Source organism: Haliotis cracherodii, unplaced genomic scaffold, assembly GCF_022045235.1.
Source record: "Haliotis cracherodii isolate W230 unplaced genomic scaffold, xgHalCrac1.p SCAF_2, whole genome shotgun sequence".
NCBI lineage: Eukaryota > Metazoa > Mollusca > Gastropoda > Lepetellida > Haliotidae > Haliotis > Haliotis cracherodii.
The window spans coordinates 79,959,214-80,075,588 of NW_027266275.1; the positions used below are offsets into that span (position 1 = coordinate 79,959,214).

A 116,375-nucleotide genomic window follows, 5' to 3' on the forward strand; every position below is an offset into this window, starting at 1 on the left:
AACCCCTAGTAAGGAGGACTCTACTGTGTTATTCTGAACAATAGAGTCACTGATTATGCTGACGAAAACAAAGTCATTCATGATAACCACAATGGTTTTAGGTAGCTGAGATCTGCTACTGAACACATATCAAGTCTGTATTCTATAACAGAAAGCCGCAAGGCCCAATATATATTCACTTTTACGGCCTGTTGAAAAAGGCATACGACTGTATTGATCCTGCTGTGGGATAAATTAAGTAATGTTGGCGTGAATGTTTAAAGCTGTTATGTCCCTGTATACAGATGAGACGAAATGTCAGGATGTGTTAATGGTAGTTATACACCTTGTTGTATGGCCAATGTGGTGTAAAACAGGGCTGTTTATTATCGCCCTTACTTTTCAATCAGTGTATTAATTATCTTATCGTAACCGTTAGAAATTGATCATTGGGTGTAGATTGGTGACTCCAAAATTGCAATTCTGGCCAATGCAGACGATATTGTTTAAGTGATAACGAACTCAGTGTTATACTTGATTGTCTACAGAATCAGTGTTTCCAACACAATGACCATACAGTCAAAAGTACTGCATTTCAGAGGTCTTCCGGTGGTTTAAACTAATGTTTTGTCGTCATGTGGAGATATTAAGTAAGAAACTGTTTGTTTGTAACTGAACATTAAGATAATGCCGTGTAGCTAAACCTGTGGCAAATTCAATGAGCAGAGCTCTTGGTTTGCTTAACTACAACCTCCTGGGTGGTATGCAGTACCAAACTTATTCAAAGCTGTGCCAATCTATGGTATGGTCTACTGTTGAATATTATTGCAATATGGGGTATTTATACTTTGTCCTACCGTTGTTAGGTGAAATTGGGTTTAACGTCGCGTCCAAGATTATTGCACTTATATTGCGACTTGCATGCTCGTGTGTGTGTGTGGCTGCTTGTACTAGTCCGGACTGATGCCGATTTATAGTGCTAGCCCACTGAGATACCATGTGGCAGTTTAACATGAATACCCCACTCAGACACAGTATACTGACTCCGAGCCGACCAGTCCTTGTTTTAGCCCCTTAATGCCACGTGCGAGGCAGGGTAACAACAGGTACCATCATTTAACGTCTTTTGGTATGACGCGGCTGGGGATCGAACCCCGGACCTTCCGCTCTCCGGGCAGCCGCTCTACCACTAGACCACGGAGGCGGTCTTATCAGTGGAGAAGGGTGTCAAGTTTTTATAGGTGCTTGTGCGACTTTTGATGTGTGACAAGTGACAAATCTTATATTTAATAAGTTTCATAATCAGCGGAAACCATATGGAAAATGGATGGTTGAACTGGCTCAGGTGGTCATAAGTTTCGCACATATTCAACTTTAAAAAAGGAATTTGGTACTGAATTTTGTACCATGTAACATGCCGTGTTCTGATAGAAGGGCGCTGACACTTGATCTTGGTGCTGCTCCACAGTGAGTTGGAACTGGAAGAGACACATTTTTTTATTGTAAAGATTTTATTGATATTACGTTTTACTGCACTGTCATACCCTGATGAAAGAAACCGCCCCAGCTTTAACAAATGCACGCAAGTACAATACGGTTTCATGTCTATACATGATCTCGAGAAAGCTAAGTTTATTTTGTCGCGTCCTCAAATGAATGTTTTTATCTGCCAAAACGTTTATATTCTAAAAGAACGTAATGTCAGTTGCATAAACCTGTCTAATATTCACCTCACTGTAACATAGTTCAGTATTTTATTTAAGTATAAATGAATAAAAAAGTCTCTCGTAGTTCCGTTTGGAACGGCTCAATATTCTAATGTATTTTTTCTTACATATTCTTTTGTATCATATGGTGAGTTGGGACCTCATTAAACTACCTGACTGTCTGTCTTCACAAACAAACTTAACAAAGGGATTTATATGCAAAGGCGATCGTAACTCCAAGGCTTTAACAGAGGCTTGCGTTGGATTACAGTGCCATACAGACAGGGTACGCTAACTACAATAAGTTATTAGTCCACCCGTTGGTCAGGTCAGTCGGCTGTGATGACAAGCACAGGACTCCGGGGACATCTGGGCCGCTGAATTCTATCTGTCTAGTTTACTTATTCATGACTATTATATAACTGTCAGCGACATAACCCAATCTACCAGAGAGATAAATCAGCCATCTCTGCCGAGTGACGCCATACTGGTAGTGTTGATACATTCGACGACACAATTCTATAATCAGGACACGTCTCGGCTTAGTCCATTGTACAGTTCCGTCCATAGCATATCCACGTGTTTATGAATCACTATCAAACGATGATACCAGGTGTCTTGCCCCACTTATGTACAAACACATGCAAAGGCATGTCCATTGTTCACCTGAACAAAAAACACGAGGACATAAGGCAGAAGTCAAAGTAGGGAATTGCAAGGGGCATATTGGTCACTGATGCGTCACTGAACACACCATACATACTGAACAACAAACGTTCCTGTGACATTGAATATGATTTAATGCATAGTTATGTTTTTTACCAAATCAGAAACAATTTCGGTTTGCAACAGATAAAAGACTCTTGTAAGTGTTCAAATGGTTTAATTTGTCATACTGACTTCAGAAAATGCGTGAGTTCATAAAAAAAACCCATGAACATGCCAAAATGTCAATTTACAAATCAATAGCGTGTGTGTCCACCTCTGGTTGCGATGCAAGCAAAATATCTTCGTCTCATGGAATGGACCAGGCGTCGCACAAAGTCCTGTGGGATATCTGTCCATATCTGCTGGAGCATGTTTCGAAGTTCCTGGAGTGTCTGTGGAACACGTGGTTGACGTCGAAGGCGCCGATCCATCTCCTCACACATGTGCTCGATTGGTAAGAGATCAGTAGAGCGGGCCGGCCAGGGGATGACATTCACGTTGTCTTGTTGAAGAGATTCCTGAACAAGTTGAGCAATATGAAGCCGGGCGTTGTCATGTTGAAAGGTAATGCCTGGATCATGACGACGCAAAAACGGTAGAACAACAGGGCCGATGATCTCGTCGCGGTAGCGCTGTCCATTGAGATTTCCCTCTACCACTATCAAACGGGTCCTCTGTTTTGCTGTACCATAACGCTGCCGCCCCCGAACCGATCTTCATCCATGACACAATGATTGACGTCACAATCACCTCTACGTCGGTACACTCGAATCCGTCCATCGCTGTAGCTGAGGTGAAAACGAGACTCCTCAGTGAATAGAACTTGTCCCCAATGCATGGCCGCCCAGCGTAGACGCTGTCTGAACCACTGTAGACGTCTTCTGGTGATAATCCCTGGACATCTGAGCCGACGACGTACGGTTTGTGAAGACATTCGTCGAAGGCCAGGGATGCTTCTTGCAGTCACTGTTGCTGGGCTGGAATAGATTTCGTAGGTGTGTTGTTTGAATCCAGTTGTCTTGTCGATTATTGGTTACGCGTGGCCTGCCACTCCGAGGATGGTCTCTGACTGCTTTCGTCTGTTGCCAACGTTGTCATAACGTGGACGTTAAACGTTAAACAATGCATATGGAATCTCGTTAACGCATATGTTTTTATACCCATTCTTGGGTTGTGAAATGCATTGGGCTTGCATAAAAGTCAACTTTTGCATGGAATGCATGCTTTTCTGTAGCAGTTGCGTTTTTGTGACTTGATTCCATACATGCACTACAATATTGAAAGCCAAACTTTACTTGTTTGAAAAATACACTAAAATATTGGTGTCACAGGAACTTTTGTTGTTCAGTATACATGTAGGTGATAAACATAGTCATGGTTCGAGGTTACACGAAGCCGTGGGATATTGCTCATACTCTCAATCACTGGTTTAGCATATTGGATAATTTACAGGCTACAGTTGTGTAAATGAAATATAACAGATTAATGCGGAACACAGCAGTCCTTAATGTGACTACTTGCTGGATAATATTGTTACATAACCGTGTAAATCTATCGGTCTCTTGTGACTGTGCACATGTACTTAATGTAATGAACGAATAAGTTATATAACAGAACGAACAAGATTTTATGTTTTACTTCGGAGCTTTTTGATTGTTAACTTATCCAGTTTCACTTCTTCCAGACATAATGCGTTGATACGATTAAGTTAAAATGTGTGACGCTTTTGTAAAAACAACAACAATATATCAATTCCTTGGCCCAGACGAGGATTATTGTGCTTTATTTGACAGACGTATTACAAAATGCAAGCCATGATTTATTTTAAGTATACATCAGTTAGTCAGCGTAGTGACTATTGAAACATTCATACCACACTAGAATTGTGCTCACTGAGAGAAGAGGTTTAACATGTGTAAAACGTCCAGCTGAACAGGGTCATTCAAGCCGATACTCTACAATGCCCCTGGAGACGGTAGACAGGAGGGTCATGCAAGGTGTACAACATAGGCGTGTAACATAGGCGTGTATCATGGAGAGTTGTTGATTCTCGAGGAATTGGTTATGCAGGTTGTGACAATGACAAAACATTGATCTGAATATAGTGTGTATAAATAGATCCGCTGTGAATGTCTAGATCTGGACAAGAGTCGATATTGTGAAACAGTCCTGGGATTTGAAAGTGTATTTCGGCAACATAATAGTCGTCTAAACATGTAGCAACTTGCTATGACCTCTACTGTTAGAGCGGACTACGAACGGAAAATTCCCGAACATTCTTTGCGATCAAACTGTGACATATACTCTTCAGAGAAAGTAGGGGATCATGAACTATAAATGTTATGATGAGTCGTCAAGAGAGAGATCAACTTTGTATAATGACTGTCAGAGATAGCACGGCCCCAACACTCCTGAAACACTGCACGTGGACCATGCAACTTCTCCGTGCACGTGGGCAGAGGGTCATTCTTGATTTGGTCACTTCAGTGAAAGGTTGTAAAACATAAAAGATGTTAATGATCTGTCCCGCATAGGGCGCCCTTGGTCTAGAACACAATTCCAGGGTAGATTAATCAGAAACCAGGCGTTAGGAAATCCAGCCAAACAACCGATCAAACCACCGAGTTCACGTTACTGCCCAGACGATTAGAGATCATCTGTACACAGCTAATCTGCATGCATGGCGACCACGTGTTGTACCGCCGTCAACAACGCGACACATTCTATCCAGACGCCAGTGGTATTCAGAGCGTAGAAACTTGGGGGTGGTGGTCTCGTTTGAGGTAATGAATACATACTCATTCTGGACTTTCTGGATATGCGTGGGCGATATCCTAACGAAAGTCAAGCGAACGTCATCGTAAGGCAATATGACAGATGGATCACTATGACTGCCATATGACGCCATAGTCATGACATCGTCCGCGGAAGGTGACTGGACAGGACTACTGAGGGCACATACTGGCGCCATTAGTGGTACTGTATGCGAACCGTGCTGGTCCACGTTTTGTCTTTGAAGACGATGACCCATGTGCCCACCGTGCACGCATCGTAGGTGACGTCCTCCAGCAGCAACACATCACAAGAATGAAATGACCAGCCATGAGTCTTGACCTTTCCCCCATCGAGCACGACTGGGACTTGACCGGGAGACGTGTACGCCGACGTCATAGGTCACCCGCGATGTTAGGCGCTGCAAGAAGAGTGGACAAGACTCGCCCAAGTTGTCATTTGGGAACTGATTCGGACCATGTCACGCCTTATAGTATGTGACATGTATTGTTGCTATACAGACAAGAGTGAGTGAGTGAGTGAGTGCGTGAGTGAGTGAGTGCGTGAGTGAGTATGGCTTTACGCCGCTTTTAGCAATATTCCAGCAACATCACGGCAAGGGAACCAAAAATGGGCTTCACACATTGTACCCATGTCGGGAATCGAACTCGGGTCTTCGGCGAGACGAACTAACGCATTAACCACTAAGCTACCCGACCGCCCCTATCCAGAGAAGAACATACTCAATAAGGAACTGGCTGCATAAGTGTGTCATTGTGCCCATATTCAGGGACCGACAATCGAAAATGGATATTTTTTCAGCTGTATATGCAAAACCAGATATTCTTTTTGTTAATTAAATCTAAGAGCCTAAATATTTCAAAAAGGCATCTTGCAATAATGTACATTTGGTGGTAATTTTTGTATGTTTCTGAAGCATAACTTTATTTTTAAGCATTTTCTGGGACAATTTATAATTTTTGATAAAATCCCAGGGGAAAAACAAGAGCTGGTCGGCTCGGAGTATACTGTGTCTGAGTGGGGTGTTAATGTTAAAACAGCGATAATGGTATCTCGGTGGGCTAGCAATATAAAACCGGCAACAGTCCGGACTAGTACAAGCAGCCGCACGCACGCACAGACACCCACGTCGCAAATTAAGAGCAATAATACTGAAGGCGATTTTAAACCCAACCTCCACTGACCACACCACAACATGACGATATACTGACCTCTGATCTGTAGTCACAAGTTTTCGTTGCTCTGTGACAGTAATTGGGGACAACCACGACGAAACACGTGAGGTACACTTTATTATGGATACATTTGGTTAAAATACACTTATATCTATTCATTTTTTATCAAAGCAAATTTGGGTTATGATTATAAAGCTAATATATCACATAAAACTGTGTCCATCGAGTCAGTGCCAGGCCATTTCTTACTGTTTAACCTGACATCCCGTTGAAGTCGTCCGTAGTAACGAATTGGCTGATTGACGAATCAGGGCAACTTGGCAAGATCCTAAACCATATCAGGTTTTGGACAAGGGACGGTTGGGTAGCCATAAAAATGTCTCAACGGCAACACTCACCTCGTTACAGTTAAGAACGCTACAACCCAGGTGTGATTTACGTTTAGTAAAGAGATAATAGTCAGGGGTACAAGGTCAGGAGAGATAAGAGTCAGCTGATGCTAGGTCAGGAGAGATAAGAGTCAGAGGGTGCTAGGTCAGGAGAGATAAGAGTCAGGGGGTGCTAGGTCAGGAGAGATAAGAGTCAGGGGGTGCTAGGTCAGGAGAGATAAGAGTCAGGGGGTGCTAGGTCAGGAGAGATAAGAGTCAGCTGATACTAGGTCAGGAGAGATAAGAGTCAGAGGGTGCTAGGTCGGGAGAGATAAGAGTCAGAGGGTGCTAGGTCAGGAGAGATAAGAGTCAGCTGATGCTAGGTCAGGACAGATAAGTGTCAGAGGGTGCTAGGTCAGGAGAGATATGAGTCAGAGGGTACTAGGTCAGTAGAGATATGAGTCAGAGGGTGCTAGGTCGGGAGAGATAAGAGTCAGCTGATGCTAGGTCAGGAGAGATATGAGTCAGAGGGTGCTAGGTCAGGACAGATAAGAGTCAGAGGGTGCTAGGTCAGGAGAGATAAGAGTCAGAGGGTGCTAGGTCGGGAGAGATAAGAGTCAGCTGATGCTAGGTCAGGACAGATAAGAGTCAGAGGGTGCTAGGTCAGGAGAGATAAGAGTCAGCTGATGCAAGGTCAGGACAGATAAGAGTCAGAGGGTGCTAGGTCAGGAGAGATATGAGTCAGAGGGTACTAGGTCAGTAGAGATATGAGTCAGAGGGTGCTAGGTCAGGAGAGATAAGAGTCAGAGGGTGCTAGGTCAGGAGAGATAAGGGTCAGAGGGTGCTAGGTCAGGAGAGATATGAGTCAGAGGGTACTAGGTCAGTAGAGATATGAGTCAGAGGGTGCTAGGTCAGGAGAGATAAGAGTCAGAGGGTGCTAGGTCAGGAGAGATATGAGTCAGAGGGTGCTAGGTCAGGACAGATAAGAGTCAGAGGGTGCTAGGTCAGGAGAGATATCAGTCAGAGGGTGCTAGGTCAGGGGAGATATCAGTCAGAGGGTGCTAGGTCAGGACAGATAAGAGTCAGAGGGTGCTAGGTCAGGAGAGATATGAGTCAGAGGGTGCTAGGTCAGGGGAGATATGAGTCAGAGGGTACTAGGTCAGGGGAGATATCAGTCAGAGGGTGCTAGGTCAGGGGAGATATCAGTCAGAGGGTACTAGGTCAGGACAGATATGAGTCAGAGGGTGCTAGGTCAGGGGAGATATCAGTCAGAGGGTGCTAGGTCAGGGGAGATATCAGTCAGAGGGTACTAGGTCAGGAGAGATATCAGTCAGAGGGTGCTAGGTCAGGGAAGATATCACTCAGAGGGTACTAGGTCAGGACAGATATGAGTCAGAGGGTGCTAGGTCAGGAGAGATATGAGTCAGAGGGTGCTAGGTCGGGAGAGATATGAGTCAGAGGGTGCTAGGTCAGGAGAGATAAGAGTCAGCTGATGCTAGGTCGGGAGAGATATGAGTCAGAGGGTGCTAGGTCGGGAGAGATAAGAGTCAGCTGATGCTAGGTCAGGACAGATAAGAGTCAGAGGGTGCTAGGTCAGGAGAGATATGAGTCAGAGGGTGCTAGGTCAGGAGAGATATGAGTCAGAGGGTGCTAGGTCAGGAGAGATATGAGTCAGAGGGTGCTAGGTCAGGAGAGATATGAGTCAGAGGGTGCTAGGTCAGGAGAGATATGAGTCAGAGGGTGCTAGGTCAGGAGAGATAAGAGTCAGAGGGTGCTAGGTCAGGAGAGATAACAGTCAGAGGGTGCTAGGTCAGGAGAGGTATGAGTCAGAGGGTACTAGGTCAGGAGAGATAAGAGTCAGGGTGCTAGGCCGGGTGAGAAAGGGACATGGGAAAGTGGTCCAAGCCCACAATCTGCAGCTGCAGCCACTTCCACGTCGGACTTTGCGCATTGGTCTGAAGAAGTGGCACACCCCAACGGATCTTGCTCTTAATAGCTTCTCTCATTTGACGTATTGTATTGCCGCTTGATAGTCTTAACTTGTTGCAGATAGTCAGTCATGACTATCCCCTTACTGTCGCAGAAAACCGTGACTCTGCCACTTTCCGCCCCCGACTGTACTTTTGTGGTGGGCGTGAGGTCAAAGGTTCCCACTGTTTGCATTGAAGTTAAGAAGAACTCCGGATCACAGCGTTGTACCCAGGTATCATCCTGGGGCACATTCCGCCACAACAAAGTGTCAGGACTCTTCTGCTCATGGGTCAAAAGGTTCCTGGAAATAGTCGGGTCAGCTTCTCATCAGGTGTCAACATTCTGGGTACCCATCTTGCGGACAACTTGCTAAGTTTGAGTTGTCAGTTTGAGTGTACTGTACTGATCCTTCTAGAGCTACTCTGAAGCGTAGAATGGTAACATCGGTCAGCCATTACCTTGCGGTGGACAGCCACCACTCGAGTTCCAGACATAGCATCTTTAGGATGACGAGATTTAGGATAGTCTATTCCACTACTGCCTCGCATACATACAGCAGCCGGTTCCTTGACAGTTGAATGTAAGTGCAGTCATCCCCTTGCGTGCTGTTCATATCTCGTGTCACACGCCCTTTTTATGTAGGGACTTAATCAGAGCTCGTTTCTCATTTAATCTCTCTATTTTCGGAGTTTCCCTACCCCATTCAAGTTCTCTAGCTCTTTTCGAAAACATTCTGTAACCTGCTGTTATGTCTTTCATGAGATGACATTCTTCATAAACCTCAAAGGAATAACTGTCAGTTCATGAACCTTTCAATTTACCCTCGTACAAAAAACAAACATTTTGTAAAATATTGATGCCAACAACATTATTTCACGGTCAGCAGGTACAGAAAACAGACATAAAAAGCCACCAGAGCATGGTTCATCAACAGAGAAGTATATGCTTATCAAAGTCTTTACTCTGAGTTTTGCCGCCAAGGAAACCTTTCTGCCTCTGGGTCTTCTCGAATCAATGAAGTCCCGCGATCCGTGATGACATTGCCGCTGGCTCCATCTATCAAGATAAGGGTAGGCAGGCCGACGATCTGGAAATGTTTCGACACACGTGCCTAGGTAAAGAAACATTGCTAATAAATCAATGCATTGATTATCCGAAAGGAAACTTGGTTCGGTCGTAATTGACATCATCATGGCCCTATATGGCCAGCTACGTTTTAAACGTACATCAATACAAAAGACTGCAGCTACGGAGAATGGGTGAGGGTTCACTCCGCTGTTAAATATTCAAACAATATCAGGGCTTCACATGGTGTACCCACGTGGGGGATCGAACCCGCGTGTCTAGCGTGACGAGCAAACGCTTTAACTACTACGTTTCCACATTATTAATATTTTGACATGATATGGCTGATAATTTGCTGTGGTAGAACTGTACTGCACACAACAGACGTACATGTTTTTTACTAGAACGTCGATTATTATGAGAATTATAATAGGAAAATAACATAAGTACTACTAATAACAGAGAAACATGAAAATATTTTTATGGGGCGATTTAGTATCAGCCCTTTTCCAAGAGCCCCGTGGGGATTCTGGGTTAGAACTACTCCCCAGCTATCTCTGCTGGTTGTAAGAGGCGACTTAATGGATCGGATGGTCAGGTTTGGTGACTGGGCTGATTGTGTGTCATTGTACCCCGACGACGTTGATCTTTGGTTACAGTATCAAACACAGGATTGTCCGTCGTATAGCTGGATTATTGCTGGGTGCGGCGTTAAACAACAAACAAACAAAAACTTCTGTGAGCCGAAATAGAAAATGACATATCTACCTCTGCTTCTCTGTCTTTAAAGTCCACCGCTAGCCACGGCATGGTGGAAAAGTATTCGTCGAAATCTTCTTTCTCTTCATCCGAACTGAGAAACACGATCTGGAGGGCGCCATCATGTTTTGTTGAGGTCACGTGGTTGTAGAATGCCAGAAGCTGTTTTGTGAAATGCCGACACGGCGGACACCACTGGGCCCCGAAATACAGACCTGGAAGAAACAAAGAGTAGAAGCTTACACGAAATCTTTGAAACACAACTTGTTTCAAGTAATTCATCAATGTTGAAGCATTTTATTGCCAAAATGAGTAGGACATATATATTTGTCGCGATACTGATCATAAACGAATCAATGCGATGCATTATTTAGTAATTTACGTTATTATTGATGTGAGAGGCGAATTTTTGAAAAAATGTAGTGAAGTTATTTCAAAGGGCGCCATTCGACTCTTGCTCAAAAGTTCTGGCTTACAACATCTATGACCTCAGTATGGCTTTCAAAAAGTGTTATGATAGACATGAGGAGGATATTTCCATACTTGACGCATCGGTGACAAAAATTATGTCCCAATGTTGACTTTAGATGTGCCAGAATCCTACAATCATGGGTGGAAACACGTCCCGGCTACTGGTTTGTGGTTTGTCAGGACCAATCCCGTACTTGTGAATTTCTCCAACATGAGACAACAGCTGTGATACTGACTGGAATACCGTTAGTGTGTGTGTGCGTGCATGCGTGCGTGTACCACACACAGGAGTAGGGAATTCAATGTTGTTTGATGTGATTCCCTATTTTGACTTGTCAGTTGAAAAATCGACTTGCCATGTGTTCCTGGCGGGTGCAACAGTTGGTGCAGCATACGCTCACTATGAGAGGGATTCATTGACACAAGCTTGCCATTCAGACGGAATCGTGACATGTTTTCTGCTTTTAGTAGAGAGTTGTTATGATTATGGATATGGTTTGACGTTTTAATTTAGGCCATAAAGGGCAAGGTAAGGTGTTAGACAGCGACACAACCCTTTCCATATCCAACAGAAATCTCTTCATGAAGCTGAGTTGATTGTGCGATTCTGACCATATCACGAGCATGTGTTTACGAATCACTATCACTATGATACCAGGTGTTCGCGAAAAGGTGAGCGTATCCTGCCGCGCCGGTGGCACTCGTCACAAACACACGCACAGGCAAGTCAATTGTTCACGTGAAAAACAAAACAAAAGATATTGTACAGGTAAAAAAGGGAATTTAATCGGACATCATTTTTGTCACTGGTGCGTTAAATTTGGAAATGTGTTCCACATGTCTACCATAAAACATTTTGAAAGCTCTACTGGGGCCTCGGATGGTGTAACCTTAATCAAACAAATTCTGAGCAAGAGTCGCATGACTCTCTTTGACATCTTGGTAGCATGGGGGGGGACGTTTAGACGTAGACGTTTTCAATGAGGAAGTCCAGCATTTCACAAATTGTTTTCTCAGTAAACTTCAGATGACATTTGCTTTCATCTGTTACACATTGTCCTGAACCTCTGAATAGAGATACGTAACTGTATCTGTGTTCACCACAAAAAACATGGATCAAGGATTTAAGTTTTTAAGTTTGATAGTGGTGTTCAAAGTAGAAAAATCCAATATTTTGACAAAATGGAAGTTGGTTCTTTTCTGACATTGTTTATGAGAATCCACATGGTATTAATTCCACTTGTCTCAAATACTTTTTGTAAATATAAAGAAAGCCCTTCCTCGATTGTTATAAGGATTATGGTTAGTCTTTGAGACAGGGATTCGGTGGTACATTTGATGGACCCAGCAATATATTTCTCTTTGTACGGAATTTTATGGAGCTTTGGAATCAAGTACAAAAGAGGAATGGAAATGTCTTCAGGTTTAAGAGTCAAGTCAAAAGTTGACAGTACTGATTTATGGTTTTGGCAGATTTCTTCCTGAGTTAGCATACTGGCTTTATATGTGGCATTATTTGATATGTCAGTCATACCAAGTTCTTTGATCAAACAATGAATGTAGTGAGGATTACATATAATGGTTATGTTATTTGAGGTCTTGTCAGTGGGAACAACTGCAAACTGTTCATGTAGGGCAGACAGACTTTGGATGACAACTGGCTGGGACAGAATGAGCTTTTTTCCAATTCAGTTCTCACTTTTCAAGTTTTGTGCATTCAACCAATGACTGCATCACGCACTGACTTAACCCACTCTGAAAGACATTCAACAGGTTCCTCTTCTCTTTTGGCCCATGTTTTGGCATACTCTTAAACAGCATCCATAATGATTTTTGAAACCTTTTGTACATGATGAAAGCAATAAGCTTTCTGAAATCGTAAAGCTTAGTCTTTGACTTTTCACTCTTCGCGACTTTAATCAACAGCAAATGAAGAGGAAAGCCGAACATGTATAATGCAAAAAGGCTGATATTACAGGTTTTCATGAAGTTTTTTTTCTTAAATTATAAAAAAGAAAGCCTAATCTGCTTGTTTTAGGCTGGTGATAGTGTTAGTTCACCTACTGTCAAGAAGTCAAATTAAGATTTTCACTCGAAGAACTAAAATCGGCACTTTTCACTCATTTTAGTCATCATGCCTTTCTGCTGAGCCATAATTTAGGTAAATACAAGTCAGGTGATTCAAAAAAGAAATGAAAAAAGAAAACTAGTTGTGAGTAATTTGAACATGTCCGATAAATGATGTTACCAAATTGCAAAGTTTTGCACAACTTTGAAATTGACTATTCCATTTGGTCCTTATCAAGTCGACCACCCCGTCTGCCGGGGAGCGGAAGGTCCGGGGTTCGATCCCCGGTCGCGTTATATCAAAAGACGTTAAAATATGGTACTTGTTGTCACTCTGCCTGGGGCTCGGGGCTAAGACAAGGTATACTGTGTCTGAGTGGGGTGAAACTACGGCATGGTTTCTCAGTGGGCTAGCACCATCAAATCGGCATTAGTCCAGACTAGTGCAAGCAGCCACACACACACACACACACACACACACACACGTATGCACGCACGCACGAACACACACGCACGCATGCACCCCCCCCCCCCCCCCCCCCCCCCCCACACACACACACACTTTATAAGTGCAAATGAAACCCCATTTCACCTCACCTTATCAAACCAGATCCTTTCTACAATATGCACGACTTCATATATTAAACACCGCCTCCGTGGTCTTGTGGTAGAGCGTCCGCCCGGAGAGCGGAAGGTCCGGGGTTCGATCCCGGGCCGCGTCATACAAAAAGACGTTAAAAGATTGTACTTGTTGTTACCCTGTCTGGCGCTCGGCATTAAGGGGCTAAAACAAGGACTGGTCGGCTCGGAGTCAGTATACTGTGTCTGAGTGGGGTATTCATGTTAAACTGCGGCATGGTATCTCAGTGAGCTAGCACTATAAATCGGCATCAGTCCGGACTAGTACAAGCAGCCACACACACACATACACGTGCATGCACGTCGCTATATAAGTGCAATAATCTTGGACGCGACGTTAAACCCCATTTCACCTCACCTCATATATTAAACCCTGAATGCGATACCATAGGAATGTACACTCACCCACCACAGCCCCTTCCCTGGTCAGCGACGCGGGGTCAGCCTGATACCCGTGTCTGTCCACCAGCGAGTCTCCAAGAAGTTCCACAATGGAAGTCATCCTCTACACCCCGGCTGATTCCTGGTGCGACAGTCAGTGTTGAAGAAAGTCACTTGGAAGATGAAGACCTTGGCGCTGACGCTAACTGCCGGACTGCGAGGCGGTTATGCGTGGTAATGACCGTCAACACTATTGTAGGGCTTCCTTGCGTTCGATTTCTGCCAGGATCCGCTTCTCATTCAGGAAGTATGTACATGAAATTGCTTTCTTAATAAGCCGCTAATACTGCTGCAACGTGACTCACTTTACGATCATGAGATCTAACGCAATCGTGATTCCGAATATCCGTAATGAATATTGTCTATCGGACGATATTACTGCCTCTGCTAAACGACATATCCCAAGTAGCGATACTGTTTTCAGTTCAGCAATCCTTTACAAAATTGTGCATCATGTGCTTTATACAATGTTCATCCAATAGCGTGCTCTGTATCAACTGACTAATACCATATACTGGTACTATTAGTCCCCCGTCGTGTCTGGGAAGTTGGGTGTTATATTACCATGGTAACGTACCGTATTACGTTGGAGACGGGATACACAATGGAAGTCGCGACACGGATGTAAGTGATTTCGGTTAAATGTATATACATATATATAAATATAGGTGTGTGTGAGTATGTATACCACAGGAAACAGACTACTTCCTGCAGTAGTTGATAGCATTACTTATGACCAATAGATTCTGTTGTTATAATGCTATCTCCAATGTGACTGATGATTAATGAATAAAAGAAACGGCAAATAGAAATCTGGGAATTTGTCAAACTGTAATGCATCTTTAGTCAGCCAATTTGTATTCCGAAATAACTGAAGGTCTTGTATTATGTTTTACTATCATGGATATGGTAATTTATGGTTTGGGATGAGAAATGTAAATTTCAGTTTTCTCTGTATTGTTAACATATTGACTACATATGTAGTGCATGTAGCACACCCCTACCGGGTCAGATCCCATCACCAGCCACCACTGCTGGTTGTAAGACGGGGCCAGGTGGATCAGGTCAGGGTGGTCGTTGATAATGTGTCCTTGCTGATGAGTGAGTGAGTGAGTGAGTTAAAAGTTAACGTCGCATCGTCATTATTTCAGCCATACAGCGACGAGACCATGATATCTTCACTGGTGAGTCATGGGAGCAAAGTTGTATTAAAAACAAATTTTATCAGACACATTTCTGTTTAACAATACCAATCATACAGTTTAAAACACGGGCCTTGTGGACTTGTACCCCGACGGTGTAGATCGTTGCTCCAATATCAACCACTGGGTTGTCAGGTCCAGATTTGATTATTTACAAGCCGCCGTCATAAAGCTCATTTATTTCTGAACAACAAACAAGCATGAACCAACCATGTGTTTTTAACTTGGAAATTGTCTCATTTTGTAGAATGTTTCTTTAAAAGTGAGTGAGTATATTGGCTATTTCAGTTACAACAGCTTGGAAATCACGAAGTTTCGACGTTTATCACTTTGGTGAGACCCACGAGCACGGCAGGGTGCTGAAACACCTAGAAACATAATCAGGTCGAGCCGGTTCATTAACAGGTTTCACACGTCCATGTCGGGTTATTAGTGGCCGATTATCACACGCCAAATACAGCGTGTGTCTTGATAATAATCAATCACAGCGTTATTATCGTGTGTGGCTGATACACAAACACCTTTTGTCAGTTTTGGTTACATTCAATTCTCACCAGCAACAATCAGGGACATTCCGGATGTAGCCATAAGTATGTGTTTGTGTGTCTGTTTGTGCGTGCGCGCGCGCAATTGTGTGTGTGTCTGTATGTGTGGGTATGTGTTTATGTGTGTGTGGTTGTGTGTGTGTGTGTCTGTTTGTGCGTGCGTGCGCGCGCGCAATTGTGTGTGTGTGTCTGTATGTTTGGGTATGCGTTTATGTGTGTGTGGTTGTGTGTGTCTGTTTGTGTGTGCGTGCGCGCGCGCAATTGTGTGTGGGTATGTGTTTATGGTTTTTTGTGTGTGTATGTGTTCGTTTGTGTGTGTGTGTTTATGTGTGTGTGTTTGTGTTTTTGTAATTTTTGTGTGTTTGTTTGTGTGTGTGTGTGTCTGTCTGTTTGTGCGTGCGTGCGTGCGCGCGCGCAATTGTGTGTGTATGTGTGCGTTTGTGTATGTGTGTGTGTGTGTGTGTGTTTGTAATGTGTGCATGTGCGTTTGTGTGTGTGTTTGTGTGTGTGTGTGTTTGTGTGTGTGTTTGTGTATGTGTGTGCGTGTGCGTGTGCGTGTGCGTGTGTGTGTGTGTGTGTGTGTGTGTGTGTGATCTGTAACTCCGATACGACACCTCCCTGTGTGCAGATCTGTGGACACGCCCATAAGAGGTCGTGTGAAGTGAACTTTGACCGCCTAATCTGAATAAAGGAGGAATGGATTCATGGGCCCCTCGGACGTCAGTTTTCTTAAACGTTTCCGCTTTTTCTTCACCACCTCGTTTCTGAAATTTCAATTTTAACAAAACAAACCCCCCACAAAACACTAATGTATTCCTCGTGAGGGTATAGATGTCATAAAGGTCGAATACATGGCATACCGTCGTGTTGATGCTCATGTCCACGGAGAGGAGATTCACTGATTCACCAAAGTTAACGTTGTAGCAAGTACATCGCGTATCTAATGCAAATGATGTATTTTCTTCATCAGGGAGTTCGATATTTGACATATTTCCATGAGAGGTCAAGCATCTTTCAATCGTATTACATATTCCCAGACTACCGCCATGCAGCTAAGCTATGACAATCAGCCATTGTCTGAATGACAATATCCCACCACCTGACGCCCCCTGCCATGGCGGTGTCCTCAGACTTTCACGTAGAGAGGTATGAACACGGAGCAAAACATCAGATTTTAATGAGATTGCAATTTTTCAAAATTCACTATCATTATATCTTCAAGGATGTTTTCCCAAAGTCTATTTTTGACATAAATACATCCTTGTCCTGGTTGATGTGTCCATTGTGCTAGATCTGAGACTCTGAACAGTAAGAGTGAACAGGAGATGGCTTACAGGAAATGACAAGAAAATCCTGAACAGAAAAACAATGAAACATACACGAGTCACTCTCTTATAATTTAAATCTGTGCAAATATAAAAAATAAGTTTTTTTGTTTGTTTTAGGTGGTAGATTTCATTTAGCTTCACTACATTCGACATTACTTAACTAAATGACTTAGATTTTAGAAATTCGGTTCCGTTTCCAATGAGTCATATTCATTGTGAAAGAGTTTTTAAACAGGACATAACATGATATTTTTTTATCCGAATTTTGTACCTAACACTTTAATATAACAAACATTTAATTTAAATAAAAAATGATCTCCTTAATATAATGTTTACTACCTCTCTGTTTCCGTAGTCTATCTGTTTAAGTGTTCAACCCTTCTGAGAAGACATACTCCACGTGATCCATGATATACACAAATTTGCATTTGTTTACAATTCCTGACACAATAAGTAAATAAATTGATATAACCTTGTTTTGTAGACGTTACGGGTATTTTGTTAAAATCCATGCAAAATAATATTTACATGTATATCTGCTTATTTGCTGAAAGTGGAAAAGTGTCTAAAATATACGTGATCCAGTCATTGTTCTAAATTAATTATATTTTTTGCCATTGAATTACCCTGGTATTGTATTGTATGGACATACAAGTATATTGTTACGGTTTGGACGCTGGGACTTTCTTATTGGTTAATATCCATTTACATCATTAGTAAGAGCGACAGGAAAGTCTTGATTAGGATATATTGGCATTCAGTGTGGCCTTTAATCTGTGATCTCGTTCTCCAGCTTTGCAGCTTGTAACACGTATATGTTGTAACGGCAGTGAGATGCTCAAGTGTTTGCTTCTATGGTATACTTAAAGATAATCATTTTAACATATTCTAATAGTTGATACACATACACATTAGTACATAAATAAAAGTTCTAAAGTACCAAATGTCTTTATCCTTCCATTGTGTACATTCTGTCACCGTTTCTGTCAAAACCGTTACATTTCTGTTTTTGTTAAATGGTCCAAATTTACATCTTTTGAATACACTTCCCAATCGCTTGAGGTCATATATAAGCTTAAAAACAAATGCCAGTTCTAGATTCAATAATGAATTCCTCTAAAGTTTAAGTTAACACATAACAAACCCAACGTATTTATATTTACCGAGATATTTTTATTAATTTGTCCAAACAGTGTAACAATATTTTTTGTTTCTTATATATATATATTTTTTAAAGATTTTGCAAACACAAAACTACTTTTTAAGTCGCAAATACTTGGGTGTGGTGAACCGTCCCTGTGTGTTAGGCAGAGAGAATTTACGTCTGAAGGTTTTACATTTGTAATAGAATTATTTAATTTTCCGTTAGACAAGAACACAAAAAATATATAATAAATAGGATATTCCTTTAAATATCACCTTTCCCACCGTCACTCGATGAGAGAAACATGATATTTCACTCGACACATGAAATATCTTCTATATATACAAGGGACGAGTGTATTGACAGGCATGGTCAATGTCAACTACAGCGAATCAAATTTGGCATACAATCTCATTCTAATCGTTGATGATCGAACATGTAATGTAACTGTCAGCTGTCATTCCGTCAAGTCATCAATGCGGACACGCTGATGGTAATCACGACGTAACAGCTGATCGTGCAGCAGCTCAGTAACAGAACAAGGCACAACATCCGGGCACAATAACCGTCGTCACGCCGAAGCTCCCTATTGATACAATGAGTGAAGCCGACTCACTCACTCACTCACTCACTCACTCAGGACGTTAGCGATGAAAGTTGGTACCCTCCTTCAAGAACTATAGCCGTGTTTCACAACTGATATCCGTATTGCGGTATGTTTGAACTGGCTTAGATACTGTGACTTCTTGTCCTTGTTTAGATAAAATGGTAAACCTACAAAATAAACCTGCATGATTGCGATTTATCATAATGGCTTCTGGGCTATTTATCATGACATTGTCCATGTGAACAGGAGTGTACTGATTTCTTTTATTAATATTAAAGTCATTAGCCGCAACCTTTGATGATTTTACTGTAAGACGATATCTCAAAGTCAGGAGGTGATGTGAAATGAGGTTTAACACGTAGCGTCCACGATTATTGCACTTATATAGCGACGTGCATGCACGTGTGTGTGTGGCTGCTTGTACTAGTCCGGGCTGATGCCGATTTATACTGCTAGCCCACTGAGATACCATGCCGCAGTTTAACATGAATACCCCACTCAGACACAGTATACAGACTCTGAGCCGACCAGTCCTTGTTTTAGCCCCTTAAAGCCGAGCGCCTGGCAAGGTAACAACAAGTACCAACTTTTAACGTCTTTTGGAATGACGCGGCCTGGGATCGAACCCCGGACCTTCTCCAGGCGGACGCTCTACCACTAGACCACGGAGGCGGTCACACAGTCTGGACATTTCAACACTAAGAATTGCACAATAGGAACAATTTTGTAATAACATATAAAAGTCAAATCTGATTGAAACATTTGGCAAGAAAGCAACCTGAAACGTAATGGCTGATCGTAAGCGGGACCACGTTACATGTACGTATTCTAGTGAGTGAGTATAGTTTTACGCCGCTTTTAGCAATATTCCAGCAATATCACGGCGGGGGACACCAGAAATGGGCTTCACACATTATACCCATGTCGGGAATCGAACCCGGGTCTTCGGCGTGACGAGCCAACGCTTTAACCGCTAGGCTACCCGACCGCCCCGTACGTATTCTATCTTTGTGCTGTATATTTAGGTACGTTATACGCAATGCATACTCTTTGAAACTGTATGGTTTCAGATATCCGCACGAATAGACACATTTGAGAATGTCTTTCATATTCTATAGAATCTATTTATTGCTTCTGTAGTTATGTTTATCTGCAACTATTGACGGCTATATACGCCACACATCTTAAGGATCACACAGGCATGACTGCGTTGCATGGACTTGTTTTGTAAACAAACTTCTGCTGGGATCTAGCATTGTTCGTTATTTATGCGAGACAAGAACCGTCACTAATGGCAGAGAACGTGGTCTGAGGAATGAAAATCAGGTTTATTCTGTTACCAGAGTATAGGAATCAATATATCCAGATTTCAACACTGTGGCTGTTTGGTGCCCAGGGTGCCGTTGTACAAAGCGATCTTAGCGCTAACGCCCATACCTTATCATAGACTTAAATTCAATACAATACAATACAAAGTGGTTTGTTTGTGCCTCACCATTTGTACATAAAGAAGATAAAACTCAGCGGAGCATGGTACATTGAAACACATGTACAAACGCTACCCCATATCATCGATCCCAATTGCGTGGATCGATGCTCATGATATCAATCACTGGATTGTCTGGTTCAGACTCGATTATTTACAGACCTCCATCATATAGCTGGAATATTGCTGAGTGCGGCGTTAAACAACAAACCAACCAACCAACGACAAACGCCACCCAAACGGGTTAAGAGAGAATGAAAAATCAAGAATAGTTCTTATTAAAAACATTAAACTTACATTCACATAAGGTATATAATATATGAGTATAAATACATAACTTAGCGTAATATACACCATAGAGAAGGAACAGGTAAAATAAATAAATATATAAAGTAAATAAATGCGACTGTCTAAGCTAAGATTGTTTGTACAATGCCACCCTAGGTCCCGTTCCACAATGCGATGTCAACTCTAAAGGCTGTCAAACGTCCACGTAAATGTATAGGAGTTGCTATGGACGTAGTCCGATGGCGTGCACGTATTATGCCACGTGGCGTGTTGTTGGTGATGCGCACGGAGGGCAAGTGTTTGTTCGCTGTCTCTTAAAATGTCCAGAGAAAAATAACGGCTTCTGCATCTGTAAACATCGCATCGATAATACTATCCGTCATATATCCGTAATTTTTCATTTAAAGGTAGGTCGGTTCAAATTCTGAGTTTGCGGGTGCAGATGCGGGTGTGGGTAGGTGGGCGTGGGCGTGGGCGTGGGCGTGGGCCAAATCATATGATAAATGGTGGGGGAAACTTCGTCGGTATTACAGTAATACAAAAGATATTATTTTGGTCTGGTCATTCAGGATCCTATCCTATGAACACCCCCCCCCCCCCCCCCCCCCCCCCACACACACACACACACTCGACCCGTAACTGTGTATAAAGTGCTTTTAGTGGTAAATAAATATCATCTTGGTATAACCCAACTCTTCGCTTTTCGCACCAGTGAATGTTGTACCACAGCGGTATAGCTGCAAACATGTGGAGCCATAATAGGTAATCACAACACGTCGATTAACACTGCCACCGGGGACTCGTGGACCTGAGATTCAACTGAGATCAATAGCGACGCCTCCAGGGACTAGGCCGACGTATGCATACCACAACATATCCACGACCTTTTCCACTGCGGCATATATTAGATGACAATCAATCGATGATCGCGCACGTCTTTATCAGGAAATGCTTTCAATCTGAAGCCCTGGGGTGAGTGAGTGAGTTGGGTTTTACACCGCGATTAGCAATATTCCAGCAATATCACGGCTGGGGACATAAAGAATGGGCTACACACATTGTACCCATGTAGGGAATCGAACCCGGATCTTTGGCGTGACGCGTTAACGCTTTAACCACTGGGCTACCCCACCGCCCCTTAAGCCGATGGTCGTGTTTGTTACCATAGCAACAGTACAGGGAGCCTCGCGTGTCCTCGTGGTATAGTGTATCGATATAAGAATGACATGTCTTTGGATATATGAAACTGTAAAACGTCGCAACATGACAGTTCACGGTTTAATTATGACCCTGGGAATTTGACGTCAATTTGACGTCACACATTCGTGTTTACCTGAAATGGTACATCTCTCAAATCTATGTGCGGTATTCACACTTTCTCCAAGGTTCGCTGACTTCCCTGGGCACACCTGCAGAACCCGTTTAACTATACTTCTCACTGAATACGTCGCAGAAATGTAATTCAATAGAATCAATACAGTCAGGGTCGAACGCTCCGCTACTATCATTGGACGCTCATATCTTATGTATGTTCACAGCTGTACTCTTCTGTAGGTTCATCGCCTTCTTCTTAATATCTGCCGATTCATCTAGGTCACTGTTGTTTCACAATGATACTGGTGTCGATATAAACGTCTACATAGGCACGTGATGACACAAAGTAGCATTAAACAAGTATAACCCATCCTGGACCCGATATACCTGTACCTGCATATGCCAGCATACACCTGCATATACCGGCATACACCTGCATATACCGGCATACACCTGCATATACCGGCATACACCCGCATATACCGGCATACACCCGCATATACCAGCACACACCTGCATATACCGGCATACACCTGCATATACCAGCACACACCTGCATATACCGGCATACACCCGCATATACCAGCACAAACCTGCATATACCGGCATACACCAGCACACACCTGCATATACCGGCATACACCCGCATATACCAGCACACACCTGCATACACCCGCATATACCAGCACACACCTGCATACACCCGCATATACCAGCACACACCTGCATATACCGGCATACATCTGCATATACCAGCACACACCCGCATATACCGGCATACACCCGCATATACCAGCACACACCTGCATATATTAGCATATACCGGCGACATGCGCCAATCACATTGACACGCGCACAGTTATACGGAATTCGACAAATTCACATTCTATATAATATTACTTTAGTGGTTGCGGGGAATTTATTCCATGAATGTATATGTGTTATTGGTTTTAAATAAGACTTGACGCCTCAGTGCATCTTGCCGTCTCTCGGTTGGTATATAAGTACAATTTTAAAACACCTGTGAGAAATTCATTTTACGGGTTGTCCATGTTATTGCGGGAGTTGCGGTATTGTTGATGCATGGTGTGTTCGACTGATGTGGACTGGATGCAGCTTATCACATGATCAGAGTTTAATTCTCACAGCTGTTTGTCCTTGTCTCACTGCAGACAAAGATCGTTACCTGCCAGATACTGATTTCATAACTGAGAGGTTTTGCCGTTGTACGTTGTGTTTCACATCTATTCAGATTTATTTAAGTACCTTTCTACCTTAATACTTATTTACAATAATTTTAAAACATAATCTAAGCAATGAAGAATCTATATAAAGCACTATGTCTTTCGAAGGCAGCGACCATGCATTGACGTTTTATCAGAGTTCCATTTTTATGATGCTAACAATAACAAAATATAGTCACTGTGATAATACCTTTGAAAATTATTACAATTTCCTTTCGATTAAGAACATACTCTCCGCCATAATAACTGTAAAAATACACGGAAAATAGGGCGGATCTGCAACGCAGTCATGTGTCATGCATGAAATCGATAGACCTGATTCAGCATGTTTACAGTTACCTCCCTTATATAAACGGCCGCATGTTACTCAGGCCGTAAATCGTCACCCGTGTCCTCTGAACGTATTTGACTTCCAGTCAACAGACACTAACATTATAAAACTGCGGCGGGAAGGTTATAAACATGAGCGGAAAATACGACCTCGCTGAGCTTTTTGGGACGAATGTACTTGACCAGCATAAGAACAAAGTAGACGTGTCATATATCACTGGCGATGGGAAATACGTTGGTAAGTAACGATCTTCATTCTAGGGCTCAATACTTGTCTTTCTCGCTCTATCCTCGCGAGTTTTGACAAGACAGCTGTGTCACACTATGTTTGTGTTTAATGTTATAAGTTATCTATGATCATAAACGTGGAGAAGCAGAATGTAGAATGCAATGTGAATGTGATTTAAAGAATTGATGGTTAATCATAGAACGTGTCAGCTGTGACGATATGTACAGTGGAGCATTGCTGACACAGGTAATGTATGTATGTATGTATGTATGTATGTATGTATTATTAATGGATGGATGTGGGTAGGTTTGTCCAGTGATTAATATAATTAGCATCGATCCACGCAACTGGGATATACGATGACATGTATCAACCAAGTCAGTGAGCCTGATCACGCGATCCCCTTATATAGTCGCCAAACTTGATCGGGTGGTCAGGCTCGCTGACTTGGTTGGTGCATGTCATCGTATCCCGATTGCATGGCTATATGCTCATGATGCCAATCACTGAATCGTCTGGTCCAGACTCGATTATTTACAGACCGACATTATATAGCTGGAATATTGCTGGGTTCGGCCTTAAACAACAAACAAACAAAGAAACAAACAAACCCCCGCCATCGGGGTACGATGATACGCAATTAACTAAGTCCGAGCATTCCATTTAATCCCCTCTACTATAGTACCATTCTCACCCGGAGTCGCCACGGGGATGGCTGGTCGGTACAAACACGTCCTTCCAATGATTCGACAATCCAGACATTGGATAGATAGATTCGAACACGTCTACTAGGTATTGTAGAGTTAAGATTAACTGGGTCAAGGTTTCAAATAGTTCAGAATTTGTTTTTAACCGATGGTTCTACAAATGCTGTCGTAGTGTATCACGGCGCCATGTCTGTGGAACACGTCTGCATCATGTAAGGGATGGCGGGATAGCCTAGTGGTTAAAGTGTTCGCTCGTACTTCAGAAAACCCGGGTTCGAATCTAATGTGTGATGTGCCCGGAAAAAGCTAAATATTGAGGCATGGAATCTTATTCAATCGGTATTGAAAGAAATATCATTCCAATTTCCTTAAAGCATGTCATAATACAGTTGACAAACTGGCATACCCTAACAGATGAACTCTATGTCATTTCATATTGATAACACGAGAATTGCCTTGGCTTATCACATGTATATTAACTGATTTCCTTGTTTGGGAAAAGCCGTGACTGACTGACACGCAGTGCCGGGGTTGTGTTGACCCGTAAGCCGTTCAGTCAGCCTCAGTGCTTATATATCAAGTAGAATTTGTTTGAACAATAAATAAACCGGCTATTGTGCGTGTAAGGGAATTAGTCCATGTCGTCATGGTAACGCACAACGCATGTTCAGCGTGAGAGCGGACAAGAGGCTACGATATGGTGATGTTTATAGTGTAAACAATTAGTGAACTATCATTCGGCGAATACCCGCGGTGTCGTGCCGGGTTAGCGAAAATCCAGTTTTCACTAGTATCAGTAAAGCGAAAACACAAGTTGGGGTATTTGTCCTACGAAGGCGAGAAATGAGTAATTGCTATAAAAAAACACCGGATTACCGTAGTTTAGCATGTTTAGATTAGCGCCCGTGCTGTACAAACAGAGGAGAGGAGAGGAGAGGAGATTCACTAGAGAGTCGTTTCGTAAAAACATAATACAGTTGGATGTTTAAACACAGGAGAAAAGATGATCAGTTTCTTAATTGAACAAACAATTAGTTTCTTAGTTGATAGGGGTTATGATACCGATGGGTTTAGAGGATAGTCGTACCCGCAGCATTAATACGTATTTACTTCCAAGGAAAGGCGAGGGCAATATTCAAACGTGAAGAATAATCGTTATGAATGGGACACCCATCGCTGATAAAACAACTGTAGTAATATGCAATTGTTATACCTCCGTACCACGTGACGAAACAATACATTTCAATGTCGACCCCTAAATCATGTGACTGGCACTGACCGCGAATATTGACTCGTCACATGATCAGTATTGACCTGTCGCGTGATGAATGTTCACTCGTCTACTACAAAACAAGATGGCGTCTCGTATGCTTTGCAGCTGAGCTAACATTTTTTCGCTTTACGGGCCCTATGCTTGTCGTACGAGGCGACTAACGGGATCGGGTGGTCAGGCTCGCTGACTTGGTTGATGCATGTCATCGTATCCCAATTGCCTCGAACATTTCTGAGTGCGGCGTTAAACAACAAATAAACAAACAGTGATTCAAAAAGCTAGCTGCAGTTTGAAATCCAAGGCAGAATGACTTTCACATAAATAAATAAATGAATAAAAAAATAAATAAGTGATTGACTAAGCTATGTGTTTATTTTTATAATTTTATTTTAACCGATCTTGTGTGTGCTGGAATAAAACCGCCAAACATAAAATTAAAAAAAGTGTGCCCTAAGTAACTGTAATGAAACAGGATGGATTTTAAGACTTAAACTTTAGGCCCTGAAGTGAATTTCGGTATAACAACGAAGTCAATATGCGAAAACAAGCGCCCTCAAGAATCGGGTCCTCGGGTCCTTGCTGACCTCGTCACGATTAACTATTTCTATAACATTGACAGGCAACTCACCCTGAGACTCGTTGTCATGGGTTACCCGACAGTGCTTCCGTCGTCGCTTAAGTAGTTTGCCTTGGGCGAGTGACGAAATGGGGTAAATTTGTTTGTAATATTTTGTTGGGTGGGAATGTTTTTCAGTATATAATATTCCACCACACAAATTCAAATGGAAATATACAACACGTCTCGCCATTCTCGTCATCCCACGAAGGTGGATGGTGACACGATACAGTGTTCGTCTCGCAGTGGACCCGGTTCGATTCCCCGCATATACACATTGTGTGAACCCATGTCCTACGCCGGGATACATTTATGGTTGTTGTTGGTTTGTTGATTAACGACGCACTCAGCAATATTCCAGCTATATGACGGCGGCCTGTAAATAATAAAGTCTGGACAAGACATTCCAGTGATCGATATTGTGAGCACGTCGTCAGGGTACGTATACACGAATGTAAACTGGTCAATAAGATTTAAACTCTGAGTAACCTGACTCTCTGAGTAAACCAAATGTTTTCCGTATGTTTGTTTGTTTGTTTGTTTTCCCAATGGGTGTCAGTATACAGGGCACACTCTTTCATTTGCATGGCATTGTCAATATACATCGACTTCCCGTGAAGCCTCTGTTTGTATTGTTTATATACGGGTGGCGTGTGAGTGAAGGTTGTTATACGCCGTGGCCGACAGTATTCCAGCTATATCATAATTAAATAATTAATTAAATCTGACCAGGCCATTCCTTTGTCTGAAAGAACGAGCTATGGAATCTGGTACCTTTACGCAATGAAACGCGATTGCGTAAGTCATTACCATTGCTTTCATTGTGGTGTCGACCAATGCTTGTAAGAGGCGACTAACGGGATCGGGTGGTCAGGCTTGCTGACGTGGTTGATGCATGTCATCGTATTCCAATTGCGTTGATCGATGTTCTTGATGTCAATCACTTGATCGTCTGATCCAGTCTTGAATATTTACAGATCGCCGTCATATAGCAGGAATATTGTTGAGAGCGGAGTTAAACAACAAACAAACATGATCATGGTGGAAACAGCCTCGCCGGCCGGCAACTCCCTCATCCTACCCATCTTCAGCAACCCATGCTTGTCGTAAAAGGCGACTGACTTTCTTGATGCATGTCATCGTATCTCACGTGCGTAGATCGATGCTCGTGACATCAATCACTGGATTGTCTGGTACATACTCGATTATTTACAGACCACCGTCATATAAGTGGAATATTGCTGAGAGCGGCGTTAAACAACAAACAAACAAATCATCCCACCCTCGCTCCACATGTACAGCACTGATCAGATATATTACCAACGCTTCATGTAACCCGTGATAAACTCTGGATATTTTACTGCAGGTTCGTCCAACATGCATCCAGTTGATCGTTTTCTTTACTTAAAATGCTAATTGAAGTGTAACAAATGGCACGTCTAAACAAAACGTAACACAGTTATGCATAAAACATAACACCGTCTTCTTCCTTGCTGGAGCAAATCTTATAACGATTGTATACTGAGGTGGATAAGAAGGAAAAACGCATCTACACATAAAACAATCACGAAGTGAGATGGATATAGGTGTTGACTGGACTATGTGATGATGTGTTTTTATTAGGGGTGTCACGATAAATCGAAATATCGATGTATTGCTATTGGTAAGCAATTACAGTCTAATAAATTGATTGTTAAATCAGTTTCCGATCAATAGTATCGATTTCAGTTATGAATATCGATAGTTTCGATTGTATTTACCATATCATGCGATTGAGTCACCAAAACACGCTCGCCAACGCTGCTGAGTGAGGATTAGAGATAACTGCCCTCGGTGCTTAGCAACCGGTCATTCTTAAAGTAAAATGGCGGAGGGTGACAGTCAAGTGGAGTTTGTGGCAAACTTGGGTGGAAAATTGAGTGTTTGGAAGTCTTTGGGCTATGTTAAAGAAAATAACAAGCTTGACAAAAACGTATTGGATGCCGATGGTCCATCAAACATTATACACTGAAAACTATCGAATAGTTGCTTGCAATATCAATAGTTATCGCAATAGTGATTTCCAGATCAATAGTCACCCCTAGGTTTTATATATACTGATATACTGATTCAACTACTTTTGCGCTCACTTTACTTGAGGGCATCCATTGTTCGACGATGTCTTTTATGTATGCACAGTCATGTATGTGTATGCCTGAATATATGGATGGTTGTAGGTAAATATGGCCGGGGTGTCTTAGTGACAGGTGTAAGGTGGAACTGGTGAATGAGTACGCCTGTATGTATGCTGTGTGTGCGTGCGTGCGTGCGTGTATGTGTGTGTTTGTGTGTGATTGTCTGTGTGTGTGTGTGTATATGTGTATGTGTGTGTGTGTGTGGTATGTTGCATGTTTATATTATGCTGTATGTATGCTGTGTGTGCGTGCGTGCGTGCGTGCGTGTGTGCGTGCGTGTATGTGTGTGTTTGTGTGTGATTGTCTGTGTGTGTGTATGTGTGTGTGTATATGTGTATGTGTGGTGTGTTGCATGTTTATATTATGCTGTATGTATGCTGTGTGTGCGTGCGTGCGTGTATGTGTATGTATATGTGTGTTTGTCTGTGTGTGTGTGTCTGTGTATGTGTGTTTGTCTGTGTGTCTATGTTTGTCTGTGTGTGTGTGTGTGGTATGTTGCATGTTTATATTAAATGTGTTCATGTAATCATACAGCCGTACGATCAGTATGTCTTAGAGGCTATCAGTGTCCTCGTGTATTGTACATGTTGTATGACACATGTCCAGTGCCCCCGTGTATTGTACATGTTGTATGACACATGTCCAGTGTCCCCGTGTATTGTACATGCTGTATGCTGTAGGACACATGTCCAGTGTCCCCGTGTATTGTACATGTTGTATGCTGTAGGACACATGTCAAGTGTCCTCGTGTATTGTACATGTTGTATGACACATGTCCAGTGTTCCCGTGTATTGTACATGTTGTATGACACATGTCCAGTGTCCCCGTGTATTGTACATGTTGTATGACACATGTCCAGTGCCCCGTGTATTGTACATGTTGTATGACACATGTCCAGTGCCCCCGTGTATTGTACATGTTGTATGACACATGTCCAGTGTCCCCGTGTATTGTACATGTTGTATGACACATGTCCAGTGTCCCCGTGTATTGTACATGTTGTATGACACATGTCCAGTGCCCCGTGTATTGTACATGTTGTATGCTGTAGGACACATGTCCAGTGCCCCGTGTATTGTACATGCTGTATGCTGTAGGACACATGTCCAGTGCCCCCGTGTATTGTACATGCTGTATGCTGTAGGACACATGTCCAGTGTCCCCGTGTATTGTACATGTTGTATGCCGTATGACACATGTCCAGTGTCCCCGTGTATTGTACATGTTGTATGCTGTAGGACACATGTCCAGTGCCCCCGTGTATTGTACATGTTGTATGCTGTAGGACACATGTCCAGTGCCCCCGTGTATTGTACATGTTGTATGCTGTAGGACACATGTCTAGTGTCCCCGTGTATTGTACATGTTGTATGCTGTAGGACACATGTCTAGTGTCCCCGTGTATTGTACATGTTGTATGCTGTAGGACACATGTCCAGTGTCCCCGTGTATTGTACATGTTGTATGCTGTAGGACACATGTCCAGTGTCCCCGTGTATTGTACATGTTGTATGACACATGTCCAGTGCCCCCGTGTATTGTACATGTTGTATGACACATGTCCAGTGTCCCCGTGTATTGTACATGTTGTATGACACATGTCCAGTGTCCCCGTGTATTGTACATGTTGTATGACACATGTCCAGTGTCCCCGTGTATTGTACATGTTGTATGACACATGTCCAGTGCCCCGTGTATTGTACATGTTGTATGCTGTAGGACACATGTCCAGTGTCCCCGTGTATTGTACATGCTGTATGCTGTAGGACACATGTCCAGTGTCCCCGTGTATTGTACATGTTGTATGACACATGTCCAGTGCCCCGTGTATTGTACATGCTGTATGCTGTAGGACACATGTCCAGTGCCCCCGTGTATTGTACATGTTGTATGCTGTAGGACACATGTCCAGTGCCCCCGTGTATTGTACATGTTGTATGCTGTAGGACACATGTCTAGTGTCCCCGTGTATTGTACATGTTGTATGCTGTAGGACACATGTCCAGTGCCCCCGTGTATTGTACATGTTGTATGCTGTAGGACACATGTCCAGTGCCCCCGTGTATTGTACATGTTGTATGCTGTAGGACACATGTCCAGTGTCCCCGTGTATTGTACATGTTGTATGACACATGTCCAGTGCCCCCGTGTATTGTACATGTTGTATGCTGTAGGACACATGTCCAGTGCCCCCGTGTATTGTACATGTTGTATGCTGTAGGACACATGTCCAGTGCCCCCGTGTATTGTACATGTTGTATGACACATGTCCAGTGCCCCCGTGTATTGTACATGTTGTATGCTGTATGACACATGTCCAGTGCCCCCGTGTATTGTACATGTTGTATGCTGTAGGACACATGTCTAGTGTCCCCGTGTATTGTACATGTTGTATGCTGTAGGACACATGTCCAGTGCCCCCGTGTATTGTACATGTTGTATGCTGTAGGACACATGTCCAGTGCCCCCGTGTATTGTACATGTTGTATGCTGTAGGACACATGTCCAGTGTCCCCGTGTATTGTACATGTTGTATGACACATGTCCAGTGCCCCCGTGTATTGTACATGTTGTATGCTGTAGGACACATGTCCAGTGCCCCCGTGTATTGTACATGTTGTATGCTGTAGGACACATGTCTAGTGTCCCCGTGTATTGTACATGTTGTATGCTGTAGGACACATGTCTAGTGTCCCCGTGTATTGTACATGTTGTATGCTGTAGGACACATGTCCAGTGTCCCCGTGTATTGTACATGTTGTATGCTGTAGGACACATGTCCAGTGTCCCCGTGTATTGTACATGTTGTATGACACATGTCCAGTGCCCCCGTGTATTGTACATGTTGTATGACACATGTCCAGTGTCCCCGTGTATTGTACATGTTGTATGACACATGTCCAGTGTCCCCGTGTATTGTACATGTTGTATGACACATGTCCAGTGTCCCCGTGTATTGTACATGTTGTATGACACATGTCCAGTGCCCCGTGTATTGTACATGTTGTATGCTGTAGGACACATGTCCAGTGTCCCCGTGTATTGTACATGCTGTATGCTGTAGGACACATGTCCAGTGTCCCCGTGTATTGTACATGTTGTATGACACATGTCCAGTGCCCCGTGTATTGTACATGCTGTATGCTGTAGGACACATGTCCAGTGCCCCCGTGTATTGTACATGTTGTATGCTGTAGGACACATGTCCAGTGCCCCCGTGTATTGTACATGTTGTATGCTGTAGGACACATGTCTAGTGTCCCCGTGTATTGTACATGTTGTATGCTGTAGGACACATGTCCAGTGCCCCCGTGTATTGTACATGTTGTATGCTGTAGGACACATGTCCAGTGCCCCCGTGTATTGTACATGTTGTATGCTGTAGGACACATGTCCAGTGTCCCCGTGTATTGTACATGTTGTATGACACATGTCCAGTGCCCCCGTGTATTGTACATGTTGTATGCTGTAGGACACATGTCCAGTGCCCCCGTGTATTGTACATGTTGTATGCTGTAGGACACATGTCCAGTGCCCCCGTGTATTGTACATGTTGTATGCTGTAGGACACATGTCCAGTGTCCCCGTGTATTGTACATGTTGTATGACACATGTCCAGTGCCCCCGTGTATTGTACATGTTGTATGCTGTAGGACACATGTCCAGTGCCCCCGTGTATTGTACATGTTGTATGCTGTAGGACACATGTCCAGTGCCCCCGTGTATTGTACATGCTGTATGCTGTAGGACACATGTCTAGTGTCCCCGTGTATTGTACATGTTGTATGCTGTAGGACACATGTCTAGTGTCCCCGTGTATTGTACATGTTGTATGACACATGTCCAGTGTCCCCGTGTATTGTACATGTTGTATGACACATGTCCAGTGCCCCCGTGTATTGTACATGTTGTATGCTGTAGGACACATGTCCAGTGTCCCCGTGTATTGTACATGTTGTATGCTGTAGGACACATGTCCAGTGTCCCCGTGTATTGTACATGTTGTATGACACATGTCCAGTGCCCCCGTGTATTGTACATGTTGTATGCTGTAGGACACATGTCCAGTGCCCCCGTGTATTGTACATGTTGTATGCTGTAGGACACATGTCCAGTGTCCCCGTGTATTGTACATGTTGTATGCTGTAGGACACATGTCCAGTAGTCATTAAAATAATCTGGTTTTATTTACTCTGAGTTATTGGAATGCGCTCACATGACGCTGTTTTGTTCCAGGAATCTACTTCTCTGCCCACTGGTGCCCGCCATGCCGGGGCTTCACACCGGTCCTGGCTGAGTTCTACAACAAAATAAAGAAAAACGGTCAATTGGAGATTGTCTTCGTCAGCTCGGACAGGGATCAAGCTAGTTTCGATAGCTACTATAAAGAAATGCCATGGCTCGCATTATCATTCGAAGATAGAGAAATCAAGGTAAGACATGGACCCAGATCACTGCAGTCATCACAGCAATGTCCCTTTAATAATAATAATAATAATAATAATAATATCATCATCATCATCATCATCATCATCATGACTGCAAGGATCACCCAAACCAAAGTGACTGAGTTTGGGTGAAAACCGTTTTGCCAGCTATAATTTAAGTTGTATTTTAGCTTAATGTGGGACATCTTTCCGAGGCATGTGAGTTAACTGTCTTTAAAAGTCCATTTTCCACCCTTGCCGAACTAGGCTGGTATTATGGAGTTGGACTAACGAGTCTATGCATAGTCCAATCAAAATCGCGCACCGAAATCAAAATCCGGTTCGTAAAGTGTCATGCAGATTTCGGTCGACAGCAGGATTTGCAAAGCATGTGCACCACTAACTCGTTCTCAACAGATATTTTCTATATCTTTTCATGTTTTTAATCAAGGTGCTCACGTGATTTGATGCGATGTATGACTCGTTTGATCACAATATAGATCTTGATTATCGATCAGATCGTCTTGACTTGGCGCCGCCGTTTTGTTTGAAACAAATGCAATGAGGTTGAATCTGATTGGTCAATAGGAGAGGCATAGAATGGACATTACTCGTAATAGCCACTGGTGGCGCTACGATCGAGCCCAGGAATTCTAGCCTAGTTCCGCAAGGGTGGAAACTGGACTTTTAGAGTCAGTTAACTCTCTTGCCTCGGGAAGATGAATGTGGGAGGAAAGCCAGGTGTGCAGCACATAGGGAACCAATGAACAGTGGACTAGCTGGGATCATGATCGGGGCTTATTTGGGTTTCGAAAAGCTGACCATATCATGACTGAGTCAGCCTTAGAAATTGTGTAGAATTGTCAACAGAAGTTGTATAGCTAGTCCTGCTTGACGAGATCAACTATTTACTTGGTTTTCATTTTCTGTCAGGTTTATTTAGTTCCAGTTTGTAGAAAAAACTAAGCACTGAGAACTGGTGCCAAATAATAGCTCTCAAACGCTACCAGTCAATGAGGACTACAACCACTTGCCCTCCGCACAATTTGGTAGTCTCGGGCTAGCGGGTAGTTGATTAGCGCGAATTTCGAAGGCTACCAAGGGATGCAATTCTGTTCAACCTTACGCTCGACAACCAGAGCTAGAAACTCCTCTGTCAGTTATTCAGATATAACCGCAACCAGCCACGTTTAACGGTTGCTTCCCGAGCGTATCACCGATAGTTTGAAGTAATATAGATGTTTTCAATGTTCTTCTGCAGGCAAAACTGTGCGAAACATTTGAGGTGAGAGGGATTCCCTGCTTCGTGTTGTTGGACGGCAGTACGGGGAAACTAATCACTAAGGACGGTCGTTCGCGTGTGGCGGGGGACCCGGAAGGTGCTGACTTCCCATGGAAACAGTAGCTAACTGTATTCAGTGGCACACCTGTTACTTTAAAGGAAGACGAAACATACACTTCTTTAACATTTTAATGGGCTTTACATATAGAACCTATTCACAAAAGAGGGAGCTGGGATTCTGCATGGAGACTAGTTTATTCAGCTACAGCTGCAAAAGCAGATATATATTTTTCAATTACATTTATTCGCCGAAATATGTTCGTTTTTAAAAAAACAAACCCAACAAACCCTTTGTTACTAATTCTGTAAGTTGATAGTGTGTTATATACATGTATTAATTTGTCTGAATTCAATGTTTAAAAAATAACAGTTACCTATGCCCTTTGGACTTTGGCATTCGGGATAGCCTAGTGGTTAAAGCGTTCGCCGAAGACCCGGGTTCGATTCCCGACATAGGTACAAAGTGTGAAGCCCATTTCTGGTGTCCCCCGCCGTGATATTGCTGGAATATTGCTAAAAGCGGCGTACAACCATACTCACTCACCCACACTTTGAACTTTGGTACATTTTATATTTTCTGTACATTTCTTGATACTTACCTTATGAACAGATACATTCCTATGTTTTAAAGATGTAACTTTAATAAAATTTGAAATGTTTGGTTCGTCGTACTGTATTTTTTTACAACGATATATTCCATACGGTGAATATAATAAGACATTAACAATGGCCTAGCTCTATTGCAGCTACATGTATATCCTATAGCCAACAAACCGGATGGTCGACATAGTGAGCAACAATCCACCCACAGATGCAGTGACACATTGATGGCCAGGTTAACTCATGGAATATTGCTGAGTTCCATGTTAAACAAACAATTACCTTAACACGTGACATGGGTTCGAATTTACGATTCGCTCCGATTTAGTTTTTTGGTTTGCCAGCACCGTACCGATAGGTATTACCGTTGTGGTAACATCTGGGACGTCTCTTTGAACTTGAGCCTGTGGCTGACATGTCGCCAAATACTGATCCAAATAGTTTTAAACACAACTCACTCTGGTTAGATGAAATTGGCGAATTTACATAGCCCATAACCTAAACTTTACTCCCGTTTGTTCCGGAATAATCTGAAATGTTATACTGATGACTTACGGGGTTCAAAAAGTTCTGCAATATCAATAATGATATAAGATCAATCTCATTAAAATCAAATCTAAGTTCTCGCTGCCTCTGTTTAGCGATAGCGAGAACTAAGATCTGATTTTAATGAGAATGGACAGTCATATTCTGATTACATGCTAGCAAATAGTTGACCATATGAAACAGGAGTGTCTCCGTAATGGACTTTAACAAACTAGAGGAAAGTGCACTCAATAAGTGTTTGACTAAGACAGGGTGTACAGCGAAAGAAATACATGTTAGACTGGCCGAAGCGATGGTGACTGACGTCCCCCATTACTCTGCAATTCGATTGACTGGTGAGCTTAAGCGTGGTAGATATTCCCTCGAAGATGACCCATGGCCAGGAAGGCGGAGAGAGTCCCTCGAAGATGACCCATGGCAAGGAAGGCGGAGAGATTCCCTCGAAGATGACCATTGGCAAGGAAGGCGGAGAGATTCCCTCGAAGATGACCCATGGCAAGGAAGGCTGAGAGATTCCCTCGAAGATGACCCATGGCAAGGAAGGCGGAGAGATTCCCTCGAAGATGACCATTGGCAAGGAAGGCTGAGAGATTCCCTCGAAGATGACCATTGGCAAGGAAGGCTGAGAGATTCCCTCGAAGATGACCATTGGCAAGGAAGGCTGAGAGATTCCCTCGAAGATGACCATTGGCCAGGGATTTGGGGCATCAGTGGATAGCATTGAAAACATCATTCATCAGCATCTTGGTATGTATAAGACGTCAGCAAGACGGGTACCCAGGTGCAAGAACTCCACCACACGGTGGAGGGGAGTCAAGAACTCCTTGAACTCTACAACCCGGATGAAAGAAAGTTTGTATCATGTTTGGTAACGGTGACGTTGGTTCATCACTGGGGTCGAGAGATCAAAACTGAATCAGTGCAATGGGAACATGCAACACCTTCTGAACCGAAGCAGTTGCGGACACAACCCTGACCTGGGAACATAATGGCCACAGTATTCAGGGGGCTTAAGGTAGATTATGGTAGACTATGAGTAACGTAACGAGACAGGCTTGAACGTCAGAAGCGCAGAAACACAGGGGGACTGCTGTCACCTGCCTCGACCAAAAAGGACAGAAGCTCAGCTATCACCTGGCGATGGTGACACGTGGGGTTCTGCTATCGCCATACAAGCCCAGACGTGCAGCGGTTACTATAAGGGCATGCGGCTTTTTCAGTGGTCATTCATATAATTTCCACAGCTATTTGCCCTTTACGCTAAGGGTAAGCTGTTTTGTCAGAACATCTATGATGGTTATTCTCTTGCTCTGACAATTGTTCTTTTGGTAGTTTAATCATTCCCTTCAGCACAGTTCTTGCCCCAAATTGAGTCTGTACTGCGGGGGCAATGCCTTGATATGACGCCTGCTTGTTTTTTTATTTTTTTACATTTTTGTAATATCAATTGCAGAATATTTTGAACTCCCCTTGTATTTCAAACTGTTGACACATCGTGATATAACTGAAACTGTTGACACATCGTGATATAACTGAAACTGTTGTATTGGTAACGACAAATCAATCACTCACATCTCAGGGACGTACATATGGACTTCCATTAGCTGAGTGGAAATGATACATGACTAGCCTGATCAATACTAACACGATTCAATAATTCCACGAGGAACAGTTCATCCATAATTCCCAGTCCTTATGGCATACACATCAGTGTTTAATGAAGAATGTAGAAAAATGTAGGAATAATAGCGATCTAAATAGTGCTCCCTACATATCATCAGTTATAGACTGTGTACCAAGAAGTGATAAAATCATCGACCTGAGTTACTTACATAAACTTGATGTTTTGTCAGCAGATGGACCTACGACTATCAGTGGAAACGTAAATAATAGCACTCTAAATAGTGCTTCCTACAATATGATCAGTATATGGACTGTGTAAGGAATAATAGAACCAATGATATGTGTTACGGAAATATAAAGGACGCTAAGAAAAGCTGAACCGTCCTTCGGAACATCACACCAAACCTATCGTATCCTATCGTAACCTATCGTATCCAGTTATATCCACCAGACTGTTGTAACTCTTCTGTGTCGTCAGTGTCTTTGACGCTACTCAGCAACTCGCGAGGCCATGAGAGGTTCTCGAAAGGCGAAAGGTACGAGGACTGTGGGTCCTTCCTAATGACCTAAACAGACATTCATGTACTGTCGCACTACTTTAAGGCACTTCAGACCATCCCTGAACACAGCTAACTGGACACCCCAGGATCATCACAGAATGGACAACCGGGGGCCTGGCAGCCTGGCACAATGTCATTAGGATTGGTTTGCTTTTTAATGTGAGCTCCCGAAGCAGAGAGTGACCATAGGACCGAAGTGATAGATACAAATAGCTGTACCTTTTGGTTTACTTTGTTTATTAGGGGCTATTATAAGGGTAACGGGGGCGGTCGGGTAGCCTAGTGGTTAAAGCGTTCACTCGTCATGCCGAAGACCCGGGTTCGATTCCCGACATGGGTACAAGGTGTAAAGCCCATTTCTGGTGTCCCCCGCCGTGATATTGCTGGAATATTGCTAAACGCGGCGTAAAACCATACTCACTCACTCACTATAAGGGTAACGCTATTTTTCAGGGATTGATCATTTGTCGAAGCCCGTGGTCTTCCATTAATTGCCCGACGAAGGAGGACAGTTGAAAAGACCGAAGCCTTCTGCAAATGATAATGCCCTGAAAAATAGCGGTACCGTTATTTTAACTAAAATAGATAGAATTTGTTATCGGTTTTGAAACATTTACTGCAATCAACACGAATGCCACTGACTCACTTTGACAAATATGGAAATGTCATAGAATAAACCAGAGGACGTCACTATTGGACCTGAAGTCAAATTTCCCTATCACCATGACGTCACCTAAAAACGGGCGTGATAATGGCCCGTCGTCAAGCAATATGAGGGCATTATCAAGTTACAGTGGCCCGCTCATTTCTGATAACATGCGGGCGGTTTAATGATGATTCTTTCCATTGTAGCTATAATTGGCAATATCCTGCCTTCAGACTAATAGTTGCATTGTATTTTGCATGAGCTGTGTCTAAGACATCGAGTAGATAATATATGTAACAAAACCATTATGAAAAAACTCTTCGAAGTCCATTCTACGATTCCGACCATATCAAAAGCATGTATGTAGGACCACTGTCAAAAAGTGATGTACAATGGTAATTGTTTTTTAAATTATTTTTCGTAGCCTGACATAAAGTTGTCATTTGTTGTAAATTCAAAAGTAAATCGGCTATTAACTCAAGATGTCATAGAGAGAGGGTGACGTGTATAGATGTTCAGCTGAAACGATCAGAACGGTGTGTTAGTTTCTTGAAGCATGAACTCAGCCGGTATTTGTAAGGAGACATGCTATATTTGGTGCACCAGATAATAGCCTAGGTTAAAAGGTAATGTGCCACATCAGGAACTCTAAGGGTCATTTTGTCTGTGATACAACATGTGATTTACACAGCAGTGTGCGTTATCAAACGCGATAAAATCCTTTCCTTGAAAACTATTCTCAGCTAATAGCATTTTCCATTGTAAGATTCAGATTATGTTCAATGTTTCACAGTCTGTGACTGGCAGACTATGAAACAGGTACCAACAAACCAATATGTTGACGATCGACCCCATTCAGGGGGTCCCAGGTCAACGACAAGAGTACAGGATCGTCTTATCCGAAACCTGGCTCGACGAAAACGAGCACAAACTGTGAAAACTTTCATCAGGTTACTGGAGTAACTGGCGTACGAGTTAAGAGTCAGACTTTTAGAAATCATCGTCTTCATACAACTCATCTCCATGCTCGACGGTCACGTGTTGTGCCGCCGTTCACACCACACGGAGGGACAGTATTTCCCAAATCTATGCAAGCTAGTAAATGAACATATAATCCGTGGTTGAATAACAAACGTTTGGAATGTACGTATCGTTTGGTAATCGATGATTACCATATTGACAAAAAATAACATTTATTTTAATGGTCCAGTAATATAACGGCATATTATTGCCAGCATTGACTCGTCAGTGTGCAGCTACCACGTCAGTGACGTAATGAGTAACGTATGGCTTGGGGATCTACTTTACCACAGACCATTGACGTTATGAACAAATAGGTTTATATTTTTAGGAAATGATTAAAAAAAGTATTCTTCCGTAAACATACAAATATTCCTAACTCATGTAACCTTATAATACTCTACCGTTTTGTCATACCAAACTGTGCGTGTTTTGTTATTTAGGTCAAATACATTAATTTTGTGAATGAAGAGTGTACACTACTTTATCAATGCATCTACAGTAGCACGTAATACCTCTGTCACATTTCTGATTGTACTTAGAGTGACGATACCACGTGTTTCTGAAACTCAGGAGATACTGCACATACTCAGATAGGGCATCTATGAATATGAAGGACTAAGCTTTTAATTAGTACTAACTGGCCATACCAAAGTTAGTTTCTTCCTGAGAATATCCGCAATGACCATGACTAGAATGAGTGAGGTGTGCAGGAATGGAACCCGAGTATCAGGCTGCTTAGTGAACACAGTGACTACAAGGCACCCTCGGCACCGAGTCCGCCACCGCCACCGATTCCAGTGGTTGTTGTCTGAGGGAGCACATCCGCAATAAGTATAGGTTTCGTGTGATTTATTTGGTAAAACGATTCCTTTAAAATGCAAGTGTAAAGTAATCTATATAACAATTCTCGTTAGTTTTTGGTTTGTCAGCGCCAATCCAGTACTTGTGAATTTCTCCCACGTGAGACAACAGCTGTGATGCTGACTGAAACATCGTCAGCTCTTTATTAAACCTTACATTCTGTTTTTTCTGTGGGTGGTTTGTATGTTGTGTGCTATTGTAGCAGTATTAAGCTATTAATTTGGGACAACAGGAGTAGCGAATGGAATAATGTCCGATGCAATTACATATTTTGACTTTGTTTGAGGTGAACATTTGACTTGCCTTTGCGTGTATTTGTGACAGGTTCCAATGATGGGCAGGATACCCTCACATCTTCGCAAACACATGTTATCTTTACAATTTGCTTATGACGTTTTACCACTTCGGTGAAACCCACGAGCACGGGTATGGTGCTGACAAACCTAGAAATATAATTGGGGTGAACCGGGATTCGAACCAACAATCATAGGTTTCTGGCGTGCCCAAGGGCCGCACCTCTGCACCGCGAATCGCGGCGCCTTAGACGACTGTGCCACCCGTGCCCCCAAAATATATTGGAGAAAGACCAGGCTCAATTGTACCCCAAAAGTTGTGAAATGCTGGAGCTGCTGGAATATTGCTCGACGTAAAGGGAAAGCTGAAGACATCCCTTTTGTTATACAGACTCGTGGATAGTCTTTATCACTCTGAATCTTTATGTATAGGTATGAAATATGAAACAGATGAAACTGGAATTGGCTATTCTGAATGATATCAGATCATAGATACACCTGAAGCTGAAGTTAAACGTCTTGTTTTGATTTGGCCAATCTGAGCAGAAATTCCAATTCATCTGCATGAAAAACACAGATCGGCCAGAAGGGGATCACAATTTGTTTTCTTGGTGATGCCTACTTTTTGCCTAAATGTCTTAACCCCAAAATTCACATATACTTTATCAATGAGGATGTCCAGCATTTCACGCGTTGTTTTCTCAGTATACGCCAGATGACATTTGCTCCATGTTTTACAAATTGCCCTGAACCTTTGAACAAAGAGATGTTACTAAACTGACGGCCAAAAGAAACTTTACCACTTTAAAAAAGAAATGGGAAAAAAATAAAAACACAAGTTCAAACTAAATCACTGCAAAACATATAGTCTAAACACAACAATGTTCTATTCAGAAAGTGATACAATTCAACGGGGCGTTTTTGTTAAGTTAAAACACGTGCCGCCGGGCAGCCGAAACTACACGTGCAATGAGGGTATATAATGGATACGAACGGCAGGTCAGACACTCCACAGAAATTCCATGACTGACACACGAACAACGGAGCGCGCGCTGGGTATGATACAGATGGGAGCCACCCATGCCCACATTGCTGAAGCATTTGGTTGCTCCCGTGTTGCTGTAACTAACCTGATGCAACGTTACAGACAGACGTTTCAGAGATTGAGATGGGCCCGTACATTACGTCGTTGGCAGCACTGTGACAAGCAGATGGTCGTCTTCACCGGTGAAAGCCGGTTCTGTGTGTTTAGAGTTGATGGAAGGCAGCGTGTTTACCGCTGAAGGTGTTAAAAGTCCACTTTCCACCCTTGTCGAACTAGGCTTGAATTATGCTGTTTATATTTTGGCTGGACTAACGTGTTTATGCATAGTGCAATCAAAATCGCGTTACGAAATCGACATCCGGTTCATAAACAACATGGTGACGGCAATGTAGATCTAGGTCGATTGCATGATTTGCAGAGTATGTGTACCGTCAATGGTCTTATGGTGTGGGATGGTGCAGTGAGGAATGTGTTGGAAGGAGAGAACACCTTCGTAAACGGAAAGTAGACAACGCACGACCCCACACAGTTGCAATCGTCTAGAGCTTCCTTGCAACCAACAACGTCTACGTGTTGCCGTGGCCTGCACGCTCCACAGACATATCCCCTTAAGGACACCTCTATGATGTCATGGATCGTCGTGTTCCTGGCCCTCCGAGCAGGGAGACGTATCCCACGTGACGTCATCAGACGACTGACTTTTTCTGTGCGCCGGAAATTGTTTGCTTGTCTTGAAGCAAGGGGTGACTATTTATATGACGTGTCATTGAACTTGATGTGACGTGTCATTAAACTTGAGCGATTTGAGATGTGTGTGCCCTTTGTCCATTACGTAGAAAGCTTGTTTTCGCTACCCCGCCTAAATTCGGCCAACTGTGATGCCAATATCGGATGCTGTCATTTTACATGTTGTATTTCGTGTGATTTTTTCAAACATTTTACATGCATCTATCTTTTGTGGTTTTAACCTAGGGTGATTTAACATTGTGGTAAAGTTTCTTTGGGCCGTCAGTTAATACCCTTAGTCAGCACGTTGAGTGACAAATGACCCATGGATTAAGGAACTGAGTGTGAACCTCTCCACTTGGAAAACTATTGGGAACGAGTGAGTGAGTGAGTATTGTTTTAAGCCGCTTTTAGCAATATTCCAGCAATATCACAGCGGGGGACACCGAAAGATTTGGCTCCACACCTTGTACCCATGTGAGGAATCGAACCCGGATCTTCGGCGTTACGAGCCAACGCTTTAACCACGAGGCTATCCCACAGCCCCTAATGGGAACGAACAACCATTAATGATCCTCTAGTCGATCGCCACACGCCAAGTTGGCTTCGAACCCTCAGTGTGTTCCCGCGATACCATAACAACCAGGGAAGCCCAAGGCCCATGATCTAGCTCACACACAAAACTCCACTGATTCCTGGACGCGAGGATCTGTCTCTTCAGGCATGGCTGGACCAGTAACGGTAAAATCGTTGCTTGCGTGGCTGAACATGTCCTGTATCAATACTGTGTTGAACTAGGTCATTAAACCGTATTTAAGAGCGATTAGATGCCAAACAATCGCGATACTTGGCTAACAGCTGACCAAGTCCTGTGTGCTGACTCGGCTACGAGGGAGACGTAATAAAAATCGATATTCAATTCCTGTAATCTCGCTTCGATTACTGACTGAGTGATGGAATGTTTCAACTCGGACGTAGGATTTGACTGGAGAGGCGCAATTCCAACTGACTGTATGAAGCTGAAAATAACCACCTGGTGACCTATTGGAATTTCTACCGCAAAATGATTACGGTTAATTTGCCAATATGAGGAACTGAGCGCCTGAAACCTGTTTTGTTTCAGACAAAAAGCGGATTAGGTGCACATAGACCGCAATTGTCAGATGGGGCAAGCGAACATGAGTGCAAACTTTGACGAATCGTGTGATCACAGATTATATCAGCTTGTGGCGGGATACCACAGTGTCTGTCCAGCCAAAGAAGTAGAATCAATTCTTAGCCAATAGAACAGGCCCTTTGATTAAAGATTAGTTGGAAGAACATTTTTTTGATTTCTAAAGTATGAACAAGGCAGTATTCAAGCAAGATCGAAAAAGAGTTTTCCAAAGTCCCACACAAGGCCCGGAGAGGCGTTATTACGGTTTTAGGAACTGATAGTAAACAGCAAGATATAATGTACAGGGCAGCTTATCCTTCGCACTAATGATATCAACACGGTCTGTACTTTTATGGAATTGACGTTTCAACCAGAGATCGCTATGCAAGTCACTTCGATATGGCGTTCATGTAGATGCTTTAAAGTCTTAAGTAGAAGTCACTATCAATATGACTTTCAAAATGACGTCCTTAAATCCTTCAGTACATACCACTACAATAGGTTATAAATTTCTACAATTCAAGTCTCTACAATATGGCGTCCATATAGATGTTTCAAACGCCTTCAGTAAAAATCAACACAATATGGCGTTCATATAGTGGTTGAAAATCCTTCAGTAAAATTCAACACATGCGACATTGAAATATCTTGGGTGTACTGGTCACTATAACATGGCGTACATATAGATCTTCAGTTCAAGGTACACGCGTAATACCGGTAGTCCGGGTGACATAAACTGAGGAGCAAAAGAAACTATACCCCTCAGTTGGTTTTATCATATGCTTGATTTTCACTTGAAAATATCTCAATGCAAGTTAGCGTTAATATACTAAAAAATGACCTGTATCGGCATAGTCAGCACTCGAAGAATACCTTACATGGTTGTATTTTTTAAACATGGTTTGACTTAAATTTAAAATAAATAAATAAAACATCTTATGATATACAGCATTGATGGATATCTTGACATATTGTTTTTGAAAACGAATAAATTTGTGATGCGGCAGAAATTCACATTTCCAACAAGGTAGGGGTCACACGGTTGCACATTCACATCTATCCCAGTCTTCACTGAAGCATCTTGTTTATACCCGGTCACAGATTACGTATTACAAGCTGTTGTGGGAATGTGTGATAAACATGATCAAATTTGACAACAGTTTTGTCCCTTCGTTGTAATTTGAAGGAAACAATTTTATTGTATATTTCAATACTGTACCAAAATGAACACTGTTACATAAAACAATACTGTTTTGGAAGATTTCTCTTGCTATAGTTATTCTGTGTGGAAGCACTATCGCCCTCTTGTTCTTAAGTAAGGAATTATTTTTGAAAGAGGTATCGCATTTATTGGACCAGTTTACTATTTTCTCACAGGGAGGCGTGTCCCACAGACATGTTCATATGTTTTGGCGTTAAGGGATACTGCTATATTGGTTAAAACACAAAGAGCTATGTGACATGAACAATCCGATCCTAAACTTTTGCACATACTTAACAGAAGTCAGAGTCAGTTGTGATCAAGTTGTGAAACAGCTGGACATAAATAAATAATACATACCCCTCCGCACGTTTTGCAAAAGTGTGTGTGTGTTTGTTTGTGTGTGTATGTTTGTGTTTGTGTGCGTATGTGCGTGCTGCGTGTTCGTGTGTGTTTGTGCGTGTGTTTTTGTGTGTGTATGTGTTTGTGCGTGTGTTTGTGTGTGTGTGTTTGTGTGTGTGTGTGTGAGAGATGAAACTAAGTCCTCCTAGTCTGTTCAATATCACTCTCTTGTATCCAAGTCTAACTGACGTATCAATGCACGTAATTCCATGTAGCTTCCCCTCGTTCACATGGGAATCATATCTCAATGAAATATGGCAAACATATTTTCATATTAGCGGAAACAACACAAGTAGGGCGCTCCAAACACTCCTAATTCATTGACTGTTCCTCTGCGTCCCCTGAGAACCAACTTGCATCCGGGATCCGAGAAACGCATCAATAACGAGGTATATATGGAGCAAGCTGGCGATTTGACAGTAATTTTCCATTCAGTCCGACCAGCACTGTAGGAAATGGATCTCAAGCTATAGTGTACATTCTGCTCTGACCGTTCCAAGACCAGGAATTCAGACGGTGGTGGGACAGTGCATGGTCATGTGACAATCACGTGATAAGTTATTCCAAAATGGATTCCTAATGACTATTTATATCCATTCTGAAGAAGCATCCGCTTGCACTTGAAACTGCTGCCCAGCGAGTCGTGAAAACAACGCCTTCAAGGTGTGATCCGTTAAAGGTAACAATAAGACACTTTTAGCAATCTGTGCGTAGTGATCGTAAAGAGGTCATAATAACGTTCTAACAACAACGATCTAATATAGCATTGATCTCATCACGGCTGGGCATGTGCATTTCATCAGGTGCATACCTCAGCAGGCTGACATTTCTAATCCCCTGGTGTTCTCCACAGACAGCGTTCCTAGGATACATCTGGGGTTACCGTGTTACTGATGAGGTATTGTTTTCAAAAACGTTTAAAAATAACGTTCTGTTCGAGAAATGTATTATCATGGTATTAGCTTATTACTTTTACTCGATAACAATATTCAGCTGTGAGATCATTATGCAAATATAACGTAACCAGAGCATCATTATTCATTACGCGTTGCATATGTTTTATTTCCGATGTCAGAAATTCATCAAAAATAAATGAAATAAATGATGTACAAACACTGAGACGAAACTATTGGGAATATCTGGACTAAAGACTTTAGGACATACGCCAAAATAAATATCACAAAGTAATGGCATTAAGAATAATAGATATGAAACAGTCTTTTTCTATTTGTATATGGTTCATATAACACAATTATATCGGCTAGATCATTCTCTCTAGGCACTATTTACAGTTTTTAGTAACAAGATGGAAATCTGGTGCTTCGTTCTTCTGCTTGGCTGCGGATTCCTGGCTGAGATTGGTAAGTCTACCTGTAGACCTGTAGACCTGTAGACCTGTACACCTGTAGACCTGTAGACCTGTAGGGTATACACATGTCATTCATACAGTAAGTCTACCTCTAGACCTGTAGGGTATACACATGTCATTCATACAGTGAGTCTACCTCTAGACCTGTAGGGTATACACATGTCATTCATACAGTAAGTCTACCTCTAGACCTGTAGGGTATACACATGTCATTCCTACAGTGAGTCTACCTCTAGACCTGTAGGGTATACACATGTCATTCATACAGTGAGTCTACCTCTAGACCTGTAGGGTATACACATGTCATTCCTACAGTGAGTCTACCTCTAGACCTGTAGGGTATACACATGTCATTCATACAGTGAGTCTACCTCTAGACCTGTAGGGTATACACATGCCATTCATACAGTTAGTGTAACACATGGTGTATCATTGTGTCATTTATACAGTTAGTGTAACACATGGTGTATCATTCATACAGTTTGTTTAACACATGGTGTATCATTGTGTCATTCATACAGTTAGTGTAACACATGGTGTATCATTGTGTCATTCATACAGTTAGTGTAACACATGGTGTATCATTGTGTCATTCATACAGTTTGTTTAACACACGGTGTATCATTGTGTCATTCATACAGTTTAACACACGGTGTATCATTGCGTCATTCGTGCAATTTGTATAACACATGGTGTATCATTGTGTTATTCATACAGTTTGTTTAACACATGGTGTATCATTCATACAGTTTGTTTAACACACGGTGTATCATTGTGTCATTCATGCAATTTGTGTAACACATGGTGTATCATTGTGTCATATTGTGTCATATAAATTTGAATGTTTTATTCTTTGATCAGCCAATCCGTGGGATCCGGTTGGTGCTTTATTGAGTTGAGTTGGCTCCGAACCGAGATTATCATGACACACCAACATACATGTATATTATATTCTATGTACACACTCTTATAAACACATACCCTTACATTTAGTCCCAGACATAAAGTTATCTTATTCAAACATAGGTATTTTCAAAATGAAAAGTAAAATCTTAATAAATCCAAGAACAAAGCTTATATTGAGACAATCTAGACATGCCAAATCATTCTAACTTTAGTTGGAGTAAATTTTGATTTCCCTCTAGTCAGAATAGGTGCATAGTTACTTATGTTCGGTCATCAGGCTCGGTGACCTGGCGGACAGTGTGTAAATATAAACGACAAACCCCTTTCCATCGTCATAAGAAATCTATGCTAAAAGATACGATACGAGGAGTTTGTGTTTATGAATCGCTATCACATAGTGATGACACCAGGTATTCCTCACCCGTCACAAACTCACGCAAAGGCATGTCAATCGTTCACCTGAAACAACCACTCAAGTCAAAATTGGGCTCAGGAGTGTGAGGCTGAGTCACATCAAGCTTGGATGCTACTGTATGGGATGGTGTGCTTCCTGGGTGTTTGTGGGATATGTGCTTGTCCTGAGCAGGATTTACCTGACGGTAACTCGTCACAGAGTAGATATAAACGTGACCAGTTATCTGCAATAGTTTATTTGGTTCAACTTTGCTGTCATTCAGAGTTGTGTACGTGCAGAGTGGTTTCTGAGTCCTTCAAAATCGATAATATCAATCTGGAATCTGTAATAGCTATTGGTAACACTTACACCAGGCACTGATCTGTGAACAGCTGCCCGCGTGCACCTGTGAAAAGAGATTCCCTTCCTGGTTATCTATTTGCTTACTTACTAGATCTATCGTTCGACTGGCCACGTTTTTCATATACATCACATCCGTGTGGCTACAGGAGGTTATCACATACGTATTATTACAGGATACGTTATGGCTATTGCAGGAGTGTGACCGATATATATCAAATCCGTATTACTCTAAGCGGATGTCTAGCCATAATGCTGCAAGGGAATATTAATAAATTATGCAAGGGGATATCAAATCCTTTTTACAGCAAGGCTGGGACATATCCGTATTACTACAAGGGTTAGAATAGGTCTTCAGCAACCCATGCTTGTCGTAAGAGGCTCGCTGACCTGGTTGATGCATGTCATCGTATCCCAATTGCGTAGATCGATGCTCATGATGTCAATCACTGGATTGTCTGGTCCAGACTCGATTATTTACAGACCGCCGTCATACAGCTGGAATATTGCTGAGTGCGTCGATAAACAACAAACAAACAAACAAAACTAGTATGTGTTGAGTTATGTTTTTCTAGATGTTGCATACTCAAAGACCACATTTGGAGAAGAAAGACGTGACCGATGCTCTTCTTCCTGAAAACGTTTCAAGGAATTCGATATTTACAGACTGTCGTCATTTTGTTGGAATATTGCTGAGTGCGGCGTTAAACAACATGAAACAAACAAACAACAAGGGGAAATCATCTTCGCATTACTGCTATTATATCGTGCATTTTGTATAAAACGAATGTTCCCACTTGTCAGTGAAGCTACTATAATCGCGTTGGGGCGTGAAATCCTGCCCACAGCAAGTAGACTCCATGTCCTCTATGTAGGTATTGGCGACTGAGCCACCGTGCCCGCTGTGGAGATTATGCCGGTGGTGTGACTAGCATTGTTATCAATTAGTTCGGAAACACTTTTCCCATCGCCCCTTCCCATGTACGAGAAGTGAATGTAACGTTTTAGCCTCATTTGATATACACATGAACACCTCGAGGTGTGCACACACGTCCATTTTCAAACAGGACATGCACGTTTTGATAAGACAAACAGGATCTCCAGAATTCACACTATACCAGCTATTACTTAAGTAATGTCCCGTGGCTATACCGTTATATACCATGTCAACATAACGGTTGACCATGTTGTGGTAACGGTATTATATACCATGTTTATATGTCAGTCACTGTGTCCCATGACGTGCTTATACAACGGTATCATATGGCGCATGTACAATCTGACTTAGCAGCAATGTCTACATAACAATATTGTCATGTTTAATTTGGCATTACTGTGCTATATATCATGTTTAAATGTTTATATCCGTATTATATAGCGTCTTTATACAATTATTATGTGACATGTGAACAGAACAGTGACATTGCTAACGGTTGACTTTATTTATTGCAGAAGGGAGGTGTAATTGCAAATTTAACTGTGACGTGAATCCAGATGGACAATGCCGAGACGGGCTGTGCCAGCAAGGGTGGTATGGACGCTACTGCCAGAAAAGCAAGTTCACTTATCGATCAGTCTCTGTATCCGCACTACGTCTGTGTGCTCACTTATTTATACACTGTTATACCACCACTGTATTTGTATTGCCTCACAAAATGGGACATCGTGTCACGGCCTTACCGCAGGACGGATGTATGTTACTGCTACAGTACAATGTAATCTCATTATCCCAAATTTATTCGATTTGGCATTGAAGTTGATATCTTTCTTTGTCATTATTTGACTTCGCTTTTTCCTGTCTCCAGAGTTTGTACATGTGAAGTTGTATATATACTGACAGTCAAATTTTTAATTTTTTTAAATTTTTGTTTTTTACTTTTTACCATCTCTTTTTTTATTATTCCATTTTATGTATATTGTTACAAGTGTTACAACATGTATATATATGACAGTATTAACACAAGTTATAGTTTTCATAGGTGAGGACAGGCAGGTTGTGTAGGATATGTCGTCTTCTCAAACTGAGAGGGAGATTATAAATATTTGTTTACAAGAAATAGATGATTACTTATTAACAGGTAGTATGTTTCAACTGCTTCGTTAGATTATGAGATGTAAGTTTTGCGATTTCTGAGCATATTGGTTAAATTGATTATTTTTTTAGCGATAAAACTTTCCAAACAAATTGTGGCTTTTAGTAGTGAAAGAAATTGCTCGAAAGATAAATCTTGTTGTTTTATGTTTGATATGTAGATGCATCTTTTTGCTAGTATAATAATATGATTTGTTACATGGTTTTGAGTGGAAATACCAAAAAAGATATTAAGTTTCGAAAGGATAACATTTGTTTGCAGGTTGTTATTGAGGAAGCTTTAAACTTTAAGCCAGAATTGTTGAACAGCTTGGCAATCGAAATATACATGAGACATATCTTCAGAAGCAGTTTTACAGAAAATACAAATATCTTCATCGACAAGTTTCATATTGAGTAACTCTTTCTTAGTGTAAATTATTCTGTTTATAAATCGATATTGAAAATCTAAAAGTTTACAATCGCGCGTGCATTTTCTATAACATAGAAGTATATCTTTCCAATCCAAACCTTGAGGAAAAAACGTATTCCAGGGTTCTTATGATTTCGGTACTGTATCATTCCTAATTAGTTCATCACAAAAAGTCCTTGATATTTAACGTTATTAAAAAAGTGTTTACATATATTGTTCAGCTGAACTACATTAACATCAAGGGTTTTGTCTCTGATTTGAAATCTCCAACTCTTTGGAATATTGTTCAGTAATTTTTGAAAGTCTAGAAAAGTTCCCTGGATATTATATTTTTGTTTGAAATTTTCAAAACTAAGAAAACCGTTGTTGTCGCAAAGGTCTCTAACACTCTGGACACCTTGATTAAACCATTTTTTTAATAATATAAGATGATTTAAATAAATGATTCAGCCAGAGTGGTTGATTCAGTATGTGGTCTAAATCATATTCATAAAAACTCATTTTTTTGTAAAATATCTTCCAAGCAGACAGTCAAAAGTTATTATGACATACAAAAAACAGAGAATCGGTCAAACGATTGTACCACCATGAGTGCAATTATATCACATGGGAAGTACACTATCTGAGGGTCACACGTGACAGTCGATATAAGGAGTGATCTTGCTAAAAACAAAGGAAGGGCTTCAGAGGCAAGATGTCAGTAGCGAGTGAAGTAAGTAAGTGCAGGCTTGACGACTTCGCCACACTGAGGCCGCTAAACGATGAGGAAAGGCCTTGGGAATGACCTTCAGTATATGAGGAAAGATACGCCGGAGTTCTAGCCATGGTGTTGAGTGATTTGTGAGACGTCGCATACATTGTTCCATTTCATCCCAGACATTGTAACCATGTTACACAGATCAGGGGATGCTGCAGGCCAGGGTAATACGTGAACGTTGGTCCGAGTCAGATACAACCCTAGCAACATGTCAACTAAGGTCGTCCTGTTGCCAAAACTGTAAAACGTCCGTTTGGAATTCTCACCCCTTATCTTGATGCACTCACATTCCTATGAATCAATCATCTGAGGCCTTCCCGTAACCGGTATTCCATCCCAGCCTATAACGCCACCTCCTCCAAAGCAATCGCCTTCAAGAACACGTGGCGTGACGTAACGTCCACCTCGAAGCCTGTAGACACGTCTCCTGCCATCCGATCGGTCATGTAGGAAACGGAACTTATCAGTGGAGAGGACGTTTCTCTACTGACGGGCTGTCGTTACCTCCGCCACTGGAGTGAGTGAGTGAGTATGGTTTTACGCCGCTTTTAGCAATATTCCAGCAATATCACGGCGGGGGACACCAGAAATGGGCTTCACATATTGTACCCATGTCGGGAATCGAACCCGGGTCTTCGGTGTGACGAGCGAACGCTTTAACCACTAGGCTACCCGACCGCCCCTGCGCCACTGGAGACGTTGATGTTGTGCCGTCAGGATAGGCCCTCTGGCTGGACGCCTCGCTCGGATGCCGTACAAGCGAAGATGTCGTCGGACTGTCCTCGCATATGAACCTCTGAAACATTTGCAGCACTTCCGACCGAATATTCGTTATGTTTACAAAGCAACCATGCAGTACCAGCGACATTTGTTTGGCTGCATTTCTTCGAGTTGGTTTCTATAACATTTTCCTTGGTCCAAATCCCCATAAATATATATACGTTTGAAAGTGAAAATAACTTTTGCTATAGATGGAAAAATGTCGGTAATGACAATAAAAGGATAAGATGAGACTTGAGTGAGACAACTTATCGAATGCGGTAATGGCTACTTTGTATTTTTTTATCACATATGCTTACATTTATGCCAGGAAACGTGGCCTGGCAAGGCAAGGCTTCACAGCATAGCACCCGCACCGAGAAGAGCCAACTTACTCAGGGGAGGAGGGTGATGTTCAGCGCTGTCAAGGCCATCGACGGCAACACAAACGTTGACCTCTTCAAGAGACCATACTGCGCCAAGACGGGGTTGCACAATAACACATGGTGGAGAGTCCAGCTGAAGAAAAACGGCATCAATGAGATTCGTTATATGACGATATATTTCCCAGAAAACGGTAAGTTAGCAAATCTTCAATAAATTTGCGATCCATGTTTAGATAATCGATTTTATGGACTCGTGATGACAAATGGGTTTTGTGGAAAACCTATCGAAAAATATCAAAGATTCTCAGACTTGGTAAAATATCGCCTTCCTATGACGTTGACAATTTAAATGTAAATATAAACATTTTGGGTTAGTTACATCTTAAAAGCAGGGATATTCAGTGTATTATTTTGTCAAGGAACTACTTGGACAGAATCCCCTTAATACCACGCGACAGGCAGGGAAACAACAAGTACCATCTTTTAACGTCTTTTGGTATGACGCGACCGGGGATCGACGGCCCAATCTTCAGCATTCCGGGCAGACGCTCAACCACTAGACCACGGAGGCGGCCAACTAGACTATGAATCTGAATAGCGTTTTCAACAGTTTCATCAAATGTGAGTTGTGTTCTACGCCGCAGGGGGTAGGTCGAATATGAGGAAATCCCAGCAACTTTAGTGAACTCCTCGAACACAGGTATGGTGCAAACAAACCATATCTCATCTGACGAATCTGAGATCCAGACACGGTCAAGGGACGTAACCCCACACCGACAACTGCGTCGTTTTATACCTTTGGAACTACCCCGATCTTCTAGAATAATACACAACGTCTTTATTATTTATTGGTTATTGTGGCGACTAATTATTTGATTATTCGTTAAGTGAATTACAGGAAGACGAATGTTGAGATTCTGGTGGGTGGTAGGCGTTGCAAGAGGTGGAGCGGATGGGACCGACCCCCTTCAGAGGCACAAGTAAGCTGTAACGAGTCTCTGACTGGGGAGGAAGTCATGATCAGAATCCCAGACAACTCCCTCAGCATCTGTGAAGTCCAGGTTTTCGGTGAGTTTCCGTTTTACATCTGCTCAACTGAAGCCTTGATTACAGTTCCTTTCTCACTACCATAACATGTGATGCAGTCATCACAACACTTATAACAGTTGGAATAGCACAAGTTGCAATCGCAGAGTGACATGTTTGACAGATTTAATGGCTTCCAAATGTCTTCCGTGCTAAGTTAAGGTCGATACGTGCACTACATAATGCATCTGCAAATGCCTGTTGAAAAGGGGCAATGAAAGAAGCGTTGTCACTGGAATTATAGAAGAATTCTTGTTCTTTTGGTTATTTACAATTTTAAGGGATAGGCATAACTCATATGACTATGTTATATCAGCTTAATGTCCATTATGAAATACGGGTTAATGTTTAGTGGTTCTATAACAACGTTTTACTTGCATTTTCACTTTACTTTAAGTAAGATTTTCATGTGTGTTGTGCAGAAGAAAGATAGATTGAGAGGATATGAAACTTAATACTCCGAGGAATAAAACAGGTTTACCATGTCAATACTTATGGACGACTAAGGCAAGAAATGTATTGATATATTCGTTCTTTGAAGTTTGCAGCGACTTTTGGTTTGGGAAAGATTGTGACAAGCGCTGCAACTGTCTTGACAAGAGAGAAATCTGTGACAAGGGGAGCGGCGAGTGTCGCCGGAGGGAGTGCCCCCCAGGGTTCATAGGTCATGACTGTTATCAGGGTGAGACATGAAACTGGTCTTCTTTAAAGTAACACCCATATTATTTTAGCGCTTTTGAAATCGTTCTGATATGGAAATGCGACATTAAGAAGCAGCGTTGTCATAAATGCCTGTCAGTAAATTAAAAAGTAAAGTAAATTAAATTCGAAACTCCCGAAATATATGCTTCGCTTAAATTACTATAATATGTAAATGTGCCTCCTTAACGCTATGTCCGCAGGGTTTGCCTGGAACTTGGTTTCGGGTCTTTGGTTAGTAGGTAAATGGTTGACAGTACTTCACCATGCTGTGACTTTCCAGGACTTTAGTCCTATGTGTGGACTCACTTACCGTTACTTTGACATCCTGGGACATTTAACCCGTGGAGCGTACAGCGTATCAACTTTCCCATGTTTTAACATCCAAGCACCTACGCCCGTGGAGAGTACCGCATGTCAACTTCCCCATGTTTTAACATCCAAGCACCTACGCTCATGGAGAGTACGGCGTATCAACTTTCCCATGTTTTAACATCCAAGCACCTACGCTCATGGAGAGGACCGCGTATCAACTTTTCCATCCAAGCACCTACGCTCATGGAGAGTACCGCGTATCAACTTTCCCATGTTTTAACATCCATACACCTACGCCCGTGGAGAGTACCGCGAATCAACTTTCCCATGTTTTAACATCCAAGCACCTACGCCCCTGGAGCGTACAGCTTATTAACTTTCCCATGTTTTAACATCCAAACACCTACGCTCATGGAGAGTACTGCGTATCAACTTTCCCATGTTTTAACATCCAAGCACCTACGCTCATGGAGAGGACCGCGTATCAACTTTTCCATGTGTTAACATCCAAGCACCTACGCTCATGGAGAGTACCGCGTATCAACTTTCCCATGTTTTAACATCCAAGCACCTACGCCCCTGGAGCGTACAGCTTATTAACTTTCCCATTTTTTAACATCCAAGCACCTACGCCCGTGGAGAGTACCGCGTATCAACTTTCCCATGTTTTAACATCCAAGCACCTACGCCCCTGGAGCGTACAGCTTATTAACTTTCCCATGTTTTAACATCCAAGCACCTACGCCCGTGGAGAGTACTGCGTATCAACTTTCCCATGTTTTAACACCCAAGCACCTACGCCCGTGGAGAGTACCGCGTATCAGCTTTCTCATGTTTTAACACCCAAACACCTCCGCCCATGGAGAGTACCGCGTGTCAACTTTCCCATGTTTTAACATCCAAGCACCTCCGCCCGTGGAAAGTACCGCGTATCAGCTTTCTCATGTTTTAACACCCAAGCACCTCCGCCCGTGGAGAGTACCGCGAATCAACTTTCCCATGTTTAAACACCCAAACATCTACGCCCGTGGAGAGTACCGCATATCAACTTTGCCATGTTTTAACACCTAAGCATTAACGCCCGTGGAGAGTACCGCGTATCAACTTTCCCATGTTTTAACACCCAAGCACCTACGCCCGTGGAGAGTACCGCGTATCAGCTTTCTCATGTTTTAACACCCAAACACCTACGCCCATGGAGAGTACCGCGTATCAGCTTTCTCATGTTTTAACACCCAAACACCTACATCCGTGGAGAGTACCGCGTATCAACTTTCCCATGTTTTAACACCCGAACACCTACGACCGTGGAGAGTACCGCGTATCAGCTTTCTCATGTTTTAACACCCAAACACCTACACCCGTGGAGAGTACCGCGTATCAACTTTCCCATGTTTTAACACCCAAACACCTACGACCGTGGAGAGTACCGCGTATCAGCTTTCTCATGTTTTAACAACCAAGCACCTACGCCCGTGGAGAGTACCGCATATCAACTTTCCCATGTTTTAACACTCAAACACCTACGCCCGTGGAGAGTACCGCTTATCAACTTTCTCATTCATGTATTTGGACATCCAAGCACCATACGCCCATAGGAAGTACTGTGTATATTAAAGTATTTTGGCACAAAACATTTTCTCAAGCATGGTTCGATAATGTGTGTAAATGTCTCAAAAACGGACAGATGCCGATGTTTAAAAAGATTCATGAAAGACATTCAGACATTTCAAAGTGAGTGAGTGATTGTCGGCAAAAGAAACCACTTATTATATTGAAACAAGCAAAATTAAGCACAGTATTATAAAATATAATCTTAATCAAAGTCGCAAAAATATCTTTGGAATAGACGCGTGGTCCAACTATTTTAGCACAATCGTCTCCAGCGAACTGGAATATTTATTTTATAAAAGATTTAAGAAGTAACAAAGCGCCATGTTTTAATTATCTGATACCAGAATTCTTCAAAAGTGTAAGTGACAATGGTTTCCATCTAACTATTACACGAAGTAGGAAACCCATTTAGACACGAGAGAAAGACAGGACACACAGGATGAATACACAGTGCGTGATTTTATTGAATTAAGATCGGATATTCTGGATTCTTCAACAGCAATGAGGAGTGAGTGAGTGTGTATGGTTTTACGCCACTTTTAGCAATATTCCAGCAATATCACGGCGGGGGACACCAGAAATGGACTTCGATATTGTACCCATGTCGGGAATCGAAACCGGGTCTTCGGGGTGACGAGCGAACGCTTTAACCACTAGGCTACCCGACCGCCCCACAGCATGGAGGAAAATTATTGATAGTATAAAAGAGCTGAAAAGTAACAAAACATCCTGTGTGGATAATCTAATACCAGAACAATACCCAGAACTACTTTTCAATATAATATTTTGAAAACACCCTAATTTATTAAAATAAGATGTCAGTGCTTGCTTCTGCATCGCAAAGATCTGAGGACGCGTCATAACGGCCTTTCGGGAATTTTGACATTCCAAAGAAATGACTAACAGTCAGCAGACATTAGCCAATCAAAAAGCACCCGATGTAGATGTTGATACATATTATATAAAATCTTTGTTTGTAAAATCTTACCGATGTTATTGTATGGTGCGGGATGTAGTTACAGCGGTAAGACAAGAAAAATGAATATTCTATATATGTTTTGAAAACAGGATACAGATTTTCAAATCCTGCTGTATTATATAAACTGGAATCAATAAAAGTGTCGGAACATGGTGTTGTTAGAGAAATTTAGTCTTTAATTAAGCTATTTAGAATACCTTTAGGCTATATCCGAGGGACTGTTATGTCATGCTATGTAAATATGATGAATTTGATTGTAAAAATTGAGTTTGCAAGAAATACGTTGATTTGTTGTGGATTTCGAAATGTTTGGTTGAATCAAGATGTCTGACACGGCAATGCAAGAATGGTCAGACTGAACAAAAATTATATCGACCTACAACTCCATATTACAACCTGAACAATACGTGTCTTCAATTAAGTCGCTAGATTTCAAAAGCTCTTACAAAATTTAGATATTCAAATTAATTTTAATTACGAAAATGGAAAATTTCCAGTGATGATGACTTGACTTCCAGTTCATGCATGTGGAGAAGACTAAGATGCTAAATAACATGCACTATTTATGTGTTCAGTTTTTACTTACTTCAGGCCAAGATACTTGCCTGGTATTATTATGAATATCCTACCATGCATAAGTTAATTTCTTTACTCAGCACCTAATTCCAGCAAGCTTTCTATCTTGTTTAAACTTAGAAATTGGCAATTGAAGCGCTCCTTCAATCACAATGTGTGTTTATTATATAATCATCTGTTTTAATGGCCTCATGGACAGACTCTGCGAAATATTTTGTTCTGTTCTGTTCAATTATTTTTATTTCTTTAAAATGTTAAGTAGGTGTGAACAAATGGGGTCGGGGGGAATAGGGATTCGTTGATTGTTCAGGATTTTCAACAGGTTTTATCAACAAAAGGTTCGTAGTTTGGTCCAACCCAGTCGAAAATATACCAACTGAAAAAGTAACTCAGGTTCATGTTAAGTGGTGTAAATGTTACGTTATTGAAAATAACAACAACATATTTGGCCGTTCGTCTTATCAAGCGGATCAATGTTTTACGTAATAATTATTAATTGTGCAAGAGAATAATTGCTCTACATTTTCCTGCGTAAAGGGTACAATAATTGTGAAAATTATATGAATGGACTCTGACAATCGGTGATGACACCAGGTGTTCGTGAAAAGGGTAAGCATGTCCTGCCCTACAGGTAGCACCCGCCACTCACACAATTTGTATAAACAGTATTTTCCGCCCAGCAGTATTCCTGCCACGAGAGATGCCCAACATGGGTACAATGTGTGAAGCTGGATATCGCTGGAATATTGCTAAAAGCGGCGTAACTCCATACTCACTCACTCACTCTTGCCATGAGACGACGACCTGTAAACAAACCAGATAATCAAGTGATCGATGTGTTGGAATATCCAGCCACACGACAATGCATGTACTGATTTTGAATTACGTCTGTTGTGTACAAGTGCAGAGATTCTGCTGCTTAATGGGAAAGAAAACATGATAGAATTATATTCATTTGCAACACAACTGGGAAGGTTTAATTCGGCGTGACGAGCGAACGCTTTTAACCACAAGGCTACCCCACCGCCAAACACCTAACCGGGGGTTACTATCAAAAACCGTTTGAATTGGGTTGCACATGTTAGGAAAGCTTCTACACAAGTTAAGAAGTTCTTTCTTGGTATCTTGAAGAATCTAAAGTATGTCAAGGAGAGTTTTTACAGAACATTTTTTAGAATGTTTGATGCAATGGTACAACCTATTTTGCTTTATGGTGTAGACATTTGGGGCAGAAATAGTTTCACATCTTTTCCGACAAAAAGAGGAAAACTAGTTCCGTCAATTCTAAGTGGATATTAAAAAAATGCTAGTTCAAGACGTTATTTAGAAGATTATGAACAGAGACATTTTAAGAATATGTTTAAAAATCATACCACATACAATGTATAGGTGTGTACTTTCCCAAGCTGAAATTACGTTTTCAAACATGAACATTTAGAAATCAACTCAGAATACTGGTTTAAGTGTTCACAATAGGACATTCGTTGTATATATCCAATCATTGCAGAATGCGAGGACGGGTGGTATGGACAGCTCTGTAAGTCTAAATGTGGATCCTGTCTCGATGGCGCTGCCTGTCACAAACAGACTGGGAACTGTACCCTAGGCTGTGCTCGGGGGTGGACCAGGCGTACCTGTCACGTAGGTAGGTACTTTTTCTGACCTTCGCAAACTCGTGTCAGTGAGTTGAATGCATGCTGCCTGAACAGAATGTCGATGATATACAAGTCGTGACACACTAGGGCACCCCACCGCCCCATCAGTTGATATGACACTTTCATCAGATGCAGCGGTTATTTGGACACAAGGGCATCTTTAGCGTATGTTAGCATGCTGAATGCATACCAGTACATACCCGTGAAGATCGGAGTTAGAATAGGTCTTCAGCAACCTACGCTTGCCGTCAATGGCGACTATTCTTGTCTTGTAGGCGCCTTACGGGATCGGGTGGTCAGGCTTGCTGACCTCGTTGATGCATGTCATCGTATCCCAATTGCGTAGATCGATGCTCATGATATCAATCACTGGGTTGTCTGGTCCAGATTCGAGTATTTTCAGAACCCCGTCATATAGCTAGAATATAGCTGAGTGGGGCGTTAAACAAACAAACAAACAAACAAACAAACAAACAAACCAATCCGATATGTTTGCCCAGCCCTAATTATACGTTGATACTGTACAGCTTTGGGGTTTGACTTTATGACAAATAGCATATATATATATATACATAGACCAAAGCAACGAATTTGATTTTCTGGAATACGTAATTATGAGTTTGAGCTTACGTCATGGCCTGCAAGCAGCACTTTGTCCGCCGTCCGTCGTCCACCCTAAACATCTTCTCAGAAAACACAGGACCCATTGCCATGTTTATGTTCCATGACCATATGATAGATCTCTGGTTCCATGTAGTCATTATTTGGAAAAGACGCGATACTGGACGAAGGTCTAGACTAGGGCATCAATGCGACGATAAAAGACATCAGACGACACACTCCCAGATGCACATTTCATTAAGTGAAAACGAGGTACAACACAGGCACCAAGACTTCCGGTTAACGACACTATACACCTAACAACTAATTAACATAACACGAACTTCTCCCGAACACTACACCCATGAAGTTCCACATGCTTGCTTCCACCATTGATGACACCCCAATTTGTTCAAGTTGCCACGGCAGCCATAGTGAAAAACCTCGTACTAATGGCAATTACTCTGCCATCTTTTTTAAAATGGAATGAAATAATTACTTGTGTTGTCAGTAGTGGGGACAATCTTACATTTTTGTGTTTGCGATGTTTTATAATTTGACCATGATTTGATCTTTTCATTTTGACCATGATGCTAAATTATCTCCAAATGCAAGATTTCATTGCAACGTAACATACTCTCCACAAAAGCCGCTACGCAATCGAAGCTGAAACATCAAACATTTGTTCGGTGTCCGCACCAATAATGATAACACCTGAATTTGTTCCAGAGTTTCGAATGATATTTTCCATGTTGGGACCACCGAAGCCCTCACATTGAAAAGAATATTTATGTTCATTTTTGTACTTAACATGATTTAATTTGGCTTTTGTTTTGTTAATTGGGTATTTTGCAATATTGTCAATGTTGACTTATATTCTCTGAAAATGCTGATGGCAATTGTGTCTGTCTGTGGACATTTTGAACTGCTGATGACACATCCACGTGAACTTCACATTCAAATTAGTGGTATCTTGGGTGCTTGTTTGTATCCATGTGTTTTGTGATATAATGACATCAAATACTTTACTATACCATCAAAAATGACATTTTCTATCCTCAGCACAAATATCCAGTTGAGCTACGGATATTCTTGTTTGTATTTTCTCGTTATATGTTTCAGTTGATGAAGACGTTTCCCTGTCGCCAGTCACGCAGGGCGTGACCACGACCTTGGTGGCCGGCATCCTGATGTCAGTCTTAGCCAATCGATGGCTGTACTGACCGACATTTTGTCTGTGATTGGGGGAGCTGTGTTGATGTGGCAGACAACAATTTCATTATAATAATAGCACAGTAAATGAATACAAAGTTGACATGGATTTCAAATTCATGTTTCTGTGGCTGCAACGTTTCGGGCCAGGTGCTGGTACCCCCTTTTATCCTACGGAAACTTCACGACATCGAAATACACCCTGTCTTGATGCGACATCTTCTTATATGTCACCTGAACATAACGGATCACATCTTCCCGAGACTTTTACAGTCAGTTAACTCACTTGCCTCGGGAAGATGGATGGACCACTTTATCACGATTGGTGCGATGTTTGTGCTTTTACAAACACTATGTTATGAACATCATTAATATTTCCTGTAAACATATAGGCCTTGATGTCGTATACTAGTGTTACATATAACCCATGTGGTAGTGGCATGCGGTCCCTTATACAATGCACAGACCACAAATCAGGCGAAGTTTAGCAATCTTGGTTGCGTAGAGGAGGTGGGTGGGTGACCGTGTAAGGCAAAGGTTGACCCTTTGAGAGTTTGTAGGGCTTCGGTTCTGCCCCACACCGAAATACATGTTACATGTTGTGTCTCGTAGGCAAGGGACGTTGAAATGAATTTTCGAAATTGGCCTCCGCTCACCTAGCAGTAAGGGGGTACCCGGTAGGAAGATATGGTCTAGCGCCTCATAAGGCAGCTTGGGTTGTATACTCCAGTGAGTTGACAATGAAATTCGAGTGCACATTAATCAATTGACAGGGTTAATAATTTAGCGCTTTGGGCATGGTTTAGGATGTGGATTTGGCTTAATATAAATACGCACATTACAGGAATATCCAGACACAGCCTTGTATTATATTGTATTGTATTGTATTGGAGCGGCAATAACGCCAGAACCGTTGCATTTAATGCTATAAATGTTGTTTAATAAATGCCACAGTGGTAGACACGGATCCATTTTATGTTTCTGAAAAAATCTTCGGGTTTACATTGCGAATACACGCCTCGTGCCAGTGCGAACAACGCTAACTTATCACATTCACTGCTGTAACATGGAGCGGGGGACATAAACGTAGAACTAATGCCCAAGAATCATTATGTCATGTCCCTCACGTGCAAGTTTTACATCCGACACCGCTGCCTTTAAGAAGAGATTGTTATGTATACCGAGTATCTTTTCAATATTCAGCTCAGCTGGCCATAGGGCCAACCGAGTTAATGGCACCACGTCCGTCAACCGCCCTCCCGTAGTGATTGGAGGCACTCGATACGCAGCCCGATCCGGTCTCTTTGATAATAGCATGACGCAATTGCCACCTGACTTGCATATAATCTTGCATCTGTACTTAAGAAATAAAGTTTTGTGAAGCCCTAGGTGTAGCGTAATAAAGTATAGTTTTGCCCTGAACTATTATAGTTAAAGCAGGAGAACGCTTGCGGTGCCTTTGATCTTTTAACGAACCACCTTCCCAAACTTCCAAGCTCATACCTGGACTTACTCACCTATCAAAGACATATTAACTACTGCTTTGAACAATATTCCAAGTTTTATCACTGCGTGTCAGGTCAATGTGGTAGGAAAGCCTGAAGTGGTGCAGATCTCCGACGTTTATTGACGTTTTGCAGACATACCTAGAAGTATAATCGGAGTCGGACCAACGATCATTGATTTCTGAATTGACCGAGGGTTGCACAACGAACTGCATCGCCTTAGACGGCGGGCCTCCCGTGACCCTGACTGTGTCAGAATACCCACTTTTGTCTGACCCCCGTTCATCCATACGGAGAAGTTTCAAGTGAAATCGTGCGGGTTACCAAATATCCGGATAAATGTGTGTATAAGTGCAAGCGTCCCTGCAGTAATCGGCCGGAGAGCGGGATTGGCGTACCGGACGAGGTTTCTCTCATTCCGTTCTGATATCGCTCACTCATTCGTTGCGGGTAGTGAACCTTTTCTTCTGTTTGACAGGTGACTAGTAGAAAACACGGGCGTCCTGTCTTGGTGTAATACCCTTTGTAACAAATGTTTCTTCGAAATATAAACATTGAAGTCAAAAATAACATCTTCTCCAATGCCATTTAAATAGTTCATGTTTGTAGATGTTTTAAGTAAATATATTTTGGCCATTTCCTATTTCCTTTTGGGCATCCGGGGATCGGTAATCCAGAAAATACTTTTCTCCAGCCGATGGTTCATTGTTAGTATGGCGAGACTCATTCTTGAAGTGATGTGATGCCAACTATACTTTCCTACGTGTGTTCGTGTTCAGTACACTTGTATTGTAAATACATCTTCTGTTTCAAGAGCTCCTTGCTGCAGAGTCTGGTAATATAACAAATACCACGTCATCGATGGAAACACCACAATTTTGTATACGCACCGGAACTTTGGGTCAGCATGTACACTTATATAATAATGTGTTTGTGTTTGCAATTAATATACCAATATCGTGATCTCATGTACGTAGTGTCACCACAATCAACTGTAATATTTAAAATCTGTTGCCTTATGTTGCCTTTATATGATAATAAACTCTATTTCTTTCTTGATAAGTCTCACGTGTATTTTCACGCCCTACATTCTAGTGCTTGGTAGGTTGTTTTTGTTTGTTGGTTTCTAAACGCCATACTTAGCAACATTCTAGCCCGTAAATAATTGAGCCTGGATCAGACAAACCAGTGATTGATATTGTGAGCACCTATCCACGCAACTGACCACGAGATCGATTAGTTGCCTCTTACGACCAGCATAATCCGGAATCCCACGGGAGTGTTTGTGGATTGATGACATCAACCAGTGTGTCAATCACTTTGAATATTACTAATAAATTTAGTTTAACGTAGTGGCAAACTTTGTACAGCCATTGATGACCAGTGCGAGAGCATAAATCCTATCGTGGCGTCGTTCAGCAAACAATGGTATTGTAAGTTTTAAATGGGCCTCTTTGGCGGCTTACATTTGCAGGTGACCTATGGTCCGGATTTGTTGTAGTTAATTACTTAGATGAAATGGCTATTTCGTTAAATAATGTTGAACTGGTAACGTTAGATAATTTATCTGTTATCATGGCAACTACAGACATTTTTTCAATCGTAATCTCTGTCGCTCTACATACCTCACTAATTTGTGATGAGATCCCCGCCGTCAGCCACGATGCTACATTCAACTAGTGACATCGGGGCGAAGAGAGCGCTGGTAATCAAGTACTGTTAACATGCACCACGTACCGACTCTCCAGGACATCTGCAGTGATAATCAACTCTCCTGGGCATCTCCTGGGCATCTACAGTGATAATCAACTCTCCTGGGCATCTGCAGTGATAATCAACTCTCCAGGGCATCTGCAGTGATAATCAACTCTCCTGGGCATCTGCAGTGATAATCAACTCTCCTGGGCATCTACAGTGATAATCAACTCACCAGGGCATCTGCACTGATAATCAACTCTCCTGGGCATCTGCAGTGATAATCAACTCTCCAGGACATCTGCAGTGATAATCAACTCTCCTGGGCATCTGCAGTGATAATCAACTCTCCTGGGCATCTGCAGTGATAATCAACTCTCCTGGGCATCTGCAGTGATAATCAACTCTCCTGGGCATCTACAGTGATAATCAACTCACCAGGGCATCTGCACTGATAATCAACTCTCCTGGGCATCTGCAGTGATAATCAACTCTCCAGGACATCTGCAGTGATAATCAACTCACCAGGGCATCTGCAGTGATAATCAACTCTCCATGGCATCTGCAGTGATAATCAACTCTCCAGGGCATCTGCAGTGATAATCAGCTCTCCTGGGCATCTGCAGTTATAATCAACTCTCCAGGGCATCTGCACTGATAATCAACTCTCCATGGCATCTGCAGTGATAATCAACTCTCCTGGGCATCTGCAGTGATAATCAACTCTCCTGGGCATCTGCAGTGATAATCAACTCTCCATGGCATCTGCAGTGATAATCAACTCTCCATGGCATCTGCAGTGATAATCAACTCTCCTGGGCATCTGCAGTTATAATCAACTCTCCTGGGCATCTGCAGTGATAATCAACTCTCCAGGGCATCTGCAGTGATAATCAACTCTCCAGGGCATCTGCACTGATAATCAACTCTCCAGAGCATCTGCAGTGATAATCAACTCTCCAGGGCATCTGCAGTGATAATCAACTCTCCAGGGCATCTGCAGTGATAATCAACTCTCCAGGGCATCTGCAGTGATAATCAACTCTCCATGGCATCTGCAGTGATAATCAACTCTCCAGGGCATCTGCAGTGATAATCAACTCTCCAGGGCATCTGCAGTGATAATCAACTCTCCAGGGCATCTGCAGTGATAATCAACTCTCCATGGTATCTGCAGTGATAATCAACTCTCCAGGACATCTGCAGTGATAATCAACTCTCCTGGGCATCTGCAGTGATAATCAACTCTCCATGGCATCTGCAGTGATAATCAACTCTCAGGGACATCTGCACTGATAATCAACTCTCCAGGACATCTGCAGTGATAATCAATAGCTGTTGACGCTTCCGAATCCTGGGTCCATGTTGGTCCTAGAGTTGCTTTATGGGCGACAGGTCCGTTGATCTGGCTGGCCACTGTAATACGGTCACGTTGTTGGCGTTCAGAAAGTCGCTAGTGACTCAAGCTGTGCGAGGGGCGGCGTTGTCCTGCTGAAACAGCGTCAGTGGTTGTCGTTGCGGGAAAGGCAGTACCACAGTCCGCAAAACCTCATCAATGTAACGACGTGCAGTGAGATTTCCGTCGATGATGACCAGATCTGTCTTCTGATCCCCGCAGATTCCAGCCCAGACTGTGACACTACCACCTCCATAATGCTCCACTTCTTGGACGCAACCACGAGCCGTACGTTCATCACGTCGTCGTGGATTCGAACCCGCCCATCAGACTTGAAAAGGTTGCACCTACTCTCGTCGTTAAGGGCACTCTTCGCCAATCTCTCTGCTGCCATTGCTGTACAGCCCTGGCCCATCTCAGTCTGTGATGTCGGTGTAGAAACGTTTACGTCATGCCCTTGAAAGGTCGACAGGCACGGAGACCATACAGGCGGAGTCGTCTAGCAACGGTCCTTCTGCTGACTGGATGTCCAAGGCCGTTTGCGGATGATGACGCCACAGTTAGGAATCTGGACTTTAGGTGAAGCACCCGTAAATACCGGTCTTCCTGTGGGGTCGTGACCTTGGGTCTTCCACTCCTCGGCCCGTCTGCAGTACTGCCATTTTGCCCGTGACCCTGGCAACGTGCTCCTGCGTCGCTACCATTTGCAACATATCGGTGGCTCTCTCCCCCTGCTCTGCGGTTAGTCGAGGCATGTTCATTGTTTTAAACGGTTTCATGTGATGAGAGAGTACAGTCCTGCTCATGTTTTATACCAGAATTTCATACGGGTAACTCTGTGCAGATTTTACATTTTTTAGTGATTAAATTCACTTTACACGCTAATCACGTGAAGCACGTGCACACGTGCACAGGGAATAGGTAAGTTGCATTCCAGCTATGTGTTCCTAACTATTTTCGTGCTGTTTGGCAAATGTGTTGAAAACTGACGACCATTATTAATTTGGTAACGTTTCCTTTATCCACTTGTTTATATATCATTCATCAATGACATAAATATAGAAGGCAATGATGAAATATATATGACCTTCACTAAAAACGAAATGTTTGATAGTCTATTGAAGCTGAAAAAGTCACCTGAGCTAAGTGGAATTGGGAATGAATTTCTAAATCAACAAGGCATGTTATTACACCCTCACTCACGGAACTCTTCAACAGGATACTTGTGACTGGGACCTTTCCGAGGGAATGGGGAAGAGGTATAATATGTCATATTCACAAATCAGGAAATCCTGATGTCACCTACAATTACAGGGTAATATCTCTTCCTAACTCGCAATGCAAAGTTCTGACATATATTCTGAATAGAGAATAACCGTCCTGATGTGACGATAATAATATTATACACGAATCTCAAACTGTTGTTAGACCTGGATACTCAACTTTTGATCACACGTTTCATCACTTGCAGTTGCACAAAATATCTTTCCAAAACTAAGGGTAGATTTTACAGCAACATTGCTGGGTTTTGTCAGGCATTTGATAGAGCTAATCAGGAAGTTCTATTGAAGAGTTTGAGAAGAGTAGTGAGTGAGTATGGTTTTGCGTCGCTTTTATCAATATTCCAGCAATATCACGGCGGGGAACACCAGAAATGGGCGTCACACATTGTACCCATGTTGGGAATCGAACCCGGGTCTTCGGCGTGACGAGCGAACGCTTTAACCACTAGGCTACCCGACCGCCCCTTGAGAAGAGTAAGTCTTCAGGGCAACTATATTAAATTACTTGAATCGTAGTACTCTAATTTATCAGCATGTTCAAGAACCCTAACCGGTGTATGTGATTACCTTAATTGTGACTTGGGAACCCTTGAAGTATGTGTCCCAAATCAGCCATCATCTTTCTGAATGAAGAATGGAGAAAAATAGCGGGGCGGCATCTTAATAACAGCTGATATTTTCGCTTTACGGTGTGCAGATTATGTATCTTCCATGGTTGATACTGCTTTACGATTGCAAAGAAAGTAAATGTGTTAGAAACAGTTTGTGATTCTAGAGAAATGTAAGTGAATTTAACAGAACCAAAATTGTTGTCTTTAGAAGAGGAGAAGTGAACACATAAAGACAGACATTTAGGAGTTATTAGCCACCACCATATTTAAGGATTTATTTCTCACCTAAAATTATCATGAAGTGAAACCTTTATTTGTCTTACTGCTCAAACCAAGAAATCAGTCATCAGCATCAACAATTATGAAAAGAAATTAGGATATTTGCCATTTGAAGCAACTTTATGGCATTTGACAGTATGGTACTTCCAATATTGGGTGATGGTGCTGAAATTTGGGGAACTTCATATTACAAGTTAATAGAAAGTATACAGACTTTATTTTGCAAATGATTTCTCAGACCTAATGAGAATACACCTAATAACATGGTCCTTGGAGAGTGTGGCGGTATCCTTCTTCAATAGATTTACATGACGAGCAATAAAATACTGGACTAAAATAATTCACCGTAACAATACTACCGTATCAGGCTTACATTATACTTAAATCTCTTCACTATGATTGAAGACACATATGGGTCACTTTAATTTAGAATATATTATTTCGCTTAGGATTTGGTATAGCCTGGATTCAGCAGAAGATGGAAGATGCTGGCATGTTTTTATGCGCATTTCAAGGAAGGCTCTCTGACTCAAAGTTCATCAAAGTTCAACTACTATAAGCAATATTAATCACTTCCTAATACTCAATTATATCTAATTAATATAAATCATTACATTTGTGTATGTATGTATGTATGTATGTATGTATGTATGTATGTATGTATGTATGTATGTATGTATGTATGTATGTGTGTATGTATGTATGTGTGTGTGTGTGTGTGTGTGTGTATGTATGTATGTATGTATGTATGTATGTATGTATGTATGTATGTATGTGTGTGTGTGTGTGTGTGTGTGTGTGTATGTATGTATGTATGTATGTATTCATATATATATTTTTGTATTTGAATATATAATTTTATGTATTTATGTGCGTATATATTTGTGTATTTACTTGTTTGTGTATTGATGTATCTTTGTATTTATGTATATATTATGTATTTTTATGTATTTATGTATTTGTGTATTTACGTGTTTGTGTATTTATGCATCTTTGTATTTGTGTATTGATGTATGGTGTAATGTTCGCACGTACTATAAGTACTTGGTTTTGGCCTTCAAGCAAATAAACTTCTTCAAATTCATGACGATTTGTTTTCCAATTGGTTAACGCCAATAAGATGTAAGATACTATGTTGAAAATAAGTTCGACTTATTTTGAGGGAACCAGAAAAGAGATGATTCCAAGCGCAAATTTGAGAGAGAGTACTGTACAGTACTGGTCCACGGAACATAGCTGAATATTAGCACAGCATGTGGCAGATGAAATCGTCAGGGTAAAAATGTTTACTCCATTATTACAACGTAAATAGATAATACACGCATGAGCAGTTAATTTAATCAAAAGGTTACCTTTTAAAACAATTGATGAGACCTTATTTAAAATTTATATAAGGAACTTGAATTTTACATTTTAGTCATTTGATAACAGTATGAAGTCATAATGGTATACAGTCATGTAAATGTGATGAAGGGATCCAGTTAGTAATATAAAATAATGAGTCTATTTATTTTTCAAATCAAAACCGATTTTCATTCTTTGTAGATATTATCTTCTTGAATTACAACAGTCGAAAGTTTAGCTATTGTAGTAATTATTATATATAGTAATCATCTTTGCTTCGCATACCTCATCATTTCCTGCCATCTGTGCCCCCGAAAGCATTTGACTGACATTTGACATCCTGTATCAAGTATTAAATCAGTTGTAAATAGGCTGGCTACATTATTATCGGATGTGGCTACCACCATACAGTAACTTATTCAGCGGTCTGTAACAGACATATTAACAAGTATTCGACGTCGTGAGGTAGGTTACAGCCTTGTTTCATACACATATGCTGCTCTACGCGAACACCTGGGGCCATCACTGGTTTTAAGTCATCCATTCATATTATATCCACGGCAGCATTGCCTTTTATGCCCAGTAGAATCTGATTCGGCGGATAATCAAGACATGTTCTTCTCTGGCATTGACGTTTTATATTTACTTAAGTTTACTAGTCGCTTTGGCGTTGTGACATTGTCATGTGATGTCCATTGGCGATAGATTGTTTTCCATCATGTTTTATTAAAATCTATATTTAGATATACCCGAACTGTTTGTATCAAGGAATATGTCAATGCTTGTTTTAACTTAACACATCCTTTAGTTGAAAACATATGGTATGAATGAACATATAGTATCTTGAAAACATGTGGGCAGTTCACATGCAAGTAATTCATGTTTGTCATTAATTATGTTTAAGAATACTATGTACATGCAGACTCCAGGCTACTCTACCTTCATAGAAATATTCAGGCGTAATTATCACGTGGAAACTTGGCCAGATCAGAAGAGGTGCTTGCCGTGAGGGGTGACTGATGGGATCTGGTTGTCAGGCGCGCTGAAGTGGTTGATGCATGCCATCGAATCCATTTGCTTAGATTGATGCTCATGATGTAAATCACTTAATCGTCTGGCCCAGACCGGCGTCATATAACTGGAATATTGTTGATGGCGTTAAACCACAAACAAACAAACAAAAGTCGAGAGTAGACCACCTAGTACACGAACTGTTTTTTCAGGGGGTAACCTGCTGTGCTGTCAAGATGAGGATCGTGTGTATCCTTGTGGCTCTTCTCTGCTGTGGATTCATTTCTGAAATTGGTATTACACTTCCTACATTTGAATCCAAACATTTTAGTCCTTAATCGTGAAAATGTATACGTGTACTTCTCATACTACAAGTTAAACAACGCCTTAACTTTTCTTTCAAGTGACTTTTGTTAACCTGTCATAGCTGGTTGGTACTGCATACACAGTGAACAATTCCGAGTGTCAATTAGCTTGTTTTGAGTAAGATATGTGCCATATGTTTTTTGTAATACAATAAGAACGATCAATATCATTTATTTCTGTTAGGGACTGCCGTTTGGCTGTTTCACATGCACAGTGCATGTACATTTGTAAATTTAGCAGATGACAGATGAGTTGTTGTTGCATTCGCCTCAAATGCAGAATACTTGATTTAATTGTATGACGAACCTTGATGTATGTGTTATATTGTTTGTAAAAAGTATGTGTGCGGGTAGGAGGAGTGTGAACGGTTTTGCATACGATTTACGGTTTATCTATAAGAGATATTAATGCATTCTAAAGACATTTTGTTTTGATTAGACATTTCGCCAGCATAATGTGAGGAATGCATTTATATGTTTCAAATCAACCGGTATGACCTACTTTGTGCCGATACAGCATACTCAACACGTGATACAAGGCAAGTGCAAGTGCGTTTCGGCGCCATGTTCACGTCTCGTATGACAGTTGTGGTGTGTGGTTCCATCAGATGGGGTATGCCGCTGCAGACGCGGGTGTCGACGCAACCCAGCAGGTCGCTGTTACGGATATCCAAATAAATGTCATGACGGGTGGTCTGGTACCTACTGCCAAAGAAGTAAGATATAATGTTGTATGTCTGCATCGTTTTTATGCACATGTATTCTTGGTGAGAGAAAAACAAATCCAATTCTTTGAAATGAAACCCATGAAGTTTGACTCCATGTCACAAGTATGATTGGAATGGACACCGTAAAGCAGGATATATCAATATATGACGAGATCCCTGTTAATACTGAGAACCACAGAAAGGTTTTGCATATGGCTGGCGACGGTTGGCTCAATTGTCTAAGGCAGCGTAATTCCCTGTGCAGGGTTGCGTACCTTTGGCGTTCCAGAAACCTATGTTCGTGGGTTCAAATCCCATTCGAACCAGGGGTTACGGGCGGAAGTTTTACCCAGTCTACAGGTATTACATTCACCTTTTGAATGACAATTGAACACGCATTGGATTTTCAGTATTACGTCAATTATGACTTGGAAACTCTGGTACAAACACATCAGCCGGTGGTCTTCATTAATTGACGTCGGATTAGATCGTGAGATCCAAATACTTAGACCTAAGGGACAGCTGAAGTAAACACATGTTAGATAAAGTTGTACAGTGCAGTGAGTCATGGCCCTGTGTTTGATCAAACAATCAATGTAATATAGGCAGTGCAGTGAGGCATGTCCCTGTGTTTGATCAAACAATCAATGTAATGTGGACAGTGCAGTGAGTCATGGCCCTGTGTTTGATCAAACAACCAATGTAATGTGGACAGTGCAGTGAGGCATGTCCCTGTGTTTGATCAAACAACCAATGTAATATAGACAGTGGAGTGAGGCATGCCCCTGTGTTTGATGAAACAACCAATGTAATATAGGCAGTGCAGTGAGGCATGTCCCTGTGTTTGATCAAACAATCAATGTAATATAGGCAGTGCAGTGAGGCATGTCCCTGTGTTTGATCAAACAATCAATGTAATATAGGCAGTGCAGTGAGGCATGTCCCTGTGTTTGATCAAACAATCAATGTAATATAGGCAGTGCAGTGAGGCATGTCCCTGTGTTTGATCAAAAAATCAAAGTAATATAGGCAGTGGAGTGAGGCATGCCCCTGTGTTTGATCAAACAATCAATGTAATATAGGCAGTGCAGTGAGGCATGTCCCTGTGTTTGATCAAACAATCAAAGTAATATAGGCAGTGGAGTGAGGCATGGCCCTGTGTTTGATCAAACAATCAAAGTAATATAGGCAGTGGAGTGAGGCATGGCCCTGTGTTTGATCAAACAACCAATGTAATGTTGACAGTGCAGTGAGACATGTCCTTGTATCTGATCATATAACCGATGCAATGTGATGTTTCGCTTCAGAAAATGTCGCCCTCGGAGGCAGAACCGCCCAGAATGATTACTATTCAGTGGTGCTGAGCTCTGATAGTGTTGTTGACGGGAACACGAATACAGCCAATGGGTATCAATGCGCATTGACCGGGGACTCTAACAACGCGTGGTGGAATGTGCGACTCTCCAGTAACGGAGTCAACCAAATTAAATACATGACAATATACAGCCGGGATTACAGTAAGACATATTTCTCATCTGATTGTAGTTGTTGGTGGATGTAAGACTCTCTGGATTACCTGCTGTCGTCACTGTCACATCCGTAATCAAGTCAGAATATGTTTTCCGCTGTTTTGCCTTTTACGGGCAATTTGATCTGTTTAAGTTATTCTCTTATTCTCCGGCGTTGTCATTTTATATAGTGTTCATACTTTGGCCTTATATGTTTATAGAATGCGATCGTTTGATATCTTTTCATCATTGTCGTTTACGCTTTTGTTTGTGTACGTGTGTGTATGTATATGTTTGTTTTTGTGTGTGTGTGTGTGTGTGTGTGTGTGTGTGTGTGTGTGTGTGTGTGTGTGTGTGTGTGTGTGTGTGTGTGTGTGTGTGTGTGTGTGTGTGTGTGTATGTAGCTAGCTGTAAACGTAATTGTCAGTTCAATTGCATAGGACCTGAAAGACGGAGTCAAATGGAAATTCTTGTGGATGGGAGACAGTGCTACCAGTTTCCAGCATGGGACATCCCTGAAGTTGTAGAATCCATCACGTGTAATGAAACCCTGACTGGAGATGTTGTGACTATCCGGGTCCCTGGTTCTCATCTCCCTCTGTGTGAAGTAGAAGTCTACGGTAGGTTCAGTGCAGGACACTTCAGTAGGTCTGTAGTAGCTTTGTATCACAGCCTATGTGAGCCTTTGTATCCGAAATACCTGCCACTAACGGTTCATTAGAAAAAATTGAAACATATGAATTTTACAAGAAAATTATTTTTTTTCAGACACAAGCAAAGATAGTTATGTGATAACTAGAGACCCACACCCAAGTGGCTTTGATATCAAATATATCAACACATGCCGATTAAAGTTATTGTATCAAAACTCCGAAGAATTGCGAGGAGGATTTCTACTTTTATCGATTTTATATATTTCTACTTTTATAAGTTTCATATTAAAAGGCAAGAGGGTGAGAAGATGTTTGTTGTCTGTTAACATTTTATATCACTCAGAACAAAAACAATTCATTAGTTTCATAACATGTGATACCATCTTTTAATTATAAAGATAGTTTATGTAACGGTGTGAGATCTGTGACAATTCACCACCTAAATATTTACCTGTCATTCCAAACACAAGGTTTACGAGATGATTTTCATTTTCTAAGTGATTAATTGATCAGGAGTTTAACTTGTTGGGAGATATCTCGTGTCGGCGTGACAGTCAAAAGGTCACGTCATGTTGTAAAGCTACTATGCCATGACTTCACTCACGGCTATATACGTTTTGACCTTGCACCCAAACTCATCTTCACTAAGCAAAGAGTGGCATTGATTGCATAAAATGAATGCCAATATTTGAAAGCTAAATAATAATAATATAAAAAAGAATCTATTGTGTTCGATTTGAACATTAAGTTAACACGTGTGCCTACAGACGAATACGTGATCGTTGATATTGTTTGATCTCACACAAGACTATCTGCTGTTGGAGGCAGTGTTGGATGTTAAATGCTGTTACACTGAGGGGTTTGGGTGAAGCTAGTGAGACCCATTGTACCAGGGAGGATTAGGGGCACTGTTGTCGACTGGGTTTTAATGATGATACATCTGCACCTGTGCACTTAACACGTTCGTCGTTTTTGAAAAACGACGACAAAAATGTTTCCCACAAGCTCAATCTCATGATGTTTTAATTGATTGGTAAAATTTAAGTTTGATTAGTTTGCAGTGACTATTGGTTTGGGATGAACTGTAACCAGCAGTGTCATTGTGGTGATAGAGCCGAAATCTGTGATAAAGGAACTGGCGAGTGTCAGAGCGGGTGTGCTCCAGGGTTTCAAGGGACAAACTGTCAGTGAGGTAAGTTGGGTAGCCGTAGCATAAGCCGTAGCCGTAGCCGTAGCCGAAGCCGTAGCCGTAGCAGAAGCCGAAGCCGTAGCCGTAGCAGTAGCCGTAGCAGAAGCCGTAGCCGTAGCAGAAGCCGTAGCCGTAGCCGAAGCCGAAGCCGTAGCCGTAGCAGTAGCAGAAGCCGTAGCCGTAGCCGTAGCCGTAGCAGAAGCCGAAGCCGTAGCCGTAGCAGTAGCCGTAGCAGTAGCAGCATTATATGAGGAGTATTAGTAGTTGTAGCCTTTTTTTGCAACATGAATGTGTTTTGGTCAGAGAAACCTTTTACAATTTACAGAAGAGTATATTTGCTACCATCATCGTGTTAGAAAAAACAAACCAGCAGTTGCTGTGGATGAGATGACCCTCAAAGTGCCAAGACGGAGAGGAGTGTGTCTCCAGGTTGAATAAACATTAAATGTTAACTTAACAAACGTAATACTCATTATTATTTATAAATATTTATACTAGACAAATGAAAATATGTAGATGATAAGATGTCTGTTATAATTTGCCTTTGTTCAAATATGTGAGTATGTAATGTGAGGATCAACTGACGAGTTTTCATCTTTTCAGAAGCTGTGAACAGGCGAACGCTGCCACCATAGGCGCCCAGGAGCCCAGAACAAAGCCAGGAACAGCTACCACAACACAATAACTACTATGCTTCATGTATTTTTGTGTAAATGAGAGAATTGTATTACATTAAACCGTTTGAATCTGTCTTTGATAGTTTCAATTCAATCCTCGGCATGTCTATGATGCCGTTGTCTGCAATGTCAATAACTGTTATATCGGGTCATTGGGATACCTCTTGTCTGGAAACACTAGGGTCCATCTGTAGGTCCACATACACTTTATTTCGTGATATGGAGGTAGAGATAGATTTTGAGGTACATATACATGATCTTAAAGGACTGTAGTGTGCAGGCGGTATATTGCAGATGTGAGTCAGCCCACCTGCCAGACTATATAGCCGCTGCGCGAGCTATATGCCATCTTAACGAACGCAAAGGAATTGTTTCCACTTTAAAAATGAAATTGAAAAAAAATAAAATTAGAACACAAGTTTAAACTAAATCAGTGCAAGACACATCGTCCAAACACAACAATGCTCTAGGAAGAAAGTGATATCGTCGACAGCACGTTTCTTTTTGTTCAGAAAATGCGAAAAAGTATAAAAAACGTTCAGCTTGGAACTACCCAATTCTATACTACACGTATAATGAGGGTATATAAATGATACTGACGGCATGTCAGATACCCACGCTTATAAATACACATCACAGACGTACCACGACTGACACACGAACAACGTGTGCGGTCCCTGGGTATGATACAGATGGGAGCCACCCTTATCCACATTGCTGGAATTGTAGGCAGGATTTGTAGGCAAGATATTTGACAGTTCAGGATTACATGGATGACATTTTTCGTCTAATTGTCCTATCATGAAAATGATTATTGACTGCACGCTGGCGACCGGGGTAATAATAGCGCTTTGATCATGCTTCTGAGTGGTGTGGAAATATGCGCAATATATATGGTCAGTTTCAACCCTCGTTGCAGCCAAAAACGTAGGCGTGTTTCCGTGGCCAGCACGCTCCCCGGACATGTCCCCCATAGAACACCTCTGGGATGTCATGGATCGTCGTGTTCGACAGCGACCACATCCTCCAGCCAACCGAGAAAAACTGATCTGGGCCCTCCAAGAAGACTGGCGAAAGCCAATTACGACGAGATTATGTCTAAACTGGTTTACAGGCCTAATTGACAATGTAAAATTTGAAAAATCACTATCATTTGTTCAGCTGAAACCAAACTTACCACAAAACAAATGTGTACATTAAACTGCAAAAATGTTATATATGTTAATAAACATTGTTAACATGACAACATATTCAGATAACGTTTTGAAGAACAAAACATGTGAAATGTCATTTTTTATTCTATTTTTCTCCAACCTCGTACCCAGGATATTCCCCACAACACACATAGCAAAGTAAATAAATATACAATAAAATAAAGAATAAAAATAATAATAAAATAAATATATATACAAAAAAATTAAAAAATCTGCCCGAAGTGTTCAGCGTCATGGTATCAGTTAAGCTACAGTGAGATGGAGTGAGGTTACAAAGTGTTTGCTTATGTTTATCAGACAGTTAGGACACAGAGAGCACGCTACTTCAACCTACGCGAAATACTACTGTACCACATACACATTTCAAACATAGAACTAATCCTAAGTATATAGAGAGGATCTCATCCGAGTGTCTTTTGATATCAAAAGGGTGAGATTTCATTTATTATCCAATATCTTTCTTAAAACGAAATACGAAAAGAAAATAATCAGTGATATATAAAAGCGATATCTACAATGTAGATAACTGTATCTGCAATGTAGATATCCCTGATCTCTCCTAAGAAATATTTCCTGTGGGAAATTTCCTTTGGATGATAAATAGTGTGAGGATATAAGAGACGCATGAGCCGACTACATCCAATAAGAATAATAAAGAAGAATAGATGATGTGTTGGTGTAAGTCCCAGATGTCGGCAGTATTGTTTGGGTTATTCTTCTCCGATTGTCTAATCTGATTGATAATCTGTGTTGAAAGGATACGACAAAACGGTAAGCTAGTAAGGTACCGTCATCCGTCCGTTTAAGTATACTACTCAAAGTTTGCTAAGGATCATCACTTTAAAATGTAATACGTTCAATTGTGTGAACTGTTGAAACAGCCAAAGACGATATTGCGTGAAGTTTATTGAACACAAGTGTCCGCTGTCATGTGCCACACAATGTCAACAAACAACGTCGTTCGTCCGTTTAAGTGGTAAGATGCTGTCATTCGCCTGTTTAAGTGGTAAGATGCTGTCATTCGCCTGTTTAAGTGGTAAGATGCTGTCATTCGCCCGTTTAAGTGGTAAGATGCTGTCGTTCGTCCGTTTAAGTGGTAAGATGCTGTCATTCGCCTGTTTAAGCAGGAACATGCTTTCATTCGCCCGTTTAAGTGGTAAGATGCTTTCATTCGCCCGTTTAAGTGGTAAGATGCTGTCATTCGCCTGTTTAAGCAGGCACATGCTGTCATTCGCCCGTTTAAGTGGTAAGATGCTGCCATTCGCCCGTTTAAGTGGTAAGATGCTGTCATTCGCCTGTTTAAGCAGGAACATGCTTTCATTCGCCCGTTTAAGTGGTAAGATGCTGTCATTCGCCTGTTTAGGTGGTAGGATGCTGTCATTCGTTTTTTTAAGCAGGAACATGCTGTCATTCGCCTGTTTAAGTGGTAAGATGCTGTCATTCGCCTGTTTAAATACTAACATTCTGGCATTCGTCCGTTTATACCACACGAACTTATCACCACTCTTGCAGAAGTTCATCATACCACACTTATGTCTGTCGCTCTTGTTATAAATTGTCAGTGAGTTAATGTGGACCAGAATGCTTACGTTGCACTCGCCACAGAGAGACTGATGAATTTATCACAATTACTTTCTTCCGGTTACCGCAGTGATTGCACCAGACGGGGTCACGATGACATCGCGAGTGAGCCTTCTAGTTCTTCTGTACTGTGGACGGGGCCGGTGAGTAGTACTGCTTGTATATGATCCCGCCAAGTGGCCTGGATACCACGGGTCCAGCTAGAAGAGGTCCTATGTGGTGGTGAAAGTGTGTGGTGGTCCTGGCTGATTGTGTGGACCGTGGATCGTTGCTCATACTAACAGCCATTGGTTTATCTACCCCAGTCTAATTATTTTCAAGCCTGCAAAATATCACGCACTCACAGAAATGTGTGAAAGTATAGATTTTTCTCAAAACACATTTCGTAATAATGTGATAATACAATTACTGGATATAGTCATATCATTAGTTTTTATCGTTATTAGTTTTGGATGTCCACATTACTGAGTGAGTGAGTGAGTGAGTGAGTGAGTGAGTGAGTGAGTGAGTGAGTGGGTGGGTGGTTGAGTGGGTGGGTGGTTGAGTGAGTGAGTGAGTGAGTGGTTGAGTGAGTGGGATGGTGGGTGAGTGAGTGAGTGAGTGAGTGTGTGAGTGAGTGTATGGGTGGGAGGGTAGGTGAGTGAGGTAGTGAGTGAGTGAGCCCAATGTGATGCAGGCATTAGACGTTTATTAATCTGGTTAAATGCACGAGCACGGACATGGTACAGACATTCAGGACAAAAGGGGATTCCAACCAATGATCACAGGTTTTTGGAACGCCTAAGGGACGCAACTCTGCATAGGGAATTAGAGGACTAATTGTGTCCCCCTCGTCCATTGTGGGAAGTATAAAGGAAAGAATAAATGCACAATAATTGCTTCTGTTAATTAGAAAACAAAAACAGCAACTAGTAATGTATGTGTGTGTGTGTGACGTGTGCGTGTGCGTGTGCGTGTGCGTGTGCGTGTGCGTGTGAGCGTGTTTTCAGAAACTGGTGACTTGTAGACGCATTCCTGTCTAACTGAGTTATAGAGTGTCTTGGTGAACTGTAGTCTTCCGTTATCCTCACCTAAACGACCGCCTCCGTGGTCTAGTGGTAGTGCGTCCGCCCGGAGAGCGGAAGGTCCGGGGTTCGATCCCCGGCCGCATCATACAAACAGACGTTAAAAGATGGTACTTGTTGTTACCCTCCCTCGCGCTCGGCATTAAGGGGCTAAAACAAGGACTGGTCGGCTCGGAGTCAGTATACTGTGTCTGAGTGGGGTATTCATGTTAAACTGCCGCATAGTATCTCAGTGGGCAAGAAAAAGCAGCCACACACACACACACACACACACACACATAAGTGCATGCATGTCGCTACATAAGTACAATAATCTTGGACGCGACGTTAAATATCACCTCACCTCACCTAAACACTATTCTAATTATCCGCCATGAAGGCTACTGCGGCATCAAGGTTTCTACATCAGTAAACCGGTTTGTTTAGTTATTTGTTTGTTTGTTGTTTAACGCCGCACACAGCAATATTCCAGCTATATGACGGCGGTCTGTAAATAATCGAGTGATTGACATCATGAGAATCGATCTAAGAAATTGGGATCCAATGACATGCATCGATATCAATCAAGTCAGCGATCCTGACCGCCCGATCTCGTTAATCGTCTCTTACGGGCATAGTCACTTTTTACGGCAAGCATGGATTACTGAAGACCTATTCTATCTTCACGGGTCGTGTGTTCTTAACGAGAGTTGCCTGTACATACTCACTGTTTCAAGTGGTTCAGTGATCGCATTGTCAGTGAAAGAGCCAGTTTCCCCTCAATGACTAATGAATACTTTGACCAAGTCCAGCATATTACACTTCCTTGATGACACCATAGAGCTGCGTACATACATCACCAGAGTCCCCCAGTCAGCGCGGACAGAGGGTAAGTGGATTACTGACATTATCATTAAGAATATTTATTCAAGTCTTATCTGAGCCCACTTAATCATTCCACAATCAGCTGCGATGTCATTGCGAGGCAGGGTGACAGATTAATAGATTTATAGGCGCGTCGGACGAACACCAAAATATATATTAACCCTTCGTGTGATTCTACACCTCTGTACCTAGGGACGGTCTCGCGATCATCACATTAGTTTGTTACATGAAAAAGCAGATATTAGTCTACGTGTTAATGTATGTTGTTGTGTTGTGAGAGGAAAGCCCGAAGTGATGCACGTCTTAGACGTTTACGACATTTTAGTAAAACAACGATCACGGATGTGATGCTGACAAACATTATCAGGGCAAACCGGGATTGGAACCCACAATCGTCTGTTTCTGGCACGCCTGATAGTCGAGAAAGAAGATAGAGTCCCCATGCACCCGAAAGATATATATTTTTAGCTTATGTTTTTTAATCCTCAAGGTGTCTACTGATGGAATTTGATATTAATCCTGTTCCTTCCAGACATCATGGAAATCATATGAATTTGCTTTGTATGTAGATAATATTTGCAAGACGTTGAGTAAAATATACTGACTTTTAACGTATCCATCTTGTTTTAATAATATCTTAATCATGAAAATAACACTTTCAATGGATTTCTCAAGCTCAAATTACGCACAAATATAGTCTCGTATGTTCATGTGCCATGTCCAGTCAAAAGTAAAAAAACAAACCATCATCATTCGTTTGGTAGACACTATAAGAATTATAAAGGTGTAAGTTAAAGAGGATTTTCAATTTTGTTATATACTATTTGTGTGGTAGTCAACCGGAAAATGAAACTACTTTATTACAAATGTAAAACCTTGAAACGTAAATTCTCCCTACCTAACACGCAGTGACGGTTCACCAATCCTTTGTAGTTGCGACTTAAAATGTTGTTTAATGTTTAAAAAATCTGAAGAATATGAACAATAGTAACAAAAAGTATTTAATGTCAATAAAATGCGTTATCATACAATTTACTGTACATAAACACCCACAGGGGGCAGGGTACAAAACATGAACATGACTAATTAAACATTGACATACACAATAGAATACAAATATTGCTATGATTATAGTGCTAGAGAGGAGATGCAGATTTTCTTTGCCTAAACATTTTGTGAATGAAATTGGAGATAATTTTTGCAAAAGGCTCTGGTGGATTTAAAAGTATTTTTAGAGATATTGTGTGCATAGCCAAGGTGGGTGATGAATATAGTTCCTGTCTCAGGTCTTTGTAGAGAGGGCATTGCAACAGGAAGTGTTCCTCATCTTCTATCTCATCAGTATCACAGAAGGTACATAATCTTTCTTCTGTTGGAGTGTTAAAGTATCTTCCTCTCTCAATTTGAAGGTCGTGAGCACTGAGTCTTAGCCTTGTAACTGCTTTGCGTTGTTCTATTGCGGTGGTTACTTTCAGATATGGTTTAATTCCGAATTTGTCTCCTATTTTCCCGAGGTGTCTGAGCGTATGTGGTTCAGTGGATGGGGCTTGGTCAGTTTCACCGAGGTATATGGACTTGAACTTTTCATGTACAGTTTCCTTAAATTTTCTAGAAGAGATGTTATTGTGAGCCAGATCAGGGAAAGGGTAGTTGAGTAGAGTATATATTGAAGAGGTCCATGAGTTCAATGTTTTATCTTCATTGAAGGCGGCAGTGAGTAATCTGCCATATTTCACATCTAATAGCCGAAGGTAATAGTTATACATTAATATGAGTATTGAAATGTTAAGGGGATAGAGTCCAAGTTCTGCCAGACAGCCAATGTTACTTGTTCTGCGAGGAACTTCTAAGATACTCTTTGCAATCTTGATGCTTAATGAATTTACTTGCTGTTTAGACCAGTTTTGTAGAACGTCTTGGTGTTTAATGAGTTTTGAGCCCCACACCTCTGAACCATATGTTGCTATTGGCTCTACCAGTGCTTCATACAGACGTAATAGGGATGTAACAGTTGATGGAGAAATCAGTTGTGATGTTAGTTTTGATCTTGTGCCACGCTCTCATGACTTTGGTTTTCAAGTTCGTCGTTATTGCATGCTTGAATGAACCATTTTTGTGGAATAAAATTCCGAGATGATTATAACAGTCACATATTTCAACTGATTTAGTCTTGAGGAGAACGCATCTATTCATATCAGTAGATTGACTCCCAAAGATGACTATCTTAGTTTTTGACGTATTGATATTCATTTTCCAGTCCTCTGTAAACTGACATAGACTATTTAGATTGTTTTGTAATCCCTTCGCCGTGGTTGATAACAAGACCAGATCATCTGCAAACAGTAAATGGGTGATGCCATGGGTCTTGTTGTTGCAAGGTAATCCTGTAAGTCATTCATATAGATATTTAACAAAGTAGGACTGCAGGTACAACCTTGCTTTACACCAATGTACGAGGGAACTGGTTGTGATATCCCTTTTGAAGTGTTTATTACATAATGTATATTTGAGTACATATTACTGAGTAGATTATAAATCTTGCCTTTAATACCCTGTTGCATTAGCTTCTAACGTAAACCGTCTCTCCTGATGGAATCAATGCTTTGCTAAAGTCAAAACCTGCATATAGTTTCTTCTTTAGCCGTTTAGACTTTTGTACGAGGGTTTTTAGCATGAAGATATTGTCAGTGGTTCTGTGATCTGATCTAAATCCTGCTTGTGCTTTGTCAAATCCTTCGTCTAGTTCGATGAATGATATAATCCGTGAGTTGATTATGGATAATAACAGTTTTGAGAGGCAATTCCTCTATAGTTATTTGGTTCACCTTTGTCGCCTTTCTTATAAATTGATACAATGTAGGAGGAGTGCCACTGGGTTGGGTATTTTCCACTGTCCAAAATAAGATTAAATAATTTCAGGTTGTGATCTGTATAAAAACTGGTTGAAGCACGCATCACATCATTTAAGATGAGGTCGGGCCCACCCGACATTCCATGTTTCAGTTTTCTTATAGCTGTCCATAGCTCTTCAGCGGTGATGCATTTATTGAGATTTTTATATTCGACATCATTCAAAATCAACTTAGACAAAAAGTAGTCTTGAAATCTACGAGACCGTTGTTGGAAGCGAAAGAATACCCACCGGTCAAATAACCAAAATGGCGTTTTGCGAAATGAACAGTCACGATTGAAGAGTTAAATGAGAAATTTGCAGTTCATAACAAAAAATTATATTCACTGCAATGAAACTATCACTTTTCTTAATTTCAGAAAGTCATTCACACTAAAGTATATAATAAAATATATCATCGGGTGTATGGTAACCATATCTTCCTTCTAAACCTAGTAAGATAACCGGGCCGAACCGGTATTCAAACCTACATACATAGGTTTCTCGCCTGCATCTCTGCACAGCTAGTTACGGCGCCTTAAACGACTGGTCACCCGTGCCCAAAGTTAAAAGTTTATATAACGTTTTCAATACTACAAAATACAAACATATATATTTTAATATCAATCTCTTGTGTTACTTCTCGAGTCCTGATATGCACGGATACTACATCAGCGGACGTGACACACACAGCTCATCACCGTCATGTAGTCATTGACATCCGCTCATGATGTACACTACAAGTGAAATACGCATAATCATTCTTCCTTCATTTGACGAATATCTACGAAAATATGTTAGCATTTAGCATATTTTGTGACGGAATTCTCTTATCTAAAAAAATATAACATCGATATTTGACTCGAGTGGAAACCTAAAGGTTTCGGAACTAATTTTAGTGAGTGAGTGAGTGAGTGAGTGAGTATGGTTTTACGCCGCTTTTAGCAATATTCCAGCAATATCACGGCGGGGGACACCAGAAATGGGCTTCACACATTGTACCCGGAACTAATTTTAAGACCAATTAGAAAATATACTCTGCCAAAAAGAAGACACAATACGTAGTAAAACCGTAAATATCTGACAGTATTGCCGATGTTCATACAAAGGTAATACCAAATATGAATTCATTATTTCTGCATCGATTCGGGATTGATTTGTGTGGTAAAATGAGGTATTGCAGAAATTTGGTGAACAGATGGAAAAATCGTAGAAACGCAACCACGTGAGAGCCTGGAGCGAAACATATTAACATGACATGCGGGTGTACCATCACTTGTCGGGTGATTTGCTTGCCATCACAATCTTACAGCAAGTGAACAGCTAAAACATGCCACGACTGACGGAAGCCCAACGCAACAACGCCATCGGCCGACAGCATACAGGTGTATCATCTTTGGCTGTAGTCAGGTTTTTCCACGTAGCGCCAAGCACCATCACAAGACTAAGAAACCGTTATCAGACACACGGGTCAACACGGGACCTTCCCAGATCCGGTCGACACGTGTCCCTACTAGAGCACAGGACAGATACATACGGCTTCGTCACTCACGTGAAAGACCACCACGGCCACCTCTACAACTACGGCGGTACCAGGATTGCGTAGGATATCAGCTCAGACAGTGAGAAACCGTTTACGTGCTGAAGGTGTTCGCGGTAGACGACCTGTTGGAGGGGTAATTTTGACGGACCTGCATCGTCGGCTGCGGCGTCAATGGTGTCAAAGTCACAGAGCATGGCCACAAATGCGATGGAGACGTTTGGTTTTGTGATGAGTCACGTTTTATGCTTCGCTGTAAGGATGGGAGACGTCGTGTATACAGGCGTCGCGGAGACCGTTATGCCCGAAACTTCATTCAGGAAGTGGACAGATTTGGCGATGGTAGTGTGATGATGTGGACAGCCATCTCCTACACTCAGCCTGGTAGAACAGACTTCAAGGGAATTTAACGGCACAACGTTACACGTATGAGATTATTCGGCTACACGTCCTTCACATTATGCAACAAGCGAACGTCATTTTCCAACAAGACAACGCCCGACCTCACACTGCAAGACTGACAACTGCCGTGTTGAGGAATCACAACATTCAGGTCCTGCCATGGCCCTCCAATGTCTCCAGATTTAAACCCAATCAAACATTTTTGGGATGGAACTGGATCAGCGACTGCGAGTACATCAGCAACAACCACGGAGCCTCCGACAGTTGGCAGAATCACTGCAGGAATAGTGGGTGAACATACCCCAGGCCACAATTCAAGATCTGATTGCTTCCATGGGAACATAGATGACCTTCACCTTGAAAATCTACTATCTCGTGTGTGCCATGTGGAACCTGGTCAATGAGAATGATGTGTGCAATCTTTGAACAATCAATTACCATCTGTTGATTATTTATATGATATATCAAATTTACACCTAAAATGACCTTTGCGTTTCTTTTATTTTGCAGAGTATACATACTACCGAGGCCTTTCACTCTGAAACGATATGCAATAAACAACAATGAATCATATCATATATACTCATATCTATCGCTTTTGTTGAATTGTCAGCGTGTGACTGAAGACCAGAAAGTACACTTCAATTAAGAAATGTAGATGAATTACTTCCTTCCTGTATCTGCAGCGATTGCACCAGACGAGGTCACGATGACATCGCGAGTGAGCCTTCTAGTTCTTCTGTACAGTGGACTTGTATACAAGGCCGGTGAGTAGTACTGCTTGTATGTGATCCCGCCAAGTAACCTGGATACCACGGGTCCAGCTAGAAGAGGTCCTATGTGGTGGTGAAAGTGTGTGGTGGTCCTGGCTGATTGTGTGGACCACCGTGGATCGTTGCTCATACTAACAGCCATTGGTTTATCTATCCCAGTCTAATTATTTTCAAGTCTGAAAAATACCACTCCCTCACATCATTGAGTCGATTCTTCTTTAGCCCCTGGCTCATTAATCCTGAACTTCATCAGGAAACGGGAAATATATAATATTTACATTGTTCCAAAACTAACCCTACTATTGTTGAAGGATACCTGCTGTGAGGATATTACATTTGTGTTCCCTGAGAGACCGGAACTGCCACGTTTCGGTGTAGTTTACGGAAAGAAGGCCAAACTTGCTTGACTGATCCGCCCACTATAAACTTTTGTTGAAAGGAAAACTAAATCTGAATTTAGTCTTTCATCCTGCCGATAAGGTTGTAGCATTTTGCAACAAACACATTGTTTCGAAACATCCACACACTGTGAATAACTTTGCATCAATATTTTTGTGTGCAGAAATGTAAAGAAGTCCTGGATTAAGGGACGCAACTCTGCACAGCTAATTGCTGCGCCTTGAACGACTCGGCCTCAATATAGTATATTAGGTCACTGCCAGGTTTCGTGACCTCGTTGCGTGTACAATCGTGATGTATCAGGGGAACGCCGCTGCACGATGAGAATTCTAAATTCGTATTTGTTGTTACATTTGCTCAACATGTAAAGTGTAGAATTACACCGAAACCAGGACGTAGTATTAACGGTGGGGTTTTATGCACATTAAGTACATATGAACATAAATCACAGCGACAAAACCCCTTAATTAATCACAAGAAATCCATTGTACAATCCCATAATCACAAGAAATCCAATGTACCATTCCGGCAATATCATGAGCATGTGTTTAAATATCTCCATCAAAAAGTGATGATACCTGGTGTTCGCGCGATAGGGTGACCCTGTTCTGCCCAGCGTTCGCACCCATCACAAACACATGCAAAGGCAAGTTAACTGTTCACCTGAAATAACGGGAACGCAATGCGGTTCTTTTTTCCTGAAGTATGAAACAAAGACAAGAAAAGATCTTTGACAGGGAATATAGAATGAGAGAGGCGTCTGTAAAATATTGCCTCGTAGGGGCAAGACATCATTCTACAGTAAAACTTTTGGAAAACTTTACTAAGACTTTGAATGTTGTAACCCTGATCAAATAACTTTTGAGCAACAAAGAGCGAGCACGATCATATGGCAAAAGTTGTGACATACAGCGTGACTCTCATTGCAGAAGGAGCATGTCACTGTACGACCGGATGTGACCCTGTCAGCAACTGTACGGGAGCCTGTGACACTGGATGGTATGGGCCGTACTGTCAGAAACGTAGGTGCCTAAGTGTATTTATATCTTTAGTTGAATTAAGGGATAAACCTTCGGTGTTTTGAAATTTGATGTAGTTGCACTGTAGAATAGATATACCTCTTATTTTAATTTGGTTCTTTAGCGCGAGGTTTCAAAGTATAAATATATAAATATGAAAAGGTATAAATGTATAAATATAAAAATGTTTGTAAACAACATGTTGTCAAATACATTTGATAAAATTCGACAAACCATATCATATTACATTATGTTCGATATCTGTATGAACTCACTACCGATGTACTGCAGTTGCGTTTGGTCACATATTCAAAACACCAAGTCGAGCATCTTTCTCTTTCAACTGCAGCTGAAATATTGATAATGCGACGTAAAACTAATTTAGCTCTCTTCTCAAAATATCAAAGAACTACCACCAGTGTCTTGGATAGAAGACACTTTATGAAGTCACAATTGAAATGTTACGCCACGTAGCGTTGCTTTGCTGTGACCTCACACAAGTGTCTACTAGGGACATTGTTGGAATATACTGAAAAAAACATTCGTTTTAAATAAAAAGGTTATTCACAAAAGACTCTCCAAGGTTAGATTTAGATATGATATTCTACTTCATATATCCCCAGTGGAAACAAATATTGCATAATATATTTCTTTCATCTGCCTTCAAGAGAATGTCGCCTTGAATGGGAGCGCTTCACAGATAAGTACCTTCGATGTAAGTGACGATTATACTGACTGGAAACGTGTCCACTTCACTGCTGATTTGGCTGTCGATGGCTTCTCCCACACTGACTTCACCAAGAAGCCTCTTACATGCACACACACAGGACCCGACCGTCACGCATGGTGGAGGGTGAAGCTGGCGAGGAATGGCGTCAATCAAATCAAACACATGACTATCTATAATCGCCAAGGATGTAAGTTGCCTGTCATTATTATACTCTCATTAACAGGAATGCAACAACGCCAACTTTCATATTCCATTCAGGTATCTCCTAAGATTATTATACAGTATAACAACCATGTCTACTGTATAACAACCATGTATATTGTATAACAACCATGTATATTGTATAACAACCATGTCTATTGTATAACAACCATATATACTGTATAACAACCATGTATACTATATAACAACCATGTATACTGTATAACAACCACGTATACTGTATAACAACCATGTCTACTGTATAACAACCATGTCTACTGTATAACAACCATGTATATTGTATAACAACCATGTATACTGTATAACAACCGTGTCTACTGTATAACAACCATGTCTACTGTATAACAACCATGTCTACTGTATAACAACCACGTATACTGTATAACAACCATGTCTACTGTATAACAACCATGTCTACTGTATAACAACCATGTATATTGTATAACAACCATGTATATTGTATAACAACCATGTATACTGTATAACAACCGTGTCTACTGTATAACAACCATGTCTACTGTATAACAACCATGTCTACTGTATAACAACCATGTATATTGTATAACAACCATGTATACTGTATAACAACCGTGTCTACTGTATAACAACCATGTCTACTGTATAACAACCATGTATATTGTATAACAACCATGTATATTGTATAACAACCATGTATACTGTATAACAACCGTGTCTACTGTATAACAACCATGTCTACTGTATAACAACCATGTCTACTGTATAACAACCATGTATATTGTATAACAACCATGTATATTGTATAACAACCATGTCTACTGTATAACAACCGTGTCTACTGTATAACAGCCATGTCTACTGTATAACAACCATGTATATTGTATAACAACCATGTATATTGTATAACAACCATGTATACTGTATAACAACCGTGTCTACTGTATAACAACCATGTCTACTGTATAACAACCATGTCTACTGTATAACAACCATGTATATTGTATAACAACCGTGTATACTGTATAACAACCATGTCTACTGTATAACAACCATGTCTACTGTATAACAACCATGTCTATTGTATAACAACCATGTATACTGTATAACAACCGTGTCTACTGTATAACAACCATGTCTACTGTATAACAACCATGTATATTGTATAACAACCATGTATATTGTATAACAACCATGTATACTGTATAACAACCGTGTCTACTGTATAACAACCATGTCTACTGTATAACAACCATGTATATTGTATAACAACCATGTATACTGTATAACAACCGTGTCTACTGTATAACAACCATGTCTACTGTATAACAACCATATATACTATATAACAACCATATATACTGTATAACAACCATGTATACTGTATAACAACCATGTATACTGTATAACAACCATGTACATTGTATAACAACCATGTATACTGTATAACAACCGTGTCTACTGTATAACAACCATGTATATTCAATCTTGAGGCCTTGCAAAATTGTAAAAACGTTAACATTTTCCCAAAATATCTAAAGATAGACAGCTCTGCAAGACATAAGTAGTTCTTGACAGGTGGTGAACACATCATTGATGGAAAACACAAGAATATACGACGACAGTGCATTGCAGGTGTTCCTGCTTCACATATATATACATGACCAACACAGATGTGTGCAAGCATCATTGTTCATATCTTAACAAGACACAACACTCACCTGGATGACCGTTTAATATATTTAGATTATCAACATTCAAATATTTTGGTAACAGTTCAAACGTCATAGAATGGTAATTCTTGTCTCACTTTTATGAAGTAATTAATGTTGCAGTAAGTATAATTGTGGAAACAAATTTCATTTTCTATGAATGCTTCATATAAGGTATGCCAGGTTTACTGCGATAAGAGGCAGTGTATGTACATGGAAGTGTACAGTCCTGGTTCCCGACCCCCCTGTATATGTAACTGTGCATGTCTTGGCACACAGTTGAAACGAGACGCCAGGGAATGGACATTTCCGTGGATGGACAGCAATGTTACGAATGGACTAAAGACGCAGCACCAGATACTGTGGCACACGTGGTCTGTGATCAGACGCTGGTAGGAGAAGAAGTGACCATCGCGATTCCCGGACAGTTCTTGTCTCTCTGTGAAGTACAGGTGTTTGGTAAGTTGCTAATAGTTTATCGGACACACACTCTACTTAACTATTAATATATGTCTAGTTTATTGATTATTTTTTTGTAAATTTCGTTTGAAATTCCGTTCGATTTCACTCATAATAATAATGCGTGCTCTTATTTACTTATTAAAAGAATTTGAATTACACTATATGAATTACAAAGTGATAATAAATAGTAGGTATTTATTTAAAAAAATTAAATTGATGTCAAATACTTTCTCCCGTAACAGTACATTATGCACATTTATAACATCTCCAACGATGTAAATAGCTCTTTATAATTGTGAACATATTGAGCATCGTGTATGTCACAACAATTATCATGGGGAAATAACTGTAGAATATCCTATGCTACATACTTTATGCAATGAATATTCCATTTAAGTTTGCAATGACCTCTGGTACGGAGAAGATTGTGACAAACGATGCAACTGTTTTCCCGCATCAGACATCTGTGACAAAGGTAATGGAGCCTGCAAGAGAGGATGCCAACCTGGCTTCACAGGCTTAGACTGTCAGCAAGGTGAGAATACTGAGTTTCTGGTGAGATTATTGACTCCACACAAAATCCATATCTACGTTCTAGGTCCCTTTAAATTATTTGAAGGTTATTAAGTAAGGTTTAATAAAGTAATGTATTACCCACCCGTTTAATAACCATACATCTGTATTATGCATTGTGTAAAACCAAAGTACTGCGGGAACAAATTCACAAAACTCCCAACATCACTGGGCTTTTTCAATGACATTGCGTGAGGAGATGACAGATCACTGAGAGGAGCTTATGCACACTCGCTGACCCAAGCAACCCCGTTTCTAGGCTGACGTCACATGGCATTGTTTTGCCGGTGGATCATACAGGAATTACAAAAGTCTCTTAAGTTCAGGAATGAGAATGGGATGATGCTAGAGCTGAGAAAGAGATGAGGGTAATGGCAAGCTGAAAATGTGAGCGTTTAATGAAATACAAGTATATGCTCTAGGATAGGTAAGAGAATAATGCCCAGTCCCTACAATTAAGAAATATTCTGTGCTATAATAGCCGTCGAAACAGATTTCATTGGGCGTACAATGCAAAATAGTGATGGAAATTATATGACTGGATCCCTGAAAGGCAGATACGACACCAGGTGTTCGCGAAATAGGTAAGCATGTGATGCACCAACCAGAAGCACCGGCTCACACCATTCTCATTACAAATGTGAGTGTTTCTTTGTGGCTTAAAGCCGCATTTGACGAGTTCTTCTTATGGTACATGTTAATGTATGCAATGATGATACAGTTATTCCAGAGTGACACGAGAACCGGGATTGCCCCTGAGGCTTCGGTGTGGCTAGTGAACACTTTAACCACTGTGCTACCAAACCGCCTCTTTCAGGACGATCAGCTATCGGGACGCATATTTTAGGGATTCGTTGGAAATGTGTTTATCCGAACAATCATACTGGGGCCGGATAAATGCGGTTTTACCACATAAATCAAAGCAGACTAGATATACTTCAAATAGTTATTGTCCAATGGACAGTTAATCGACTCAGGGCAGCTAGTGAGCTCAAGCGGGCAGTCAGGAAAAAGCCAGAGATTAGTGGACCTTTAATGAAATGGAGATACCGTACACTGGATAATCGAGGATGTTACTAATATTTTCGTTTAAAATTCTGAATTTGAAGTATATGCTCGACCTTTCAGAGTGCGAAGATGGCTTCTACGGCATGAACTGTACGTCTTCATGTGGCCAATGTCTCAGCACCACTATCTGTGACAAGAGTGACGGCCACTGTCCACGTGGGTGTGAGACTGGCTGGACCACGGTCACGTGTGATAGAGGTCAGCAAAGCGTGTCTACATTTCTCAAAGTAGTCAATAATGTCATAATTCTAAATACTATAAACTGATTGTGAGAGCGTAAATTGGTTTTAACGACGTTTTCAACAATATTCCAGTTATATGACAGCGTGTCAGCTTAGAGTGGGAGGAAAGCTCGAAGTGATGTAGGTCTCAGACGTTTACCACTTTGGTAAAATACTCGATAACGATATGGTGCTGACAAACATAGAACATAATCAGGGCGCACTGGGATTCGAACCCATAATCATAGGTTCCTGGCGTGTCCAAGGGACGCAACACTGCACATATAATCTGATGAAGTTTACCTCTACATGCATACACATTGTAGCACGCTCTTACGTTGAGCAGATTAAATATTATTTATGAATATATGTTTCAATGTTGTTTGTATTGTATTACACGTCAGAGCGTGACGTGACAGGTGTATCTGTCGGCGGCGTCTTACTGGTAGTAGTCGTCGTTGTAGTAGCTGTGTTGGTGATTTTGATTAAAAGGTACGGAACAGGCGTAACTTATAACATCATTCTGTGTTCTGCTCATTAATTATTGTCGGGTTTACTCACGATCAGTGCTTGAGTTATTTTAATGTTGATATAACAGAATTTTGATCAGTTTTGTAATACAAAAACATTTACTGTATAGAAATGCTTACGAGTTCCATAAACGTTGCTTTGACATGTGAGTTGAGATCTACTATTTTAAATCTGTAACTTTGTTTAAGTATGTGAAACGATTTGTGTCTATTAAAACCTACTATAGTAAACTACGGTTATAACGAACTCAAAGGGACCACTACTTCTAGTTCGTTATAACCGTAGTTCGTTATAAGCATATATATATATATAGGATATATACAAATGGCCAGGACCCCAAAAAGCCATTTCGTTATATCCGTCAGTTCGTTATAAACGTATTATACTTTACCAAACTTGCAGCGTTGTACAAATATAGAACCTGAAGCCGTTGCTCTTGTAAATAGCAAGGTTTGCTTACATCCAAGTGACGTCATGAACTATATCTTATTCGAAATTAACATAATACTGTCTGTCGTGTTGTTACAGGAGACAGGGTCACTCGAGGCCTGCCGCGTCCATGACGCTCTACAAGGAACCATCTGTCCAGGAACATTCAGATGCTTGTGACGGTAGTGTGACAACTGTTTTATCCATGTCATGTAAAAGAAATATTATCCTGAGTGAGTGAGCTAATATTTTTCGCAGTCGCAGTCATGAATATAACACATGTGCCAGCATGGAAAACGCTTGACGCCGTCGGGTACAACGCCACACAATAACCTCTGGCACCCGTTGTAGGCACCCGATCTTCTTGCACACCAACATGCATAACAATGTATACTTATGTGTATTGATAGCTAAATCAATGTAACGGCATAGGGTACTGTCAGTGTTACATTGAATGCATAAATAACAGAGAAATGATAGTGGAATATATAACTGAAAAATATATTTTCGCATTGCGGTGATACTGCTATTATGACGGGTATGTGGACCGGAACTAGTTAGCGTCAACTCCGGATATATATAGGAGCCGGATATAACAAATCGCCGACTATTTTGGTTATTTTGCTAAACGTCTTTAGGAAATTTCGAACTGATTTAAAACCTGGCCCAAGTCTACGACATAGAATAGAAAATACCGAATATGACATAATGGGTCATTTTTACATTAGACAATACACAATGTAGATAAATATTATCAGTCTCAATCACACAGTGACTTTGTCCATTTCAGGTGAGAAAGATGAGGACGAAGTCTTTTCCGCAGAGATAGAAGACGATACGGTTGAGGGCGCTGGCTACTGTAACTGGGTCTCTCCTTGTGTGTCTTTGGAGAAACTGGTTGAGTACATCAGAATGAAAAAGGAAGATTCGGCCTTCGAGACCGAATACAAGGTATTACGTGTGGGCTACATCTTAATACTACTGTTAAGGATGAGTTTAATGACAATACATACATATTTTTAATACATACATATATATAGCACACACACATATATATAATACATATTAAACTGTGTTCCCATGTGAGGTTCCCGGCGGCGAATGAGCAGATTTCAAGGGAGTTGAGGGTTGTACAACTTAACAGTTTATCGTTCACATAATTTCGTAGGCAACCAGCCACAAATGATACGTAATCCCCAAATACCTGATCCCCCAGTGATATCATTCAAATAGTTCTGAAACACGGCGTGCAGCCCTATTTATTTGCTCCCTCCCGCATCACACTCGCATCTTCTCCATAGAAAAGGTGTCCAGTTGGGACGAGGGATATAATAATAACGCTTTTCTGATTTTGCAGGCGATTCCTTATGGTATCAGAGGCAGCGTTGAAGAAGGAAAAAGGGCAGAAAACAAATTGAAAAACAGATTTGCTGCGTTGTACCCATGTAGGTTCCCTCATGTACCGACATGCATCTGACACTGTCAGGTCAACAGCTTCATGTAATCACTGTTGTTTGTCATCAGTTGTGGGTCTCCGTAAATTTGCTAAGTTTTAAGCTGGGACATTGTAATATGATTTGATGTTTCTGATCGATCAATGCCGAACAAAACAGAGGAAGTCGTCGAGCGATACCCAAACATTACCTAAATAGACACAATGAATTTTCCTCTCTGCGCCAACTCTAATTCTGAAGAAAGCTGTTAGGTCTTATGTGTAGAAGAACAGAATGACGCTGAAATAAGACGTTAATGGAACCATGACTGTGGAACTAAGCAGCGCTTTGAATATACGCTCCATGTCTACCTTTATGACTCATTTTACATTCTAGCATTAGTTTCAGTTGACTTTGTTCATATCCATTGATAAGATTGACGTACGAATCATCTTCTCCACATTTGGGGGGACGGGTGGCCCAGTCGTCTGAGGCGCAGCGATTCGCTGTGCAGAGTTGCATCCTTTGGGCATGCCAGAAACCTATGAATGTGGGTTCGAATCCCGGTTCGCCCCGATTAAGTTTCTAGGTTTGTCAGCACCATAACCGTGCTCGTGGGTTTCACCGAAGTGGTAAACGTCTGAGACTTGCATCACTTCGGGCTTTCCTCCCACATCAGGCTGACACGCCGTGATATAACTGGAATAATGTTTAAAGCGCCGTTAAATCCCACTCACTCACTCACTCTTATAACAATTACACTATTCATCAACTCTGGTACTATCTAATCGATGGGTGTGTGTTACCGTTCTTTCATGTCCTTGTCTCAGATGATGACTCACGAGTGATCCTTGAAGAAGACGGAGAGAATACATCCGATTATATAAATGCCAACTACATTTCAGTACGTGTTTCACTATATTTAGTAAATATGATTATTGATAACATACCGTACTTGTATGAACGAGCGCAACCTTAAAACATATAATAATTTTGATATGCTAAGATATAGAGTAAAGAAACATTTTTACAGACAATTGTTTCTGTTTACTTCTTTCAAAAGGGGTTTTCCAGTGGACATGGGTATATCGCAACGCAAGGTAATTATTTGTTTCTTCTTGGTCTAAACGAGTGAGAAAACTTTGTTTGTTGTTTGTAAGTTTGTTGTTTAGCACAGCATTCAGCAATAGCCAAGCTATATGACGGCAGTCTGTAAATAATCGAGAATGGACCAAATAATCCAGTGATTGATGTCATGAGGATCGATCCACACAATTGGAATACTATGACATGCATCAACCAAGTCAGCAAGCCTGACCACCCGGCTCCGTTAGTCGCCTCTTACGACAAGCATAGTCGCTGTCAAACTCAAACATGGGTCGCTGAAGATCTATTCTAACCAGGATCTTTACGGATGAGAAAGCTTTTGAATCAAATGTATTACATAGGTTCAACGTCTTTTTATGAAGACGATCTTACAGATGAATGTTCCACAAGGTGGTCTACATGCATGATGTTGTTGCATACTGATATAATACTGAGATTAAAATCCATAAATACAGTTTTTTGAAAAGTTCAATTGCACTTTTACAACTTGGTTTTATCATTCATGTTTTCAAATGTAAATAATAGTTTCCATACGTCTATAATATCTGTAGGCCCCACACAAGCGACAGTTGGAGACTTCTGGAGAATGGTTTGGCAGCAGCGGGTGGGGAAAATAGTCATGGTGACACAGCTGAAGGAGATGCAGAAGGTAGGTAAACCTTACATGTTTGTTTATTAATGTAACACGCGAAGGAGCTATGGACCTCCTTCAAAATACATACATAAAATGATATGATCATGTCATTGTTTCCTTTATTATTTATTGTGAATTGTAGGTTGTTGCATTGTTTGCCGAACTAACTTTGCAAGTTCCACATTGAAGTTTGTTATTTAAGCGTCGTTTTTAATTGATGAACTGGTGGTTATCGTTCAAATTGCTGCAGGTGAAGTGTGAGATATATTGGCCTTGCGATCATGACACCAGCAACTGTGGGAATATTTCTATAGAACATGAATGCACCGTAACACGAGCTGACTTTACCACGAGGACGCTGAAAGTAAAACATGTCACGGTAGGTCAGTTGTAATGTATATTTATTATCCTCAAAGTCCCAAAGTATGTTATGTAATTTCATGCACTGTTAGTACTTTAAAGGATACTATGTATTCATCATTGTTGATCGCTAGATGACTTGCCCTATGTCTTCTAAAAGCTTCACCTTCGTGATCAAACAATGATATAGCTGGGGCCTAACGATAATCATATACACAGCAGCTTCCCGGGTGCCCATATTGTATGTATTCAGTCGTCGGTTGCATATTAGGCCCGAAATGAAGATCCTATTATATATACATAGTTACTTATTCGATACACTTACATGTGAACACGCTGGATGTTAGGTTCCTATTAACGATAATACATTGCTGTCATATGTTCACATGCAAGTGTTCGATTCCCCACATGGGCACTATGTGTGAAGCCCATTTCTGATGTCCCCCGCCGTGGTATTGCTGGAATATTGCTAAAACCATCCTCTCACTCACTTACTCACTCACTCACCCTCTCACTCACTCACTCACTCACACCCTCACACGCTCACTCACTCACTCACTCACTGATATGCTAGTGCTCTCACTTGTACATACATGTCTTTCTACATTCGCTGTAAGGAGACGTTGAACTAGACCTGTCAGTCTTTTGAGCTCCCATTAAGACAACAGTCATATAAAATAATAAATCGAGGATTTACTAACGGTTCCTCGTATTCTTTTATTCACTCTATTCTTATTCGTTATATCATTGTTGTACGGAAATGGTTGCAATGTCGAGCAATGAAACGATTCCAACAAACAGGCTCCAGAGACGAGAAGGGTCCTCCACTTCCAGTTCCTGACCTGGCCAGACCACGATGTCCCATCTGCTCCAGCTCTGGTCAGCTTCTGGAAGAGGATCAAACAGCTGGACGGTGGTGAGGAGGGGCCGTTGCTGGTCCACTGCAGGTGAGAAGTGATCATGAAGTAGTGATGGAGAGAAGGTGGTGAGAGATCAGATGGGGTGGCAATGGGTGACGTAAAATAAAAAGAGCTAAACGTGTTTCCTGACAAAGAGAGGTGGACGTGTTTCATGATGCATGAAACTGTCCCCTGAAATGTAAGGTGCTTAAATACAATCAGTGATAGTAACATGATACTGGTCAATGAAGGAGTGGTGGAGAGAAGGTGGTGAGAGATCAGATTGGGTGGCGATGGGTGAGGTTAGAGGTACTTGAAACTAGTAATGTCCCCTGAAATGTAAGGTGCTCACATACAATCAGTGATATTGACATGATACTGGTCACTGAAGGAGTGATGGAGGTACTAGAGTGAGAGGATGGTGGGTGGGGATCGACGGAAAACACGGTATGTCCTCTGAAACAAAAGATACCTGAACTAATGGCAATCAGTAACGGTGACCATGAGATACTTGGCATGTTCTAATGTCAGCGCTGGAGTGGGGCGGACGGGGACGTTCATTGCTCTGGACTATCTGATGGACCAGGCTGAGGCAGAGCACAGGGTGAACGTGTTCCAGTGTGTGTCAAGGATGAGACAGGCCAGGATGAACATGGTCCAGACCGTGGTGAGTTCATTCCTATCTTAGTAAATGCAACAAGCATCACGTTATGATTGGCAGACTATAAATATATAGAAACACGCATAGTTTATTGCCTGACTGAAACGTGCTTCTGTATCTAATATATACTAATATATATATTAGTATAAACTCTCGCTTTTTCGTACGCTTTTCGGACCGAGGAATGTACAGTGGTAGTGATTGGTCTATTCCAGGTATACGCCGTGTGATCACAACAAGGATACATAGCTATAGAATAAGGATATGATATGGGTATGGGTATGATATGAATATGATATGGATATCGCTATGATATTGATATGGATATGGGTATAGATATAGATATAGACATAGATATATGGATATGGATATACAAATATATATGATATGGCTATGGGTATAGAATGCCTTAACCGCAAGGCTAATCGACCGCCGTCATGATTATAATTGGTTGGTTTGTTGTTTAACGCCACACTCAGCAATATTCCAGCTATATGACGGCGGTCTGTAAATAATCGAGTCTGGACCAGACAATCCACACCATTGATCATGAGCATCGATCCATGCAATTGGGATCTATGACATGCATGAACCAAGCCTGCGAGCCTGACCACGCGATCCCGTTAGTCGCCTTTTACAACAAGCATTGGTTGCTGAAGACCAATTCTACCCTGGATCTACCCTGGATCTTCATGATTATGATATGGATATGGATATGGATATGGATATGGATGTATATGGATAGATATGATATAATATGATATGATATGATATGATATGGATCCTTCTGTTTCTCCATCACCAGCATCAGTACGAGTTCCTCCACCTGGTGGTGCTGGAGGCTGTCAACAACAGAGGCACGTGCTACACCATTGCAGAGTTTCAGCAGATGTTTGAGTGTCTAAACAACAGAAATATAAACTCAAAGCTGAAGAAGGAATTCAAGGTTTGCAATAACAAATTCGTGACATTCGTTAAGGCTCAGGTCATAGTGGCCTGGAAAGGCACGAGTTATATAATTTAAGAATCACATTGTCAACATAAATACGTCTCTATGTTAAACTACGCTGACACATTAACCCCATACACAATCACACAGACTAACATCTAGTCTCTGAAATGAACATATCGTACAGAAAAAAACAGTTGTTAAATTATCTTAATAAAAAAATAATAAATACACGTGTATGTCTGCATTCTGATGACCCGAGGTGTCCAAAGTAAACACATAGGTTCTACCTGGAGTTTCAATAAGTACATTGTATATTATTGTCATATAGAAAACAACGACAATCATCACATTGTACCCGCCCTGATAGAGGTGCAATATAGGCTTACTGAGGCGTGACTAGTATGTGACTAGTACCTGTGAAGATCCGGGGTAGAATAGGTCTTCAGCAACCCATGCTTGTCGTAAAAGGCGACTATATGCTTGCCGTAAGAGGCGACTAACGGGATCGGGTGATCAGACTCGCTGACTTGGTTCATGCATGTCATCGCATCCCAATTGCGTGGATCGATGCTCATGATGTCAATCACTGGATTGTCTGGCCCAGGCTCGATTATTTACAGACCGCCGTCATATAGCTGGAATATTACTGAGTGCGGCGTTAAACAACAAACAAACAAAACTTGTATGTGCTGAGTTATGTTTTTCTAGATGTTCCATACTCAAAGACCACATTTGGAGAAGAAAGACGTGTCCGATGCTCTTCTTCCTGAAAACGTTTCAAGGAATAAGACCATCCTTCCAGGTATGAGATGTCACGTAAGAGGATGTCCTTCTGCCTATATTAGTATCAGCATCTGATGCAACTTACGACTGTGCTGTTTGTAACGTCAAATAAAATATGTATTTATCGCAGCTAACAAGTCTCGACCGTATTTGTCAACACCTGTTGAAGGCTACAACAATTACATCAACGCTGTACTTCTACCGGTATGTCGACCTCACTTATTTGTGTTTTACACTCATCATTCAAATGACCAATAACCATCGTCGTAGTTCACATCACATAGGAACGCTGCTTTACTGACTCACAAAGAAATAATACTCATGTTCCAACTTTCAACGATTTCTAATGTGAAGTTTCAACATATCATCCAGTTTCCTCAAAATATATATTTCCTCCACCGCCAGTCCGTGATGAGGTCCTCCATGCTGATCGCTACTCAGACGCCCATGGAGAACACCGTGGTGGACTTCTGGAGACTGGTGCACGATCACGACTGCTTCACCATTGTGTGTCTGGATGATTCACAGGTAACGTGAACACCCTACACTTCTTTGCGGTTGTGGGGAAGACCCGGGTTCGATTCCCGACATGGGTACAATATGTGAAGTCCATATCGGGTGTCCCCCTCCGTGATATTGCTGGAATATTGCTAAAAGCGGCTTTAAACCATACTCGCTCACTCTTTGCAGTTGTTCTCTTGTTTCACGTCACTGAATATATCATATTCATGGTGTAAAGGATATTGTTATGGATACGATGAACCGATCCGATAAACTTGGTGTCACGAAGTATTACATACGAACATTAGGTCATCTAACAGCAACTACTTTCAATAAGCTCCATACATGGATGCGACGCCGACTTGCTTAATACCCTATTGCCTAATGTTGCGAATACGTTTCGATAGGGGGTGTCCTATGTGTGAAGCGGGGGTTGGCCAGTCCACTGTTTATGTAAACAAACACGGCTGTCTACTGAAAAACCATCTGCGATACTGTCAGAATTGTGGAGTTGGTAAAATCACTGTAGTGATAGAGTGAAAGAGTTTGCGAAAAGGGGAGAGAATCCTTTGTAGGACGAACATAATATGGAGATGGTATCCAACTAGCAAACATACTGACACGAGTTGATAGAGGTGCCAAAGCTTCCTGGCAGGTTTCGGGTCAAGATGTTCATGACATTATCAACACACATCTACAATATTTTATCATTTGAAATATATCTTGACCCTCAAATTAAAAACAGAAATATTCAGGATATTCCAGTAGACGAACTTCCTCCTATCCTGTCAAAATATTTTATCAGCGTTACTAAAAGAGATGTTATTGACTATGACCCTTCCACTCTGAGATCTTACATTTCAAGCAAAGGTCGACATCTTAACTAAACTTGGCTATGAATTTGTCAAGGTTTGAGGGGTATTGAAATCTAGACAAATACAGGTAAAAACAGGGTAAAGGCAACTTAAAGAGTCGAAGTGAACCTGCATCTAACAAGAAAATAGCTATCCTCTGGGACAACAAAGAACTTGGAATTCGAAAAACCTCGATCATGAATTCAACGCAGTACCCTTTGATCTCCGTGGTTGTGATAAACACAGAAAGATATTCCCCAGGAACCGATTCAAACGAGGTCAAATACCAGTACTTAAGTTGCAAGAACGTACAGGTGATACTCCAGGCGATGTGAGGAATGTAATGCCCAAATAGTTGGCCAGTATGGAATATCCTAACAAGTGTCCAGCTACCATATAAAACACTGTACTAGTCCTGACCTCCCTCTGATGGTATGCATAGATGATCCCTTTCACGTGGCCACAAACACTTGACAAGTCAATTCAGTCCATTGATAAAGCCACATGGTTCCGTCGTCAACCCATCAGTGAGAACAAACTCAAATCACTCATGAAAGTAATGTGCGCTGCTTCGACCATACAGTCATCGAGGAAGTTATTTAAATTTATTGATGAGTCTCGACAATGTAGAAGTTTGTCTTATCACACCAGAAAATTCAAAGTAACAGTTATGTCTCGCTTAAGGCTAGCATGAAACAGGCTTTGAAATCTTTACAAATATGATATTTACTATACGGAAACACACGAAGTTAATCATCTTTTAACTAATAGTATCTATTTATGACTTAGCTTATAGTATTTATAGTAGGCGTGTCAAGCAAGCCCTCATTGGCTGACACAGTCGAGAAACGTGTCAATATAATGTATGACGTGACATGAATCACTTTCGACATTACAAGCTAAATATGTCTCATAGTTTCCGGTATATAATTATATATTAAGAGAGCATTCTACTAACTACGATGCATTGGGGATTGTCTGTTCAGAGTGAATTCATTCTGTGAGTTCCGAGTCTTGGCGTGGAACCTTCAACATTAAGTCATGAGGGATAGATGATACGTAATTCCGAGTTGCGAGTACGTTTTGTTAATGTATGCCGTTGTCCCGGTATAAACTCTGCCCCGTACAAATTCTCCTCCCGGAGATTTTATACCGGTACAGATTCTCCCCCGGAGAATCTGTTCTGAAATAAAATCTCCCCCGGGCGGATATGTTTCGCGCCCCCCTCAGTATAAAGTCTCCCCCCTGATTATTCGGTTTATTGCAATGTCTTTAAGTACTATATTCTTTAAATAGTTATCTTTAATGTAGGGAGGGTTACTTTAAAAATAGATTATGAAATATGGTCATAATGAATTGATATTTTGCCCACCCGATTGACTGATATTACAACATTCACATGGTTTAGAACGGTACAATGAATGGTAAAGCATGCAAATAACACTAATACGCGATAGTGTATAAGAAAATATCATATCTCCGTTAAAACATAAAAACAATATTTATGAGTCTACATATTGATATAAGACTTTATCACTGTATCCAATTCCAAAATTTTAGATATAAACTTTCGGACAGTTCAGTTCAAAATTCTTCAACCTTTAATACATCACAGGATTTGTAGCTAGACGACGGGAATCTACAGTCTTGACTGTGTGTTTTCTTTGATGAGAATGTTTCTCACCGACCTTAGCGTGTAGGGATGTGATGTCCTGGGCAGGAAATGACAGTGTTTTGACATTAATTAACGTGTTGGACATCCCTAATTAACCTTTACTAATTCATGTTAAACCAACACAGGATGTTTTCTGGAAGTGGACAATCGCGAATGCCATAGAGCTGACACGACATGTGTTAATAACTGTCCTAGAACTTCTAAAGTTACTAAACAATCTTTATACCTAACGACTAGCATATAAACTAAACATCGTCTCTATCAGAAGCCAGCTAAACAACCAAACAATCAAATTTCAAAAACAAACCAAATTCTTAGGACTTATTTTCGATAAACATCTCACCTGGGATGCTCACATTCAAAACATAACAACTAAATGCAGTAAAGACCTAAACGCGCTAAGATGCCTAACTTGCTCTAACTGGGGAGTTTGAATACTATTCCTGTTGTTTTTTCTGAGTTTTAATGCTTTTAGTGCGGATCATCCGCGAATTTTGATGTGTTTAGTTTAGGGGATAGGCCATCGAATAGATCGTTTATCATTATATTGAAGAGGGTGGGGCTGAGGATACTGCCCTGGGGAGTGCCATTTTCTAGGGGACATTGGTCCGATAGTGTTTGGTCTATACTCACGGTTATTTTACGATTGTTTAGGAAGTCCTGGATGTAGTTTATTATCTGACCTTTGAGTCCTATTTTTTAAAGTTTTTGTATTAGCCCGTCGTGCCATACCATGTCGAAAGCTTTAGAGAAGTCTAAGAAGATGCCTGTGGTATATTGTTTATTTAGTTGTCCTCTCTTAATATCTTGCTCTAGTCGGGCGAGGTTATCTAGGGTTGAGCGGCCAGGAGTGAAACCGCTTTGATCTGGGTTTAGTGCCTCAAATACAATCACACTGCCTCCCAATGCACATACCCTAAAACTAAATGTAAAAAAAATGCGCACAAACAGACTGCCCAGGCACATGCACACCCTGGTGCATCCACTGCAAATCCATCCAACACACTTCACTTTCAAATCAATGCCCACACAGACACACACTCACCGAGCAGGCCAACAAACACATTAACATAGACACGGCCAAAATCCAAACACGAAAATTTGCTACACCCGCATCCAAACCACTCCTCCCTACACCACACCCAAACACCATCCCACAAACAAACACCACACCCATAACCGACAGCTCTGTCTGGGGCCCCTACCGAGAAACTGCACCCACCTCACACACACAAGCAGCCACTCAACCAACCACGAACCCTCCGACATCTCAACATAGCCAAAACATCAACCCCCGCATGCAAAACAAACCACAACACGACCCTCATCCAAGCACCCTACAGCCCACATGGTAACAACACTCCCCCACAAGCAAGCACAACAACAAAACACAAACACTAAGAAATCCACAGCTACACCCATCCCGCAAACACCTACACAACCCTCGACATCACATGCCTCCCCTATGGAAACTCAAACAGCTAAACCTAATCTAACCGATGACGAAGATTCGAAAAAATCCTCACCTTACTCCTAGTATACATGCATAGTCAAAACTCACCAATAGCTATCATGAAATCCTTCCACAAAGTAGCTTTCAATCTAAAACTAACCCATCTTCCCTTCTTCCTCTTTAACCTCCATCTAAAAGAAGTCACCGAATAAAATAAAAACTAAAAACTAAATCACCAATCACCCGAACCCAATAATGGAAGGACTAAATATTTTTCAGTGGAACGCCAACGGACTCACCTCCCACGGCCATGAACTAAAAACTAAATTTAAACTAAATAAAGGCCCTCACATTGCTTGTATCCAGGAAACCAAATTCTCAAAAAAATCCAAATTCACACTATCTAACTACAACTCAGTTAGAACTGACAGAGCTAAACCAAAAACAAGAAGAGCCGCAGGAGGACTAATCAGATATAAAGATATAAATTACGAAGAAATAAAAATAGACACGCCAAACCTAGAAGCCAACGGCAATAAAATCACATTATATAACCGAAAAATAAACATCATAAATATATACCACTGGGCGGAACAAAAAGTCCAACCTGAGGATCTAAACAAACTACTCAAAATAAGCGATAGATCTACTATATTCCTAGGAGACTTTAACGCTCACCATCCTACATGGAGCATAGATGATAAAATAGATAATCATCGCAAATTAATTTCCGAATGGATAGAAACAAACGACCTAGTACTCCTAAATAACAACCAACCCACGAGGTACGATAAGATAAACCAAAAAATGTCGGCTATCGACCTAACCATATGCACCGCAGATCTAGCTCAAAGTACTCAATGGGAAGTGCACGACGTCCCTCTAGGTAGTGACCACTTCCCCATAAACATAACCATAGGAAATACAAACGTACCAATCCAAACAGAAAACCAAGAACCAAAATTCCATTACAATAAAGCTAACTGGGACCAATTCGAAGATATCTGCGTAAATCAGCCTTCAATAAAGCAACACGCGACTACAAACATCTAAACATAGCCCACGAACTAAACCACCTGGTTAAAAAACTAGTCCAAAATAGCCAAAAGTAGAGACTGGAAAAAATTCTGCGAAGGTATGAATAACCGTACTGATGCCAGAACGGTCTGGCGCAAAATCCACGCCATTAGAGGCTTAAAACGACATAAAAAAACTAATATTAACAACTCAACCAACCCCGCCCAAAAAGCAAATAATCTCGCCAACCACTTTTCAGCCGTTAGCAGTAACACCAACTTCAGCCAAAAATTCCAAGATAAACTTAAAACAAAAAACAAACCCACAAAAGAACCAAACAATAACAATCTAGAAATAAACCAACCCTTCACAATGGAGGAGCTCCTCTACGTAATCCAAAACAGGAAAAAGGGCACAGCCCCAGGATTTGACCTAACTTCTTACCAAATAATTAAAAATCTCCCGCTAAAACTACTCCAGGCACTACTCAAACTATACAATCTCATCTACCTAAACGGACAGGTTCCTACTCCCCGGAAACAGGCCCTAGTCATAACAATCCCTAAACCCAATAAACCAGCTAATCAAGCTAACTTATATAGACCAATATCCCTAACTTCAAACTTATGCAAAGTAATGGAATCAATGGCTAAAAATAGATTACAACATTACCTAACCCAAAATAACATCAACTATTGAACTGCATGGCAAGTATTTATAAAACGACCGGGGGAGGAAATATTCTGGGGGGAGATTTTATTTCGTAGGGTGGGGGAGAGTTTATTTCGAGAGGGGCGGAACTGTACCGGTATAAATTCGCCGGGGGGAGATTTTATTCTGGGGGCGAATATATTTCGTGACGCCGTCATCTTCAAACAATCTTCAAGTTGTTCATACGAAGTTACGTTGCTATGGGACAATGGAATCCATGTGAAATAATTAGAACGAAAAAGCAAATCAGTATCAAACAAAAACTATTAAGCTCAGTGGGCAGTACTGAAATAAAATCGCCTTATGTGGTGGTGACATGGGCGTATTAGCTGTGTCGTGTCTGGGGTCAGTGATGATTATGTATGTCGACAAACACGTATAACATATTATCATATAATGGGTAGGTTTCTCGGCAGGATAAAGCCAACGGATAAAAACGATATCCGTTGGGGTCATATGCGGATAAAGATGCAAATATCAAAGGTCAAGTAGGGACTACTTTCACTGTTTATAAACAAACATGGCGTCGCCCTCGTCATCTGGCGATCGAGTCAGAATTAACCATCGGGGATCTGGATAAGCTACAGGGATGATTGTTATTATCAAAAGAACAGTCTAATATACTGAAAATCAGTGTCTAACTGTGACGTAGCTAAGGCATTTTATAAGTTTTGGCAACTTTGGAGATATAAATTTCGAAACAATTTTGCGAGGGCACGAGGCCTAGCCAAGCGGGATCAGTAGCCATATCTGTGCTTGTAGACCTCTGCGGCTTGAAACCTTCTCTACAAATTAAAATAGTTGGATTTTGAACCAAATATGTTTGAATTGTTACCTTGTTTCGTTTTGTCGCTGTGTGTACATCTGACTACACTTCTTAACGTTATGACAGACCGACTGTCAACAACGTCTGACCGTGGCCGTGACGTCTCATAGACTAGGGTTAGAGTGGCTTCCCTTTGACAAAGGGCAGTTACTCTAGCGGACAGACCGATGGATTGCCGCGAAAGGAAAATATAAACCATTGTTGTTTTGCGTATATGTTGCTTCGCCACTGTATAAGAAACGGATTTCAGTTGGAACTATATTGGCTACTGTCACTGTCCGACTGACCCATCACTTACCCTATGACGTAATATATATTAATGCGCGCATTCCAGGAAAACTCGCTATGTTTCGGTAATGTTTGTGAGAGAGGGAAAGCGATTTTGAAGCACAGAATTAAAGAATGACATTATATGATAAAGAGGTTATCACGCTTGTGTGTTTGGGGATGGTAAATAACCTGTATTAGGAATAAACACTATGTATTTAGCTCGCCAAGGCTCGCTAAATACAATGTTTATTCCTAATGCAGGATATTTACCATCCCCAAACACACTCGCGTGATAACCTCTATGTGTGCCGTTGTATATTGTTGACAGTAAATAGGGGCGTTTATCTTTCATACCAATACCAATACCGTGTGTGTGTGTGTGTGTGTGTGTGTGTGTGTGTGTGTGTGTGTGTGTGTGTGTGTGTGTGTGTGTGTGTGTGTGTGTGTGTTGATTATGATTATGAGATTTTTTGTATGATGTATTATGTTTTTAAGACAAATACACGTTTATGTTTGAAGGATATTGAGATAATGTATCCAAATTCCAAGGGACCTTTATCTGTGGAAGCCGGACCATTTGTAATTGAACACTCAGAAGAACGAAGTATGGGCAGCATTACGGAGAGAAAACTGATACTGACCAATACTAAACAGGTTCGTTGACGTAACAATGTTCCAAATAATGAGACCATATTTCAGTCAGACAGAACTATGTAAATTGTAAACTATAATGCAATTTACGTTGCACGTATAGTAGTTAAGCCAATAGTAATCTTCCCGAGGCAAGAGCGTCCACCAGCCTTTTTCATCAAAGTCTTGTAGAAACTAGCCTTTGATATAGGCTGGTGGACACGCCTGCCTCGGGAAGATGGCTAATAGTATACAATCGTTTTCAACACAATAACTATAATTTCATGCAATGAGATTTAGTGTACTGTAGGAACTGTGTGATTCTGGCGAACAGTGATAGATACATGTATGCATGTAATTTACATAGTCAGATTTGGACATCGTCAACAGAACATAAACTTGATACTACCCCTCAGTAGGAACGCACTAGGGTAACACTTCAATGTGGTTGTTTTTCTATGATCAGGTCTTTCGTCTCACAGAGATGAGCTAAACGTTTACAAATATTACATATGTACTCATATCTACGTACGTTGACGTATACTTTAACAAACATGACTCTAATACTCTTTATTATCGGTCAATATCACGAAAACATTATTGCAAATCTATGCAGAACTACTTTTGTCATCAACCTTTGAACTACAGGGTTCGTGTCAGACTATCATTGTCCTGAGTCTCCAATCGCTGTCTGTATGTATGTCACGTGATCCGGGTGGGTTGCTGGAGCTGGTCAGCAGAGTGGCCGACGTTGTCCGTGATGTCCAGCACAAGGTCCTTGTACACTGCTCGTGAGCTTCTCATGTTTACCTCTCATCTAAATAGTGTTTTTCTGAAACAAAAACATTTAATCGGGAAACAAGAAAACGATCAATGCTATATACAGGTCAACAAGGAATGTATTTCTCAACAAACATTCGTTCATCCAGAATGTCGATAATACATACGGTATCGGCCGGAATAACCGGTTCCACTGTATATGTCGTACATACAAAGGGACATCTTCAGAGTTTAAGAAAATAAATTCAACTTCTTAAAGCCAAATCCCATATGTAACTCTCTATTTCAGTGACGGTGCCCGGATGTGTGGGGTGTTCTGCGGTGTCCTGAACACCATCAGCAGATTGAGGCTGGACTCTGTGGTGGACATCTATCTGACCATCAGGGAGCTGCAGTTGGCCAGGCCACAGTTTATACAATCTTTCGTAAGTACAACTTGAATATGTTGAAGCAGCACGTGTGGTCCCGCGGATTAGGACACCGTGTGGCGAGGAGTGCCAGGATCCGCTGATTTAACGTTTAAGGCCACAGTTCACCGCAATTACCCATGGTCATTCGTGATCAGCACAATATCCGTGCTCTTGAGTTACAGCGCAGTTGTTAACGCCTACGACCTACGTCACTTTCCTCTTCCCCCTACATTACGCGAACATGCCGCAACTTAAATACAATACTGTTTTCTAAGCGGCTTTGCGATCAGATCACTCACATACTCGCATATTGTAAAATGCTGTATTGTAATTCCCTTTCCTTTGTTTCCTCTCAATATGATTTAACCTTTCATCCTTTCTCCCGTATCATATGAATGACATGCGAGTTTATATCAAAGTAGAGGACAATCAAATAGAGCAATGATACACATCCGAGTCTGGAGACCAACAGAGCTGAATTTACAAATGTTGAATGCCATGAAATATCGAATTAGTTTTCAGTGAGGAAACTAAAATCATAGCCTAATAAGGCGGAAGATTCTATAACCCAATTTCTGTATCGAAATATCAATGCGATCTTATTGATAATAATGATAAAACACGAAATGTAACTTGTTGATACGACCTCGATTAATTGTAGGCATTTAAGAATTCATTTGCCTGTTGTCCTGTTTGTCATTCCAACTGTCACTGTGCAATTGGAAACACGACATCAAGGACTGTCATGGGTGATGCTGTTCGTTGTCAGCAGGAAGTAGTTCTGTAGTAGCAATGGACACTTCGGGGATGTGGTGAATTATATTACCCCGTTTGTTTTGCAGGCTGACTACAAGTACTGCTATCACGTGGCGAGGGAATACATCTGCGGCAACAACGTCTACGACAACATGTGACCCAGTGTTCGACGTGGTATAATATAACATGACATCATGCAGAAGATCCGTGTTACATGTGGGATGATCTTCCGTTTCATCATAATTACAGAAGTCACTTTAAAGACTCTATGCTGCAAAATGTACATTACAATAATACAGTGCAGTTATATACTAGGAATACTATTTAAAGGACCCCTGTCATTTCTGTATAATAATACAGAATATAGAATAAGATGAACAGATTCAGTCCTGCTTCAGAACTGAGGGACAACTTCAGGCTGCCACAGGAATCCAACTCATGACGTCAACGATACGAGACAGGCTGAAAACTGCGGATCTGAAATCAAAATATACTTCTTGAGGAATGCGTCTGACTGTGGGACACAGGCGCTGTGCGCTGTGGTTTGTGGTCCTCGCAGAGGGCGTGATGCAGTCGACTGTCTGAGGCAGCAATGTGACACAACTTTGCCCTGACCAGCCAAATCTCCAGACATGTCACTGATTGAACACCTTTGGGATTGCTCTGGGCCGAAGGGTTCACAACCGACCTCAGCGGTATCGGAATTTGCAACAGCTTGGGCAGACCTTACAAGCAGAATGGCGAAGGATACAAAAGGAAACAATCCGGCGTTTGATATGAGTGTGCCCAGAAGATGTCGTGCCTGCATCGATGCTTATGGGGCAGGGACCAGATATTGACTTGACTATGAAGATTGAATTCCATGACGTCATTTATTTACATATCATTTTTTGAATATATTGTTCCAAGCGTATATTTGTGGTCTGACCTCTATAACCTGAAACACTTTGCACATGTCAGGAACACCTATACCGCCAGGCATCCTACATGTGACATCCATCAAAGTCAACGTCAGAGCATGTGACCCTATTACATCGTATTGTGAGTGACTGAGCTTTGTGTCGCATACGTGCATTATCCAAGCCGTATCCCGGCACGTACCTTTTGTCACATCAACACGTTTCTTACAGGGCTTTGGCGCTATTGTGACGTAATATCAACATGTGACGCTAGTGTCTTATATTATGACACATATCGACGTGGTGCTAGTACATTGTAACGTGACGGAATATCAACATGTGAGGCTAGTGTCTTATATCATGACACATATCGACGTGGGGCTAGTACATTGTAACATGGCTGAATATCAACATGTGACGCTAGTGTCTTATATTATAACATATATCGACGTGAGGCTAGTACATTGTAACGTATTAGAATATCAACATATGACGCTAGTGTCTTATATTATGACACATATCGACGTGAGGCTAAAACATTGTAACATGACGGAATATCAACATGTGAGACTAGTGTCTTATATTATAACATATATCGACGTGAGGCTAGTACATTGTAACATGGCGGAATATCAACATGTGACGCTTGTGTCTTATATTATGACATATATCGACGTGAGGCTAGTACATTGTAACATGACGGAATATCAACATGTGAGGCTAGTGTCTTATATTATGACATATATCGACGTGAGGCTAAAACATTGTAACATGACAGAATATCAACATGTGAGACTAGTGTCTTATATTATAACACATATCGACGTGAGGCTAGTACATTGTAACATGGCGGAATGTCAACATCTGACGCTTGTGTCTTATATTATGACATATATCGACGTGAGGCTAGAACATTGTAACATGACGGAATATCAACATGTGAGGCTAGTGTCTTATATTATGACACATATCGACGTGAGCCTAGTACATTGTAACATGACGGAATATCAACATGTGATGCTAGTGTCTTATATTATGACATATCGACGTGAGCCTAGTACATTGTAACATGACGGAATATCAACATGTGAGACTAGTGTCTTATATTATGACACATATCGACGTGAGGCTAGTACATTGTAACATGACGGAATATCAACATGTGACGCTAGTGTCTTATATTATGACACATATCGACGTGAGGCTAGTACATTGTAACATGACAGAATATCAACATGTGACGCTAGTGTCTTATATTATGACACATATCGACGTGAGGCTAGTACATTGTAACATAACGGAATATCAACATGTGACGCTAGTGTCTTATATTATGACATATATCGACGTGAGGCTAGTACATTGTAACATGACGGAATATCAACATGTGACGCTAGTGTCTTATATTATGACACATATCAACGTGAGGCTAGTACATTGTAACATGGCTGAATATCAACATGTGACGCTAGTGTCTTATATTATGACACATATCGACGTGAGGCTAGTACATTGTAACATGACGGAATATCAACATGTGAGGCTAGTGTCTTATATTATGACACATATCGACGTGAGGCTAGTACATTGTAACATGACAGAATATCAACATGTGACGCTAGTGTCTTATATTATGACACATATTGACGTGAGGCTAGTACATTGTAACATGACAGAATATCAACATGTGACGCTAGTGTCTTATATTATGACACATATCGACGTGAGGCTAGTACATTGTAACATGATAGAATATCAACATGTGAGGCTAGTGTCTTATATTATGACACATATCGACGTGAGGCTAGTACATTGTAACATGACGGAATATCAACATGTAACGCTAGTGTCTTATATTATGACACATATCGACGTGAGGCTAGTACATTGTAACATGACAGAATATCAACATGTGAGGCTAGTGTTTTATATTATGTCACATATCGACGTGAGGCTAGTACATTGTAACGTGACGGAATATCAACATGTGAGGCTAGTGTCTTATATTATGTCACATATCGACGTGAGGCTAGTACATTGTAACAAAACGGAATATCAACATCTGACGCTAGTGTCTTATATTATGACATATATCGACGTGAGGCTAGTACATTGTAACAAAACGGAATATCAACATCTGACGCTAGTGTCTTATATTATGACATATATCGACGTGAGCCTAGTACATTGTAACGTGACGGAATATCAACATGTGAGGCTAGTGTCTTATATTATGACACATATCGACGTGAGGCTAGTACATTGTAACATGACAGAATATCAACATGTGAGGCTAGTGTCTTATATTATGACATATATCGACGTGAGGCTAGTACATTGTAACATGACGGAATATCAACATGTGAGGCTAGTGTCTTATATTATGACACATATCGACGTGAGGCTAGTACATTGTAACATGACGGAATATCAACATGTGAGGCTAGTGTCTTATATTATGACATATATCGACGTGAGGCTAGTACATTGTAACATGACGGAATATCAACATGTGACGCTAGTGTCTTATATTATGACACATATCGACGTGAGGCTAGAACATTGTAACATGACGGAATATCAACATGTGAGGCTAGTGTCTTATATTATGACACATATCGACGTGAGGCTAGTAAATTGTAACATGACGGAATATCAACATGTGACGCTAGTGTCTTATATTATGACACATATCGACGTGAGGCTAAAACATTGTAACATGACGGAATATCAACATCTGACGCTAGTGTCTTATATTATGACACATATCGACGTGAGGCTAGTACATTGTAACATGACAGAATATCAACACCCTAAGCAGTCATCTTCCATGATGACACTCAATATTTGAGACATGATTAATTAAAACATCACATTCATCAGTGTTTTTGAGGTAATTCCTTGTAGTGGAATAATAAAGCAATTATATGTACAGACGAACTACATTTTTATTTCATTTAGTTTTCATGGTGCTATTGATGATCATATATAGTGGTCGGACGATACACCGATGCATCGGTGGTTTGCGATATTTTACTTCCCGATAAAAGTATCGATCGCAGTCGCACACTAAGTTAAAAATATCAATTTATACCTTAAATGTTTACTTTAATGGCTGTTACACCAAACACTAATTAGTAGTGTAATTTAGTACTGTAAAAGTAAATATTTTAATACATTGCGCCACTACCAACTGTAAATCGTCAGTGTCCCAGGTATTTGGCCATCTTGTCTATGAAAGAGATGGCTTACATACGAGTATCGTGATACTTATCGGATCGTGAACAACGTATCGTGGTATGTATCGGATCGCGCAGTTGGTGTATCGTCCCAGGACTAATAAAAATGTGTAAAAAATCGCAAAGAACAATGAACGTCATGTCTAGAGATTTCAACATGCGCTGGCAACTTACTAGTCGACGTTATGTTTGCGAAGGGAATGTTCAGTGAGGTGTTCCCCATAGATGTAGCTGGACAACGCAGTTTTTTATTGTCAAATAAACAACTACCACTCGCCGTTTATTTCTCAATTAACATAGTAGTCTTGCTTGACAACGGTATAAGGATCTATACCGAAACGTCGCTTTTCACAGTATCAAAGCATAGTGTGATGGTTGAAATTCATTTTTTGATGTCAACGTTTTCAGTAAAAGAGTAGATGTTTGCTTTTTATTACAAGGCTTGGACGTATTCTGGCACATGGGCAACATACTAATAGACTGCAAGCACAGTATTGGCACTGATGCCATCAAACGTTTTTATTCCGGAGCATCCTACATGGCAATAGCTACAAATAAGGAGAGGAGAACAGATATCACACGTGTACAAGTGGACGGTGTCTTAGTATTACAATCATGGTGTGTGGTTCATTATTCGTTTCAAATGTATATTGGACTATGTTGAAGTAGTGTTGTTGTCACTGATGGGCGTACTCGTGTCTGACTCCGAGTATAAACTGTGTGTATTTCACTTCCTCGTGTACATGCAGTTCGTGGACAGACACTACATAAGTCGTGTGCTTCATTGCTGTCGCCGGGTCCGTGTAAGTAGCACATTCTTCGGCTCTCGTTGATGAATGGATGTTCGAATATTTATCTGTGATAGCGTTTATGTCAACCAGGTGTAGTTTGAGGGAGTGAGAAAAAACACAAAGACAGTTTTGATGGTACAGCCCTGTCAATGGGATTGTCGCAGTCAGTTGTATAGACACGCATATCTGCATATAATAGCATTGAACGTTTTCTATATTGGGAAATTAACTGTAACCTATGGGGTTACTATTTTAAGACATGAATTTGAATGCATATAATAAAATCGAATATATATTCTAATTAGCTGACAAAGGAAATATTTTAAGAGGAATTTATTTCTTGCCTTGAAACATTAAGGGGAATAATGATAGATGTGGTCATATGGAAAACACTTGTAAATGTTTCAGTTATAACTCAAATTAAATATGGAAGCAACAGCTAAAATGTGTTTCAAGAGGCTCTTCTACAAACAATGTGGTCAAATAAGGGTCTCTTTTGTCCACATGAACGTTATTGGAAACGTTCACATGACCGAGAACTAGCATTAAAATAGCGTTACATTTGGCGACCACACAAATATGTAGTTTAAAGCAGTAAGGCAACTTGTAAAAAGATATTCTTTGATCACAGATTTGCTGAAAACCTTCCTCTAAAAAAATCAGTTCTCTTTCAAGCAATTGAACTACGTTTTTGCACTTAATAATACTATGAATAACTACGGAAGCGTAGTAGTGCCACATGTTAACATATTTTTATCACCTACGTAGGACTTTTTATCTCCTACATTTTATCTTCGGAACAAAGATGTTTACCTACTAAAGCGGAAGTTAATTTCTATAGTTGAATGTTACATTTGGTCTTAGCTCAACGCAAAGCGGGTTTGGAGATAGAAGCATGGTTTTCAAGTTATCAAGGCATATTTAAGCGTTTTGATTTATTAGGAGATTAATTTGTGGTTGAAAACAAAATGAAATAACTTCTCCAGACAGCTCCACTTTACATACATACTTTTATATATACTGAACAGATAAGAAACGTCGTATTTTTGGATTATTAGGACATAATTGTGAATGATCAAAATTGTAATTTCTCTTCATGAATGTTTTTTAGACTTTAAAAAAAGCCAGTTTATGACATTCAACGGATAATACCGGTTGCGTTCGGTGTAACAGTTGTGAACCTTGGGAACTATGAGATGCCCGTGGGAGCAAGTTGCAAGTGATGCACAGCAAAAATGAAATCCACGTGAAACATGTGCCAGGGTTCTGTATAAGAACCACCTGACACCTACTGAGAATTCAGTTGCTTTGTGAAGACAGCGACCATGTCACGACTATCCTCCCAACAACGTGAACAAGCCATCGGACGATTAAACGCCGGTCAACGTACCATTGCCAATGCTTTCAACTGCAGTGTACGAACCATTGAAAGACTTCGGATTCGTTACAACACCACCAACAACACTAATGACCGTCCACGCAGTGGTCGTCGCCTAGTCACAACACCAAGACAAGATCGCTTCATCCTGCGGCAACATCTGCAGGACAGATTCACAACAGTGGCACAGACAGCTCATCAGACCATTGGC

The 116,375-nt window shown here is 41.2% G+C and overlaps 5 protein-coding genes across 9 annotated transcripts; 4 read left to right on the plus strand and 1 right to left on the minus strand.

The window, feature by feature from the left end:
* Positions 1 to 9,658: 9,658 nt before the first annotated feature.
* LOC139469809 (nucleoredoxin-like) lies at positions 9,659 to 14,277 on the minus strand. The gene is made up of 3 exons (XM_071252106.1): positions 14,107 to 14,277; positions 10,534 to 10,739; positions 9,659 to 9,811 (listed from the first exon to the last, which is right to left on the minus strand). Exons 1-3 carry the CDS (start codon positions 14,201 to 14,203, stop codon positions 9,659 to 9,661), a joined length of 456 nt encoding a protein of 151 aa, XP_071108207.1. The 5' UTR covers positions 14,204 to 14,277.
* Positions 14,278 to 23,664: 9,387 nt separating this feature from the next.
* LOC139469706 (tryparedoxin-like) lies at positions 23,665 to 35,058 on the plus strand. The gene is made up of 3 exons (XM_071251951.1): positions 23,665 to 23,868; positions 32,867 to 33,063; positions 34,319 to 35,058. The coding sequence occupies exons 1-3, from the start codon at positions 23,763 to 23,765 to the stop codon at positions 34,460 to 34,462; spliced, it is 447 nt and encodes a 148-aa protein (XP_071108052.1). The 5' UTR covers positions 23,665 to 23,762; the 3' UTR covers positions 34,463 to 35,058.
* A 10,390-nt stretch (positions 35,059 to 45,448) lies between these two features.
* Positions 45,449 to 63,794, plus strand: LOC139468564 (multiple epidermal growth factor-like domains protein 10). Of its 2 annotated transcripts, none has more exons than XM_071250623.1 (8): positions 45,449 to 45,760; positions 46,374 to 46,442; positions 49,563 to 49,664; positions 52,462 to 52,707; positions 53,405 to 53,584; positions 54,144 to 54,284; positions 59,293 to 59,430; positions 61,163 to 63,794. In XM_071250623.1, exons 2-8 carry the CDS (start codon positions 46,388 to 46,390, stop codon positions 61,261 to 61,263), a joined length of 963 nt encoding a protein of 320 aa, XP_071106724.1. In that variant the 5' UTR covers positions 45,449 to 45,760; positions 46,374 to 46,387; the 3' UTR covers positions 61,264 to 63,794. The 2 variants fall into 2 exon arrangements, with proteins under 2 accessions (XP_071106724.1, XP_071106725.1); XM_071250624.1 differs by lacking the exon at positions 45,449 to 45,760 and adding an exon at positions 45,908 to 45,979.
* Positions 63,795 to 69,760: 5,966 nt separating this feature from the next.
* LOC139468565 (uncharacterized) lies at positions 69,761 to 75,535 on the plus strand. Of its 2 annotated transcripts, none has more exons than XM_071250625.1 (7): positions 69,761 to 69,830; positions 70,589 to 70,670; positions 71,350 to 71,457; positions 72,756 to 72,965; positions 73,397 to 73,576; positions 74,664 to 74,801; positions 75,402 to 75,535. In XM_071250625.1, exons 2-6 carry the CDS (start codon positions 70,613 to 70,615, stop codon positions 74,798 to 74,800), a joined length of 693 nt encoding a protein of 230 aa, XP_071106726.1. In that variant the 5' UTR covers positions 69,761 to 69,830; positions 70,589 to 70,612; the 3' UTR covers position 74,801; positions 75,402 to 75,535. The 2 variants fall into 2 exon arrangements, with proteins under 2 accessions (XP_071106726.1, XP_071106727.1); XM_071250626.1 differs by having other exon boundaries at positions 75,405 to 75,535.
* Positions 75,536 to 80,102: 4,567 nt separating this feature from the next.
* Positions 80,103 to 110,996, plus strand: LOC139468561 (receptor-type tyrosine-protein phosphatase epsilon-like). 3 transcript variants are annotated; one of them, XM_071250615.1, is made up of 25 exons: positions 80,103 to 80,202; positions 85,717 to 85,797; positions 87,132 to 87,224; positions 87,890 to 88,138; positions 90,141 to 90,320; positions 90,721 to 90,858; positions 92,025 to 92,162; positions 92,590 to 92,677; positions 93,245 to 93,327; positions 93,936 to 94,096; positions 94,503 to 94,590; positions 95,409 to 95,482; positions 95,642 to 95,678; positions 96,237 to 96,334; positions 96,570 to 96,698; positions 97,481 to 97,626; positions 98,110 to 98,245; positions 99,045 to 99,185; positions 99,900 to 99,993; positions 100,105 to 100,178; positions 100,380 to 100,502; positions 107,801 to 107,935; positions 108,560 to 108,702; positions 108,981 to 109,116; positions 109,944 to 110,996. In XM_071250615.1, exons 1-25 carry the CDS (start codon positions 80,103 to 80,105, stop codon positions 110,013 to 110,015), a joined length of 2,937 nt encoding a protein of 978 aa, XP_071106716.1. In that variant the 3' UTR covers positions 110,016 to 110,996. The 3 variants fall into 3 exon arrangements, with proteins under 3 accessions (XP_071106716.1, XP_071106717.1, XP_071106718.1); XM_071250616.1 differs by having other exon boundaries at positions 97,514 to 97,626; XM_071250617.1 differs by lacking the exons at positions 100,105 to 100,178; positions 108,560 to 108,702; positions 108,981 to 109,116; positions 109,944 to 110,996 and having other exon boundaries at positions 107,801 to 107,883.
* Positions 110,997 to 116,375: the final 5,379 nt, after the last annotated feature.

What these genes read in the sequence shown, in the direction of transcription:
- LOC139468565 (XM_071250625.1), top strand. Translation starts at nt 70,613, where the DNA reads ATGAGGATCGTGTGTATCCTTGTGGCTCTTCTCTGCTGTGGATTCATT. An exon ending in TGGTACCTACTGCCAAAGAA is followed by an intron (nt 71,458 to 72,755) that starts GTAAGATATAAT and finishes GTTTCGCTTCAG; the next exon opens with AAAATGTCGCCCTCGGAGGC. An exon ending in GTGTGAAGTAGAAGTCTACG is followed by an intron (nt 73,577 to 74,663) that starts GTAGGTTCAGTG and finishes AAGTTTGATTAG; the next exon opens with TTTGCAGTGACTATTGGTTT.
- LOC139468561 (XM_071250615.1), top strand. Translation starts at nt 80,103, where the DNA reads ATGAATACTTTGACCAAGTCCAGCATATTACACTTCCTTGATGACACC. An exon ending in CCAGTCAGCGCGGACAGAGG is followed by an intron (nt 80,203 to 85,716) that starts GTAAGTGGATTA and finishes CTGTATCTGCAG; the next exon opens with CGATTGCACCAGACGAGGTC. An exon ending in TGGACTTGTATACAAGGCCG is followed by an intron (nt 85,798 to 87,131) that starts GTGAGTAGTACT and finishes CTCTCATTGCAG; the next exon opens with AAGGAGCATGTCACTGTACG.
- LOC139468564 (XM_071250623.1), top strand. Translation starts at nt 46,388, where the DNA reads ATGGAAATCTGGTGCTTCGTTCTTCTGCTTGGCTGCGGATTCCTGGCT. An exon ending in GATATATTTCCCAGAAAACG is followed by an intron (nt 52,708 to 53,404) that starts GTAAGTTAGCAA and finishes TTATTCGTTAAG; the next exon opens with TGAATTACAGGAAGACGAAT. An exon ending in CAGGCGTACCTGTCACGTAG is followed by an intron (nt 59,431 to 61,162) that starts GTAGGTACTTTT and finishes TATATGTTTCAG; the next exon opens with TTGATGAAGACGTTTCCCTG.
- LOC139469809 (XM_071252106.1), bottom strand. Translation starts at nt 14,203, where the DNA reads ATGACTTCCATTGTGGAACTTCTTGGAGACTCGCTGGTGGACAGACAC. An exon ending in CAGGGAAGGGGCTGTGGTGG is followed by an intron (nt 10,740 to 14,106) that starts GTGAGTGTACAT and finishes TGTTTCTTCCAG; the next exon opens with GTCTGTATTTCGGGGCCCAG. An exon ending in TTAAAGACAGAGAAGCAGAG is followed by an intron (nt 9,812 to 10,533) that starts GTAGATATGTCA and finishes TTCTTTACCTAG; the next exon opens with GCACGTGTGTCGAAACATTT.
- LOC139469706 (XM_071251951.1), top strand. Translation starts at nt 23,763, where the DNA reads ATGAGCGGAAAATACGACCTCGCTGAGCTTTTTGGGACGAATGTACTT. An exon ending in TGGCGATGGGAAATACGTTG is followed by an intron (nt 23,869 to 32,866) that starts GTAAGTAACGAT and finishes GTTTTGTTCCAG; the next exon opens with GAATCTACTTCTCTGCCCAC. An exon ending in TCGAAGATAGAGAAATCAAG is followed by an intron (nt 33,064 to 34,318) that starts GTAAGACATGGA and finishes GTTCTTCTGCAG; the next exon opens with GCAAAACTGTGCGAAACATT.